The following is a 144,179-nucleotide window of genomic DNA, read 5'->3' as shown; positions in this document are numbered from 1 at the left end:
CCCAAGTTGCTCTTCTCCATACAACAGCAACATTGAATGAACTTTCAAAGTATTTGTTAAAAGAATTTAAATTACCTTTTATTCCTTCAGGAAAATTTCAGACAGATAACCTTGAGGAACGTTTTGGTCAATTTCAACAAATGAGTGGCTGTAATTATAATGTATCCTTACAGCAGATTATAGAGTCGGAAAGAAAACTAAAATTAATTAGTTTGCTTAAAATGCAATTTCTGAGAAAGGTTCATTTATTTTACAACATTTTTCTTGTAATGATATTGAAGATTTTAATGATGATCAACTTATTGATAAGGAATTTGGTGATGTTTTGCATCAATCCAACGATGTTAATGTTACAGAAAAAGATACAATGTGTCTAATTTACATTTCTGGATATGTTTGTAGATCTGTATTGAAGCATATAAATTGTAATCTCTCCAGGAAAAAATTAATTCTTGACAAAGAAATGATAGTTGAATATTGGGAAGATTTTGCGTACTTAGCTGCTATTGATCGAGGTGGTTTATTTTGGCCAACAGAATTCGTGCTTTTCATTAATACCTCTGCATTTAAAATATTTTCAATCCTAATATCTGAAATGTATGAGAAATTATATATTTCATCAAAAAATCAACATTCCATATTAATAAGTCTCATCACAGAGAAAGTTGAAAACAGGATTATTTGGAATGATAGTATTTGTGAATGTGGCAAATCATTGCATGATTTGTTGAAAAGTTGTGTCACATGCATTTCCAATATATTGCAGAATATTTACTGTAAGGTTAAAAATAACAATTTAAAGGAAACCAATGACCAAAAAAGAAAAATGAGTAAATTAAATAATTCTGGAATTTAGGTGAATTTTTTATGTAATTTTAAAGTTAAATAATTAGTATTTGCAAACTGTGCATAACTGAGCCATAGAAACTTGCTGCTGCCTACTAGTGGCTGAGTGGTAAAATAGCTGAAAACTGATAGTTTGGTCTGGAGTTCCAATCTCGGCGAACGGGCTGGCTGATAATTACCTTATATGATCAAATAGAATCAAAAGTTAATTAAGTTTGAAAATATTGACAAGTGTGATAGAAGCTGATGAACCAACAAAAAGGAAGATGTTAATTTTAAAAGTGAAATAAAAACTTGGGAAATATGGGATGATAATGCGATAGCAAGAAATCTAATGAATTAGACTGTGACAGCTCCATAAGCTTTAAAATATGTGAATGAACAGAATACAAAGAAATGATGGGAGAAAATAAAAAATGAAATGGCGGCAAGAACAGAAGATATTCATATCAAATGTAGAAAGAATTAGCTCAACTGAAAATGAGTCAAACGAATCTGTAGATGCTTACATGAATACAGCTGTAATTCTGAAAAGTAAAAGCATTCAAGTTGGGATGAAATAAGAGATAAAAAATTAATTTACCTCATACTAGAAGGACGTTAAAGTTGATTGTTGTTAAAATTATCAAAAGTAATAAAGAGAAAGATATAGCTTCAATTATACAAGCTTTAAGATAAACAAATTGTAGATCATGATTTAAAAGCAATTTTTACCAAAACTAAAGCAGAAGAAAAGACGAGCGAGAACAGTGAAAAAAGATTATGTAGTACAGTCAAAAGTCGTTAATCCGGACTCGTCGGGACTTCGGCGATTCCGGATTATCGATTTTTCCGGATTATAGATCATCACTTTAAATCTCGTAAGATGGCATGCAGAAATTCTAAAATTAAAAATATGAAACCGTAATTTATGAAATAAAGAACAATTATGATCTAAAGGGTATCAAAATTTGCAAAAAGAAAAAGCTTAATATTTATTTGTTTACTTTATTAAACATTTCTTTCAATGTAAGTTGTTTAAGTTTTGCTTCGTTTCATGTGATAACATTTTCTCTTTAATTCTATTAAACAGACATAATTTCTTGTTCAGTAACAAAGTTCCGCTGTTCAAGTCCTATAATTGCTGTGTCAAGAACACCGACTAATTTGTCAATCGAAATTTTTTCGTTTTCAATAACCTCTGTTACTTTTCTTCGCTATCGGAAGCGAATTATAATGACGAGGAACTTGTTTTAAATCATATCAAAGACAGAGCATATCGAAATGAAATACTACATTTGGTAAGGAATTATAAGCCAAATAAAATAAAAACATCTGCGCTGAAGATAAGGATAGTGCTGACAAATCAACTTCCAAATCATTACGCGCTCGCCACGGCTTCCCCCCCCCCCGCCGAGCAGCGTGAAATTGATAAACAGATTTCGGATTTCAAAACATACTTTCGCTTTAGATCCTTTACATATTAACAAATATATATCGGAAATTCTATTTGATATAATCGAAAGTTTAAGCTTACTTTTATAAAATTGCTCTTACAGTCTGCAAAAAATAATAAGCCGGATCCAATTCGAAAATTAAGGAACAACGCAATCATCAACATTAACTGAAATAGATAATTAGATAATTTTAGCTTATACGTCTATTATACATAAAATGCGCACGCGAAAACGTATTCTGCACTTGCGCACACTCATATGCGCAGTCGTAAATGGTCTTACGCGCACGCGTAAACGCCTATGCGCATGTGTCAACGGGGCACATGCGCAGAAAGTTTTTAGTTTTGAGGTCCGGATTATAGATCATTCCGAATTATGGGTGTCCGAATTAACGACTTTTGACTGTATGATGTATGAAATGATAGAAGAACTAAGTTCAATGGAGGCTCATGAAGTTTGGAAATTAGTTGAAAGATGTATCAATAAGAAAATTACGATGTTTACGAAAACTATAAAATAAGATTTTTGATGTAAAAACTGCATATTTAAATGGATACTTGAATAAACCAATTTATATGGAACAACCACCTGGATTTAAATCAGATTCAGACTGTCAAGCATTAATAGATTGGATAAAAAAACAAAACAATGTAGTAGTTCAAGGCACATTAATCGAAATCCTTTGCCGTAAGCCAAATCCACTAGCTAAATCATGTTTATTTTTGTAGACCTCAAATCAGGGGCTACAATGATAAGCCTGTTTTGGCATTCATATTTCAAAAATTTGAATGGCAAACTTTTTGTTGATGTGAATTAATGATGTTTAATTTAATAATTAATATCTTATAACATTGTAATGATATGCTGGATTTTTCATTGCTTAATACTGCACGCATCTTTTACTATTTGTCTATTATTAAATAAATTTACAGTGTATATTTAATCAGATGTTCTTTCATAAGAATTTTTTATAGCATGATATGGTGCTCATTGGGGTAAATTGCATAGTTATGATCTCACTTTGTTTTCAGGGAATTTTATAATATATTTTTGGATATGCTACGAGATTTCTCGTATAATGTTCATGCTTTAAAATAAAACTTTTTTTGTCATATATTTCCCAAAATGTTCACTTGTATGTTTATAATTAAAAAGTACCTTAAGATATTGGATTAAATGTTGAAATGTTTTTATGAGAAAGAAAAAAAATGGCTTTTGCTTCAATAGAATTGCATGTAAAATCATGAATGTAAATTAAAATTTTATTTAAATTAATATGTTTATGAATTTTGTTATGAAATATCACATATCTTTTTTAATATTTAAGCAGTATAAATCAATCTAATTAATTTAAGCAATACAAATTAATGTAGTAGTATGTGGTGTATAAAGAGTTTAAATATTTTTAAAAGAAAAAAAAAAAAAAAGAATGTCTAAATTAATTGAATACTAAGCATCTGTAAACTATATCCATTTTGGTATATAGAATGATATAGATGATATATTGTAATATCAGTGAGTCGTAGAAACTTATTCAAGTTTATGAAGTTTATTTTTGTGGACCTCGCATCAGAGTCTGCAATAATAATGTTCCATTATTAATATTTAAAAAATTCAAATGACAACTTATTGCAGACGTGAAATGATAATTTCAACTGGCTAATCAGTATCTTATACTATCGTAATGACTCGCAGGATTTTTCATTGCTTAATATTGTGTATTTTTAATGAGATGTATTAAGAGTGTATTTTTAATAAGATTTTCTTTCATAAGAATTTTTTGGAGCATGATATGATGCTCATTGGGATTGATTGCATAGTTATGATCTTGCTTTTTTTAAGAGAACTTGAAATATATTTTTGAATATTCTGTGTAATGTTTTTGCTATAAAACATCTTTAGAATGAATCTTTTTTCAATATGTAGACTAAACTTCAGATATACTTTTAATATATTAATGTATTAATAAGATTTATGTATTTCACTTAATGTCCACATGTGTATTTATTATTAAAAAGCATCTTAGGATCTCTGATTGAATCTTGAAAAATTTTTATGGGAATAAAGAAAAGAAAGAGTTCATTTTGCTTCAATATCATTGCACCAAAAACAATTATAAAGCAATATTATATTAGAATTAATGAATTGATATTAATTTTATTATGAAATACTATGTGTTTGTTTAGTATTCAAGCAGTATAAATCAGTCTTCATAATTTAAGCAATATAAAATCATCAGAGAGCTTTAACATATTTTTTCTTTTTATTAAAAAATGAAAACATCTCATGTTTAGTTCATTACATATGTTATATTTTCATTGATATTATCATACCGTATAATTTTTATAAATAATTTTTGTGTCCATTTTATTTCCGTATAAAAGTTCAGATATGTTATATTATATTAGAATTAATAATATAATATTATATTAGAATTAATGAATTGATATTAATTTTATTATGAAATACTATATGTGTTTGTTTAGTATTCAAGCAGTATAAATCAGTCTTCATAATTTAAGCAATATAAAATCATCTGAGAACTTTAACATATTTTTTCTTTTTATTACAAAATGAAAACATCTCATGTTTAGTTCATTACATATGTTATATTTTCATTGATATTATCATACCGTATAATTTTTATAAATAATTTTTGTGTCCATTTTATTTCCGTATAAAAGTTCAGATATGTTTCAGTTTAATTTAAATCAGCTCTGCTAAATTTACAATATCACTCAAATCTTATTTTTATTTTCTGTTTAATAAATCGGTATTTAGTATTTAAATATCATTACGATATAACATAGTACGTTATTATTCCTAAAATTCGAAATATTAGTTGTAAAAATTAATTTGACTTGACTTTTGTGTTGGAAATAAAACGCTGCGCACTACATAAATGAAACAGTCGGCTGCGTCTACCGTGGGAACGATCGCCTTCGATTGTGACGTCACAAATCGGTGGAGCAGGCCTGTAGATATCTAGTTGGCCTTGCTCCGATTCATCTACGTCACCTCCGGTTATCACGTAATTCAAGATGGAGACGGCCACGCCCATTTTTTGTGATGTCACTTCCGTCCGCCGAGGACCTGGGGTTACTACTACTATATGTTTAATAGGTTACTTCAAAGCTATGAAAGAAATAACGTTTGCGAAAAATATGGACATTTTCCGAGAAAAATGTTTTTTTAGCATTATAATTGTAAACAAAATGCAAAAATTAAGTAAATACGTAGATAAATCTCAGGAAAAACGGTAAATTAATATGAAATGTTTTCTTAAAGGTCTATGTAAATGGAAAACAGTGATCGTAATAAATTTGAAAAAAAAAATCATAGTTCATATACAGTGCATTAAAATTTTGCTACCGATCTATGAATTCATGAAATTCAACGAAAAGAGTAATTTATTACGTTCGCTTGCTCACAGTATATTCCTCTTGTCATTTTAATCTTTTTGCTTTCGAGTTGTATTATTTCTGAAGTTGTAATATTTCTGAATCTGAAGTTTTAAAACACAAAATCACTCTGATTTACCAACTTGTACCTAAATGTACAGTCAACCAAATGGAAGATTTTAGTATATGTAAATGTACTAAAGCCAAATAAAATTAAAAATTGTCGTTGCCACAAAAAATAAAAAACTTTGAAAAATAGGGTCTTTGCCACAGAATAAAAACGAAATTATACATGACGTCATTCCGACTACATTATCCAATCCATCTACGTTATTTCCGGTTGCCACGTGATCCAAGACGGCTGAGGCGACACATCAAAGGCGTCTCCCCGTTGCGTCATCTATCGTTCATTACGTCATGGCGGCATCTTTGAGCTCCCGATGACCTCCGATTACTACTGATGTATATTTATTATGCAAAAACTTGATGTTTCGACAAAGTTGTGGTGGGAGCGTCAATTAAAAAAAGACAAGTTAAAAGACTTGTTAGACTATCAAGTTAAATAACTTGATAGAATTTTTGAAGAATTACGCTAGAACATTACAGAACAGTAAAACGTATAAATCCAATAAACCAATGTATAATAGGGTTACTTCTCTGATTACTAATTCCACTTGCTTATTTTGTAAAAATCATTTTTTACATAAGTGTTCTAATTTTTTAAACTCACCAGTGCAAAAATGAATAGAGTTTGTGAAGACTAATAAACTTTGTTTTAATTGCTTGTCTAATGTTAATAAAGTTAAAATGTATAAGAGTGCAAATACTTGTAAACATTGTTTTAAGCATCATCATAGCATTTTGCATTTAGAAAATTATTTCAAACAAAAAAATGCATCTAATTTCCCTTTACCGGAAGCACAAGTGTTTGTTCCGAAATCGAAAATAAAAACAGAAAAAAACTTGAGTGAGGTTTCTTCAACAGTTTGCGCAAACAACTATGAAAAATCACCATTTTGGAGCTCATGCCAATGGTAAACGTAGTCCTGTACTTTTGTGTACTGCTTTAATTAAGGTTCAAAAGTCAAAAAATGAATTCATAAATTGTAGATGTTTACTAGATTTAGGTAGTGAAAAATCATTCATTCATCGGGAAACAGCTAGCAATTTAGGATTGAGCATAAAGGATTCGAAGATTAAAGGATTAGTGTCATGGTCAGGTACTTTCAATACAACTACTACTGAAAAAGTTGACTTGTTGTTTACACCTCATTTTAATACTAGTTATAGAATTTCTACGTTCGCTTACATAATAGACAAAATTACAGGAAACATTCCAAGTGTAACATTACCTTTGCATTTATATGAAAGCTTCCATGATTTAACTTTAGCAAAACCTACATTTCATGAATCGGGAGAAATTGAAATTTTGCTGGGAGTTAACGTATTCCTTACTTTAATTAGACTTCATATGTGCTTCTGAGTTACGACATGCTACTGAAGTTTTAGTACAACTCGTAGAGTCCACTGAATTTCGAAGGGAAATAAAGTGCTTAAAAAACGAACAATCTATTCCAAAAAATAGTAAAATATCATCTCTGAACGTATTTCTTGACATAAATGAGGTACTGAGAGTACTAGAAAGACTGCAGTATTCTAATTTTCTGAATTTCAGAAACATCAGCTACTCTTCCCAAAGGTTCATCATTTCACGAATTTAGTTATTGAATATTATCATAGAAAATCCTTGCATTCTGGTGTACAGAGTACATTATCTTTAATAAGACAGTTGTATTGGATACCGTCTGGTCAAGATCGAGTTAAAAGAATAATAAGTGCATCACTTGCTCTAGAACGAAGAATCAAACAGTAAGCCAGATGATGGGTAATCTACCTAGGGACAGAGTTGTATCTTCTAGACCTTTCGAGAAGGTCGGATTAGATTTCGCAGGACTTAAAATCACGAAACCTAATTTGAGAAGGTCAAAGGTGACTTTAAAGTCTTATATTGCATTATTTATCTGTTTTTGCACTAAGGCAGTGCACTTAAAAGTCGTTTCTGATTTAACAGCAGAAGCTTCTCTAGACTGTTTACGTCGATTTATTGCCAGAAGATCCAAACCAGCCGTCATCTGGAGCGACAACGCCACGAATTTCAAAGGTGCGAGAAATATTCTTAACGCATATAATGAATTTGAAAATCTAACCCAATTCAAGGATTTAGTGCAGAAGAAGGCATCCAATAAAAATTTAACCCACCAGCTTCTACTCACTTCGGCGGACTGTGGGAAGCAAACATAAAATCAGTGAAACGGATTTTTTGAAGGGTAGCAAAATCAGCTGTCATGAATTTTGAAGAGTTAACTACTTTAATTACTCAGATAGAAGCAATTCTCAATTCCCGCCCATTATCACCGCTTTCTTCCAATCCGAGTGACTTATAGGCTTTAACTCCGGGACAATTTTTGACAGGAAATGCTATGTTTTCCTTTCCTGAACCACATACTGCTTCGGATTCTGTTTCTTTTCATTCCAGGTGGGAACTAGTTCAGAGACTCCAAGCTAGATTTTGGAACCGGTGGCATTCAGAGTATCTAAATAAACTACAGAATCGTGCTAACAACTCCAATCCTTCGCATTGGCCATTGGGTGGCATCCAACAAGTGTAGCCTGGTACTGATTGTCTCGCCAGAGTAGTGTAAGTTAAGACGTCTGTAGGTGATCTTCGGCGAGCGATCAACAAAGTCAATCCCCTACAATTTAAAGACTAAATGATATGAACTTGAAAAACTTTTTTTACCAATTGAATATTTAGTTTAGTGTAATTTTATTGACTTTAAATTTTATCTGAATATCTGAAAATTGAAATGTAAACTCCATGGGAGTTTAAGCGGGGAGAATGGGAAGACCCGAGTAACGCTAGAGGGCGCTGAGAGCGCCGTTGAGTGTGTTCAGACAGTTGATGGAAGATGTGACGCAGTGATGATGCGACATTTCTGAGATTGTGATGTTATTCTATTTAATTAAATCAATTTATATTTTATTGATTGCCTTAATTAAAATTTTATGCAATACGATGGACCACCAGATATTCGAAAGTTGGATTACCACTAAATCTTCAAACCACAGATGTGCAACCACATTAATATGCTGAAACCATACTTTCAACGAGGAGAAAATATAAACTTGCTATGTTTAGAAGACAGGATAAACAGCTATGAAGATGAAATATCGAGTTTAAATTATAGCGCAGATATTGAAATGTCTGAAGTTTTGCAAAGCATCCAGATGAATTCACTATTATCTGAAGACCAACGAAAAGCTTTAAAGCAGTTGATATACAAGTATTCCTGTGTTATCTCTAATGAACCAGGATGTAGTGACCTTACCGAATATGATATAGAATTAGAAGCAGAAAGAACAATATGCGAAAAACCTTATCGGATGTCTGCCAGACAAACCAAGATTTTAAAAACGGAAGTAGAAACGATGATAAAACTCAAAGTAATAGAACCAGGTGAATCGGATTTTGCCTCTCCACTCATACTGGTTGAAATTCCTGGAAAAGAGGCTAGACCATGCACTGATTACCGTCACTTGTTACTCGAAGTTACTGGTAGATTCCACTAACTAAACGAGCCCAGCGTTTCTGTGCTTTTGTGACAAGTTTTGAAACATTTAAACCCTTAAGGTTACCTTTCGAGCTAAAAAATGCACCATATGATTTTAGCCGCTTAATGGCAGGATTATTAAGAAACTGTGAAGCACTCGCTGTACCCTATATTGACGATGTTGCAGTATTCTCGCAAACCTGGGAAGAACATTTGAAGCACTTAGAAATTATTTTGGAGAAGATGAAATTTGCTAAACTGCATACTAAGCCTTCGAAATGTCAATTTGCTCATACGACCGTCAAATATCTAGGTCATGTAGTAGGACAAGGTCAAAGAAGACCAGCAGAAATAAAAATCCAAGACATATAGGACTTAAACCTACGACGAAAACACAAGTTCAATCATTTTTAGAACTTGCGGGGTATTATAGAAGGTATATTTCTGAATATTTTGTGATTCCTGCACCACTGACAGATTTTTTAAAAGTAAAATGTTGCAAAGCAACCATAAATTGGACTAATGACTGCCAAAACACTTTTGATGAACTCAAGAAATGGTTAATAGAATATCCACTCCGAACTTTTCTCAGCCCTTTATCGTTCAGTGCGACGCTTCGAATATTGGTATTGGCGTTGTATTATCACAGATAAATTTTAAAGGCGAAGAACATCCAATAATATTTCTTACCAAAAAGTTTTCACCTACTGAACAGAAGTACAATATAATCGAAAGGGAGTGTGCTGCCATTGTCTTTGCAGTACAAAGGTTAAAATTCTACCTAGATGGACCTCATAAGTTCATTATGCAGACTGATCATAATCCTCTAGTTATAATTTATGATGTCTAAGGATATCATAAAATTAACAAAAACTTTTTTTTTTCAAATCTGAGCCAGAGAAATCTTTTTCCAGCTCTCAGAAATTTTTTCCCAGCCGATCCGATTTCGTTTTTTCACTTTCAATTCTTCTCTTTTCTATAAAAGCATTACGCATTTTGTTCAGAAAAGAGTGGGCTGTTGGAGATGCAACATGTCTCTCTCTCTCTATATCCAAATCTGGAATCCACGATGATCTTAAGAAGAATTCTTTGAGAATCTCTTACCATTTCGGAACTTTAGATGAGCTGGATGTTTCTTTTTCGTATTTCGTTTCCAATCAGTCTGTGCGTTTCGACTTTCAATCAGTCTGTGCTGTGGATTCGACCTGGATACACACTGCTCTTTCCTGGAAAAGATCCATTATGAAGGTATGGGAATATTTTTCTCAGCTGTTAGGAATGTTTTTTCCCCCAGCCGACTCGATCAATGAGACATCCCTCTATTTTTTTAAGAATGGACTCTCTGATCTATAGAAGTCTCTCCTGTTTCCCTTCCGTGCAGTGCGTGCTGTGGACTCACCTGGATACAGCCGACTCGATCGAGGAGACATCCCTCTATTTTTTAAGAATGGACTCTCTGTTATATCTATGGAAGTCTTTCCCGTTTCCCTTCCGTGCAGTGCGTGCTGTGGACTCACCTGGATATCTATTTTCTGCCCCTCCCCTTCCGAAAATTCCCATATCTCTTTTGGATTCTCATAGCTTTTGAAAGCAAATCTGAAAAATGTTTTTTTTTTGTTGACAGTTTTCCGAGTTTCGCTTTAGCTATACCAGGGTGATCTGAGAAAACCATTTTTAACCTAGAGCAATGTCAGCTCTCGGGATTGACTCAGAATTTTCTTCTGAGCTCTGAGAAATTTTTTCCCAGCCGACTTGATCGACGAGGCATCACCCTATTTTTTTTTTTAAAGAATAGATTTTCTATTATTGAATGAAGTATTCCGCGTTTAGCTGCAGTTCAATCCCTGCTGTGGACCCACCGGGACACACGTGTTTTCCTGATCTGGAAAGAATGGGTACCAAGAGAGATTCCTCCTACACTTTTCCCGTTTCATTTCACTCCCTTCTAGAGAACAGCTTCTATGAAGGTATGAGAACATTTTCTCGCAGCTGTTAGAAAATTATTTTTCCTCAGCCAACTCTATCGACGAGACATCCTTCTATTTTTAAGAATGGACTCTCTGTTATCTATGGAAGCCTTTCCCGTTTCACTTCCCTGCAGTTCGTGCTGTGGACTCACCTGGATATCTATTTTCAGCCCCTCCCCTTCTAGGAAATTGTCATAGCTCTTCTGAACCCTCGTACCTTTTTTGTGTAGCTTTTGAAAGCAAATCTGAAAAATGTTTTTTACTGACAGCCTTCCGAGTTTCGCTTTAGCCATACCAGGGTGATTTGAGAAAACTAGAACAAGATCTCTCAACATGATCTTTCTCGAGTGTTTAAAGAGGGAGGGTTGAAACAGAAAATCTGACAATATTTCACTCGGAAATGTTTAGAAGCATACTTTAAACAACGACTTGAGAAATGAAAAATGGGATATGCCTTTCGTGAAAATCATTTCTATCCAGACGAAAGCGGGAATAGATTTCCCAAAAAGCATTTTTCAACCTAAAGCAATGTCAGCTCTCGGGACTGACTCAGAATTTTTTCTGAGCTCTGAGAAATTTTTCCCAGCCGACTCGATCCCTTTCACAATGTTAACGGGAAAAAAATCCTTTAGCTCGTCTCTCATACCTCTCTAAATCTCAAAAGTGTTGTCTGTCGTGGAAATGGAAATAAATATCACAAGCTGCACCCCCCTTCACACCTCAGTGGTCAGCCTAAACTGAGGGACCTGTAGAACGGAAAGGATTTGATTCCAGACCGTTTCGCTTGAGACCTATTTCAGGGAATTCAAAAAGAATAAACGATCTGTGAGAGATTTTTTTTCCTCTGAGCTTAGAAAATAAAAAACCAATCTAAAAAAAATGCCTCTGGGATCCTTTAGAAATAGGTAATCAATAGAAGCAATTTTTGCTTTAGAGTCTCGTTGCTGATCCATGAAGGTCTTTAAAAGGACAGTTTTGAAATCACATTGTAAAAAGAAAGGGGACAGCCGAACAGAAATCCTTTTGCCCCATTTCAGCGACCACGATATGTTGGAAAAGATATCCAAAAGAGAACAAACTAAACATCATACATATGTTTTTTTTAAATAATTATGCGTTTAAGGGGGCCCCGGGGATATCCTTTCAACTCTCTCGACATACAGATATTTTCTACACTCTTATTTAAGAAGTTAGAATCAGATCTAAAGAGTATAGTGAAACATATGAATTATGTCCGGTATGACAATAACATTAGGAACAAAAAATTGTTTTTTATGAATCTATTACATTTTTTACAATGTTCTACTAGACAATGTTTAGAAGAATTGTTTAAGTAAAAATATATGTAAAAGACTTACCTTTCATGAAGATCATGTCTATCCAGATGAAAAAAGGAATGGATTTGGAAAAAGCATTCTCATTTTAAAACTCTCAGGATATTTCCTTTTTTTGTTTTTCAATTTCAATAGACGACATCCTTAAACAATTCCATTGGAATCTCCTTTTTTGACAAAGTGCTTCGAAATACGAAAAGAAACATCCAACTCATCAAAGGTTCAGAAGCTGTCAACAATTCCTAAAAGAATTTCCTCTTAAAAAAACGTCATGGGTCCAGATTGAGTAGAGACGTGTCGTCTTTTCAACAACCAGCTCGGATCTGCACTGAAACGCGGAATACTTTTATAAATAATCGAGCAATGGACATCCAATTCATCTAAGGTTCAGAAGTTGTCAACAATTCCTAAAAGGAATTTCCTCTGAAGAGCATAATGGGTTCAGATTGAGTAGAGAGAGAGACATGTGAATTCCTAAAAGAATTGCCTCCTAAAAAAAACATCATGGGTCCAAATTGAGTAGAGACGTGTCGCCTCTTCAATAGCCAGCACGGATCTGCATTGAAACGCGGAATGCTTTTATAAATAAGCGAGCAAAGGATATCCAATTCATCTAAGGTTCAGAAGTTGTCAACAATTTCCTAAAAAGAATTTCCTCTAAAGAGCATCCTGGATCCAGATTGAGTAGAGAGAGAGAGAGATCTGTTGCCTCTTCAACAGCCAGCACGAATTTGCACTGAAACTGCACTGCACTGAATCTGCACTGAATGTTTTTATAGATAAGTGAGGAAGTGAAAGTGAAAGTCAAAAAACGAAATCGGATCGGCTGGGAAAGAATTTTCAGAGCTCAGAAAAAAATTCTGAGTGGCTAAGTTGTAAAAAAAAAAGAAAAAAAAGACTTTTTGTTAATTTTTATTATGTCTTTAGAAATAATAAAAATTAACGATCTCTCCCTTTTGTCTGGGAATGAAGTCTCATCCTTTCTAAAAATAGACCATAGCTCATTAGTTTTCTTGGAATTCTATTTTTAGAAAGGATGAGACATCATTCCCAGACAAAAGGGGTGATCGATCATTTTTATTATGTCTAAAAACATAATAAAAATTAACAGAAAGGTTTTTTTTTATAATTCAGCCAGAGAGAATTTTTTTCTGAGCTCTGAAAATTTTTTCCCAGCCGATCCGATTTCTATTTTTCACTTTCACTTTCACTTCCTCACTTTTCTATAAAAACATTCCACGTTTCTGTTCAGAACAGTGCTGGTTCTCGAAGATGCAGCATGCTTTCTCTCTCTACCTCTACCTCATCTGTACACAGGATATGCTTTCTCAAGAAAAGGAATTCTTTGGGAATGTTTTTGCTATTTCTGAACTTTACACGAGCTGGATATATTATTTGCTTCATATTTCGAAGCCATTTGTCAAAGAAATGTAAGATGTCGTGAACAGGACATGTTGACGAATAAGCTAAACTATTTTTTTTCCTAGTCTCACTTAAACCTCGATAATTTGAGAACCACCCCTTTATTTTTTTTTTCATCTCAAACCCTGATGGTGGGAGCAGTTATTTTGTTTCCCCATCCAATGAAGACTTTCTGAGGAGTCTCTCTACGCGAGCCAAGATGGGACGCAGCGACCGTTTGATCAGTCATTTTTGTTTCCCATCTCACCCACAGAGGTCATGTTGAATTTTTTTTCCTACACCTAGACAAATTTGACGTGAGCCACCCTTTTATTTTCCCATCGAACTAAGAGTGATGAATGAACCCATTGTGTTTTTTCTCTCTCCGCGAACCGAGACGGGGGGGCATAGCGACCGTTTTTTTTTATTTTTCCTCTGAGCGCAAACCTCGATCACTTGAGCTCGTCTCTCAGTGAGATGAAAGTCAAGCAACTATTTTGTTTCCCAGCTCACTCAGATAGGTCGTATTGTATTTTTTTTCCTACACCTAGCCGAATTTGACATGAGTTATCCTTTTGTTTTTCGCATCCAACTAAGATGGATGAGGGAGACGATAACCGAGACGGGACGTAGCGACCGTTTGCGTTTTTTCTCTGAGCGCAAACCTGGATCACTTGAGCAGTCATTTTGTTTCCCAGCTCACTTAGATAGGTCATGTTGTATTTTTTCTGACACCTAGCTAAATTTGACGTGAGCCATCCTTTTGTTTTTTTTTTCTCATCCAACTAAGATGGATGAGTGAGACGATTCTGTTCTTTTTCTCTCTGCGCGAACAAAGACGGGAGTGTAACGACCGTTTGTGGGTTTTATTTTTTTTCCTCTGCACGTAAACCTCGATCCCTTGAGCAGCCATTTTGTTTCCCAGCTCACTCAAATAGGTCGTATTGTATTTTTCTGACACCTAGCCGAATTTGACATGAAGCATCCTTTTGTTTTTCCCATCCAACTGATATAGACTCTTGAGACCCTTTTGCTTTTCCGCATTTCGCCAACCAAGTCGGGCCGCAGTGACCGTTTGCGTTTTTTTCCTCTGCTCACCCAGATAGCTCGTAGTTTCTCTCTCGACACCTAGCCAGGATGGACGTCAGCCATCCTTTGGTGTTCTGATCGAACCAAGATTGACACGAGCCACCATTTTGTTTCTCAACGGAAAAGTAAATTTTCTGAATGGGTACCGGTGTTCAAATTCTTTTGTGACCGACTGTACATATGTACCCGGGCGCAGCATTCAGGGGGCGCCAAATTGATGTTATGAAATTTTAGAATTAAATGTTTTCCATTCTTGGCACAGAGAAAGGTGCGCAAAATCTTCAGTTGTTCCCGGGCGCTGAAAACCCTAGCTACGCCTCTGAGCATAAGTCATGAGTACAAAGTTCTGAAGGCAAAAGACCTCTTTGATGCGCAATCAGCTGGATTCTCCTTGCCTCTTATGTGATTCCAATGCGATGATGGTAAAACTGATTGAATTTCTGAAACGCGGTTGGCTACGAAAGTTTGCCAGTGTGTGGGTTCTGATTGCATCGATGACAAAACTATCATTGAATCACTCCATGCGTAAATATCATCAACATGAATTTGTAAAGAATTCCGCACACTTTGAACCAAATGCACTAATAGAACGGCAGATCAGAGTTCTAAATGAGGAATAGAAATTACTTTCAGGGAAGATACACGAGTCTTTGATGTTAGTAGCTGCACCGAAACTGCAGAATTATTCTGCAATTATTCAAATAATATTCCGTTCTCTATCAACTTACCATTTTCAGAAGAGTCTTTAAAAGAACAACGGAAAAATGTTTCTTGTTATATTGGAACAGTCGCTTCGCAAATTCTAGTCCTTAATGAAGTTTCATCATTCTTTAAACTTAAAAGGATCATCGCATGGTGTTTTCGGTTTGCGAATAATTCAGCTAAATCTACAGCAAAAAGGATTAAGGGTTACATTAAAAACGAAGAATTGCAATACGCTAGAAATTCAATTGTTAGAGTAGATCAAAGGGATGAGTTTTTGAATGAATACAATCTTCTGAAGGAGAACCAACCGTTACACTCAAATAGTAAGTTAATTTCCTTGAACCCCTTTTTGTCGATAAGAATGGACTTATACGCGTCGGAGGAAAATTAAGACAAGCCAACATCGCGCAGGACAGAAAATATCCTATTTTGTTGCCCAAGAAACATCCCACAACTCAGATTATAGTGAATCATTTTCATGAATCCCATCTTCATGCTGGCCCCCTGCTATTGCTATATTAGATGAGAATATTGGATAATACACGATAGGTCAGTTATACGACAACAGATTTGGAAATGTGTGAAATGTCATCGTGTACGTGCCAAAACATCTACCCAGATAATGTTTGACTCACCATCGTCTAGAGTCGTTCCGTCAAAGGTTTTCTCTAAGGTTGGAATTGACTACGCTGGGCCCTTTCAAGTAAAGTTCAGGCAAGGTCGAGAAGTAAAACCAATGAAATGCTACATTTGCGTATTCGTGTGTTTTACTACAAGAGCTATACATATTGAATTATTAGGTAATCTAAAATCAGAATCATTTATTGTCGCTTTGAAGCGCTTTGTATCTCGAGGAAAAGTAATAGAAGTGCATAGCAATTGTGGCACGAATTTTATTGCTGCAGATAAGGAATTGAAAATAGTAATAAATTCTTTGAAGGAAAATGAATTGGTTAATAAATATTGCTCTACTGAAGGCATTAAGTGGATATTTAACCCTCCCCCATCGCCACATTTCGGAGGATTATGGGAAGCTGCAGTCAAATCTACAAAGTTACATCTCAAGCTAACCATAGGTGAACAACTTCTAACGCAAGAAGAATTTACGGCATTGCTTGTAAGAAATTTTATGTGGAAATATATTTTAATCGCCAAAGAGGGCGTAAATCTTTAATGATGTATATATACTTTTTGTTCTTGGATTTGGCATTCGCTAGTTGAATGTGTGTTAGACTTGAATAAACTTGGCAGTTTAGAAACCTGATTTGTAGTGTTCATGTATCTTGATGTTATGTGTGATTCGAATTAGTGTTTTTTTTTAATTAAGATATCTTGCAATTCTTGACAGTTAATATAATATTTTATATTTTTTGGCGCCCAACAGTTGCGCACGAACAATTTTTTATTTAGAATGCGGTGTTTTTCGTGTTACTGAAAAATTATTCCTTTGCACTGAACGTGGCGAGATTAACGTTCGGAATACGTGTGAATGAGTTTCACCAGGAAAGTGAGTTACCAAATTTGGATTATACCATTTGAAACCTGCACCAGGTAAGAGAATAAAAATTACTTTTGTTGTTATTATAGCAGACGATATTATTAAATTGAAATCTGCTGAGTCCTGAGACAAGCTATTTCTAAAATAATAAATGTTGTAGAACCTGAAATTAAAAAAGACATTTTGGATAAGAAAATGGTAGAAGAAAATGTGTTTTTACTTACTTCTAAACAGTTTGCGTTAAAAGAAATTAATGAAAAAATATTGGATTGTTTTAAAGGGGATGAGTCTGAAATTGAGAAAGAATGTAATACTGTGTTAAAGTATGATGGAAAAATAAGTTTATGTATCATTAGGACTAAAAAGAAACTTAATTTAAATTCTCAAATAGTGAGCATTGAAAGTGAATCGCGCTGTAACCATACTGCTGCCGTAAAGGTCGAAAACAAAACTAACATTCGATTACCTAAATTTTCAGTTCCTAAATATTATGGTGATCCTAGTTTATTTTTGGAATTTTATAATTCCTTTGAAAATGCTATTGATAATAATAATGAGTTAACACAGGTCGAGAAGTTTACCTATCTTAAATCCTTACTCGCAGGACCTGCTTTAAGTGCAGTATCCGGGTTGGCACTATCTAATGAAAATTATAACGCTTCCATAAGTTTAATTAAAGAAAGATTTGGACGAACAGATTTGGTAATATCTTCGCACTCGAATAAACTCTTGAATCTTGAACCGGTTAGAAGTTCGTCCAATGTTAAAGCACTAAGAACACTATACGATTCCTGTGAAATCAATATAAGAAGCTTAAATTCATTGGGTATTGTGTCGGAAGCTTACGGAACCCTTTTAGGACCCGTTATTTTAAAACTTTTACCAGACGATATGAATCTGGAGTTTAATAGAAAAAGAAACTAAACAGCAATATAGCCTAACAGAACTTCTCGAATTCATTAGATTGGAAGTTCAGAGTCGGGAAGCTTCTAATTTAATAATAAACTCAAAGAAAAGAGACACAAATTACGGTGTTAAACAGAATAAAAATAATTACTTAAAAGGGGCAAGTGTTCCTACTGCTTCGGCGTTAGCTACAGTGACTAAGCCGTACTGTTTCTATTGTAATCAAAATACACATGATGTAGGAAAATGTGAGAAAACAAATGAGCAAAAAAGAACAATGTTAAAATACTATGGACGTTGTTAGTTGTTTTAAGAGAGGTCATGTAGCTTCCAGATGTAAAATGAAACTTCAACCTTGTGAATTGTGTAATGGTTTAAATCATAATAAGCTATTTTGTAAAAATATTCTTCCTAAAGTGGAAGCAGTTTCAGATGTTAAACAGAAAGTAGTTACAGTATCAGATTCTAAGCAGAATGTAGTTGCATCCCTGTCGTTTAACTCTGAGACTGTTTCTGAAACTGCTGATAAAGGTGTATATTTACAAACTTGCACTGTTAACGCTTCAGATACAGATAATACTAGAAGCCAAATAGTAAAAATCTTAATTGATGGTGGATCACAGAGGTCATTTATTAGATCTGATTTGGCTAAAGAACTAAAATTAAGGACTTTAAGGAAAGAAAGGTTATATATTTATTCATTTGGGTATAGCCAAGGTAGACTAATAGAATATAATGTTGTTCAAATTACCCTGAAAAGTACGCATTTCCCTAATGACTCAAGCACTATTGAAGCTCTTGTTACAGATACAATTTCTGAAGCGATCATAAAAATTTCCTCCAAAAACATTTTAAAAATATTAAAATCAGAAAATCTAAAATTAGCCGATAGTGGTGAAGCAGCTGAAATAAAAATATTGTTAGGATCTGATTCATGTTGGGAAGTGCAAACAGGCGAAAAGAAAAGAGTAAGTAATAAATTATTTGTGGTGTCTTCTATATTTGGTTGGTCCTTAGTTGGATCTTTAGAAGGTGATCAGTCTAGTGCCTGTATTTTTACAACTGGGCTTCTCATTACTTGAAGGAAGATAATAATTCAGTTAATGACTGTTTGCGACTCTGAACCATTTGTGTTTAGAGGAGAACGAGAATCCTGACGATAAATCAGTCATTGAGAAATTTGAAAAAGAATTGCATTTTATTATGGTAGATATGTAGCTCGTTTGTTATGGAAATCACATCATGCAAACTTGGGTAATAATTTAGAAAATTCCAAGCGACGTCTAGTATCTTTGGTTAATAAACTAAAAAGTGATGAATGGCTTAGGGCGAATTATGATAGCATAATAAACGAACAGTTAAAAAATGAAATAATTGAAGAGCGCGAAATTGAAAGTTGTGATAGTAGTAAAATGTATTACATGCCACATGCTCCAGTTGTAAGAAAAAAATGTATCAAAAACTAAAGTCCGTATTTGACGCATCTTCGAAGTGTAATGGGGTATCTCTGAACAATTGTTTGATGCCTGGCCCAAATTTGAATCCTTCTGTTTTGGACTTGATATTGCGGTTCAGACAATACAAACATGCGTTCTCAGCAGACATTGAAAAAAATGTGAAACGTGTTGTAAGAAGGCCTTTCTCCAGATTGGAATCTCTGAAATTGATAGAGATGTATTACGGTTTTTATACTTTGATAATAATTACAATTTGAAACATTATAGAATGACTCGCGTTCCTTTCGGTGTATCATGTAGCCCTTTCATTCTGGCGTGCCCTATAAAAAAGCATATAAAGAAAATAGAGTTAGAAATTCCAGATATTTTTGAGATGTTGAACTGTTCGATCTACGTAGATGATGTTTTCTATGGTGCAGATTCTGTGGAACAGGCTTTTAAGTTAAGTACTGGAGCCTATTGCGGCTTAAAGATGCCGGAATGAATTTGAGTCAGTTTAATACAAATTCCGAGAAACTGAAGAAACTTTGGGATGATTGTGGAATAATTAAATCAGAAAATGAACTAAATAGTTCTTTAAAAGTATTAGGGCTTAACTGGTGTACGAGTAAAGATGTAATTTCCTTGAACATAGACAACTTGTGCGAAACATTAAATAGTTGTAGAAAAACCACAAAAAGAAATATATTAAAGGTGACTGCTACTATTTTCGATCCAGTAGGTTTCTTGGCGCCATTTGTATTACGTGCAAAATTGATAATGCAAAACCTTTGGCAGTTGGGCTTAGAATTTGACGATGAAGTTCCAACTGAATGTAAGCAGTTGTGGTCCGAGTGGAGCGGTGAAATTGAAAAGTTAAAGAAATTTGAAATTTCTCGAGAATATTTCCCCGGCAAATTGAATCAAAATAAGGATATCGAACTTCATTTATTTTGTGATGCATCTATTAAAGCGTAAGGTTCAGTTGCATATTTTAGGTCAGTTGAAGAAGGACAGGTAGCATTCATTATGACAAAATCTAGAATTGCGCCAATAAAACAAAAACTCACACTTCCAAGGTTAGAGTTGCTAGGAGCATTAACATCAGCAAGACTTGCTAAACATTTAAAAGAGCTGTTTTCAATTCACGAAGAAAATATTTATCTGTGGACTGACAGTATGATGGTGGTTCACTGGATTCCTAGTGCTCCTGAACGATGGAAAATGTTTGTAAAAAATCGAGTATCTGAAATACAATCATTAATTTACCCAAATAACTGGAGACATTGTAATGGGAAGTCCAATCCAGCGGACATTTTATCTCGAGGATGTTCAGCCGAATATTTGTTGTTTTCAAGATTATGGCAGTCTGGGCCAGACTGGTTAGTTGAATTAGTGAGTGCTTGGCCTAGTAAATTTATCGTGACAACGGATTTTTCTGATGCTGAATTAGAGCGCAAAAAGTGTATAAATGATACGACAATACTACCGTCTATTGCAGAAAAATCTAATTCTCTGTTGAATCTTGAAAATCATAGTAAATTAATTAGAGCTATTAGAGTAACTGCATGGATATTTAGGTTTATTCACAATCTGAAAAATAAAACTGACAAGAAAACCGGACCCTTGATAGCGGAAGAACTTTTTGCCGCAGAATTATATTTGATAAAAGAAGTTCAATCTGAACATTTTTCTAATGAAATTAATAGTTTAAAGTCTGGACAGTTGATTTCAAAACACTCAAACATTTATGAACTAAATCCTTTTCTAAGTGAGGAAAGAGTTTTGCTAGTAGGAGGAAGACTACAAAAATCAACTTTAACTTTTCATGAAAAAGCATCCTGTAATTATTCCTTCAAAAACTCATTTTACAGATCTTCTAGCACGTGATGCACATGAACAAGTTCTTCATACAGGTGTAGCTAGTACTCTCATGTTCCTCCGTGAAAAGTATTTGATAATTAGATCCAGAAAAAATGTGAAACGTGTTGTAAGAAATTGTGTACTGTGTCAGCGTTATAACTCCCGACCAATTCGACAAGTCATAGCACCATTATTTCTGTCTAGAGTGCTAAGAGTATTAATATTGTATGATAGTATGTTTGTTACTGAAAATGTAATCGCAACTAATGTTGTATCTATTTTATTTAATTGCTATTTAAAGTTCTGTATATTTAATATTTAAAGAAATGTATATATTAGAAAATTTTAAGGTTGTAGAAATGTATATTTAAAAATTTTAATTTAATTCTGAAAAAAAAAAAAAAAAAAAAAAAAAAGGGGGACAGTTTTTTTTGTAATAATTCTAGTATTTTAGTTGAATTATGATAATCTTGATTTTGAAATAATTTGTTTAATATTGTTACGAATTTGGTATTTAAAAAGCTAATGTTAGTTCAATTACAAATTAAATGATTTTATTTCTCGCGCAGTGCAGCGCGTGACGAATATTAAAAGAAAGCTAAGCCGTAAAATTGAAATTACAAGAGCGCGTGCATTAAATAAATAAATATCTCTTTTTGATTTCGAGAAAGTACTGGAAAATTCTAGCGCGTGATTTTAAAATCTTATAAAAGGAGGAAAACATCTCAGTTTGTAGTAGTTGCTTAGTTTGTTGTTGTTTAGAAAACTGCTCTTGTTGATTGTAGCGAATTCGCGGATTAGCGTTCTTTAGCTGTTTTTAATTGCGTTCTATTGGACATTTGAGTAGTTAAAAGATAACTACTGTGAGATATTGCAATACTGCATGATAATTTGAGAAAATTTAAGCATTTTTGTTGTGAAAATAATAAATTTTTTTTGTTCATTTTTCATCGGACTTGTGCATTCATTTCATAACGAACCCGTACGCACGCAACAATATTTTCTTGATTTATATAAATTCTTGATTTAAATCCTGATGCTTGAATAGGAATGTTATGACAATAATTCTTGAGGAAATTTATTTGAAAATTTACTTGATATTCTTGAAACATATGGTAAGTTTTACATGTTCTTGATATTTCTGCGACATTTCTTTATTACAAAACTTGAATTTGTATTGAAATGCATGATTCTTGAAAATGTTCATGTAACACTGATAATCTTGATTGTTCTGAACTACAGTTCAGCCGGGCCTAGTGTGTAAGAAATTTTATGTGGAAATATATTTTAATCGCCAAAGAGGGCGTAAATATTTCATGATGTATATATACTTCTTGTTCTTGGATCTGGCTTCCGCTAGTTGAATGTGTGTTAGACTTGAATAAACTTGGCAGTTTAGAAACCTGATTTGTAGTGTTCATGTATCTTGATGTTATGTGTGATTCGAATTAGTGTTTTTTTGAACTAAGATATCTTGCAATTCTTGACAGTTAATATAATATTTTATATTGCTAGCTGAAATTGAAGCTTGTTTAAATTCGCAACCTTTGTGTCCAATGTCTGAAGATACATCAGAATTTTTTGCATTTACGCCAGGCCATTTCTTAATTGGTATTCTGCTAACTGCCTTACTTGAAGAAAGCTTACACGATCAAAAAATTCCCATATTGCAACGCTGGAAGCTGGTTGAGAAAATGTTTCAAAGCTTTTGGAAAAGATGGCCCAACGAATACATTTCTAACTTGCAACGACGTTCAAAATGGTTTAAAGTGCAACCTAATTTAAAGATTAATGATTTAGTTATAATAAAGGAAGATAATTTACCCCCACTATGATGGAAAACAGGAAGAGAGCTGGAAGTTTTTCCTAGCTCAGATAATATTGTGCGTATCGTGACGTTCAAAACTGCTCATGGAGTTTTTAAAAGGCCAATTCACAAACTTAGTGTTTTGTCTATCAGTGCTCTTAAGTTTTTTTTTTCCTAAAACATATCTTTGTACTTTGCTTTAAATATAGTAATTAAGTTCCTGAATTGTATCAAGGCTTCTGTGCATCTGTTTGAAAATAATTTAGTTTCATTTCATATTATGTTGTCTTGTGAATATTTTAATGACATTGTTTTGCATAATTTAATATTATTATGGCAATTTCATTTTGTAAAATGTATTTAGATTTGAAACTATGTTTCAACGTCGGGTGAAATGTTTCGGCCACCAAATCGTCTGCCTCTCTGTGAGATCTTATTTCGCAACGCACAGTTCGCATTTTGTATTTGCATTCTTGTAAACGCTAACTGTATCTTTCACGCTTTGCTTTTTGCTGTGTTGTGTTCTAAAGTTGAAATCGCTGAATAAAAATTGAATTACAGTCCGCTCGCAAAGATGTATTCTTATGTTTATTAATTTAAATTTAAGATACCGCTACGCAACAATTAGACTCAATCAATTAGTTAAACATCTTAGCAAAAACGCTACATTGCAACAGTTGTATCAAGATTTCATAATAGAATATGAAAATTTGGACCATATGGAAAAGGTCAATTATAATTCAAAACCGGAACTTGAATATTACCTTCCCCATCATCGAATATATAGAACAGATCAGTCAAGTACAAAATTAAGAGTTGTGTTTAATGCTAGTGCCCTAAGCTCAAATGGCTTAAGTTTGAATGATTTACTTTTAGCGGGAGAAGTCCAAGAAGATACTTTTAATATTCTTGCGAGATTTAGAAAACATCAAATTGCAGTTATTGTGGATATACAAAAAATGTACCGGCAAATTTTGGTTTGTGAATACCAAAGAGACTTACTTCGAATCTTATGGAAGAGAAACCTTAGTGACTCACCTGTAACATATAGACTCAAAACGGTGACTTATGATACTAAAAGTGCTCCATTTTTAGCCATTAGATGCATAAAGCAAGCTGCATATGACGAAATGCATAAATATCCCGAAGCTGCCAAAGCAATTCTTCTGAACTGTTGGATAACCCTTCTACAAGCTCTGAGCTTTTCTCCTCCAAAAGTGATAATGTGGTTAAAGCTTTAGGCATTACGTGGAATTCTCAGAATAATGAATTCAGCTTTAAAGTCTCAATGAAGGAGAAATCATCATAAGAGACATTTTATCCAAAATTGCCAGACTTTATGATCCCTTAGGACTGACTGGTCCGGTAATCACCAAAGCCAATATATTTCTACAGAAATTATGAGTTCAAAAACTGAGTTGGGATGAGCCACTTTTTTGCAGCTATTGCTCACGAATGGCAACAGATAGTTTCAAACTTAAAGACTGTTGAAAACATAAAAATTAATCGCTGCATCCTCTCCAATTGTCCAAGCTAGATTTCACTCATTGGATACGCAGATGCTTCGGAAGCAACTTATAAAGCAGTTGTCTACTTGAATTTTGTCAATGAAGATCACGGCTCGTCATCTCGTCTACTAGCCAGCAAATCTCGTGTGGCTCCACTAAAACCTTATTCCAAGATTGGAACTTTGTGCATGTTTGTTACTGGCTCATCTGATTTCGAAAGTTAGCAACTCATTGAAAATGCATTTAGATGTCATCATTCTGTGTACTGATTCAATGATAGCACTGTCATGGATGAAAATTTCTCCTCATCTTTTGAAGACCTTTGTTGCAAATATCATTCTGTGCACTGATTCAACGATAGCACTGTCATGGATGAAAACTTCTCCTCATCTTTTGAAGACCTTTGTTGCAAATAGAGTCTCTAAAATCCACAGACTAAAAAGCCTTGACACTGGAAGCAAGTATCATCAGCAAATAATCCGGCAGATCTGATTTCCCGAGGTACTTATCCTCATGAACTTCTGACATCTTACTTGTGGTGGAATGGTCCTGAACAGAGAGAACTTTGTGATGCTTCTTTATTTGAACTTGACAAGACTCTCATAGATTCTCCTGCCTATCAGGATGAACTTAAAATACCCTTAGACATTAAACTTGTTTGGAATACTTTTTTTGAATCAACAAATAATTATGCTAAACTAATTACAATCTTAAGTCTTATTCTCAGGTTTCTGTCCAATGTGAAAGGTCCAGTGAAGAAAACAGGCCCCATTAGCAGTAGTGAGTTTCAAGATGCGGAAATGCACTTGATAAAAATGGTTTAGGTAATACAATTTTCAGAGGAGATAAAATCACTTCAAGATAAGAGGGTGCTACTTTGGTAGACGGTTGCACGGATTTTGGCGATTGTTTGGCGAGTAATACAACTTGTGGTAAACCCATTGCTGGATAAGTTATTTATGGTAACCGATACTTTGTTGTCATTTTATTAAAAAAATAATGCGTTTTATTATGCATAACTTCCGTGTTTTAAATATTATTTATGGCTTCTAAATATTAAAAATCAATTTAATTTTACATTTTTATTTGAAATAAAAATTTTGTTGTTTATAATATTTTATATAATTTTATGTTGTTGATGATGTAATCAATGACATCACCTTACTTAAAAAGTAATTGGTTTTATTAACATCTATAAATTTAATCTAATGTTTTAAACATTATTTATGGTTGTTAAATATTAAAATACAATTTAACTTTGCATTTGTTTTAAAAATGATTTTATTATGAATGATTATTTAAATAATTTTAATTCTATGCGTGATGTAATCAGCTCCCTGATTGGTTACTGAATATTTGTGCATTACCGCGCCATTTTAAAATTTTATTATTCATCTCTTCGAATTCGTCAGATTTCAAATAGAATGAATATCTTCGTTTTGAAGATGAATGTTGTTATTGTTGGTAATTACCAAGAATTATTGGTATTGGAATAAAAAAAATTGCCCTTTGAGACCTTATTTTGGCCAACCTGTCTTTCCTAATCAAAGATTTATTTAGAAATTGTTAATAGCGTCAGAGGAAATTTATTTAAAATTTTTTGAGGAAACCACGCTAATTGTTTCTTCAATGAAGTGCGAGATATGTGGATAACAGATGAAGATAGTTAAAAGAGCCAATTCAATTACGATTTCGATTTTTTTTTTTTGTGGTACTTATCAATAAACAAGAGGTTAAATTACTCAAAAAATGTAAGTGCATATTTTTCTTTTATTTTATAATTGTATACTTCAATTTTTGTTAAAAAATTAATACACTATTTTCAAAAATTGCTGAGATAATTATTGTCACATATGTTTTAATGTTAATTATATTTTATATAATGTATTAAGTATTTGAATTTAATAATATTCTAGTTCTTTTAAATGTTGGTAGGATGGTTTTTAATTCGATATTCAATTTCAGTAATATTTTAATGTAATTAAACGTTGGCACAATGTTTTTATAGCGGTGTTTTTATTCTTTTTTTTTTTTTTTTTGCTATATGAAAGTAATAATTGCCTTACTTTAGTATTTTATACTCATAGTAAATGTATTTATTTACACTTGCCTGCCATCTTAAAAAACAACATTTTCAACAAAAAATTAATCCATTACTTTTAACGATATTTATTTATTTATTTTTTTTTTTTTAAGTTTCGAATACTTTACTATGCGTAGAAACAGCGTTTTTCATGATGGCTGATGATTGTAAAAATCGCGCCAACAATTGCGCCATCGTAAATCGCCAAAATTCCGTGCAACCGTCTACCAAAGTAGCACCGATAAGAAAGTAATCAAAAGTCAGGTAAAATCTTTACATCCATTTTTAGATGGAAAATGTTTATTACGTGTGGGCGGTCGCTTAACTCATGCCACAACTAATTATGATTCTAAACATCAAATTTTATTGCCAAAAATCACAAGCTTACTAAGCTAATATTTATTCACTATCATTTGAAAAATTTTCATGCTAGTCCTCAAGCATTGTTATATATTTTGTTAGGGAAAGGTTTTGGCCCAATGGTGGCAAGGACGTAGCTAGAAAAACAGTTCACGAATGCTTAATTTGTTTTCCTCATAAATCTATCAATTAATGGCCAATCAATGAATTTCAGATCAATTAATGGCCGATTTACCTTCTGAACGTGTAAATCCAAACCTTTCATAACACAGGGATAGATTTTTGCAGGTCCTTTTCTAATCAAATATAGAAATCAAAAAAAAGGTTGTTTGCATAAAGTTTATATGGCAATCTTTGTCTGCTTAGTTACAAAAGCGATTCATTTGGAAATAGTATTTGACTTCACATCTCAAGCCTTTATTGCACGTTTAAAATGATTTTCCTCGCGTAGAGGTAAGAGTTCATGTCTATTTAGTGACAATGCAACTAATTTTGTAGAAGCTCACAAAGAGTTAAAGAAACTTGCTTCTTTAGTTAGTGTCCCTGATGAAGTTTTGGGTAAGTATTTGGCATCTGAAAATATCTCTTGGAAATTCATTCCTCCTCGTGCCCCCACTTTTGGTGTAATTTGGGAGGCCGGAATGAATTTTTTTAAATTTCACCATAAAAGAACTATTTCCGATGCTAAACTAACCCATGAAGAATTTTTAACCGTAATTAATCAAATTGAAGGAATACTAAATTCGAGACCTCTTTCCTCTTTATCATCAACCCTTGACACCAGGTCACTTTTTAATAGGTAGACCCATAAACTCAATTGCAGAACCTCAAATTTTTTATCTGTCAGAAAGCAGATTGTCAAAATGGCAAAAATTAACTAAAATGATACAGATTATATGGAAACAATGGGTAACTGACTATCTTAAGCACTTCCAACAACGAAAGAAATGGTATTTTTCAAAAGACAATATAAAGAAAAATACAATGATTATTATTAAAGGTGATCAGTTACCTCCATTTAAATGATTATTAGGAAGAATTTATCACAATTCCTGTTAAAGATGGTAAGATACGAGTAGCAGCCATTAACACAAAATTTGGCCCAATTAAAAGGCCAATATCAAAAATTTGTTTATTGCCTATTGAGGATAACTACAAAGATTAAGTTTCATTGTTAATAAAAAATATACATTGTTCTTTTATTATACTTATATTTTGGTAATTTTGATGAAAAAAATTTGAATTTTTAATGTTTGAAATGTTGATATACATACCATAATTATTAAAAAAATTTGCAGATGTTCAAATTTTATCGAATTTTCTGAATTGTTTATTTCATTCTGTAAATGATTTACTAACTTTAAGTTAACTAAACTAAATCTAAGCATACAAATTAATATCAAATAATAACAATTCAGCTATTCATTTTTTATTTTCATTAACCAAAAATGAAACAAGCTGGTCCTAAAGCATTGTTGCAATTTAGCTATTCATTTTTTCATTTTTTATTTTCATTGACAAAAAATGAAAATAGAAAATGAATAGCTGAATTGTTAGTATTTGATATTGAACAATACTATGTTCAATATGTATGTGCTACTATGTATATGCTTACATTTAATTTGCATATCATAAATATTGCAACGTGGGGCTGTATGTTGCCCCCTATGTAGCAAGTCCCGTCTAGCAGGGACTGTAGCCATGTGTGATAACCTCTTTATGTACAGCACAATATTAGACAGTTTCAATTCGGACTCCTAGCGAAGCATACAAGTTTTGATCTTCTATGGTCAGGAATTCATTACTTTGATTTACATTTTTAGTTATATTACAGTCCAACAAAATAAAATTCGTTGTTGTAAAGTTGTCTTTAGTATACAGTCGAACCAGCACACATTGGAATAAATTTTTAGTCATGGTTGTTTCTTATACCCATGCAAAAACACTAGGCCAAAGAGAACAAACAACACAAAAAAATTCTTATTGCCTTGATTATAAACTTTAATTAATTAAATTATGAAGATGAGGTCAAAATAATGCAATTATTTATCAGTTTCATAATCAAGTTTATCAGCAGGCCTGCGATAAACTCAATCAATAGTAAGAATCAGGACAGTGGGACAGTACCTGATTTTGAAAAAATAACATAAAAACTAAAACTGGAAATTTTAAATTTTGTTCCTGCTTCTAATTTTAGCATTTTTAAAGCTAATCATAATTTAAACAAGGCATTTGTCTCATTTGCCGTATTCAGTCAGGCCTTCAGCATCTGCTAGTGAAGAAATAAAATTTAAAGCATATAAATAAATTTATATATATGTGCACAAATATGGATTGGACTCTTTACATGAGTTGAATCCATTTCAATACGCATTTAAATTAGCATCAAAAATTTACTTTGCAGCAATACGCAACTGGCTATTACACTTCAGAATTTTGAACCCCAGTCCTTGGCAATTTCAAAAGACAACAACAACAACAAAAAAAAAAAAAAAAAAAAAAAAGAAAGGTTTCAGTTTTTAAATTATGTCCAAAAGGGCGTTTTTAAACATTTTATGTGTTACCTTTATTTATCAAATATCATGTTCTTCACACTTAAACTATAAAAATTAGTTCAAGAGCAATATTGCAAAATAAGCATATCTTTAGAATTTCCCATAAGCAGTCTCACACGCTGGAGATAAAAACGTTTTTTTTTGTACAACGTTGCTATCGCTCGCTTTGAAATCTTTGAGTTTCTTAATCAAAAATTCGTTACAGTTTTACAAAATACGAAATGATAATAAAACAAATTCCAAATTTCAAATTTGGGCTTCCAGATGATCATATTCACAGTAGGATTACGTGATTCAAAATTTGATGGTTTAGGTACCATTGTTTCATCACAATGCAAGAAACATACATATATACTTATGCAGATTCTTCATTATTTAATTTCTTCAAATATAATAAAGGGCGATAATATCTGTAGCAACGATTTGAAAAGTGATACAGCCTTTTAAAGTTTTCAAGGCAAAATGCCAAAATGAAATTAGTCCTTCAGGGCAAATTGCCTCTTTGGACGAAAAACTTACTGCTGTTTATCAGCAGATAATTAGTTAAAAGTTTGATCAGACACACATATATGTTATTTATTCAACTAGCTATTTTCCAAAAATTTGGCTTTTTTATTTGTTATTATTATACATAGCAAATATTTTCACACTTTCATTTCATATGTCTTTCAAAATATCTTTTATCTTTCATTTTAGTGATTTTTGAACATCTTGATTATGACAGTTAAAAACGATAATACATGTTACAAAGCAAAATTACTTTTTAATGAAAGAAAAAATACTGTAAATATATTAAAATTCATTTCATTTGTGTAATCTTTCATAAAACACATTTTTTCCCTGTGTATTTGCTTCAAAATGTATGATTTGAAATTCCTGTGTTAAAAAAATTCTTTTCACAATCTTTAGATAGTATTCAAATATGATTTGGGTCCCATTTGCCCTTGTGTAAATCAAGCTCTGATCTAAACACAATTGTGATTAAATTAATATTGTTGTACACACATTTACAGCAAATGCTATGACTAAATTGAGACTAGTGTATACAAAGTTTTATGTTTACACATTCCTTTAATATATACATAAGGGTGAAATAATATTTTACAGATTTAAATTATTTAACAAAATAGCAGCTACACATTGCACAATATTAAAAATTGTAGATTTACAGCAAGAAAATCACAGAACAAATTCTTTTTAATGTTAAAAGAAACAAAATAACCGAATGTATAAAATGAACACATACACCCAAACCTACAAAATCATATAATTTTGATAGTTTAACTAGCCTAAATAAATAATTTCTTTCCTTAAAATAAATAGTGCAAAAATAGCAGCCATTTAAAATTACAAAAATTCAATACATGTAAATAAATTAGAAACATTAAAGTACACTGAAAAATAATTTCTCACAAACATATACATCTTTACTCGACAATTTAAATACAATAAATATATTAGTAATAATAATATATGGACAGAAAAATACCCCAGAATAAATTTTAAATTTCTAAACATTTAGAAAATAAACTATGAGAAACAAATTAATACTAAAAAAATTATACACAGACAAAACTGGAATACTTTTTGCAAACCATTTGCTACTTCAGAAAAATCTGAAATATTAATGTAAAAGTTAAACTACAGGAATATGAACAACAAAATTAACTACTAAACTGTATTTTATTATATAGTTTTAGCTATCAATTTAAGTGATTTAAATCCCTTTTCTTATTTAACAGAAATCACTAAAATTTAACAACAGCCTACAATATAGAAAATCATTATTATTGATATTTAAAAAGAAGACACATCTTCTTCCAAAACTGCTAAAAGAATTAATTAAGAAAAGCAATTACAAGGATTTATTGCATTCCTCCATGCATGCCTTTACAGTTTAATTGGTAGCATGCGCAGCTAACAGCTGCAGTATTCATAGCCCAGTGAAGGTATAGTCACTTCACGATTCTCGCTTAAATACTTCTAAAATGAAACCCAAGTTAAAAATGTGTTGGATGATAATTCACCATCTGAATTTAATCGATTAGGTCTCTCCCTAACTGAAATTTAAATGGGAAAAAATATATAAAAAAACTTAACATTCCCTTATACATGCTCTTGTGTGCAAGTGATAGTATGCTCAGCTAACAGCTGGAAAGTCTGTAGTTTGAATTCTAGTAAGTGCAGAATTGTTTCTCATTCAAAAATAAAAAACTTAAAAAAAAAAATATTGAAAGCTTTCAGACTTTATATTATGCCCAAAGTGGCATTTTTTTTATCATTCGCATATACGTACATGTTTTGAAGGGATTTGGGCTAAAAATATTATTTAAAAATGACATATATTTAGAATTTCTGATAAGCAACGTCGAACACTGCAGATGAAAATATTTTATTTCACACAGTGTGTTGCAACTGCTCGCTTTGAAATTGCTGAGTTTCTTAATAAAAAATTCGTTAAACTTTAAAATATATGAAACAGATAATAAAACAAAATTCAAAATCTGGGCTTGCAGGTGGAGGACTATGTTATTAAGAATTTGATGACTTTAGGTATCACTGTTTTTTCACAATGCGAAGAACAAATATACATTCAATGCAGATTATTTACTATTTAATCTCTTTATATATAATATAGGGTGACAATATTTGGTAGCAACAATTTAAAAAGTGATTCAATGCAAAATGCCATTTCTATACTAGCACTTCTGGGGGGGGACGAAAGTTTTCAGATTTTATATTATGCCAAGGGGCATATAATATTTTAACGTTTTAAGTAATACCTTTATTTTTAAATATTTTGCTCTTTGCATAAAATTAAATACAACAGCAATATAAGAAAAAAAGAAACCTTGTGTATAAATATCTGTGGTTGAAGATGCATGCAATGTTAATGTCAATGGAACACTTTTTCAAATCATTAACTTTGTTAATAAAAAATATTAAAGTTTTACAAAATTTTAAATAGATAATAAAGCAAATTCGTAGGTTATTCAAAATTTGATGGCTCTATGTACCGTTGTTTTATCACAATGCGAGAAAGATAACATACATTTATGCAGATTCTTCATTATTTAATTTCTTTAAATATAATACAGGGCGATAATATTTGGTGGCAACAATTTAAAAAGAGATTTGTTGTTTATAGTGAATCAATGCAATACGAAATTAATAGTCCTTCTGGTCAAATTTGAGCTAAAAAAAATTCTCTGCAGTATTTATCCAACGTAAATTCTTGAAAAAAATTATGATTCATTATCTACGATTGCAGACACATTTCATACATTTTTTCCTGAGCAAAAAAAATCATCGTTGTCCTCACTCAGATTTGAATATTTAGTCAACAAATGCTAATGGTTCCCTGTTCAGATATCACGATACATTTTAAAAATACTTTTTCTGTGTCAAAAAACAAGAGAAAATCAAATACTCTGTTTTAGGATATGAACCACCAATCTTCCAACGCTAGGTGAACATGCTCTATTTACACTACTACAGACATAAGGGGGAATGTGACAATTCCTTAAAAGGTGATAGGTATGAATACATATACTTTGGTATAAGTTTACTACAGATCTGTAAACTACAGTTCTATGATTCAGAAACTGAACAATAAATTTCAAAATATAAAGAAAAAGAAAAATATACACATCTTTCAATGTTTTTGTATAAACAAGGAATGAAAAGCATAAATCTCAGTTAATTTTCTCAAAACAACAAAGAAAATAGTCCGCTCAGTACTTGCACTTTAATTGCAAACGGAAGAACTCAAGAAGAAAAGATATTCATCATTTGCAAATCAAAATATAATTTTAATATGTTCACTAATTTAACAGTTACAAGAGGTACAAAGCTGAGTTTTCTTTCTAATTATTAAAAACAACTCAGATATAAACATAGGTTACTAGATGCAGTTAATGTTCAGAATGTGACAATAAATGTATCATATGGACTATTTTATTTAGCAGCACAATTACGCATTTCATTCCTCCTCCCCATCGCAAAATAAACACAAGAATAGAAAGTCAACGCCACTTAATGTATCATAATCTTAGATTATCTACTGCTCATACTTTTAATATAATTTAGAAAATAATCTTATAACAATGTTACAACCTTTTTAAACACTGCATGATAAATTCTGTTACTTTATTTTTCATTTGCTAAACTTTACACTTAGACTGAAAGAATTTTTGCAAATTTCAAACTGAATAATAATCTCGCAGATTTTCTTTAAAAGACCGATTTATTTAATAAACAAACATTGTATTTCCTTGTTAAAGTTGCCAGAAAAGGTAAACTTAATTGGCCAGCGTGTAATATATATATTTCGAGCCAAGAATTTTTGGATATTTTTCTAAAGCTAAATCATGAGGTCAGCTCATATATGGATCTGCTAATCTCATGAAAAATGTAGGTGCTTTTCTCTTAGTCATGTGCAAGTTATAAATCCCCAAATATCTCATTTAAAAAAAAATCTTTATAGTTTTTATTAAGTTTATGGAAACATTTAATTTAAAATAAAATCTAAAATGGCACAGAAGATAAGTCTACCACACACCATATTAGGATTTTTTTTTTTTTTACTTCAATTTTGAATTTGTGAATTTAAAAAAAAAAAAAAAAAAAAAAAAAAAAAACACTTTTAGCTTATATTGAGAAACCACAGTATTTCAGATGTCACCATGGGCTTTTATGTAGCAGCAGTTTTAACTCTTTCACAACCAATTTATTTTTTACACATAAGTATTATTTACTTATTTACTTTTTGTATAATGTGTTCCACTTTTATGTAGTACAGATTTAATAACATTTTCTTTGAACTGAAACTTATTGGCTTGATTATAATGCAGATATAAGTTAAAATTTTTTAAATGTTTGCTGGAGTATACATGACTCAGTGGTAGAGAAAAGGTTAACAAGGGAGTAACCAGGATACATGATACTTCAAATTGAGGTCAGAAGTGCATTAATGATAGAACTCAAAATAAAATCAGAGTAATATCATATTTATATGAGACATTATAGAGGTTTCTTGGATAATTTTTTTAATATATATTTTCAATATGATTTAGTATTATTTCTGTCATTGTGCATATATGTTAATATCTAACAAAAAAAAAAAAAAAAAAAAAAAAAAAAAAAAAAAAAAAAAACTGCTGAAATTATCACTTTAATGTGAAGTTTAAAAAAAAATTCAAGACTGATATCATCAAATCTGAAAATTTCAATCATAGTAAGTTTCAACTATGATTGAAATTTTCTTACACTGAACTAAATATGTTAAAAGGTGTTTAATTCTGAATTTAAAAAAATGGACATTATAAGAAGTAAGATGAAATGATATTCAAATAGTGTACATATAACTTTTTTTTATTCACATAAATACTTTATAATACTACTTTAATTTTATAATAATATGACAGTTGAAGAACGATTTTTGAAAAAAAGATAACTTCAAAACAATCAATAAATAATACTCAATTTCCAACAATGAAAATATCCTTAGTCAAGAAAAAGTACATCTTGAGTACAACTCCTAAACTTCTTTGATTAATTATTAAATATCTGAATAATATTTATAAAATAATCTCAAATCAACATACATTTTTTCTAAACAAATGATTTATTTGATTATTGCAAAGTATTCGAGGACTATCTGCCTAATGAGAGGGATGCCTTTGTAGAGGACTTTCTAAGGAAACTTGCTCACACACATGTTACACATAGGGAAAAACCACAAAAACACCATGCATTCAACCTGTTTGCTGGAATTCAAATCCTGGAACCAACTACCAATGTTCAGCAACTTTACCGAATGAGTAATTAGGAATAAACAATATTGTGCATAACCCATAAAACTAACTTTTCAAAAAGAATTTTTTGGTGAATAAATTTTTAAATTTCATACTTTTAAAAACATTTAAAATTACTTTCATTATACTTCATCTCACCACTTTTCATACAAATTAAAATATATGTTTACTTCTTTAACTAATGAAATTTCTAATTAAAATTCAAAATACATATTCTTATAGTAAAATATTTATTAAGAAATCCCTACATATCTTTCAAATTCTTTGACAGAGTCACTTGTTCAAACTTAAATCTCCTGAACTTTCTTTGTTTTCAATTAAAGCTATCTTTATTAAATGCATCATTTGATATATGTAAAATACAATTTGAATTTTAATAATAGTAAAACTACAAAGCATGTGAAAAGAACTTGAATTCGTTTATTTGTCTCTGAATGAAGAATCTATTTTAACACCACACATGCAATGTTAAAATAGATTCCTCATTCAGAGACAAATAAACGAATATAAGTTATTAAGTACACATAAATCATACATAAATTTCAAATTAATGTAAAGATTTGTATGTATACAAACACATTAAAGAAATCGCATATCATGAATTAAAAAAATGAAACTATGAAATAATAGAGTAACTGCTATTTCTTTGAAAATCAAACGAGAACTAAATAATCACTGATTTAATAGATTTGTATGTTCATACCATAAAATGTTATTAAAAAAAGCACCCTAGAAATTCCTTATCAATATTAAAATTTGTTGTTTTGATTATTGTAACTGATTCACATCTAAACGAGGAATGTGTCAGTCTTAAACGATCAATACTTCTGGAAAATATACTGTAATTGAGTACAAGCTACACATTTTTTTTTATTTTTAAAAGCAGATGAAAATCAGGTATACATATGGTATTATATACATGATTGATTAGATATAAGTACACAAAAACATGTGGCAATATAATAATGCGTATTTAACAACCGAGTATAAATTCATTTGTTGTTGGGCATCCAAGTTTAGTTGTGGTAGCAGGTAGTTTGAAGGAAAATCTTAGGCAATCAAACATTTGAAAATGTCAAGCCTCAAACAATAGTTAAAGAACTTTTGACATGTGGAATATCTGATATTCTACCTGTAGTTCCCAAACGTCTTAGGATTGTGATCCTATTTTGGGTGCTTGGGCCATATTTTGACCCAAATTCTCCAGAATATATATTTTATAATACATCTGGAACCCTATTATGCAGCTTTTCAACCACCTTGCAATCTCAAAGAAGTTTTTCACAAGCCCCTTCTGTAAAGACCACTGCTCTAGATGGCTCTGGGGATAACATGAAGTGGGATACCAGTACCAGCAATAGTAATACTGGTAATGCAATCAACTATTTCAGTCGTACTGAGAGCAACCGTGAACAAGAGGTGCTAAACACAGACACATATTCTTTCTGATTGATAATAAAACATTTTCTGTGTGTCATAAGTACTGTTTTCATTTTAGCAGCTATCACATTCCAAAATGGGGGGGGGAAGCATCATAGATGGTAGATAAGGTATCTGTGGCTTTAGATTTTTTAAAATTAGAAGTAAAAATTAAGGTTGCGGCTTATATATACAAGAATATGGTATATGAATCTGCTGCCCTAGAAATACACAATAGTAAAAAATACAGCTACTAATATTCTACAAATGATAAAGAAGAAGAGGAAGAAGGGGGAACAAAAAACTATTAAAAACGGTGTTTCTGATCAGTAATGGCAAACTTTTGGATGAAATTTGATGATTTTTAGACTTTGAAAAACTACCAACACAGCACTGCATAAATATTTAAAATTTATACATTTTAAATTTTCAATTTATATCAGTTTAGAAACTATTTCTTCTAACATTATGTATTTCTAAATGAGAAAACATATTCAATTTTTTTTTTCATACTGCTGTATTTACAATATTTTCATTGCTTTTTAGAAAAATCCTTCCTCAGTTTTGCAATCCGTACTTGCTTTAAACATATTGGGAGGAAAAATACAGATGATTCTTTTACTCTAAAAAAGAAAAGATGCAAGTTGAAATTAAATTCTTATACACAAAACAAGCAAAAGCTTTTGATTGCCAAACACAAACTTAATCTCAGGATGTGCTGGCATGCTTTACTTTCTTCCACTTGCATGTACTCAAGAAAAATGTATTCTACTGCAACTCATGCATCAAGCATAGATCAACATAATTTACACACTAAGCACAAGCCTGATCATATACAGCTAACATGAAAGCTATTTAACATTACATTTCATATACTGTGTACTGACAGCTAAAATAAATATTCTTTGCTTTTATATATTCATTTACTATTTCATATTTGCACTGGGTAAATCAACTGAAAATAAGACAAACTGCCAAATAGCATTTGCACTATCAAACCTCATTACTTTTTTTGCAGTTTTTTAATTGTCTACCTACAAAATATTAGCAGCTAAATTTTCTGTTATCATGTATCCCTAGATGAGCAGATTCATGAATATAGTTTTCTGAAAAATTGAAAGTTCAAAACTGGCAGACTTTCCTAATTAGAGATTATAATGCTGCTTAACAATATCAGACAATATTAAACAGAATTCTTGTGACTAAAACAGAATGAAAAATCCTACTTTTAATTTACTTCTCTAAATATGTATATACTGCAGTAGTAACTTATGCTTTTGAATTCTTTGCTAAAAATAATTTTTTTATGCTTTTTCACTGTACTGTGTAAATTAGAAATTATGTTTCAAACAGTTTGAAAAAATACTGACTTAGCATATTTTTGATACTACATTTAATGCCTTATAGGTACACCAGTTGATGCTCAGCATTATTTTATAAAATGGTGTCAGAGCTGTAACTTCCTTGTGATGATCAGTGGTTCGAGGCCAATATGTAACAGGATATGTTTTCTACATTAAAAAGTAACTAAAATCTAGATTTTGATGCAAATAACGAGTGGATGTTATCGAAATTATTAATTGACTTTTTCAATTTGTTATTTAGACGCTGTGATTGTGAAGTCATTCACTATTGAAAACTAATGTTACTTTACTACCATTATTATACTTATTCAAGAGGTTAATCTAATCATCCAACTTGTAATATGTCAATTTTACATATTGCCAAAGGTCAGTGTAATAAAAAGGTGCCAAACTGGTCATATCTGTAGCTGTAACTGTAAAATAAAACATGTAACTGTAGAACAGAATACTAACAAGTACTGCAGATTAAATGGCATTTAACTGATCTTGTGTACATTTATTTCCGTTTATTAATATCTCAAACATGATAAATATAACTAGTTAAATTTTTAAATCCCTTAAATAAGTTTTAAGAGCCATTTAAAGATTCTGTTAACTCTTTACTAGACTTGGGATTTATTGTATGTATTGCAACAGATTTAATTTTTTTTAATGCAGGCAAATCTTAAATAACAGGAACAGTTTTATCATATGCTTATATTTATAAATTACTAACAGGTTGAAATAAGATCACACATGATCATTTAAACATCACTCAATCTCCACTACTAGGTATTATTCTACTACAGTTACAGCTACATACACGACAAAACTTATATTTTTGTTACTTTCATTTAGAAGAAGAATTAAGAATTCGGTTAATTTCTATTAAATTAGGCTTATAACCACTGATTTATCCCAACTACAAATGTTTCTTTTACCTCAATTTCTTTAATTACAAGACATTAATCTCTAAATATTTACTAAGATTTCTAAAGATAAGATTTTTCTTAGAATTTAACACGTTGAATTTCTTGAAAATTCAGAAAGATTTGAGTCTGACCAGTATATGTTTAAAACATATTTTTGTAAAACTATTATATTTCTACTGTATACTTCTTTAAAATCTATATACAGAATAAGTTATTACACAGCTGAACTATCTCAAATTTTCAGTACAGAAGGTTTATATCCCTTGGTAAATTACTTAAAACAGAAATTTATTACTAAACCTTTTAAGGCCCCTCCATTGGAATATTTTATTTTTTCCCCAACATATAAATTTCTACTAGAGCTTAAAAGGTATATAGAGTTAAGTTATAACAATGAAATGATCTCAAATATAAAAGTGCCACTCTGTTCTGGAAAAATAAAATTTTGATGCTTCTGCAAAATAATAAAAATGTTCTAAATCATATCAGAATATTAATATATACAAAATCAAGCACCACTGTTTGAATTCAAGTTGCATCTTTACATATATTTTCCTTTTACAGAAAAGAAAAATGATTTTTAGAATAAAAATTAATGCCATTTCTAAAAAACAGCGACATGATGTATTCAAATAAAGTTATTTTACCAGTATTACAACAGTACAAAATTTTTACATATGAAATGTTAAAGAAAAACATGTAATATAGAAAATTGAAAAATGGATAATGAATACTTCCTTCCTTTAGTACTTTTCTGTTAAGAGGGCACTACTTTGTACATAAATATTGACACAAAATCTATCTAGATGATGGCAATTCTAACGATACATAAAGCTGAATTAAAAAAAAAAAAAAAAACTTTAATAACAGTAATGTATCATATACTATAATAATATTTAATGAGTGTAATTCTCTGATGCTTTTGCTCTTAAAAAATATGAGAATTGCAATAATTTATCATCATGTACAACTATTCATGACACAAAATGAACTGATTACCATATATGGTGACGGCTGCCCGATTTACAGAAAAGTACCCTTTTTTTTAATGGAGGTAATGTAAAAACATATGTAGAAATACATGATTTTCTGCAAATAGTAAAAGTTATTATTTCCTATATATGTATATTATATACAAATATTCTACACTCTTATCTATATAAATTTCATAACTTATTTTTGGTACTCAAAACTGCCCATATTCTACTCTTTGACATACAACAAAATACATCAGCACTATTTTTTACATATTACTAGAAAGAACATATATATCCAAAAAACAATGTTGAAATAGAAAACATTTTCAGTTATTAACACATGTATATAGTACACATTGCAATCACAAATACAGAATTTTCTATTAAGACCAAAGGCATTTCAATATACAATACTGAGCAACATTACAGAAGATTGTCATTTAAAATTCAAATATTGTTAGATTAAACAGTACTTTCTGACTACCCACATCACCAGTCTTATTATTCAGTAGAACTATCATGATTTTGTAATATTTTGAAATACACATGTGGCAATAACCAATCTATGCCATTATTTTATAGATCAGTGCTTTTTCCCCCATCAGCGATTTTTGTTCCCATAAAATTCCTTGTTTCTTACAAAACATTTTGGTACTTTAGCTGGGTGTAACCAACAGATTGTTTTCAGTAGCCATCACTGATATTACAATAATTTTCTGTCATTCTCCACATGGATTTCTAAATGGATACTCAATTATTTTACCAGTATTTCAATATGCTTAATTACGACGAGAATTTGGGATTTACTTACACACAGGAAGAAGTTGTGTTATTTTCTCAAGGGAGCAGCACTTTTGTTTACTAATGTAACTTGTGCGAAAAATCCTGAAATCAATCCTTGTTTAGCATACAGCATTCAATTATTCAGTGTTTCTACCAGTTGTGCCAAAAAGAGTATTAGTAAAAGAACAGGGTTCGAATCAACAAGATTGAGTTTTTAATACCCAAGATTCATTTACTAAAGCATGATTCCTAAATGATATTAAAAGTTTTTGCCCCCCCTTATACTAAATAAGAAAATAAGCAGCCTTTTTTTCGCCTATTTCTGCATGTATGTGTACAACAAACAATGCTTTGATGTTTAAATTAAAGTTTTCCACCTTTTATAACTAGGAGCATCCAGTAGAAAGCTATAGGATGCTCACACAATTATACAATAATATAATTCTGTATTAAATTTATCTTTAATTTGCAAGCTCTTTGTTCTAATTGTTTGCTTAAAACAAATTATTTCTATGTTAAAATCAAATAAATTTGAAAAAAAAATTATGATTTAAAGTAAGGATAACTTTTACAGATTTCAAGTATAAAATAAGAGTACTGCAACAAAATAATTATAAGAGAAAAATTAAAATGACAAAGAATTACAAATGATTTTTAATATTTGTTATAGAGAGACATGGGATGTAAAAAAGTAACATAATCCACAACCAGATGGATACAAACAATTTAACTTCATATTAAAATAAGTGATTTGCAGTACTTCGTTGAAATTGCTTTAACAGGAAAACTGCATAATGAAATTCTTAGTAGTGCAAAGCAGAATTTCTCAAACTTTTTTCAAGTGGGGATTACTTTTATAAATTAGAATATTCTGTGGACCATGTTATTCTTGTCTTTTCAATAACAATTTTTTGAGCATATGGATATTTTCAAAATAAAATTATTTCAAATTCTTTTAATTTCATATTGATATTAAAAATGGTTAATATTGGCAAGTTTATAGAAGATAATGTATATTTATTTTCAATAACTCAAAGTTTTTACAATTTAGATAAGATTATATATTATTAATTAAAAATTACATAAATGTTTAAACTCACGTTTATGAGATGAAAGACCTGTTCTAAGTTTCGATGACACAGCTGTTCTAAGTTTCGATGTATGCTTGGAAGCACCACCCCTGACATAGTGCTTTAAATTCCTCTTTTGTTGCTATGATTAAAGTAGATAATCCATAGGTAGGATAACTAATTAAATTTAAAATTGGTATAAAAAATATCAGATAAAAATATCAGCTTGGTAATTGAAAACAAAAATATCAGCTTTGGGAGAAAACATGATAGACAATTGCCATGTGTAATTTCCAAAGAGGTTTTCAGTTATATGTAGAATATGCAGTTAATTTGAATTTTATTTTTTGCCTTTTTTCAGAAATCTAGGAGGACCCCAAAGAACAAGTTTTGGAGACTACTTGTGGTTCACAAACCACAGAGTAAGAAATGGTGGTAAAAAGAAAATTGAGGTCATTACGGACATTATCACTGTTAGTAGCACTAAAGCTAAACAAACTGTCAGATCGATTAACACAAACTTTGAACATAAGGTTTAAGATTTTCTTGAATGGGAAACTTAACGGAATTTAGCCCTAAACCTTATATAAAAACATTTTTCAAAAACCATTACAAAGACTTCTAGAAAATCAACTGCCATGACAGAAGAAAATAATTTATAGCAGCCTCTGGCATAAATTGTGCTTCATAATTAAAATTTACTGGTTATTTAATGAAATATCTGTGATTTTTTTTTTTTATTCAAAAATATTTTCCTTTGTGCATAACTATTTCTTTGTTTTTAAAGAGTAAAACATTTGAGTAAAATTTGACATTTTATTTTCATAATATTCAAAGTACAAGTTCTTTCTTAAAAATTTCATACTTCACCACTGAAAAACTCCTTTTTCTTATGGAGTTTTTTCTCTTAAAAGCAACTATTCCTATTTTTTTTAATGAAATGAATGTCATTTTTGATTTATTTATCAAAAGTATTTCTATTTTCACAACTGGTGTACATATTTCAAGTCTCTGGCCAAAGCTGGAATACTGCACTGTCACCAAAATGAAAATGTACCATTGGCAATGTTTACATCTAATTAAGGGGAAAGTACCGTTTCTTTCGATTGTTATTTACAAATGGAACATTACTATGATTCCCTATAGATTGCCAATGTGCTGGCAGCTTTCCATTGGGGTGCAGATAATCAGAAAGTTTCGATCAGACACTGCAGCCAAGGCTTTATTGCAAAGGCACATCTTGAAAGTCAAAACAAACAATTCTAAAGATATACACATGCATAGCAAATACAAAGAAGACACTCGACAGAAGGCTAAAATGCTATTTCCGAAAAGTCCCCTACAGACTAAATATATAACATATATTACAACAATGATCTTTTATCAAATATATATATATATATATATATATATAAATAATCATTAAGAAGTGTTATTTATTATTAGAGGTTTAGAGATCTGTAACTTAGTTACACAACAAGTATATGTGATACATTAACATGCATAAAACCAAGTTTATTATTATTAATATGCTGACATTAAAACATGATTAATGTAAAAAGAATAAAAGAAATTTATTCAAAATCGTAATTCCATTTATGACCCTTGTTTAATATTAGTTAAAAAGAGAGCTTAAAAATAATAAATTAATGCAAAAGTGATTAAAATATTCAACAAAGATAAAAAATATATTCAAAACATGAATTTAATTTACAGATAGCAAATGGACAGTTTCAGAATTTTGAAAAATTATACAATAAATCTATGTCATTTATCAACTTTGATCTGGCAACAAAAGCTTAGTAAGATTTATTTTACACAAGTTTAAAACAAATGAGGCTTTCTAAACTTCATATTTAATTTTCAATGAATGTAAAACAGCTATCTTATTTAATTTTACAAAAACAGCTATCTTATTTAACTTTACAAAAACAGCTATCTTATTTAATTTTTTATGTTCACAACTGTTTTAGAAATGAAAAAATAAGATTAAAAATTCTATTTTTTAATGTTAAAATATGCATCAAAACTTTCATAAGGCTGGCTTTTTCTGGCTAAGCCAGTGGCAAATTGGTTATAATAGGCAGTAAACGAATAATAAACATACAATTTAACCAATCCGGAAAAAAAAAAAAAAAAAAAAAAAAAATATGAAGACAATTCTTCATTTCTAAGTTATGCATGCTGTGTTTATTATTTAAATTCTATCTTATTCAACATGAGATCTTCTGGGTATTTTGTTATAATGAACACTAAATCCATCTTCTCTTGGAGAGAATTTCATGGAAAAGGTCAACTTGAACGATTAAATCTTATTGGGCATGTATTTTTGAACTTTTGGTTATTGCAGAGTGCTAAACTGGTCTTCTACTGTAATCTATTTCATAAAAAAAGTAAAGCTGAACCTGAATTGTGAATTCTAGGGTATTTTGTGGTCTGAACATGCTTCATTTTAAAATATATTCCCTACCGCTACTTATAATATTTTGATATATTTTCAATTACTTCAAGAATTTCTATAACTGCCATCTTACAGTTATTTCTGTAATTTATACTTATGTGACAGATACTAGTTTTTCCCTTATCAGTTTCAACTACCTATAAGCAGATAGTTTTAACTATTTTGGCAGAAATTTGTCAGCTCTGAATTTAAAAAAAAAATTATGGGTTGTGAAAAGCTGTCCAAAGCATCCTTTTAAGTTTTAAATAAGTTCTGAGCAAATTGTGATTAAGGCCACAAAACGTTACTTCTCTCTCTCTCAAAAAAAACTATTAAAATGTGATAATAATGTAATTATAAGGAAGGGATTCTTAAATAATTTAAAAGTAATAATGAATAACACCAAATGAAGGAACTGGTAATAAAATACAGTTTTTTAACTACTTTTGTCAAGAACAATTTAACTATAAATATAATTACACTGGTATCTCCAAAAACCACACTTATAACCAACAAGAATCATCTATGATGGTTATTTTAGCACATGCAATAAATAATTTTCTTTTTTATTTACAAAATGTTATGATACATCTGCAAGAAAAGATAAGAAATGCAAGGAATATTTGTAGAAAATGAATAAAATAATGTATAAATATCATAGAGTAAGCTGCTTATGGAACAAAACACATGATTTATGACTAATTTCACAATGTGAATTATGGGGGGGGGGGACTAAAAACAGCTTAAATGTTTTAAAAGTTATCACATACAATATATTTACAACCTTTATATTTAAAAATTCTTTACAGAATGGGGGACAAAACTGGCAAGTTAAGCTGTGCATTACAAATTCTCGTTCATGAAATCTGCAGTTAAGATTATTTATAAAAATATATTTAATAATTAATTTTACCACTTATAAAGCTTCATAATACTGCACTATAAAATTTAAATTTTACAAGTTCATATGTGATAGCCAAGGTAAAATTTTTTTAAAAAAGAAATAACAGATTTTAAATAATAAAAACTAATATTACTACTGATTTATGCACATACATTTACAGTTGATGAACTACAAATATCATGAGCTAATCTGAAAACTCAGACTCGGCTGATTCGGTACTCTCATCTACACTTTCGATGGTTTCAGGACGAATACAAGTAAATTTTAATCTTACTCCATTACCTGGTACAATATTTACAGACCACACAGGAGGTAATTTTCTGAGTTTTGATACAGACTTCTTTGGAGGTATTTTCTTAACTCTAGAAGTGTTTCTTTCAAGTGGTTGTTTCCAGGATTCAGCTGATACAGGAACTGCAGCAGGTATGGAAGATGAACTTACTAATGAGGATTCTGTAACAGGTAGTGGGCCAACAGAAGGTTCTGATGTAGCAGTGATAGTAGGTGAAGAGCAAGCAGAATTTACAGGAAGAGAAACTGCATCAATAGGTGCAGAGCAGGTAGAGCTTCCAGAATCAGGGATTACGGCAGGAAGTGAAGAGCAAATAGAATTTACAGGAAAAGGAATTGCAACAGTAGGTACAGAGCAGGCAGAGCTTACAGAAACAGGAACTGCAACAGTAGGTACAGTGCAGGTAGAACTTACAGAATGGGGAATCGCAGCAGTAAATGAAGAGCAACTAGAATTCACAGATACAGGAATTGTAATAGTAGGTGCACTGCTGGTAGAATTTACAGAATTGATAATTGCAGTAGGTGAAGAGCAAATAGAATTTACAGAAACAGGAATTGCAGCACTAGGTGTATCACAGGTAGAATTTACAGAGATGGGAATTGCAGAAGTAGATGCAGAGCAGGTAGAATTTACAGAAACAGAAATTGCAGCAACAGGTGCACTACAAGTAGAATTAACAGAGATGGGTATAGTAGCAATATGTGATGAGCATATAGAACTTAGGGAGACAGAAACTGCAGCAGATTCTACCGTTTTTACTGCAGGAACATCACTACATATATCCGCCTATAAAGAGGGGAAAAAATTTGATTTAATTTATCCAAGTGTAAAAAATTACAGTTATACACATGCAATTGTAAGGTTAAATCTTTCATTAAATCTAAATACCTGCTAAATTTACTAGACTAAAAAGAATTATCGTCTCATCTTTACTTCAGAATCGAATAAAAAAATGCCAAATACAGCAACTGTAGAATCAACTAAAAATTTATTTCTACTTCGAGTTACTACTTATGAATGAAAACATTAATAAAAACCTAACAATCACTTACTACAGGCTGAAAATACAATATGTAAAAAACAAATAATAGATTAGACACTAATAACCAACTCCAAATCAAACTTGTTTTACAAGTTTATTTGGGCTAAAAATAAAACAATGCTTTAAATGTGTACAAATAAAATAATAGATATTAATAACTTAGCTACCTATCAAGTACAATTAATGAAAGTACGCTTGCACTGTAGGTTATTATTATTTACAACTAAAACATTAATAAAACTTAGTAATCGCTTATTATGGGCCAAAACTACAAGACTTTAAATATGTACAAACTAAATAGCAAATTTGAAACTAATAATCTAAGTCCAAATCAAGTGTGATTACCAAAAGTTTATTTGCACTATAGGCAGGTATTATTTACAACCTAAAACAATAAAAAACTTAATAATTAGTTATTGTAGTCAAAAAATATAAAAATACTTTAAATATGCACAAAACAAATAGTAGATTCAAAACTATTAACATAATTCCAAATCAAGTGTGATTGCTAAAAGTTTTTTTCCACTATGACTGGTACTATTTACAAACTAAAACATTAAAATCATTCTGCGAGCCAAAAATACAACAATGCTTTAAACATGCACAAATCAAATATCAGATTAATTTTTAAAGGATGCAGTTCAGAGAGATATTAGTTAATATTTTTAGGACAGAAATGGTAAATAATCAAATTAAAATGGGCAATCGAGGGATAACTGCAAATTAAAGAAGTATTTTATTTTACTTATATTTTATTTTATATATTCATATACAAGATAAAAATACATATAATATAATAACTTTGCAGTTTTAGCACAAGTCATAGGCCTTTTTAATTTACTTTTAATTACTTTTACTTTGAATTTATAATATATATATGTAATTAATAAAATTAAAAGGAAACGTCGGAACTTAAAAGATAGATTATAATGTCTTCCTTTTAAAGGCCCTAACCAATTATTTCTCAATGAAAGTCGTAACCCAAAAGGAGTATATGCAAAATTAAAAGAAACTTCAATACAAATACAAAACTGAAAATAATACAAAATCAAACAAACCAAATATATGTATTAATCTAATCTGTTTAATGCTTCAACATAATTTGTCAAGGGAAAAGTGTTTTGAAGCCTTAAACCAGGTTGATTAATGAGTTTTGAATAAATGTTTCCTCTGAATCATTTAACCCTTTGATGCGTGGTGGTCGTGTCTTGAAACCACCATTTTCCAATTTTTTCCCCTCCTCTTTTTTCCGAAATTTTTGAGTGAAAATGAAGTGATTACTGATCTTTTACATCTAAATAATGCAAAATGACTGTAGAATCATATATGTTTTAGGTATTAATACTTCAGAGCGGATGTCTTTTAAAATTCGTTTTTGATGAGACAAAATAACTTCCTTTTATTAATATAAACAACTTTAAATTTCAAAAGTTAGTCATCGCACATCATGATTTCTATCATAAACAATAAAAAATTGCAGTAATTAAACTGCATATATAAAAAAAAACCCTCTATATGTATGGCATTTGCTATGTGGTTTCAGGGCACGACCACTGCGCCACTAGAGCATTGTGTCACAATGCTTACAATCCTCTAGAGGCTCGGTAGTCGCGCCTTGAAACCACTGGCATTTGCTTCTCAATGGCGTTCGCTTGCTTTTCAAATAGGAATGTTTATTTTTACCCGGATATAGATAAAGGGCTTTGAAACCACAGAGTTATTTTATTACTAAACAATACATGCACCTACCCAGTAAAAAGGTCTATCTTTTCCAAATACTTTTCTCTGACATCAACACACTTGCTCCCCAAGCTAGTATTGTAATTTTATAAATTATTTCATGTGGTTTAAATTTAATGTAAATATACTTTGCTATAATTAAAAATAGAAATTGCATGAAAGTTTTATTTAAATTAAAAATATTTTCTGAATATTTTGGGACAAAATACGAATAAAATAAGTATGAATGGGAAACGAACGATCCGTACAAAGCCAAAAAGACCAACCCCATTAATATAAAAAACCACACATTTCATGTGCCAGATGAAAAGAAACTAAATAACGCTGGACATATACCAGTGAAATTTAAATCCAGGCAGTGTACATTTTGTAGCACAAGAAAGAAACATCATAGAACAAGATGTATGTGCGAAACGTGCAGTGTGGGTCTATGCATGTACCAAAGAGACAAAACATGCTTTAAACAGTGTCACAAAAAAAAAAAAAAAAAAAAAAAAAAAAAAAAAACGAGTTTTTTTTTATCCTTATTTTATTGAGTTTTTTAATCCATTTATCCAAATGTCCTTATTATGTAGGTACTTATATTTTCACTGCTATAGAAAAATTACATAAATACATACATTTTTTTAAAAATCCGTAAATTTCATCATTTATTGGAAACGCGCGCGGAAAATGGTAAGTTTTTTTTTTCCTACTACATCACTAAGTTTCAAAGTCCTAGACGCATGGTGGTTTCACAGTGCGACCACTACCCACAGAACAACGGGCAAGAGTAGATTTTTTTAAATTCATATATTATTTGTCTCTAGAATTATAATATTTAATTTCTACAGTTTTTAGTTAAAACAATTATAAAAATAATATCGTGCGCGTCAAAGGGTTAAGACTCAAAACCGTTATATACAAATCAAACCTTCACTTTAAAACAACATTTTAGTGGGTCTCAAATGTTCAGACCGTTTCCCTACATGCATTCGCAACCCCAGAACTACAAAAATAATATACAAAAGAAGAAACACAAAATTAAAAATATGAAAAGCAAAAATTTTTTTGGCAAAAAACCTGAAAAAATAAAATGCTTAAAAAAACCTAAAAAGGCCGAATGCATTACAAGCATATGCATCAAGGAGAAACCCTGAACTAAACAAGAAATATTGGTACTTTTTCATTTTGCCAGTGCAAGCGATAAAGTCGCCAAAAATGATACAACTGATGCCAAACAGAATATTCTCGCTAGTAACCTTTTACGCTTCATTTTCAAAACAAGTCGCAGACATTTCTTATCAGATTGATTGTTTCTTTTAATACTGGCATACGGTTACATAGAATTTTTACCAGTTGGTTCATTTTTACGCCCTAAAACCATTTGCGGTTATTAAGTCAATTAGGATGCAATCATACCACTCACCCAAAGGGAAAAACACAGAAAAGGCAAAGTCAAGGGTTAAATTAATCATTTATAATGAGAATGCACTAGAGAAGTAAAGCACTGCGGTTTTACATAATTTCTACAATTATAATAAAGCTATTTGTATGAAATGAAACAATTCTTGCCCTTAAACTTGTATTCCAAATTGAGATTTAACTTGAAATTAATGCAGATAATTATTGAGAGAATTAGTTTTTTGTAGCATAGTTTACGTGAGATGAGATCACTTGGCGTCATGTGATATGAAACAGCGAATCAGGATGTTGTACCATGAGAGCATAGTAAATTCTTAAATTACTGTCTTTTTAAAAATCAGGATAGGAATCAGGATGTACCATGAAAGCATAGTAAATTCTTAAATTACTGACTTTTTACAAAATTTTAAACGATATTAAAATGTTTATGCCTTCAAAATAAAAATTTCATAGAACTAACATTTGTTATATGTATACTGTGTGTTGTCGCCAATAAAGTCTGCTTGGCAAGACTTGCGCCGGCGAAACGGAAAAGTACTGAAACATTTTTCAAAATGTAAAACTTTTTTGTTTGGTGAGTATTTAAAGCCTAAAATAACGGCGGCTTAAAGGCTATAAAATCAGCTTTTTTCCGAATCAAAATAATTGCCCAAAAATACACAGAAAAGTACTCATATCAAAAAGCTGTGGAAAATTAACATAGTTTTAATTAAAACATGTACATATATATAGAGAGAGATACATATGCTATATATGTATGAGAGATAAATATGAGTACACGTAGAGAGATAAATATTCAATTAATAAATATTACTATTGTCACACAAAATGATGCAAACTTAATTAAATAAATAAAGATAAATTAAAAGGAATTAATATCGATATCATGTGCTAAAAAATTTAACCATTTTGGTTCTAATGGGCACTTAGTCCCAGAGATTGGATTTCATACCCTATCGGATAAATAAAAGAAACTTTTAAATATGTTTCTACATCTGCAGTGTTTTTAAGGAATTAGGGAACAAATATATAACTAAAAAAAACCTTGCAATACTTTTAGATTGCAGAAGGTGCACTTACGTTTTTGGGCATGCTAATTACTCAAGTTTTGATTTTTTTCCCCCCAGTAAGTACAATTATATTTAAGGCATACTTAGTATGAAATAGTTCTTATTGTTATTACTGAATAGTAATTTATCTCTTTGTGGGATATATTGTCCCAATCGTATTTAACAGTGGGTTAATATGCCCCACCAGTGATCAAATTACTACATGCTGATACATTATATTTGTGTTTATGAAACATATATGAAAATTTCCATTGTATTTGAACTAGTGCATGCGACAGAGTTCATGTTTCGTAATATTTACATTACATATTACCATACATTTTAGTTTTGTTTTCTAAGATGATTGGGACAAATAGTCCCAGCTGACAATACAATTGGGACATATTGTCCCAGGAGATTTCCTGGAAGAGGGAAGAGTTAAAAACTTGAAATCCATATTACACTTCTTTTAGTATGTCAACATTAGATTAAACTGCTTTTCATAGTTAAATTTTAATCATGCAAAAGTCGGGTTGAAAGGGTTAACAGTAAATCACGAATTAAACACAATTTGAAGTATATTTTTACAAAGCAAAACTGAAATAAAAGCAAATTAATTTTAAAAAAATTATTAAATATTAAATAATAGTTCATAATTCTTTGATCTTTGCCAAGGAGCAGCGGAAAGAATTATTGACAGAGCCACGTTTTTTTAATTTTATCTGAAAAAAAAAAAAAAAAAAGAAAAGAAAAAGGCAAAAGAATTTAATCAAATAAATTCTCTTTAAAATTAAAATAAATTAGAATATATTTAAGTTAGTCTATATTTTAGGGTACCCCTTGGATTATCGCCAAGTTAAAAAAAAAAAAAAAAAAAATCTGGTAACCCAAGTAGTTGAATGTTATGGAAAGCCTGTTATGACGTGATTGGTTGTAATGCCTGATTGCAGCGATTTTGACTAATGGGAAATATTTGTAAGGGCTTACTTACGTATGATAGCCCAAGGTTAGGTTGGTTAGGAAGTGCGTTGCTTATTTTGTGCTTTACACTAAAATGCTTTGCTGGTGGTACTGAAGTTTCTGGAAATTTTGGAATGGGAAAGGAAACATTGATTGCCTGGTGATGAAGATTTACATGACTTCGTTTACCTCTTGGTAAATTATGCAGTGAGATTTAAGGATTTTGGAACTGGAGCTCATATCAACACTATGGAAGGTATGTGGGATGTAATAAAAAGGGATTTTTGAAAGAAATGTTATTGACACTCCGGAGGATATTTTCCCTTTTTAACTTTTGTAAATTAATGTAGTGATGGCAGTATACAGATTCTAGTTTAGACAACTTTAAATAGTTTTTGGATGCTGTTAAGGAATTCTGTGTGTCACACGTATCAAAGAAACAGAAATTTTTAAATAAGGTATGTCACTATTTCCTTTTTGTACTGCATAGAATAGATAACATGTATTTTGATTATTATTTCCTTGTTTGACTTAAAATATAGTTTATTGAGATTACATATTTTTCATTTTAATTATGTTTTGGATGCCATTTTACTGAGGACATAAACAGGAATGGTGCCCCAAAATCATCAATTTTCGCCAAAGAGTACTCTGGAATATATTTATACTTATGTTTATACAAAATTTAAAGGAAAAAAAAAAAAACAATCAAGATATAACTATTCCAACATGACTTGTATGAAAATATGTACATAATATTAAAAAAAATAATAGTTTAAATAAAAAGGAGAAAGTTAAGTCAAAATTTGAAACAAAGGAAAGATATTTTTTAGTTTTAAAAAGTAGGAACTTGGATTATCAAACAGATAGAACTAAGTTACAGCATACTCAATTATCTCAGTGATATGGTTTGTGTATTATTCGTGTGTGAAGGTGCTCTAGCACAAACACACAAAAGTGTGTAAAAAAACAAATTTGTGCATTTCCGAGCAAGCTCTAAAAACCAATGAATTGCATCTTTAATTTTAGTTTCAATGATTACCACATACAAGTGATTCTGCATGTGCACAGTTGTATGCATTGTTTCAGTTGATCACTGGGATTTTTTTGTTTTGTATGAATTTTCATGCATATTTTCTTCTCACTCTTATAAACTAATTAAAATTTTATAACTAAAAATTGAAAAAAAGAACATACCACAAATACTAAGTGTATGATAGTGATTTTAATGTTAAAACAAAAACTTCCATTGTTGGACAGATTTTAACGTGGGGAATAAAAAATCAAATGTGCATGGAAAAAGTTTTTCTTGAAAAACTTGGATTAGAAGGCAACTTTAAGGCCTCATCAAGATGGCTTACAAAATCAGGGTATGGTATTAAAAAACTCACTATGCAAGGTGCATTTGGTGCTGATAAATTTTGTATTAATTTTCAGGAATATTGGAAGCAAGAAAATTTGCATTGATCAAATCTATACAATGCAGATAAGACTGGCCTATATTGGAAGTGTCTGCCAAAGAAAACACCTGCTTCATCAAAAGAAAAGGCCACAATCCCAGGCACAAATCATCTATATAGCACATTAGTCATGTGATATGCAAATGCATCAGGAACACATAACATGAAACTTTTGGCAGAAAAGCAAAGAAGCCTAGATAATTTCAGAGGATCAAAATAAAAAATAAATAGATTATTACAATCAAATAAAGGCATAGATGAACAGAGACATTCAGGAGTGATTGATTCAAAAAGAATGGTTCAGAACTAAATGGGTTTCTGAAGAAAGAATTATCTTAAAAAGTAAAAAGTTACCAGAAAAGCAGAATTGTTATTAGATCATGCACATTTTAATTCAAACAAGACTCTTTTAAAAACAACAGACAATATAATGATATTTAACTTTTCACTGCCAAATGCTACCAATTTAATTCAGCCAATGGATCAAGGTGTAATATTATTATTGAAACAGCTTTATTGTTCTGGTCTTCTTAAAACTCTTACTAAGGAAGAAAATGATTTACTGAAGTTTTGGAGAAAGTTAACTGTATAGGATGCCATATACAGAGTAGCAAAAGCCTGGTCAAAAGTAAAATCCTGGTTAGATCATGGAAAAAGGTTCATCTTAATATAGAAAGCATATATTTATCTAATCATGAAGCAGCCGAGGCAATAACTAAAGTTGTATGCTAAAAATCTGATATTGTAAATTTCTTCGAAAATTAAGACAATTTCTTCGAAAATGTTGACCTGGAAAATATCGAGGAATGGTTTGATGGCAGTTCGACTGAGCTAGGCATCAGTGTTCGAGTGACAGAGATATTGTTTCATATGTTACAAGAAAAGATAAAGTAGAGAGTGATACTGAAAATACAAACTGAAAAGATATCGATATTAGCCGGAGACAGCTATGACTTCTGTTGAAAGACTTTGTAGACCAAAGGGGATTCAAATACAATGATAAAATAGCACTTAAAAAAAAAAAAAAAAAAAAAAAAAAAACATGCAATGAATTTCAACAAATATCTAAATGTTCTCAAAAATAAAAAATAAAGTACTGACTTATACAATATTTATTAAACAATATTTATGAAAACTGACAGTATGGACTATTCATGTTTCTCGATTTTACGTGACCTGCTTCCCCAACATTAGCTCGTATAATTGACAGAACACAATAACTAAGAATAAAACAAATGGAAAACCAAATTTACAGAAGAGGCAAAATTTGCTTCTTGTATTTATTCATCTCAATTTCCACAATTTCAAAATATAGTCAAAAGTCGTTAATCCGGACTCGTCGGGACTTCGGCGATTCCGGATTATAGATCATCAGTTTAAATCTCGTAAGATGGCATGCAGAAATTCTAAAATTAAAAATATGAAACCGTAATTTATGAAATAAAGAACAATTATGATCTAAAGGGTATCAAAATTTGCAAAAAGAAAAAGCTTAATATTTATTTGTTTACTTTATTAAACATTTCTTTCAATGTAAGTTGTTTAAGTTTTGCTTCGTTTCATGTGATAATACTTTCTCTTTAATTCTATTAAACAGACATAATTTCTTGTTCAGTTACAAAGTTCCGCTGTTCAAGTCCTATAATTGCTGTGTCAAGAACACCGACTAATTTGTCAATCGAAATTTTTTCGTTTTCAATAACCTCTGTCACTTTCTTCGCTATCGAAAGCGAATTATAATGACGAGGAACTTGTTTTAAATCATATCAAAGACAGAGCATATCGAGATGAAATACTACATTTGGTAAGGAATTATAAGCCCAATAAAATAAAAACATCTGCGCTGAAGATAAGGATAGTGTTGACAGATCAACTTCCAATTCATTACGCGCCCGCCGCGGCGATCCCCCCCGCCGAGCAGCGTGAAATTGATAAACAGATTTCGGATTTCAAAACATACTTTCGCTTTAGATCCTTTACATATTAACAAATATATATCGGAAATTCTATTTGATATAATCGAAAGTTTAAGCTTACTTTTATAAAATTGCTCTTACAGTCTGCAAAAAATAATAAGCCGGATCCAATTCGAAAATTAAGGAACAACGCAATCATCAACATTAACTGAAATAGATAATTAGATAATTTTAGCTTATACGTCCATTATACATAAAACGCGCACGCGAAAACGTATTCTGCACTTGCGCACACTCATATGCGCAGTCGTAAAAGGTCTTACGCGCACGCGTAAACGCCTATGCGCATGTGTCAACGCGGCGCATGCGCAGAAAGTTTTTAGTTTTGAGGTCCGGATTATAGATCATTCCGAATTATGGGTGTCCGAATTAACGACTTTTGACTGTATAGGCACTCTCTGTTCATGAATTTTATTTAGAGTCATAATATATTACACATGTATACAGTACCCACCGCTTATTAACCCGAGCATATGCGTTGAGACTATTTGACTCTACCTCAATAGAATGGAATGCTCATCTTAAATCATGATTCACTATCACTTCATTTCTTCAGTAACTGTCATCAAGCTCTCGACCTTTAATTTAAATCAGGTTTCAAATTTCTAGTTTCTCATTTTCTAAATAATTCCTTAAAATATTACTTTTGGGGTCATATTTACCCTAGCAGTGTCCACGATCTTCAACATTTGCTATCTAAAAATGAAACTTATTAGCAAGATCACACCTTTCAATGTGTCAAAAACTGTATCAGAAAACAGCAATAATTTTTAATGTTTTATATGATACGAACAAATTTTTTTAACCCATTGCCAGTTTTCACTTTGATGGTGAAAACAGACTAAAATGTCTCACAAAAGTTTTCACTTTTGTTCTCAAAACGGGCTTGCCTCCAAGACTCAGGGTTTCTCAAAACGGTTTTGCTTCCAGCAAAAACATTTCTTCCCCCATTTGTTTTCTGTCTGTTAAGCATTCAAGATGAGAGAGTTGTAAAACTGAAGCGTATTCAAAGCTTAGATCCTCCTAATTTTCCCCTCGGGTTATTTGGGGCAGGGATGAACCATAGAGCGTTCAATTTGTGTTCTGTAAAAACATTACTCCGTGTCCCTGACTTATTCTATGACTGAGGTGTTTGTATGAAGCAGAAATTAAGGATTAGAGTTTCTACGATGTTTCAGCAAGATAGCCTTTCCTATTAATCTAGATATTATAATATAAAGCAATAAATGTTTCTACGGAACCCTACAATAATATTTAATTTTCATTTTATGCTTCTTATAATCACATTTATGAATACAGAAGTCTATTCATTATTTGATTTTTATATCAATCTTATACCATGAATTTCCGCCACAAAGCCATTAGTCGCATAACTCATGTATACATTTCTCATTTCTTTCTGAGGTTACAGCCCTCTCTACCATTCTCAGAATCTTTTTACATCGTTTCTCCCGCCCTCGAGCGACCTCTCAAGTGGTGCGCTTTTCGGCCAAGGGGATACGAGACCTTAGGTCGAAGGAGATTGACGTCCGATACGACCAAGTAGGAGCAAGCTCCTTCGGCAAGTCTCATCTGACCCTCAGACAGGCGAGGTCCCGAGTATCATCTGAGAACGCAATGCGCGTTCTAAAAATCAGAAGTCTACTATGCGATTATAGTTCATTAAGTATTTTAAATTAATTTCTGTAGAGATTTTTGTGGAAATTAAAATCTACGATTAAAAATGTTTCCTGCGAACTGATTGGGTGTGTAAAGTATTATTAAGTTGGGACAGAAATAAAATAAAGGCACTTATTTCTGTTATAGCTAAAACTATTATACTTATTACTATTGTTCTATTTAATTTATCAAGTAATATTGTATCCTCAAAATTTTTGTTATAAGAATGAAATACTTTTTTTACCAAGTTTGATGTCAATTACGTCAAATTATGTGCATTTTTGTTTTATTTATTGGTTATTAATAACAATGCTTCATCTTAAAATCGTTCAGTCTTTGATTCATGTCTAATTGCTTCAAAAGAAATGCATAATATGTACTGTCATTCAGGTTGATTAATTGTTAAAAATTCCACAAATGTCAAATTTATTAATACTACCTTTAAATTTTTAAGTTATAAATTAGAACTGCATTTTAACTTTCAGAAGAATTGTTGAGGTATCTGTCTACGAAAATTTAATTAATTATCACAGTTTTAATTCATAAACTTAAAATTTTAATTAAAAATTTAATATTGTATAATGTTATACTTATTCAGTTTAAAGCAAGCTTTTTGTTACAAAATAAAATGTTATATTATTACAATTTTTAATTAGCAAGTAATCTTAATGCCATCATGTAAATATTTCAGTGTCAATTGCTGTATAAATTTGAATGAAATGATCGAAACATTTGAATGAAATCATTTTCGAGTTTCTTTCCCTGCTACTATAAGTTAATATACAACTTTAATCTACAATATAAACGATATTTCTATTTGAAAAATTAGCGACAGTAGACTTTTAGAAGCTAGAGACTATGTTTTAATGTTACGATTCACATTTCAACATGGTATTAAAATTACTGGACCTTCTTTGCCCATTCATAATAATGAGACTGCAGACGCTCTAAATATACTCCAAAAAAAAAAAAAAAAAAATACACTACACTTGAATGGAACTGAGTTCCAATCATTTGCATGTCAATTTTACCCAGAAAAAGATTATCAGTTGGCTTAAATTCAAAAATGAACTACATTATAACCTTCCATTTATCAGAATAAGGGGAGGGGTGAAAAAGGAATTTGAAAGAAAAGATTATTTTTACAAAATGACTCAAAATTTCCTGAGCTAGTACAGTCAAAAGTCGTTAATTCTGACACCCATAATCCGGACCTCAAAGCTACAAACTTTCTGCGCATATGCGTGCATGTAAGACCTTTACGGCTGCGAATAAGCGTGTGCGCATGCGCATAAGACGTTTACGCATGCGCGTTTAATGTATAATGGACGGTATAAGCTAAACTAAAATCATCTAATTCAGTTAATGTTGCAAATTGCATTGTTCCTAAATCTTCAAATTGGATCCGGCTTATTATTTTTTGCAGACTGTTAGAGCAATTTTATAAAAGTAAGCTTGAACTTTCGATTATGTCAAAAAGAATTTCCGATTCTCGACCTACCAAAGGATCTACAAAGCGAAAGCATGTTTCGATGTCCATCAAACAAAAATTGGAATTGCTGCAAAAAATGGATAAAGGCATATCCTTTGTTTCTCTAACCATTCCGAAATCTGTTTATCAATTTCACGCTGCTCTGCAGGGGAGGGGGGGACGTCATCGTTCAATGAGTTGGAAGTTGATCTGTCAGCACTATCCTTATCTTCAGGGCAGATGTTTTTATTTTATTCGGCTTATAATTCCTTACTAAATGTAGTATTTCATCTCGATGTACTCCGTCTTTGATATGATTTAAATCAAATTTCTCATCATTATAAATATCACGAATACACATCAAATAGTTTTCAACTTAAACAACTTACATTGAAAGAAATGTTTCATGAAGTAAACAAATAAATATTAAGCTTTTTCTTTTTGTAAATTTTGATACCCTTTAGATCATAATTGTTCTTTATTTCATAAATTACGGTTTCATATTTTTAATTTTATAATTTTTGCATGCCATCTTACCAGATTTAAACTGATGATCTATAATCCGGGAAAATCGATAATCCGGAATCGCTGAAGTCCCGAAGAGTCCGGATTAACAACTTTTGACTGTATAAGTAGTTATGCAACTCAATTAAATATTTGCGAAAATTTTGTTGACCTCTCTCAATCTTACCAATATTTCTGTATAGATACAAAACATAATTAAATATCGATAATGAGTATCATAGATAGTGGAGCATATAGAATAAACATCACAATAGCACCAAAGCAGCCACTTTGACAAATGAACAGAACTGTCAGGAATCGCGTACGAATGTCACATACATGCTTTATAATACCAAGAATGTTATAAAAATGACGGTTATGTGATATCAACAATTTACCGAGCTTTCCGAAATGTTTAAAAGTATAATATTTAAGAGTCAACAAGTTTGTTTAAAAAATTGTATGCATTTTAATCACGGTGTTTTGTCGCTATAAACAGAAGCTTGTCATCGATTTTTAAATTATTTCTCGATAAGCTACCGAGTTCGAATTTTGTACTCGCACGGATTACGAATGAAAATATGGCGTGGCAAACCGAGTTTTCTAAATTCGAATTAGAGGTCCTAAAATTTAATGTTGAAAAAGTTTTTTGTGCATATTTCCATTTGCATCATTTTACAGAGTGTAAAATAGCTTTTGAAATAAAATTTGCATGAAATTAACATAATTTCTGATTTTGGGCAAATTTTTAAATCTTTATACTTTTATGAGGTAAGAGGATTCTTGGAAGTAAAAGACTGAACCAAAAGGAGAAAAATAATTTGTCGTACAGATTAATGGGAATAAGAGCCCCTTTGAAAAATTCCTATACAGTTTTATAACAACAAAAATAGATTCTTAAATAACGAAATCAAATAATCGAATTGCGAATCAAACAATCGAAAAGTATAAGATTTATAAATTTATCAAGAGAGCCTCACATTTTTTTATTATTCGTGACAAATTTGTAGAAAATTTTTTAAAAAAGAATTTTTTAATATCATGTTCCCAGTAAATTATATAATACATTATTTTTCTCATTTTAATTCATTAATAATTTTAGGAGTCATAAATAAAAGTTTATTTTGTAAAAACTTGTTTATTTTATTCAATAACTGCTCTAAAACGGAAATTCTTAATTTCTTTTATATATAAATTCACTTTGTAACTGGTAATAAATTTGTTTCTTTAGAGTCAGTGTAAGGCCTTTATCTTAAAACATCAAGAAGATTTCTCCCCGTGCTAATGACAGCCATTACCCATTATCGTCAGGGTTATGTGGACTTTTGTCCCCTTAGGCGTTAGGGGTTGGAAGAAGTACAAAAATCCGGTGTAGTCTTTCTTGGTGTATCTTTTCGCTATTACAAAAACACGGAACGATTTGTTTTTGAGGGTACATTTAAACTAACAATATTCCGTAATGAACCATCAAGAGACCTGCATAAAAGAACAAGAAAATACAGGTCAAACCGTTAAATGGTTAATACATAGGTTGAATTTATTTTTCCTAACTAATCTCCCTTTTTTATATTATTAAATTTTATATTAATTTTTATGAAAATACTGAAAGATTGTTTTACAGGCTATACACTTAATAAATCATTTATGCTTAGAAAAATAAAAATGCCTAATAATCTAATGATAAAATAATCGAGTAATAATTATAATATTTTTTTTTCATCTGAATATAATAATGTACATGTATTTTTACAGCAAACACAATTAAATAATTTAAAGAATTTCATATTTGTAGATAATTGAGAGAACATGGATTGTAAAAAACAGATTTTGTGTAGATATATCTATAAAATATATTTTAGGCAGTAATGTGAAAAAAAGGATATGTTAATGATGAGGTCAAATACACCCCACATATATTGTCCCAGGTTACAACTCCTATATTCAGCCTTTAGACTAGGCCGTAATAAAAGCTTGCGAATGCCATTAAGAAAATATGTTCTAAAAATGATAAATAGATTTGAATTTTGTGAAAATGCAAGCAAATTGAAGGAAATATGTAAGCTGATATCTGCACAAGACAATGTATATTATAGTCAGGGCCATTCCTAGGCCATAGGCTGCCTGTGTACTTTCCTAAGATTGCCGCGCCCAAATTAACCACTTGTGCTAAAAAGATGGGCTACGCACCTCACTTAACAACAATATTGTTTATTTCTCGAGTTACAGCTCTGGATTGCACTCGCAGATGTGGGGCCCACCAGCGGCCGAGCGGTAAAGTCGCCGAACACTGATAGTTCAGTCCGAGGTTCGAATCCCGCAAACGGGCTGGCTGCTTGGGCGTTTTCGTAGTTTTCCCCATGTGTAACCTATATACAAGAGATTTTCCCTTAAAAAGTACTCCACGAAGGCATCCCACCCCTTAGGTAGATGGCCCTCGAGGCTTTGCATAATCACACACACATGCACTCGCAGACGTGGAGTGGCATAAATGAGACACTTTACTGCTTGTTATATTGTAGCGCACGGCATCGCAACCATGAAGTTTAGTCGTAGCGCAAGTGGTTAAAAACAAAATGCTCAGTGATTACCAAAATTTTTGTTTAATACTCACTAGGTACTTACATATGACAAATTGTACGAAAAGTATTTACATATAACAACTACTTACAATGAATTTAATGAATTAAAAATACTTATGCATGGTATAAAATTCACGTGCTTTTACACACTGCACACCTGCTAGGAACGGCTCTGATTATATTTGATGCATGAGGTCAGTCTTTTAAAACACTAATGAAACATTTTTCAAAGTGGCTTTTATCTACAAGAAATCCCAGAATTGCAAGCTAATGCTTCAGACATCTGTGTGAAACAAAAATAGAGAGGTTACCAGTTTAACAAAATTGAGAATACAACTGAAAAACTGTTGATGAAGAATATGAAAGAAACACAAATAGCAAAATTATTTGCAAAACTTAAAAATTTCTTCACTGCAAAGCACCACATTTCAATTTCTGACTTGGTTCAGTTGTTCTCGGAACTCTACGTACTCTCGAGACTCTCCACACTACAGCTGGTGAATAACTATACACTCAATAGCGTCAACGATACACCTACTCAAAACACAGCCGACGACCAACTCGACGGACGAGATACTGACTGGCTGTTAACTGACTCTGACTATTAACTCAATGGACTAGGCACTAACTGACCGATGGTATACCAGCAGGGTTTATATAGCTTTTAGCTTGCGTTCAATAACATTCTGGGCTAAACCGGTAAGAATTCATTCCAGAAAGTTCTCTATTCATCCGTCTATGGTATATCGCCAATTCTGTCCCCAAATGGGTGATTTTGCACCAAATATGGCAATCCTGCCCTCCATTGCCATTTTCTGGCAACCCTAAAGCCGCTTTGCGAGGAATCTATCTTACTGCGGCAGGGCATTTCATAACACTGCTCCCTCCCAAGGACTGCATGTCCCAGGTAGTACAATCATTGATCACAAGCCAAATTCGATACAACCAAAATATAATAAAACAAATAACATAAATACAGAAACAAATAATTTACACTATTTACAAGTAACTACGTACAAGTTATATACATAAATTACCTAGAAAAATTAATCTACAAGAAGTATAGGTACCTTACGAATGAGAAATACTAGGTACTATGGCTAATCTGTCATAATGAATGACCTTAGGTTTGGAAATGGGGGACTTGCAGATCCATATAATGATGTCGCTCAGTCTGTTGAGAACTGTATAGGAACCCTCCCAATGGGACTGCAGTTTGGGAGAAACACCTTTATGATGACTCGGATTCCAGAGCCACATCTTGTCGTTTTTCTGGAACTGATGTTCAGCGGCTCTTGCATCGTACCTCTTCTTCATCCTGTCCATCGAGATGTTGATCCACTCACGGGCAAACCTGTATACAAATTTGCAAATGGGCCTGCAGGTCTTGCACGTACTTCTTAGGCAAGGAATGTACATCCATAGGTCGGCCGAAGAGCAGATCACTTGGCAGATGGAGATCACAACCATCAGAACTGGTTGAACCACCACAACCATAAGAAAAGAGCATCTGTGATGGAGAATAATCGGTGCTCTCGTAGACAGCACTGCGATGAGCAAGCAGAAACGGGGGCAGCTTGTGATTTCAAACCTCTTGGTTCTTGAAAACCATGAAAGAGAGGTGGTTCAAGAAAGTACGATTAAATCTCTCCACCATGCCATCAGACCGCAGATGTAATGGGGTCGTCTGCGCTTTCTTGATTTCCGATAAGTCGCAGAGTCCTTTGAACACAGTTGAAGTGAAGTTTCTGGCTTGGTTGGAATGAATCTGGAGGGGTGTCTGAAGCCTGGAAACCCAGTTCTGTAACAGAACTTCAGCTGTCGTGGCAGCGGAATTAGGTATACTTTGGGCCATTTCATAAAATAATCCATGACAACGAGAATGCATTTTTTGTCATCTGTGGTACGTGGAAAAAGACCAAGCATGTCGAGGGCAGCTCGATCCTACATTGTATCGCAGCAGCCTTTCCCGGCTACGTCCCTTCTTGGCTGTGCAAGCATTACAAAATTGGCACCACTTCTCCACACAAATTTTCGCCAAATTACAGAAGAAGCACTCTCAAACCTTGTTTAGAGTCTTCGTATAGCCAAAATGCTCTTCTGTTGAGCTGATGTGCATTTCCTTCAGAAAATCGGGTATTCGTTTTTGAGAAAGCAGCAGCTGCCATCTCTTATTAGTTTAATTGTTGCTTTCCCATAGTTGATGTAAGACTCCATTTCGGAAGTGGAGTGAGTCCCAGAGAATTCAGTACCTTTTAGTTCTAGGACTGAAGATGGAAATCTCCTGCCACTTGGGTTTTGTACTGGATGACTCCTTCAGCTCTATTATTGGCTTAATGTCAGGATCCATCAATTGATCTTCTCTAACCTTTTCATCCCTCCCCGGATCTGGATCAGTTGATGTTGAAGATGTTATTTGCGGGATGCTAGGATTTGCCAACCCGTATTTAGCCTCAGCTGTTGACAATGCCTGCAGTGTGCAGGACAAGGCTTCCTGGATAAAGCATCTGCATTTCCGTGGGAGGAGTGTTTATGATGTTTTATCTCGTAAAGTCATATTCCTGGAGTCTTTGAATCCATCTGGCTATTTGTCCTAGGATTTCGAAATTCAGTAACCAGGTTAGGGAAGCATGATCGGTCTGCATTAAGAATTTTCTGCCATTGAGATAATGACGGAAATGTTCTATGACCTTTATGATAGCCAGCAATTCTTTACGGGTGACGCAGTAATTCCTTTCCGGTTTGGACAAGCACTTACTCCAATAGGCTATACTCACTTTTCACCATTAATGAATTGAGAAAAAACAGATCCCCCACTTTCATTGCTAGCAACTGAGCCTAATATAAATCGTTTGTCGGTCTTACGATATGCGAGCACGGGCATAGATGTTAGTGCTGCCTTCAACTGATTATAGGACTTCTCGCACTCCTCAGTCCACATGAATTTTTGTTTATTCTCTGTTAATTTATGCAGAGGCCTTGATATGTTGGAGAACCCCCTCACTAATCTTCTGTAATAGGTACAGAGTCCCAGGAAGCTATGCAGTTGATGAATATCCACAGGGCGTTCCCAGTCCTTAACTGTCGAGACCTTTGGATCTGTGCGGACACCTTCGGCGGAGATGATGTGCCCCAGATAAGGGACTTCACTGTGGAACAACTTGCATTTTGAAGAACTCAGCTTCAGGTTGGCATCTTTCAATTTCTGCTACACCTTCCTGATATTTTCTAAATGTTCCTCGAAACTACGGCCCACTATAATGATGTCATCTAGGTAGACCAGATAGGGTTTGTAAGATAGGCCACGAAGCAGTGCCTCCATCAGGCATTCAAATTTTGCAGGGACATTACAGAGTCCAAATGGCATAACTTTAAACTGCCAGAGTCCTTGGCCAGTAGTGAACGCAGTTTTCTTTCTAGCATCGGGATGAATTTCCACTTGCCAGTATCTGTTCTTGAGGTCCAGAGTGGAAAACCACTTGTGTCCTGACAAGGTGTTTAGAGTATCGTCAAACCTAGGAATAGGGTAACTATCTTTCTTAGCGACATTATTTAGTCTCCGCTAATCAACACAAAATTTTATCGAGCCATCTTTCTTCCATACGAGAACTATAGGAGATGCCCATGGACTTGTGGATGGTTCTTTGATGTTATTTTCTTGCATCTCCTTCAGAAGATTAACCTTTTCCTGTTTTGTGAATGGTAGACATCTGAGATGTTACCTGATTGGAGAGTGATCCCCCATACCAATTCAATGTTGCATCAGTTTGGTGCAGCCAACATCTCTGAATGTTCCAGAAAATAGATCCTTAAATTCTTTGTTTTCTATAACCCACGTCTTTGTTCGTGGGTTAAATTTGCACTTTGCAGAAGTTCTTCCATTAATTTACTAGTTGCCTCAGTCAGAATTTCAAGTGGGGCTTTGTAAATGCAAGTAACTGGAGTGCATGCTGCTAGCACTTCACCCTTTTGAATGTTTCTCGGTGTGTGGCTAACATTCGCCACACTCATAGGGATGAAGTCTCTCGAAAGTCTACTAATGTTGATGCCCCTAATACAGCTTTTGGGCTATTTTCAGGGTATTCAATTATTCCAAATCTGAAGCAATTGTTTTCTGTGGAGCCGGTTATTAATAATTCTGCCAGAGGGATGGTGATATCTGTTTTTGCTGTTACTTGGTGAGCTGAAGGAACGCTGTTTTTCATTTCAAACACAGTCATATCTTCCTTTGCTAAGTGCATTTTGTTATGTTTAAAGTCTAGTGTAAAATTGTACATACTTCCGCAAAAAGTCTAGTCCAAGTATTAATTCATCCAAGATGTTAGCAATGAAAGCCAAGTGCTGGTAGGTCTCATTTCCAAAGGTAATGATGTCAATTTTACCTTCAATTGGAATCTTATCACCTGTCACTATTTGTAAAGTCACACACGGCAGAGTAAAGTACAACGTTTCTCAACGATTTTCTTCTTCAGCAACACATTTCTAGTTCTACAAAAACAGATCTGAATGATATTCCCATAACAGAGGACAAAATTATTTCCTAATAGTGGAATGTCTTTCATGCAAATATGATTGGCTATCAGAAATACCTTACTTTTCTCCATTTCATTATTATTTTCTTCAAGAAATGGCACTAAATAGTTTTCACTTTGCTCTATCTACCGATTTCCATATAGAACTGTTGCAACTCCTCCTACATTTACAACTTGTTTTCCTGCTGAGAAAAGAGTATTATATCCCACAAATGAATGGAATTTTATTAAAAGACTAATGCTACTCTTTCACCTAAGTTTTACATGTATAATTACATTTGTCTGTCAAAAGGAATACCATTTGGCGCATCTTTTCACTTAGGTATATTTGCTCAGTGCAAAGTATTGCCGTTTGGTTTGCTTTCTTTCCTGGTGGTAATTGTCTTGATAAACATCACATGTGCAGCCAGATTTTTCACTTAATCACATTTTTTTTTTAATACAATGGATTTCACTTTCTTGGAATACTTTAAATCAGTCTCAGCATTTCATTGCTAATTTACACAAAGTCATATCTGTCAATTTGTTTGAGTGCTTACGGAGAGATGCAAAATGGCACAATAAATACCAAAACGGCACTGGCCCACAAACATTTTGATTGCGATTTAACTTGATGGTACATTCTGACTATCCTCACACTCATAAAAAGTCATCAAGAGATTTGTGACTGGTAAAAAACATTTGTTTGGCTATCTTTACAACTCACAGATACTATTTGCTTCATAAATAATAATAAAAAGAAGCATTTTAAAAGAAATAAGAAATTTTATAAGGGAAAAAGTATACACAGCCAATTTCCCAATTTTAGAGCCAATAGTACTTTCCAGTTGAGGCCTTCTCCCAAGTTTTCACAATATTAACCTCTTCGTCGTCCGTAACACGTCTAGCATGTTCAAATGCAGAGTGGCCGTTATGTGCTTCAAGCGTTCTATATTTAAAAATTTTTAAACCTTTAAAATGCTTTCTAAATGTTTACTTATTTCAGTTTTTATTTATTTTTTGTTCTAATACATCCTAGAAGGCAGCACTAACCAGGCATTCTATTTCTAATTGAATTTGCAACGGGTTTAATGAATATTCGCGCCATTTTGCGTAAGATGCAGTGAAAGATGGCTTCAACGTCTACTCAGCAGAAAAAGAAAAAAAATAAGGTTGTGAAGTGAAAAGAGAAGAAGGATATATGTTTGATGAGTGCAGTCCATAATAACTCAATGATTGATATTGAAACACAGAAAAGAAATGTAAAAATACCAATAATTGTAAAAGATTACAACAAAATGGGAGGAGTGGATCAGATGCTATCAAATTATCCTGTTGAAAGAAATATTATTCCAAAATATCCCGACACTTGTTAGATATGGTCGTATTTAATGCATATGTTTTGTACAAGAAAAGTAGTGGCAAATTAGATGACTTGTCTTTCAAGCTTGAAAACAAAATCATCTTGTAAACAAAATCATTATTAAATAATATTGCAAGCCAACAAGAAATGCACAGAAAGTGTGTCGTTTGAGCAGCTGTAATGTATCACGCCTTACTGAAAGGCACTTTATAGACCATATTCCACCTACTGCAAATCAGAAAGAACCAATAAGATGTTGCATCTATTGTAGAAAAACATTGTTAAGGAAAAAGGTGTGTAGAGAAACACAATATTATTGTAAAGAATATGATGTAGGACTATATATTCCCCCATGTTTAGCATAATGTGAAAAATTTATAAAGAAATGAAGTTACCTATTCAAGAAAAATGTTAGTGCAATTTGAATATATTTTCAAAATAATAATCATGTTTTATTTCCTTATAATTTGACTTAATATTCATTTCTATTCATCCACTGCGAACGGATGGTGATATCTGTACAGAGAAAACAACACTACATGCGGCAAAAAACAGAGGGCCACTAGGGAGAAATTTTCGCAGACAGGGGAGGATGGTGAAAGGGTTAATTCAATACAAAATACGAAATCTCGTCTAACATGCAGAATAATCTAAAATCCGAATGACTGACAACAACAAAAAAAAAAAAAAAAGTCATAAAATTTAGGAACGGAGAATATAATATGCAAGAAAAAGCAGTTCCACCATAAAGTAACTTTTTTTGCTATTAAATGAGATTTCTTATGTCCCTTCCAAACACCTATTGGCCAATGACAATACATGGATCGACACTGGATTGATGTTAGCCACAAATAAGCTTTTGGTCATTGGGTGATTGTGGAAATAACATTTTCTATCTCACCTAAACAATAATGTGAGAGGCAACGTAGCCACACCTGTGATAAAATTTTAACAAATTAGAGAAAAACCAAGCAGCAAAATCTGTAGAATTTAGGATCCTTAGAGACTGCACTGAGCAGCAAAACCCCTAGCAGAGGCCCTGACAATAAGTCAAGCCTCCAGTCTTACCATCAAAACTAGTCCTGTGAAAATTTTGTAAATATAACGCTGATTTTTGTTGTTTGACTTCTGAATTAGTGGTTTTGCAGCTGAAGATGGTGGTTCAGTAAAACCATCGAAACTAGTCCTGTGAAAATTTTGTAAATATAATGCTGATTTTTGTTGTTTGACTTCTGAATTAGTGGTTTTGCAGCTGAAGATGGTGGTTCAGTAAAACCATCGAAACTAGTCCTGTGAAAATTTTGTAAATATAACGCTGATTTTTGTTGTTTGACTTCTGAATTAGTGGTTTTGCAGCTGAAGATGGTGGTTCAGTAAAACCATCGAAACTAGTCCTGTGAAAATTTTGTAAATATAATGCTGATTTTTGTTGTTTGACTTCTGAATTAGTGGTTTTGCAGCTGAAGATGGTGGTTCAGTAAAACCATCGAAACTAGTCCTGTGAAAATTTTGTAAATATAACGCTGATTTTTGTTGTTTGACTTCTGAATTAGTATGCAGCTGAAGATGGTGGTTCGGTAAAACCATCGAAACTAGTCCTGTGAAAATTTTGTAAATATAACGCTGATTTTTGTTGTTTGACTTCTGAATTAGTGTTAATAGAGCAAATTTGCTTTTCTTTAATTTTCTGATTTAAAGCTTGTTATTATTATTAGCTGAGCTTATTATTTTGTTCTATCTATTATTTTTAATCAAAATTACTTAATTAATTAATTAGTAAATAATAACGTTTCTGCTTTACTCTTTCCCTGAAACTGCTTATCCATTAATCAGCCAATAGATATTGGAATTTCATGCACACTGAAATGCAGATATAAAGTAGTTTTTTTAAAAACTGATGCACCATTCAGAAATTCTAGAAATATCTTTACAGCACAAAACCAGAAATCTGGATGAAGAATATCCAGAATGATTTATAATTAGAGTCCCCACATTATCAGCCTAATTTTTTTAAAATATTTTTAATGCTTTATGTTTATACACTGGATATTTTTTCATAATAAAACACATAGAGAGGCCCGATTCTTAATTTTACTTTGGCACTGATGCCAACTTGGCGAATCATTATTTGTTATTCTTTGTTTTTATCACTGCATGACTATCAACACACTGCAGCTTGACAACTGACTTGCACAACAGTATATCAACAATTTTGATTTTTAGTTTTTAAAATTAGAAACCTAATATCAAACAGCATTTTAGCCTTTTATGTTTCAGTTATGCTTGGCCATGATTATAGACTACAGCTAACTCTGTTTGACGTGTTTAAGTGTGTTGACAAGGTAAAATTTAATAGAAATTTCAGTACTTCTTTGTTATTGTTGGCCCCAAGATTCAATCACCAATGAAATGAGATACCTTGTCCAAATCTGGCTGCTTGTTTTTATACTTCGCCATGAGATCATATATTAGCACTGACTGCGTGTTCTTATATCTTGCCACATAATTGTATATTAGTACCATGCTGCATTTTTGCTCTCACCATGTGTAATTTTTGCTGAGGTTTTCAAATTCCCATTGTTTATTTAAAAATACTGTCTACACCTTTTTTTTTTTTTTTTTTTTTTTTTTTTGTAAATATGATGTTAACAATTATTAATTTGCCAAGCAATGAGATGGAATTTCAAGAAAGAGGCCTTTTACCTGACAAACCTGTATATGAAAATCGCCATAACACGAAACTTATTGTTACCGACAAAACCATTTAGAGGTGCAACGTTAAAAATTGAAATAAGAAGTGCCTCTGTATTGGAAACAGGTTTAATGGTTCTAAAATATCGTTTGTTACTTATTCTTGGGTAGAGGAGTTGACATTGATGAAATGGCAAAACAAACAGCTTAATATGCATGAAAGTGCTGCAGTTCACTGGAACAATTACATGCAATAAAATAAGAATAAGGATTCTTAAAAATATTCTTAGGAAATGATATGTGAGTATTATTATTATTATATTCTCTGTTGTTTATTTTTACAGTGTGCTTACATTTGGTGTTTCACGAGCTTTGCAAAATTATAGCTGAGATGTTCGTGCAAATCTAAAATCGCCAAATATGGTTGGGAGTTGCTATAACAAAGAAGGGTTAATCTTTGGATTATGGTAAATTGGTGATTTTTTGGCAAAAATTTGGCAACCAACCCTGCTACAGCAACCTGCTAGTTTTTTTTTTTTTGGACGCCATTTTGTTTTCACAAAGTAAAGGGCTTCATTTTTTTTTTTTTTTTAGTCAACATTTTTTTCCCAACAATCTGCTAGCCGAATTACACTTATGCTAGAACTTTTATGGAACAAAAGTGCTTAATCATGACGAAGATTAGGTGCGAAATTGGAAGAAAGTGCAGAATCGCCCACTGCTTGCCACGTTTTTAAGAATTGCACATACACGGCATCATCCATGTACACGTCGACCTATTTTCACTTAAAAAACATCCCAGAATTGCACAAAAATGGCATTGTGCACACTCTTGACTTTATCCATGTACACTGCTAAAGTCCTAGCTTTACCAAAATACCTTTATCGCCTTACCAAAATGTCGCCAAACTACCATATTCCAAAGATTAGCCTAAAGAAGTACTGAAATTTATTTCCATATGAGAAATAAAAAGATTTTGCAGATGCTACTCATAAGCCAAATAAGATAGCATTTGGTGCTGCTTGAAATGACAATAAATGATTTGATATTCAGTTAAGTTTAGGACCGGCACCACAGCTGGTACGGCCTCCCTGGGAAACAGAATTTAGGGAAGACAAAATTTTTAGACTTCCGAAAAAGCACCCAGTAACAAAAATTAAAGGATGGTAATATGTTTTGAATTTAGAGAGTACTTGGCAGCAGAATTTCAGACCCACAAACACTCACTGACATCTAGCACTGATAAGCTAAGCTTCAAGTATATGTGGGAATTTATTTATTCTGGACTCTGGTAAACCTTAAACATGTGCAGGAAATAGTAGTAAGTAAGCATAATAAATGGCTAAATATAATTCAGGCTTAACTCCATTAATGTACAAGAAATGCACGAAAAAAGTTCACATTAAAACATGATTTTAATCGCCAATCTCATAATACATTATGATACATAACAGGGCTGGTCCTAAGTGGTAGGCGGCAAACCAAATATGATAGGACTATAGTGGCAAAACTAAACTTTAAAAAAAAAAAAAAAAAAAAAAGCTTAGAATGTATTCCCATTGCCTCAACCTAGAAAATAAAGGAATAGTAAAATAAAATTAAACACAACAGGAATTGACAGCTTCTGACCATTCCTATAGTTTGAGATGAATAGCAGACAAGAATAGATAAAGTTCTAGGTATTTATGGGATCGAGTGATGTGAAGTGAGAAATGCTTACCCACCACTCACAGGTTTTAAAAAGCGTTTTTTTTTTACACTCTAATAAAAGACAGCTAGATTTAAAACGTCTTATTCATGCAATAATATCTGCCGGGTCCATTTGGATTGTGGTAGCGATACAGTTTATGTAACATTTACAGTGTAACGGATATGAAAAGCACTTTTTAGAGGTAAGTTAGTGTTGTTTTGTTGTACCCGGGCTATTAATACTCTAAATTCACTCAATGATTTTTTCAACCGCATTTGGCCTTTTTTTATGTATTTATGTTTAATTGTGATTTTTTGGAGCATAGTAAACCGATTTGAGTACAACATTTTGTTATATGTATTGCTATTAACTTTGAAATTTTATATAGGACAATTTTTTCATATGAAAGTGTAGACATGAACCTGTACAAGATACAAAAGAGAAATATAAAGTAGATCTTTTTCTTTATTATAGATCAGGCAATCAGTACACTGAAGCAGAGATTCAACCTACTAAATAGTCATAATTCAAATAATAATAAATAGTCTTCAGGGTTTGTATGCATTTCTGCACATGGAAATTAAGGACTTTTAAGGACCTATCAGCAAATGGGAGCTATAAATTCAATTAAAGATATTATATATGCCTGAAATTCACTTTTGTAATACCATCCTAAGAATAAAATAGATAAGTAGGATGCATTATTATTAAACATATTTTAATAAACATAATTATAAAAAAATTTGAGAATAAAATCAACTTTATGAAATTTATCAAGTAGCATTAAATATTTTACACTTATAATAGCTGGACATATTTGAAAGAAGATTAGTAGCATTTTATTTACGGTTTACTAACAGTTAGCTTTATGCTGATTTTTTCTTTCATGTATCATTTTGTCATGTAATTGGTCAATCTAGAGGTTTAGTAAATAGCATAGGTTAAAATGAGAAGTAAAATCATAATCAGCATGATTCGTAACAGAAGACTGACTGTTGCTACCATTGCTGCTTGCCTAGAGAGGGATCTGTTGATTAGAATAAACCTGAAAGCTTGATGATATAGGCATGTTTGGCAAGTTTTGAAAGTTAGTTGTGCTCTGTCTGTCTGATGCAGTTCATGTTGTAGCTTTGTATAGAGTTCCTGGAGTTGTAACTCAGTTAATATTAGTTCAAATAATTAGTAACATTAGAGTTCCAATAAGCCACTAAAGCACCAGAAGCGATAAGTTGTTTTGTACTATTTTAAGTTTCACTAGATGCAAAGAATGTTTTGCATTAATTTTTATATTTTTGTGTTGTATCTTGTGACCACAATAAATATTAAAGAAAAGCAATAACTCACTTTAATATGCAGATATAACTTTCAAGGATGAGCAGTTATTTACAAATAATTAAATTAGGTAGTTAGATACCCTTAGTCATTATAAGTTTACATGACCTCTGTTAAATTTTTTTATATTTTAAAAATATTTGTCAAAAAAGCACCATCAAAATCACAATCTAATAACTTTTCACAGTTTAAAATACATATAATTTTTGACATTAATTCTTAAATGATATTAGGATAATTATACACTAAAAACTACAAAACATTTATATTTTGTAACAAACAACATACAACAAAAAATTTATGCATCTTTTTAATTTTGAAGGGTTTATTTTAATTTTCTAATAGCCATTTTTAATTTTGAAACCCTTTCCTTTAAATTAATGTTTTTCATCTACAATGCCAGAATGAGATTTTCAGTATCGCATTTTATGTAAATGAAGTAAAACCAATGGCAAGTTCAGTCACTTCTGTAGCAAAGCTCAAAAGTTCTCAGTAGAGTGTGTTATGCCTTCGGGCCACGTTGTTGTTTTAAACAACATATGGCCATAGTCTTATGTTCCTGTTAGTTTTTGTCAATGAGGTTTAATTACAGGCCAACTCAGTTAGCTATCTCTGTACAGCTTGACCTAAAGTTTGGCTAGTTAGAATTAGTTTAGTTTCTTATTTTCTATCTTATGTTAAAGCCTAAGAGGAGGCTTTCCTTTAAGTCTGAGGGGGGCATCTGTTACTATTTCTTTGAGTGAATAAAAGGATATTTTAACCATTCTTTGAAACTAAATTTTATAATTGTAATAAGACCAGTAAATAGTTGCTAGACACTTCCATAAAGTTCTAGTAGCCAAGGTCAAGTAAATTAAACAATGCAATCTGATGTTCCTGCTAGTTTCTGCGTGCTTTATCTCCTAACTTGTCATTCTCTCAGCAACGTACGTATGAGGTTTTACTTGATCTGGCAAAAATTAAATCGTCCGAAACCTCTGTCAGATGTGAAGCAAATTACTGTCTAAGTCAGATAAAGTTTTAAATAAACTTCTTATTTAAAAAGAACTTAGAACATAAAAGTACATTCTTAAGCTAATAAAATCAACTACAGCTCGTGGTGATTTAATTAAACAGGAACAGTCAAATTCAAAGTAAAAATGTGGACTAACAGTCAGACTACACAATTTAATTCGAATCTATGGTGGCTCAGTAACTCTACTGTTGTTATAAATTCAAATGTTGGCAACGATAACACAAAGAAAAATAATTACAAATTATCAGAGTTGGCAGGATGCAGCGTGCAAGAGGACGTCACAAACACACTCTGTCTTACAGTTCAAAAACTCCAGTTTAGAAACTTTACATTCTGGTGAGGAAACGGAAAGGGGAAGTTATAGTAAAGGCTGAAATTATAAATAACTAGTTAATTTACATAATAATAAATGTACATATCTTTGAAGAATAATTTTCTTCCTTTTTATGTATTCAGTTTTTTTTTTTTTTTTTTTTTTTTCTTTAATATGTTTCCTTTTCTTTTTAAAATTTTTGGATTTAATTAGAGAGTTTTGTTATTCTAAAAAATTAAATGTATTCTGAACATATAGAAAAATTTGCTAATTTTATTTCTTTAATAATATGAACATCCAGAATAAATATGAAATGATATATATTAAGAGCCTAAATTTTGTGGCAGAATTTTTAGAATTTAATGACACGTCAAGCAACAAAAATCTAGTATTGGCAAAACTTTTAGAATTTAGGAAGGCACTAGGCAGCAGAATTTAAGACCCACAGAGATTGCATCAGGTAGGAAAGTGCCTAGTGCCAGCCCTATGTATGATGCACTAAGACATATAAGATGAATCTTTTAAACTGTCAGTTTTCAATTCTTTCATAAACAGGAAAAATTCCTTTCTATAAATGACTGTCCATGTGATAAGATTAGAACACTGAATTGCATAAATTAATATTATTTTCTTATATTTGTTTTTCCCCCTTGCCAGTCCTGTTTTTTTATCATATGTCCTGCTTGTGCTGGCTAGGAAGATCGGGTCTGTGCCCATATAATAATAATAATAATAATACATTTGTAGAGACACCAGGTACTTTTTGGAAGCAGGTATGATGAAAAATTAATAAAGCTTTTGCCTGGAATTGAACCATGGACCTCTGGAATACCGGCACAATGTTCAGACCACCACACCATGAAGGCACGCCAAGAAGGTGGACGAAATACCTTATATACTCCCCCTTTTAAAGGGTAACTGGGGTTTTTAAGAAACCCAATCGCCAAATCCTGTGTGGGGAGAAATCATCATCCACTACCCTTTTAGTTCTTGAGCCATTGTAGAGATACAGTCAAAAGTCTTTAATCCGGACTTGTCGGAACTTCAGCGATTGCGGATTATCGGTTTTTCTGGATTATAGATCATCAGTTTAAATCTGGTAAGATGGCATGCAGAAATTATAAAATTAAAAATATGAAACCGTAATTTATGAAATAAACAGCAATTATAATCTAAAGGGTATCAAAATTTACAAAAGAAAAAAGCTTAATATTTATTTGTTTACTTTATTAAACATTTCTATCAACGCGCATGCGTAAAGCATACATTACGCACAGTCAAAATTGGAAAATTGCAACTAGAAAACTATTTGATATGTATTCGTGATATTTATAATGATGAGAAATTTGATTTAAATCATATCAAAGACGGAGTACATCGAGATGAAATACTACAATTAGTAAGGAATTATAAGCCGAATAAAATAAAAACATCTGCCCTGAAGACAAGGATACTGCTGCCAGATTAACTTCCAACTCATTGAATGATGTGACGTCCCCCCCTCCCCCGCAGAGCAGCGTGAAATTGATAAACAGATTTCGGAATTAGAGAAACAAAGGATATGCCTTTATCCATTTTTTGCAGCAATTCAAATTTTTGTTTGATGGACATCGAAACATGCTTTCGCTTTGTAGATGATTTGGTAGGTCGAGAATTGGAAATTCTTTTTGACATAATCGAAAGTTTAAGCTTACTTTTATAAAATTGCTCTAACAGTCTGCAAAAAATAATAAGCCGGATCCAATTAGAAGATTAAGGAACAACGCTATCTGTAACATTAACTGGAATAGATAATTAGATAATTTTAGCTTAGTTTATATCGTCCGTTATACATTAAACGCACATGCGTAAACACATATGCGCATGCATATATGCATATGTGCAAAGTTTGTAGCTTTGAGGTCCGGATTATGGACGTTTGGATTAAAGACTTTTGACTGTATTAGGTATTATTGGAAGAAGGAAAGATGAAAAATTCACAAAAGCCTTTGCCGGGAATCGAACCGTGGACCTCTGGAATACCAGCCCAGTGTGCAGACCACCACATCACGAAGGCATGCCAAGAAGGTAGGAGAAATACCTTATACAGTCAAAAGTCATTAATTCGGACACCCATAATCCAGAATGATCTATAATCCGGACCTCAAAGCTAAAACCTTTCTGCGCATGCGCCACGTTGGCACACGCGCATAGGCGTTTACGCGTGCGCATAAGACCTTTTACGATTGCGCATATGCATGTGTGCAAGCGCAGAATACGTTTTTGCGTGTGCGTTTTATGTATAACAGACGGTATAAGCTAAAATTATCTCATTACCTATTTCAGTTAATGTTGATGATTGCGCTGTTCTTCGAATTGGATCCGGCTTATTATTTTTTGCAGACTGTAAGAGCAATACTATAAAAGTAAACTTGAACTTTCGATTATGCCAAATAGAATTTTAGACATTTAGACTAAACATGGGAACAATCTAAATCTTCCATTAGAAAAGTGAAAAAATATAGAATGTCATTCTGTAAAAATACTAAATGTTTTAAGCATATATATCATAAATTACATTTTATTTCAATCAATCCACTTCAAAAGAAGTAAATAAATCTGTTCACAGTCTCCAGCTAACCCATTTTTTGCCTTTTTAGTTTTGTTATTACACACAGTTTTCTTCGCACATATGACACATACAATTCAACAACAAAATCACAAAATTTTTAAAAGCAGCATATGTTTACAATTCCTGATTCAGTGTTAAGTGCTGCCATCAATTTTCTATTTTTATCAGTCTCTTCTTAGTTCATCATATCAATTTTCAGTTTTCTTAATAAGATGACATACAAAACATTGTTTTGTCTTACTTTATTTATTAATTAACTATCAAGTTCTTTGTATTTACCCCACATAAAATTCAATTCAACAGCAAAATCACAAAATAATTAAAAACAGCATATTTTTAGAATTCCCAATAGAGTGTTAGAGGTTGCCACACACATTTTTATACAGTCAAAAGTTGTTAATTCGGACACCCATAATCCGGAATGATCTACAATCCGGACCTCAAAGCTAAAAACTTTCTGCGCATGCTCCGCTTTGACACATGCACATAGGCGTTTACGCGTGCGTGTAAGACCTTTATGACTGCGTATATGCGTGTGCGCAAGTGCAGAATACGTTTTCACGTGCACGTTTTATGTATAACGGACGATATAAGCTAATTATCTATTTCAGTTAATGTTGATGATTGCGTTATTCCTTAATCTTTGAATTGGATCCGGCTTATTATTTTTTGCAGACTGTAAGAGCAATTTTATAAAAGTAAACTTGAACTTTCGATTATGCCAAATAGAATTTCCGATGCTGGAGCTCCCAAAGGATCTACAAAACGAAAGTATGTTTCGATGTCCATCAAACAAAAAGTGGAATTGCTGCAAAAGATGGATAAAGACATGAAGAATGTGACAGAGAGGTTAGTGAAAACGAAAAAATTTCGATTGACAAGTTAGTCGGTATTCTCGGCACAGCAATTAACGGGACTTGAACAGCGGAACTTTGTAACTAAACAAGAAATTATGTCTGTTTATACGAGGGCCATCCAGGAAGTAGATTACGTTTCCGTCTGTGTCCGCTAGGGGCGGGGCTAGTGCGGCCATCTTGGGGTCAGAGCGTTGCGCAGCTCAGTCTGCATCTAGCCGTGCTAGTGAGAGGTTCGTGCTGTGCTCCGTTCAGATACTGTGACGGTTTGAAATGTCTGCGTTAATTGAAAATCCCGCGAGCTGCGAGGTGCGCTCAGTAATAAGGTTTCTGACTGCAAAAAACTGTAAACCGATAGAAATCTATCGGCAGCTTCGTGAAGTGTATGGGGACAACATTATCACTGAAGGTGGAGTACGGAACTTTCTTTGAGTTTTCCACAAATTTCGCGAAGTTTGTTGCACGAAATCATCAGCGAAAAGCTTGGTTACCACAAGTTTTGTGCAAGATGGATTCCAAAAATCTTGACAGAGGACCACAAAAATCAGCGAATGGCTGCAGCGTTGAACTTTTTGGACGCTTACCATAAGGATGGTGACTCTTTACTCGATCGCATCGTTACTGGTGACGAAACATGGGTGAAACATGTGAACTGTGAAACGAAATTGCAATCAATGCAGTGGGGGCACACAAGTTCTCCCCAAAAACCCAAGAAATGCATGCAAACAATGTCGGCAAGGAAGATGATGGCGACTGTTTTTTGGGACAGAAAAGGTGTAATTTTTGTGGACTTCCTGGAAAGAGGCACTACAATAAACTCTCAAAGGTATTGCCAAACTCTCCAAAAACTCAGAAGAGCAATTCAAAACAAGCGCAGAGGAATGTTGAGCTCTAAGATCTTGTTGATTCACGACAACGCCCGGCCCCACACGGCAAATGTCACTCGTAAAGTTCTTGAATCTTTTAAGTGGGAGTTGTTTCCTCATCCGCCGTACAGTCCCGACCTGGCACCGAGCGACTTCCACCTATTCCCAGCAATGAAGAAGTGGCTGGCTATGCAGCGTTTTGATGACGACGCACAGCTGCAAGAAGAGGTAACGAAGTGGTTGAAGGCGCAGGCGGCCGAATTTTTCGACGAAGGAATTTCCAAGCTCGTACATCGCTACGATAAATGCCTTAATTTGTATGGTGACTATGTAGAAAAGTAGTATTTGAGTGTGGCTTTCATCTGTATATAATAAAATTTGTTTCCTATACTTTGTTTATTTTTTTATTCCAAAACGTAATCTACTTTCTGGATAGCGCCCTCGTAGAATTAAAGAGAAAGTATTATCACATAAAACGAAGCAACTTAAACAATTTACATTGAAAGAAATGTTTAATAAAGTAAACAAATAAATATTAAGCTTTTTTTTTTTTTTGTAAATTTTGATACCCTTTAGATCATAATTGTTCTTTATTTAATAAATTACGGTTTCATATTTTTAATTTTAGAATTTCTGCATGCCATCTTACAAGATTTAAACTGATGATCTATAATCCGGAAAAATCGATAATCCGGAATTGCCGAAGTCCCGACGAGTCCGGATTAACGACTTTTGACTGTACATTCAATAAACATAGCATTTGATTTAGCATATTTGGTTAATCTTTGGATTATGGTAACTTGGCGATTTTTTGGCAACCAACCCTGCTACAGAAACCTGCTAGTTTTTGTTTTTTTTGGACGCCATTTTGTTTTTCACAAAGTAAAGGGCATTTTTTTTTTTTACTCAACATTTTTTTTCCAACAATCTGCTAGCCGAATTACGCTTATGCTAGAACTTTTATGGAACAAAAGTGCTTAATCATGACGAAGATTAGGTGCGAAACTGGGAGAAAGTGCAGAATCGCCACTGCTTGCTGCGTTTTTAAGAATTGCACACACACGGTATCCATGTACACATCGACCTATTTTCACTTTTGTTATTTGTAATGGTTGCGGTATGAATTCGTTGGTGACGTGTATAATGTAATAGATGATTTAGAGGTAAAAGTTTGTGAATATTTTATTTATTTTATATGTGGAAATGTTCATATTTGGAAAGGGTAAATACTTTTTCGCGATCAGGTAATTTCATATATGTTCTTTTTACCGGGTTTAAAGATTGAGAAAATTGTCATGTATTTTCATGAAATTTTTCTAATTTATGAGAAAAAAGCAGTGTACATGGATATAATGAAGAGTGTGCGCAATGCCATTTTTGTGCAATTCTGGGATGTTTTTTTAAGTAAAAATAAGTCGACGTGTACATGGTTTAGTGATATTTTAATTAAATGATAGTTATTTTGTGAATTTTATGTTTGTAGGAATTTGGTACACGTTTAAGTTGAAGTAAACGTGCATGGAAATAATTTAAATATTTGATACTAAGTATTTGTAATGTTTGCGGTATGAATTCGTTGGTGACGTGTATAATGTAATAGATGATTTAGAGGTAAAAGTTTGTGGATATTTTATTTATTTTATATGTGGAAATGTTCATATTTGGAAAGGGTAAACACTTTTTTGCGATCAGGTAATTTCATATATGTTCTTTTTACTGGGTTTAAAGATTGAGAAAATTGTCATGTATTTTCGTGAAATTTTTTTAATTTATGAGAAAAAAAGCAGTGTACATGGATATAGTGAAGAGTGTGCGCAATGCCATTTTTGTGCAATTCTGGGATGTTTTCTTAAGTAAAAATAAGTCGGCATGTACATGGTTTATGTGTATGTGTTATTTTGAAAAACGCGTAAGGAGTATGGTATTGTGCACTTTTTCCCAATTTTACATGGAATATTTGTCATGATTAAGCAGTTTTGTTAGATAAAATTTCTAGCATACGTGTAATTCGGCTAGTAGATTGTTGGAAGAAGTGTTCAGTAGATAAAAAGAAAAGAAACATGTCTTTACTTCGTGAAGACAATATGGCGGCGGGAAAAAAAAATAGAGGGTTGCTGTAGGAGAGTTGGTCGCCAAATTTTCGCCAAAAAAACGCCAAGTTACCATAATGTAAAGATCAACCCAATGCTTCACATACACACACACATACAGTGTCTCACAAAAATGATGGGACACTTGTGCTTTACAAAAGGAAACTGTAGTAAAATAAATTAAAAAGAAACATGTAAAAATTTTTTGTGGGTGTGTTTCATACTTAAACTTAGTAACAATTATTATATAACATACATTTTCTCAAAATATTAAAATATCAATTTAATAAAACTACAATTGTTTATAACAGAGCAAAAAATGGCTCACATAAGCGATGGGACACTTACTTTTCCATCAAATAGTATTTATCCAAAAATTTTACTTTATAAAAGGTTTTAATATTTTGTTGGATTTCCTTTTACTTTTAAAACATGATTTAATCTTCTTGGGTTGAATTCGACTAATTTTTTTGCGATTTCTGGAGTGATTTTACCCCATTCTTCTTGAAGCACCGATTTTAATTATTGTTTTAAAGAAATGGTGTGTTCGCGAAATTCTTCCCTGGGTTTTCTCCACACCAAGATCCTACCGTCAGAATCAAATATATTAAATTTACTCTAATCAGCAAATATAACTTCATTCCAGTAATCAGAATTCTTATTTATGTTGTATTTTGCGAAAGCCAGTCTGGGGTTTCTATTCTTTTCACTCACGAAGAATTTTTCCTGGCTGCTCTACCGTGATATCCAGCAGATCGAATTACTCTTCCAATAGTCTCAGGATTAACAATTACTCCATATAATGCTTGTAAATCAGCAGTAACTTTAGGAGCACTCATTCTTGGATTTTTTTTTTTTTTATATTTCGAACGATAATTCGCTTTATTCCATTGGATAAGCTTTGATGGTCGGCCAGATCTTCTTTTATCCTGAATCATATGATTCTTTTTATATCGTTTAATGATATTGAAAACTGTTGAATGACTCAGGTTAACTGTCTCAGCAGTTTCTCTAATAGAATTTCCGCGTTCAATATGCAAATTAATAACTAATTTTCGAATTTCAGGCAAAGTTTCTTTTCGTTTAGCATTCATGGCTGCACAGAGATAAAAAATACAAAAATTCCAAAACAAACTGAAGAGAAATACTGCAGACGATTTTATAAATTATAGCCAATTGCTTTTGAGTAAAAATAAAAACCACAAAAAATATTTTTATTGCTTACTTAGACGATTTTTGTTGCATAGTACATAGTAGTATCTAATGGTGTCCCATCACTTATGTGAACCATTTTTTGCTCCGTTCTAAACAATTGTATTTTTATTAAATTAATATTTTGAGAAAATTTATGTTATGTAATAATTGTTACTAAATTTAAGTATAAAACACACCCACAAAAATTTTTACATGTTTTTTAAATTAATTTTATTACAGTTTCCTTCTGTAAAGCACAAGTGTCCCATCAGTTTTGTGAGACACTGTATTATCAAAGAACTCATATTATCAAGTGCGATTACGATTGCAAACACTACGTATTATAATAAAGAGGTAAAAGTTACTTATAGACTTAAAAAACATCCTAGAATTGCGCAGACTAGGCACCGCGCACAATCTCGGCATTGCGCACTACATTGGCTTTGCCCATGTACACATAGATCTATTTTCACTTAAAAAAACATCCTAGAATTGCACAAACTAGGCACCGCGCATAACCTCGGCATTGTGCACTGCATTGGCTTTGCCCATGTATATAGTGATCTCTTTTCACTTAAAAATCAGAAATTGAATAAACTCTAAAATAAAACTTATTATTGCTCATATACTAAGAAATCTGCTTTCAATTAAAAGAAATTGGAGAACTGCTGAAATTCGCGCATAAGCAACTCCATTGATTCGCGGTGTTAAAAAAAAAAAAAAAAAAATGTTTCTAGAAAAATCGAGTTTACTACTGGCGAATCAAGATCCTAGCCTAATTGATTTTTCAGCCATACATTTCTTGCAAATACTACCATTCGATGACTTTTTCTGACTAACCAACCAGCATGGTATCTTACATTTTTCACAGAACACATTATCCTTCAATAATCGACAATCCATCAAAAATCCTCTAAAAAGTTCATACTCTATTGTTAATTCATACATAAAATATCTGTTCCCAAAATTTTACGCTTGTTTGAAAATTCCCACCTTAAATTTTCCTTTATAATCTCCTGATACTTAATTACAACATCACTAACAGCAGTTTGAGAGCAAGCAATAACTAAACGCAAAAATATCACCTCAAGTAGCCAAAAAAATATATACAAAATAGTATTCACGGTATCTGAGTGTTAAACAATCGCCAATAACAGTGTTACAAATTGTGTATTTAGATATTAATTTTAGTAGAATTCTAATTTAAAATGTTGTATTTCCTCCTGCAACGCAGCGTGAGACAAATTTTAAGAGAAATCTATACTGGAAAAGTAGGAATAGAGGGCACGTGCATTAAACTTTGAGTAAACGGATATGTTGGTAATTTGTGTTGAAATTGAATAAATGTAACTGACTACTAAATTAGCTGTAACCGTAATTCCATCCTCTTGTTTACATTGCGTTTGGTGAATAGTATGGGTTACCAGATCATATCATTTATCGCCGTCCTTGGCGATTTTTTTTTTTTTTTTTTTTTTTTTTTTTTTTTTTTTTTGTTTGTTTAAAATTCCGGGTGGGCTATACGAAAGCTGTGCCAAAAAAGCATTTCAGAATTGCACAAAAATGGCATTTCGCACACTCTTGACTTTATCCATGTACACTGCTAAAGTCCTAGCAAGTAACCTTTATCGCCTTACCAAAATGTCGCCAAACTATCTGTTACCATATTCGAAAGATTAGCCGTATATTTCAATCGCTAAATAAGTAAAGACAATCAGGTGTATGTTTTTTTAGATGAGTTACAAAATGCTCATAGCCTTACAAGAAATTTAATGCTGTAAACTGGTGGTGCAGTATCATAAAATGTTTAAACGCCAATTAGGTATATTTTAGATCAGCTTCAAATAGCTTAAAACTTTACAAGAAATTTAATGCTACAAACTGGCACTGCAGATAATGAGAAAGTACCAATGTGATTTACAAGACATAGTAGCCAAACTTAAATGTAAAAAACCCTACACAGCGATGTGATATTAAAAGAACACCAGCTTGACTTAAATTCATATTATAATGCACAATTCAGACTACTGAATTGATTTCCTCTAACATGATTCTGGCATAAAATATATCAATAAATAATCAGCTATCTAAATTTTACTATATACTATCTATTAATTTCATTTTGTAATTTTCTTATACTTTTATAGTCAGAAAATTTTTGTTTTAAGTACCTTTAAATGTAGCAGACCATAGAATCAAAGTACATATGTACATACTATTAACAGTTCGGATCAAATAAAATTTAAACAGGAAAATTATGCTGAAAATCACTGAGTAAAGGCTAAATATTAAAAACCTTTAAAAGATCATAAAAGGGTCATATTCAGAAATGTATGTATGTGCACATGTGTGTGTATTATGTACATGCACATACATATGTTCGTACATGAACACATATATTCATACATTTCTGAATCCGGTCCCCTGATAACAGAAGAATTCCTCAAAAACCTGTATATTTGATAAAAGAATAATAAATTATTAAATATCAATCAGATTTTAGTAAAAAGGGAGCAAAAACCTTAAAATCTATAACCAAAGCATTCGTAGTGGAACATCTTGTATCAAGCCAAAAGCATGGGGAAACAAACCCAAAAAATATGCTGCCAGATGTGTGGTTTGGCCTTAAAAAAAATCATTACTTAAATATGATATATACAAAACAACACTGATTTCGATACTTACACTAGCAAGACTTTCCTTCTGATGCTTCTTGAAAGCATTAACACAGTTTGAAATAGAATCATTATCACTGTCACTATCTGCAATCATATTCAAAGCATTACTTATTAGCACATTTCCATCCTCATCATTGGAACTGTCACTAGAAAACATTTGTTCTGACATCTTTTCAGACATGACACAGGAGAACGATGGACGAAGATCAGTGTTTGCTTTCTTTTCGTAAAACGGATTTTGTTTTATTTCAAAAGAGTTACTGAGCTTAAAATTCTTTGTATCGACCAGTGATTGATTCAAACCCATAGTCACATTCATCGGTAAAAATGTTTCTTTAGCATCTTCTTCAACTCTGCATGAAGAAAGATAGTTCTCACATTCTTTGTCTGATCCATTTTTTGTATCTTTTACGTTCATTGAGCTGTTAAAAAACGTGGAAGCATTTGTGGTGCTACACTGCATTTTAAAACAAGAGGCAGAAATGCCAAAGTTCACAGATGGGGATTGAGCAATATCAGTGGAAGTACAATTTTCAAGTGGCTGTAAACATTTATTAGGTTCTTCTTCTAGTTTCTGTTTCCCATCATCAAAATCAAAGATATTATCATCAAACATAATATCGTCCATTTCACAAGGTAAATTATCAAGCCAATAACTGTCAAAATTCTTTAGACACAATTGTGCCAAATCTGCACAGTTAGATTTGTCAAACATTGAATCGATGGTGGCACCTTTCGTTGGCAATTCCTCGGATATTTCTGGATTACAGTTTGACTCTTTGTTGTCCAATTTATCTATTATGTCTGCATTATTGGCTAACTCAACTTTAGGCTGTAAAATATTTTCAGTTTTACAAGCTATCATATTTTGATCATCAGTAGCTTCTCGCTTAACAGGATATGATTCCTCTTTAATTTCTTTGAGCTTTTTCATTTGTAAGTCAAGAGGAAAGATTAACTCCTCATTTTTTACTGTTGCATTAAAAGATGCAGTAGATGCCTCCATTTTATTATTGTTCAGGTTCAGTGGCGGTGGTGAATCATGCTTTTTCACTTGCAAATTAAGCGGCATGGAAAAATCAACCACAGTCATGTCTTCTTTGTATTCTTGTAGTAAATCACTGTTTTGGAAAACTAAATCAGCTTCATGAGCTGTTTTTTTATGCTTTTCAATGAATTCTTGAGCTGATGGTAACATTTTTAGTATGCCATGAACACTTTCATAATTTTTTTCATTTGAAACAAAAGTCTGATGTTTGACACTTCTAATGTGAAGTTTTAAATCAGTAAAGTGCGTCCTACAGCATTCACAATAATTATTTTCTTCTTTGGGCTTCAGCTTACTGGCATTAACAGCTTTTTTCTCTCCTGCATTCAACAGAACATTTGAATCTCTCACATAATCTTTACTGTCCATATGATTGAAATACAACTGCCTTTGTCCAGACGGCTGATCTAATATTACATTACAAGTATCCGGTTTCACTAAAATATTTGCATTTTTTAATGGCATTAAATACTCTGGGTTATTATTAAACATTTTGTAACATGGTCGATATTTTTTTTGGCAGCTTTCAAATTTCACATAGCACCCACTAAGGTTGGCAAAACTTTCAGTTTTCTTCTTTTTCTGGTGCGCGATGGATTTTACATGCGGATCAATCCAAGATAAAAACTGAGTGATTCCTAAGATCTGAATACCCCATTGTCTAGCATTACATATAACGCGATATGGAGAATTATAATTATTTGGAAGTAAACTATAACCTCTGGATGTTGACGGCAAGTTAAAAAATCCGCCCGGGCTGAAGCCTGCAGGTGCAACTACCCCGCTGGGGTTGTACGATGGCTTTGAAGACAGTTCACAAGGTGTGAACTGATATCCTAAAAGATGAATATCTTCAACAAGTACGGTTGTAATATCGCGGCTGAAAAATTCATCTACTTTACCGCCAAGTAAAGAAATTTTGTTCTGTAACTCCTGCAGATTTTGATAAGTTGACCAAATGAAATATACTTGTCCTTTTAAACATAATTCAGGCGCCAATTTACGTTTATTTGACGGACACATATTCATTGGACCGGACGCTTTTCAGCACCGACATTTGATATTACAGTTTATGAACAAGCTTGCTGAAGAGGATGATAATCACAGGAGGACTGGCCATAGAGAAAAACAAATAAAATAAATGCAACAAGGAAGATAAATTAAAAATAAATAACATACAGCAAATGACTCAAGCACCGCGCTTGAGTTTACTATAGATGGTCGTTGCCAGATTTTACTAACTTCATATCAAGTATTAGACAGACAGACAGACAAAGTACACTGATCTCTTGTTTTGCAGCCGCTAAGTCTTTCTGCACAGATGAGCGAGAAATCAGGCATAGGTGCGAAGAGGAAAAGTACATGGTAATGTGTATGCCCTTAGCTTGAGACCTAACTAGAAAAGACATATATGATCACAGACATGTACATAATATTTTAACTAAAGTAACATTAACTATTACCGTTCCCAAAAAATTCATGTATATTTCAGAAAAACAGTAATTGACAAAATCATAAATCCATACACAGTGTGAGAGCATATCAGCAAAAATAAATTATACAGTTTATTTTTCTTAAATATTAGTTAAATATAAAATTAATTTATTAATTTAACCGTTGTAATTTATTACAGTACAAGTTTAACAAATTCCGTCACACTGTATTTATAGTTGCTCATAATTATAAGTTTGATACCTGGAAAAAAAAAGTCGGGGATCTTAGTTACAAAAATCACAATCTATACTCGTCGATGGTCAAGAGATCCCCTTTTTTTTTCCTCTCGAGAAATTCCTAAGCACGAAGACGGGAGGGCCTCCGAAAGGTGTGAATTGCTGATAAGAACGGACTACTGATAAGGAATGTTGCGTCTCTACGGGATAGTTACGAAGAAAAGAACCACATGACTTGCTACTATTACTAACTATTGTATAATGTTAGAATATTATGAAAATAATAAATAAAGAAATTTTATGGCACTTTAGTGATAGAGAATAAGATATTGTATAGAGAACAGAATGTTACTTATCTGAATATTCCGTGTCAGGGTTTCTTTTGGATTTCACGTGTTGATAGTAAACAGCGAAACAGATGTTTGAAGTTTCGAAGAAGCGAAGTTTCCTTATCAATTTGATGAATGAGACATTGCATAGGAAAGGTGCATTAAACTTTTTTAGAGAGTTGAAAACATTTACTGAAACACTTACTTAAAAATTTCGGAGCTATGCTTAGACACTGCCTCCAGCTTTCGTGATCGCAGCGCCCATCTTATCAAATATTCGAGCATTTCAAGCTGTTTCACGGGGTAATGGTTATCTGGGCCGAAGGCCCTAACCCTCTTGAACAAAATTAAAAAATTACTAATTATATAAGCATTGACACCAACAAAATTTCTAAATTAAAAAAATTGAGCTATGTGGAGAGTAACAAGTTACATAATAAATTTTGTCACAAATAACTTTAAGTCGTTATACAGTAGACGTTCGTTTTTACGAACCTCTTTTTTACGAACACTCTCGATTTGACGAACTAGCGAATGGTCCCGAATACACTCCCATAGATGTAATGTAATTTTGCGCTCTTATTTACGAACTACAAATCAGGAAAATCTCTTTTTTGCGAATTCAGTTTTCATACTTCTGCGTGTTTCATTGGGACGAAGTCTGAAGGTCAAATAAAATCTCCAACTATTTTGAGGCAACAAGTGCGAAACATTCGAAGAAGTACAGTAAGGAAGGAGGGAGCGGAGAAGAGGGGGAATTAGGACAAATTTGTGGTGTTGTTTGTTGTGGGAGGCTCTCAGAAGAGCATCGGCCTGATGTTGTTGAATGGGGGTGAGACCATTCGTGTTAAAGGGGTTTGGGTTGCTTCTAAAAGAGAGTTGTTGCTTTTTGTAATGTCATAGTCATTTGATCTGGACTTTTCAATCAGTGAAGTCTCGTTAGTCGAGAGGAAGATTGGGCCAGTTTTTGTTAAGTAAGATTCTTAGAGCTATGTCGCAAATGAAGAAACGAATTTGTTTAGCGGTTGAAATAAAGAAGAAGATTTTAAAAGAAGTTGACGAAAACATATTAAGCCAGACACAAATTGCTCAGAAATAGGGAATTCCTAAAAATAGTTTATCAACGATTTTAAAGACAAGAGAGAAGATCTTTGGAGCTAAAAACGGAAACGATGAATGTGGACCCTCCTCTCGAAAATATTTTCGAGAATCAAAACACCCAAATTTGGAAAGGGCTTTGCTTGTTTGGTTTCGAAAGATGAGAAGCTTAAACATTCCAAATGATGGAAATGTACTTAAAGAACAAGCACACTTTTTTGCTTCCAAATTAAACATCAAAGATTTTAAAGCATCGGATGGTTGGTTACAGAAATTTAAATTTCGGAATGGTTTGAGTTTCCGGAAAGTGTGTGGTGAAAGTGCAGCAGTAGACACGTCATCAGCAAATGAATGGAAAGAAGAAAAGTTGAAATTGCTTTTTCTGAATACGCATGACGTTTTTAATGCGGACGAAACGGCTTTGTTTTTTAAGATTTTGCTAGAAACAACATTAGCTTACAAAGGAGATAAATGTGTTGGAGGTAATAAAGCTAAAGAGAGACTTACAGTTTTGATTGCAACCAACATGACTGGGTCACAAAAGTTGCCTCTGCTCTTTATTGGAAAATATCTGAAACCAAGGTGTTTAAAAAATGTTCAGAAGATTCCTGCTGCATATTATGCTAATAATACGGCCTAGATGACTGGCAACATCTACGAAAAATGGTTGAGAGATTTAGATAACCGTTTTTCAGCAGAGAAGCGCAAAGTTCTCCTAATCGTGGACAATTGTACTGCACACATGGAAGTCACTGGGCTTCAGGCAATCCGTGTGGAATATCTCCCACCAAATGCAACTGCAGTTTTACAGCCAATGGATCAGGGGATAATCAATTTCAAGCGAAAATATAAGACAGTGCTCTTGCAAAGAGTAATCCTTGGCTTGGAAAGGGAACAACCTTATCAGATTGATATTCTTGGTGCAATGCATTTATCAATCAGTGCATGGAATGATGTTTTAGATGAAACAATTTCTAAAGCCTTTCAACTTGCAGGTTTTATTAAAGAAACAGACGTAACTGAAGAAATCCATGACAATAGATCTCACGACGAAGATGAGGTTCTCATGCATGAACTTCGCCGTAGAAATCCACAGTTGCCAGAACTTTCATTCGAGGATTTTTTAAATGTGGATTCTAATGTCATCTGCACGAAGGAAATATCGGATCACGATATTATTAGCAGCATAATCAACGAGAATGAGAGACTTTCAGATCCAGAAGAAGAAGAAGAAGAAGAAAATGAAGTAACAGCAAGACCGACTTTAAAACAAGCTGCTGAATACTTGTCAGAACTTAGACGATTTTTTGAGGCCAGTGATAATTGTGAAATGCTAACAAATATAGAGAAGATGGAGTCTTGCATTCTACAATCTGTTGTTTTAAAACAGACAAAGATAAGTGATTATTTTGTTGCTCAATGACTTAATAAAGGTACGTTTAACAAATATTTTATATTGCTTGTTTGTTTAATAGAATGGATATCATTTATTAAGTAGTAATACTATAAAAAATAATTCCTAATACATAAATAAAAGCATGGAATAGTATCACTAACCTGTCTCGAAAACATTAATATGTGAAATACTAACAATTTCCGATGCCTTTCTAAATTACGAACTCTCGATTTAACGAACTGTTTTCGTAGTCCCTACGAGTTCGTAAAAACGAGCGTCTACTGTATTATAATAATAAAAAGATAATAAAGTTAAGCAAGACATTAACATTAAATTATTAATAAGAAGTTAATATGAGATAATAATTTAAAAGTTGTAATGAAACAGAGTTGACTAATGCGGGAAGCATCTAGTGCAAGCTTTTCGAGCCGGTGACAAATATTCTGAAAGGGAGACATGGCCGATGCTATTCCCACCCGAGCTATTCGCACCACCATCAACCACGCATGCGCATTGAATTCCGTAACGGATTCCACGTACGCGAACTGCCTGAATCTTTTTTTAAAAGGCGGGTTACTACCTTAGCGTAGTTTATCATTTTTTAAGCGTTGGCGACTTTCAAAAGTTTAGAAAGCAAAAAGGGTTTCTTTTCTAATAAAAAGAAGAATCACATTTCCTTGTATTAAAGTAAAAGGATAGATTCTTATGTTCGCAATGTTTATCATTTTCCTGAACGGTTGGAATAGTTTAAATGACTGATTAGTTGGGGGGGGTCAATATTGTTTACATTTTTTGTACTTCTTAGAATACATTTAGCTTAAAAGATGTGTTTTGAACATTCAAGACTTTAATTCACTCCTCTTTGAAAATTTTCTTCCGAGAAAAGATAATAAAAATTAGACAGAGGATTTCTGTGCATAAAATTTAGACATAAAATGACTTAAAAGCGATTAAATCAACTATTAAATGAATCAGATAATACTGGTTATTAACATTTCTGTATACCTGCTTATTTTTTATGGAAATACTTGGCATTTTCAGGAACAAAAAGTACTTCAAAGAACTTTGAAATATTAGTACAAACACATTAATAAATTAAATTGAAATCAATAATGGGATGTAATTTAAAAGACAGAAATAGTTTAATGTAAGAGTTTTAGATTTAAAAATTTGCACACACAAATGATTTATCAGATTTTATAAGGTTTTATTTCATAAATACCTTTGATTCTGAATATGACATTTTAACCTGTAAACATGAGTGGATACTGAAAAAGTGATGAATATATAAGAATATTACAATTTTCACTAAGTTTTCTTATTGAATAATAAATTCTGCCAGTCCTGTGCTATAAGACTAGGGTCTAAGTTTGCATAAAAATTTCTCTGTTAAATAAAAGAATTTAAGTAATTTCTGTAGCCTTTTTGTCAATACATTAAAGATTTTTTAACTAATTACACGTCCTCTCTTGCAATTAGAACCATCAGTAAATCCCTATTTTATCTAATCATTTCCTGAACATTATCATGTATATAGATTGACTTCGTCTTTGTAACTGATAATTATTACTTGCAATGTATTCTCTTGCTGGTGAACTATTAACAACCCTTTCTATTGTTGAGTTAGGGTTAACAATCTTCGCTCTCTCTATCGCCTACCTTGCGGAAATCGGCGTAAAATGCTGGTACCTGGGCTGAATTTGCGCATGCTCAAACGTAGGTGGTGTTTATAGCTTTTTAGCTATTCGCACCTTCGGTGCGCTTAGCCACTGCGAGGGAGACATACAGGCAGAATAAACAAGAAGTAGGTTTAACTCCTTCGATGAAAAATTTAAAAGAGGAAAATAAAAATGCAGGTAAATAATGGATAAGTTTGAGCAATTTAAAATATGAAATTGACACTGGTCTTGTCAAAAAAAAAGTACAAAATATGATAACAAGATATGTGATGTATGCTCCTTCAAAATTGCTCCACATTTTAAATAAACACATTTAATTACATTATATTACATAGCAAATACGCGTTACACAGATCTTCACACTACATTCTCAAAAAACCCACGCCAACTCTCGCACAAATCGAAACTTTTCTCACATAATTAAGGGTGGTACAACTCCCTCTACAACAACACACAGATCGTATTTTACTTTCGAGTGTCAAGATGTAGAAACATCTTTTTACTCGACTTCTGATAAGAATCAGATAGGAGGAGAAAGAGTAGTGTTGAAGGAAGTGTGGGAGGCGGAAAAAGAGAGTCAGGTCCGCGATAGCGGCGGCGAAAAAGGGGGGTAAGTTCAGTGTCGTTATAAGATGTAGCCGCGTGTGGTAAACAGCAGAGTCAGTTTAGCGTGAATAAGTCAATTAAGGTTGTAATTCTTATGTGGGTAGGATGTCACTTGGGTAACGATGTTTTTCACTGGGATTCGGGAAGTGTCTGAGAGTGCTAATAAGGCTATTACTGTGGGTTTGTACTGAATAAAAGAAGTTGACCGCTAATCGTTTAATATACTCTTGAATAAGTTCAATTTGAAGGTCTCTGCGAATGTAGATGTTTGGAATATATCAAGGAGCATTGGTAATCTTTCGTAGAATTTTATTTTGCAGAATTTGTAATTGTTTAACCATTAACTGCTTAAGACGTGTTTAAACATTTTTGGAGTTTCCTTTAAAAATACTTAAGACGTCTTTACGCGAATTTCAAATCGCACGAAAAATGCTTAAGACGTGTATACACGAAGCCCGAATTTCGCGAAGATTGCTTAAGACGTGTTTAGACTACGCGATCTGGTCTTCCTTCTCCTACCTTTCTGCAAGCGGCTGTCAGTTGACACAAAGGTCTTAATAGGGTATGAAGTTTGTTTGAAAAGAACACTTTACGGATGGGTCCTGAGAATGAAGAATCATTGTCAGACAGCAGGTGTGCATTATCTTTCCAACGACTGCAAGCTTGTGAATGAAGATAAATCGTTTTACAACAGTTTGCCTTGTGGTTATTTATACAAATGAAAGTTAAACAGAATCGCTTGTTGTTATAATACATTACCGAAATTTAGAAGTAACAGGAAAAAGTAACAATTGTAACGTAAGACGTACTTTTTAATAAACCATATATTATACAATGTATTAAAAGTTGACTACAATATCAAGAACAGGATAAAATATAAAATGCTGCAAACTATCTTGTTTGCCCTCGTATTTCAAGTGCGGGTGTTTCTAATGGTATATTTTTCCTTTTTACATTTTGAAATGATAAAAATGTGCTTTCAGTATGCCTGATTTTTGTATTCGAATATGTGGCTGTGTGTTCCTTGTAAACGCGAACTGACATATAAAAATTTCTTGGATGTCGAAAGGAAGATATTCTATTCGAAAACTTCAATTAAATCGAATAAATTCATATGCTGAAAGAATTTCTAGAAATATTTGTTTTTTAAATTTTATTATTAAGATTTGAAATACAAAATAGTTTTAAAATCTAGGGGGGAAAGTATGCGTTTTTTGGAAAGAAATTTACCGGTATAAAATCGCATAAAATTAACGGAGTGTAAGTTAAGTAAAACAGTTAGTGTATGAAAGGGTTACATATACTGCGCACGAAAAATTAGTCAGAGGAACAATTAGCTAACGAATTAAATTAATTACATTAAAAGAATTTCGTTAGAAAAAAAACCTCTCCAAATGTCAATACTGATAGCAACACTACAAATGAAAGTTATTAAGTTCGTAACTTAATAACCCTTGGGTACTCAATAATTTTGGCCCACGGGCGGCCGAGCGGTTTAGTAGTTCGATCTGAGGTTCGAATCCCGCAAACGGGCTGGCTGCATGGGCGTTTTCATGGTTTTCGCTAAGTGTAACGTGCATACGAACAACACCTTCTTAAACAGAAGCCCAACTACGAGATCGTGACGTCACAAACTGGCGGCTGACAATCGCCGTTGGTCACCTACTATCTGCCTTTAAAGTATATATGTTTTTAAAGCTTTACTAACAGGATGGTATTTTCTAATCATGTAGATACATATTATTTTTCGTTTTTTGCTTTATATATATTGAAAATATATATTTTCAAATCATTCGCGGATATAATATTGGAAACATTTTTCCTTTGCACAAAACATATTATATATTATTAATTTTTCTATGATCTTATATTGTATGTTTACAGTTAAAATGATTCTTTAAGGTACTGGTTGACGTTTGGTAAGTAACAGTAAGGTAATGTTGGAATCTCCCTCCATACTAATAATATTCAAGTCACTTAACTGCATAAAAAATATATAAGAAGGATGTGTGGAAAATATTTTCAAGGATATTAGAAGTTTTTAAATTTTAGCAGGGTATATTTATAAGCACACATATTACACGAAAAACCTAAATTTTCTAAACCTTTTATTATTTTCACAATATATCCATGCAAAAATTGGGGTGATAATGATTTTACTGGGACAATACTTATAACATCCTTATATGAAGATCTAATACTCTGCAGCATAAAAACACAAGCAGAATTAGCAGCGTTTTCACAATTATATTTTGCTACATTCCTATTATATTTTCACCTTTGAAATCTAAGAATGGCTTAATGTGAATTTCGTCAACCATTAAAGTGGCATATTATCGGTTTCGTCTAAAAAGCGGAATTTTTCCTTAGCATAATTCAGAAAATTTTCAGGAGTTTGCTCCACTTTAGGATACACATTATATTCAGAAGACAATCGTTTCAATGTAGAAGGATGTGGCAAAGTAACATATGCACTATTTCTTAAAAATTTGTAGCAATGTGGAGAAATTGAAAACATCAAACTTGATATTAACAGATCAGAACTATACCTATTATTATTTTTATGCAAAACGAGTAATGTCTGCTGCTCAAATATAAACTGAACTACTTTCTTTTTATGTTCAGGGGCATTTTTTTCTAATTCCCGAAGGCCTTGAGTTACGAATAATAAAATTTTAAAGCTGCTTTCATTATTATCACCTTTAATTTTTGCAACTTCTTTAAGCAATGAACAGAGATTATACACATCATTAATTTTTAAAGAAAATTCATGGTTACTAATTTTTGTTAATGGAATATCTCTAAAATATGCTTCCACAGGCAGATCATTATGGATAACGACTGATACAGATATAAAAGGAGCAAATTCTGTGCTTATCTGGAGAAAAAATAGACTATTTTCTTTAATCACAACTGTTAAATCATCAGGTATCTTAACATTTTTTAGACATGATGAAAGCTCACTCAGATTACTGTAATTACCTAATTACTAATTTTAAAGTAATAAAAGTAGGATTTCTAGTAATGCAATTTATATTTTAACAAAACAGGTAATAGCAAGCATATGTATGTTTGTCTGCCACTAGAGAAGGGGGGGGGGAGGATTCTTAGTGACATAAGTTTTAATAATATTTGAATTTTCCTGCATTAGAAATTTAAATTATTTCTTGTTTTACGCAAAACTGTGCGCTTTATATCACAATTTAAAAAACCATAAGTATATTTATTGCCTTCACAGTTTCTTTAGAAAAACTTTTAAAACCAAAATATATTAAATATTAAGCTAAATAATTTCATTTGCTGCCATATACGTATGAAGTTAAAAGTTCCAAGTTATAAAATTAATCAAAAAGTAAAAAATTGAACATTTTAAAAAGTAAGGGAATATTTAGCATGCAATTCGATACATAATTATTAACCATACAATTCGATACATAATTATACTAATCGATACGTAATTACACAATATTGTACACAATGTATTCTATAAAAATGAAATTCCTTAATATTAACGTATCCATTCTTTTAAAAGTAGAAGCAAATACCTTAATAAATTTAAATTTCAAGTTAGGCTTAACTTACCCGAAAATGCTTCGAAATGGTAAAAGTTTCTCGCGGTATCGATTTTAATCATCTATGTAATACATCTTGTTGCTTAGGAAATCTATGTACTGATACTTTAGAACCGTCACAATAATTTTGTCAGAATAACGGCACACAACACTTTAAAGGCATGATTGAAATCGAAAAAAATATATCAATATCAAATTAAGGCGACATGGTTCACGCGCCTTCTCACGACCAAGGACGAATTTCCCCTAACTTACTAAGGCCATCTAGATGGCCTTGGTTTAGGGGCGATTTTTCGCACCCCATTGTCCAACAGTTTGTGACGGCACTAAACTACGAGCCTTCAGTAGGAAGGCTTGTGTTTAAGAATGTGTTGATACGAGCCAGTGTCCATTACAAAGTCCTCCAAGAAGTCATCCCTCCTCTTAGGCAGATAGCCCTCGAGGCTTTGTCGTAATCACATAAAACCAAATCCAATTAAAAACCAATAACTGTGTGTTAGGGATTACTTTTCAAAGATTTTTGATAAAGATTCAAGAAAAGCCCGCAGCGACCTAGTAGAAATTGGCACTTTGAAGCGAGTTTAAATCCCGGTGAATGGGCTGGCTACCTGGCAGTTTTCGTGGATTTTTGCTGCCTAATAAGCCAATCTCATTTAAATAGGTCCTTCACGAAGATCTCCTCTGAGTACTAGTCCTCGCTTGGGATTAGGTTTAGTTTGGTTTGTTAGATTATGATAAAACACGCTGTCTAACGAAAGTATGTTTCGTTAAAGACTGTCGGAAGAAAACTATCTTGTACCCGTGTTACATATAGGTAAATTCTCGAAAACGCCCATGTGGTGAGCCAGGCACAGGGGTTTCAATCCGGGTCAAACTATAATTATATTAATAGTCTCGTGTATTTTATCGTGAGCTAAATAAAATAAAATAAAATAAAATAAAATAAAATATCGCGAAAGTCACTTTATGCTATTGAAATGGCAATAATTTCGTATTATACCGGCTATCATTTTGCGTCCATTATGAGATTTTGCTCTTTTCCGTTACCCAAGCTAGCCCACAACGGAACACTGCTAGTTCTGTCCGGGGTTCGAATCCCGGCGAAAGGATTCTGCATGGATGCTTCCGTGTTTTTCTCATGTGTCACGTGTACAAAAGCCGGTTTCCTTTAAAACGCCCTCCAAGAAGGCATCCTCCCCTTATGTAAAATAACCCTCGAGTGTTTTGCAACAGTCAAATAAACCAAACAATTACTACATAACATGCTTAAAATATTTTGTGTTTAAAAGTTTATGCGTGAAAGTTGGCTCCCGTTAAGTGAAATATGCTGTTCCTTTTTTTTCTTTGCTTTTATAGCAATGTTCTCGTTTTCAGAATGTGAATAAAACATTTTTAATAATGTGTCATTCTATTTGGTTTCTTGTTTAATGAAAAAAATGAATTTAAGCAACAAATTTCTTATGATCAGAAAAATTTTACCATTATAGACATGAGCTGCTGTCAAAAGTGCATTTTCTTACTAGCGCATCTATTTGTATAGAGAAAATTCTTTTGTGTGTGTTGTCCTATAACTGAAAAGATCCTGAGAAATTTGTATAGGGAAATAAAGTTATTAAATTTAAATAAAAAATAAAGTTATTTGTGGGCTATATGTATTTTGAGGTAAGAGTCGAAACACGAGGTATGCGATGAATTTAAAATAAGGATATATATAGTAAGGATTTCGCCGCTAGACATTCCCAACGAAATTTGCTAAATTTTTCTATATATAGAATTAATGCATATTCCGTTTAGTATATAAATTCAGTGTTATAACACTCTCCTTTATCAGTGTTTTTCTGTGTTATATCGAGATTTAGTTACGTCCGGTATAAGCATTTTATTTTTGTTTTATAAAACTGGTTCGTTTATTAGTATTATGCTTATTAAATAGATTTATCAGGTTTTTAAATCTATCAGACCCCAACCAGTGCCCTTCCTGGCTAAGACCGCTGATTACTATTAGTTCCACTTGCACTGAAACCCAAACGAACAAATTGTCTGCATGGTTGGGTTTCATAGTTTTCATATGTGTGGCTTGGATATGAATGTGTGGCATGGATCCACGGCGACTAGTCTATCCTTTAGACAGACGATCTCGTTTGTTTTGCCATATTCAAATAATCGGACAAAATTTGAGAACACAGAATAGTAAATGCATATACCATAATAAAATAAAATAAGTGCATATAACAACACTAAAATAAGTGCATATTCAAATCTAAAATAAATGCATATAACATAAGAAATGAGACCACAACAAATTTAAAATTATTTTTTAATACACTGATTACTAAATTGCATTATTTTCAAATTTTATTTCATTTTTATGTATGTATTAATGCATATTTTATACGTGCGAAAGTGCGCTTGTTTAGCTTATCCATATACATTAAATAAATCTGATTTGAAAATACATGTAGGTGAGATTTTCGTAACTTGAAAAAATTTACTCGCAAAATAATTTCTGAGAAAATATATATATTAAGAAAATAAAATTTTTTCTTCCTACTTGGTTTTGTGTAAAACAATTTAAAAATTAGCTTATTACTTTTTTATATCGAAAACAACTTAATTTTTTTAAATCTTGCTGTCAGACCGAAAGTATTTAAAACTATAAAATTGGTCTTTTGAACACATGTTTCTGTGGTATTTCCTTGTTTACGTAGATAAAAGGCCAACCCTTGAAGAAGACATTGACCGATTTCACCACCGAAAGACCTTTCCTCTAAATAGGGGGCGGACACTTTTATCTTTGGTTTCTGCTTTGTAAAATAGTATAACTAAACCCGTTGGCCCTGTTTGCCCGAATAGCTTCTGAGCATCGCCGGACTTAGCATTTTTCCTAGGCGGGGCAAAAACTTAAAACTGCCGCCCTCACTTATCTTCCTTTAAGTTTCTCTAATAAATTTCAATTTTTTTAATAAACATAGAAATAGGTAGGGTTTGAGATAAATTATAAAATCCATTTTATAGAAAGAAATTCTTTATGTGCCATTTCGAAAGTGTGACTGTTGCTGTTATACTCCCACAATTTGGTACCATCCATTTTACGGCTATTTATAATCCACCACGAAACCGACTTTCTGAAAATATGTTAAAAAACTTACTTCCTGAAGATCAGCAAGTTATTATTGCCGGAGACATGAATGCTAAGCACCTCGAATGGGGATGTCGTCGTTCTAACACCAATGGACGTATTATGCATAATTTTATCTGCAATCATCCTGTCGCATTACATGTACCTTCTGAAGCCACTTATCGTCCTGCCTCTCCAAATCTCTCGGACATCTTGGATATTATCCTTACAAATATTTCTATCCCTATTTCCTTGCAAGTCAAGGCAGAACTTACATCTGATCATGTACCTGTCATTGCTTCTCTTGGTGTTTCTAAAGAAGACCCTCCTATTACCAGAAATAATACTGACTGGATTACTTTTCACAATATCTTAATCAAACATCCTCCTATTTTCACTTCACTTTCTACCAAACAGGATATCGATCTTGCCATTAAAATCTTCACTGACAGTATACTGAAAGCTTTCAGAGATGCTACAGTTACCATTCAATTAACTAACAATAATATTCGACTTCCTCGCAGTATCAGAGACATTATCAAAGAAAGAAACCGATTGCTGAAGCTTTGGCACCGTAACTGGGACCCTGCCCTTAAAAGAGAAATCAATATTTTTAATAGAAGAATCAAAAAGCTTATCACTGATTTTAAAAAGGAAACAAGATAATATTTTATATCTAATCTTAATATTAATGATGGTTCTCTGTGGAAGTATCTTCAAAATCTTAAAAGAAGTAGTATTAATAATAGACCTATTCATACGGATACTAAAATTGCCTATTCACTTAAAGATAAAGTCGATATTTTCGCTGAATACCTGGAAAAGCAGTTTACTCCTAATATGGAGCCCCTGAATAAGACCTTTAAAGATGTTCTCGAAAACTATGTGTATTCCTGGCTTCATTCTTCTTCGGCTCATAACATCCCAAGGCTTACTTCTCCTATGGAAATTACTAATATTATTAAATATCTCAACATCAAAAAAGCTCCTGGAAGTGATCAAATTACAAATAAAATGCTTCGTAACTTACCTAGAAAACTTATCAGTAAATTCGCTAGTATTCTCAACGCTTGTCTTACTCTCGACTATTTCCTCCCTGATCCTTGGAAGCAAGCCAAGATCTTTCTTCTTCCCAAACCGGGTAAAGATGTGACCAAGCCTGATGGCTATCGTTCTATCAGTTTGTTATCCAGCCTTGGTAAAATTTATGAAAGACTTATCCTCACTAGATTGGAACCTTTTCTTCACTTGCTACCTAATGATCAGTACGGATTCAGAAAAAACCTCAGTACTACTCGACAACTAGTAAGAATTGTAGAATTTGTGGGATCTGCATTCCATAACAAGCAAAGTGTTGCGCTCCTTATGCTGGACGTGGCAAAAGCCTTTGACCGCGTCTGGCATGAGGGGCTCGTCTTCAAGCTTATCAACTTGGGACTTTCTAGAGAGCTCATTCTTCTGATCTTCTCCTTTTTGCAGAACCACACTTTCTTCGTCGCTCAAGGAAATGAAAAATCCAATTCAAGACCTATAAGATCCAGCGTCCCACAAGGAAGTATTCTCGGTCCAGTACTGTATCTTTTCTACATATCAGATTTTCCTCACCCTGGTTTGGACAATTACTCTCTGTTAGCATGTTATGCCGACGATACGGCGATTGCAATTAAATCCATTCAAGCTAATCATGCAATAGACAAAATGCAAAATTACCTCTATGCCGTAGAAGACTGGTGCACAAATTGGCGAGTAAAATTCAATGCTAGCAAGTCACAACTTTTAATTCTTAGCAAAACTAAGAAAAACATTGCTTTTAAAGACCTCTACCTTTTTCAGGAAGCTGTTCCTCTGGTCACAAAGGCCAAATACTTAGGAATTATTTTGAACCAAAGGCTCACATGGTCTAATCACATTAATAGTGTCAAGAGCAAAGCCACGGGCATAATATGCAGATTTCTCCCGGTCATTGGAAAATGTTCAAATCTTAGCTTGCGTACCAAAAAACATATATATACCACTTGCATTCGACCGATACTTTGTTATGCTGCTCCTGCTTGGAACACGGTCACTCAAACTCAACTGCATCAATTACAAGTAGTGCAAAACAAATTTCTGCGCATTATTACTGATTCACACTATCTTATCCGCAATATACTTTTACACAGAGACTTAAAACTTGAGACGATTCCAGATTACATCAGAAGATCTAATAAAAAATTCTTCAACAAAGCTGTGCAATGTGACTTTGTTAATTACTCCCAAGTCTTTAATTATGAAATTCTCTTCGAAGATAGAAGCGTCAGACCACTTGCAGCTCACACCTTCATGGGAGGAGATGACAACTTTTTCACTTAGATCCTCAATTGTTAGCTATTTATACTTCCAATGCATCTGATTTTGATTGAAGTTCTTCTGTAGCTTCGTTGAATAATTGTATTCAAATTGTGTTGTATAGTTGTTTTGTATTGTGTTGTATTTAGCACTACTGATTGATGTTATTTAATTGTATTTGAATTTGTCATTGGAACTATTGCTGTAGTGTATCTTCTCGTATTGTTGTCATTGATTTCCATTGTCTTGGGTCCTCCTTGAAAGCTATGATCGCTCGTCACATTTTGCGAACTTGTCAGATTGGATTGTCTTGCTCCTTTTGGTACTTCTCTTCTTCCCCTTATCTCCGTTTTCTCATCTGAGATTTTCTCCACGTCCGGATTTATTTATGTCAAGTGCCCTTGGGCTTTAATTCTGGAACCGGCAACATTGCTCTTCGCAATAGCTCGGTCAATTATAGAGTCTAAGTCTTACTTAGGCAAAGCATAAGAGGGCTATCTGCCTAAGAAGAGAGATGCCTTCGCTGAGGGCTTTCGAAGAGTAATTGGCTTGTATGCAAATAACGCATGAGTGGAACGACGGAAATGCCAATGGAGCCAGCAAATTCGCCGGGATTCTAACCCCTGACCGAACTACCAGTGTTCAGAGTTTACCGCTCAGCCGCTAGAGGCCCGACACACGGTGTATTTAATTATGGCAAAGCACACTAGGGCTATCTGTCTAAGGGGAGGCATGCCTTCGTGGAGGACTTTCTAAGGGAAACTGGCTCGTATACACGTTAAACATGGGGAAAACCACAAAAACACCCATGCAGCCAGCCCGTTCGCGGGATTCGAACCTCGGACCGAACTACCAGTGTTCAGTGACATTACGCTCGGCCGCTGGTGGGCGGAGGCCCGACATACATATCAAAAGTTACACGGATAAAAACCTCGCGAACCCTCCTAATGCAGCTGTCTCTCCGGTGCAATGAAATAATCAAATTTACATTTTCCCTAAAATAGGCAGCCCACCAGCGGCCGAGCGGTAAAGTCGCTGAACACTGGTAGTTCGGTCCGTGGTTCGAATCCCGCGAACGGGCTGGCTGCATGGGTGTTTTCGTGGTTTTCCCCATGTGTAACGTGTATACGAGCCAGTTTCCCTTAGAAAGTCCTCCAAGAAGGCATCCCTCCCCTTAGGCAGATAGCCCTAGTGTGCTTTGCCATAATTAAATACACCACACCACACCACCCTGAAATAGGCATTTTTTCAATATTTGCAGCAATAGTTACTCATACTAATAAATGATACTAATAGAAAACGATTCAATACAAAACACTAAAATAGTTCAGCACAGTACAAAAATGGGAATCATACATTATTAAATAATTAAAAATTTCATGTAAACAAATATAAGCAAAGGTGAAAATGTGCTTTAGCCCACTGCTTGGCGATTTTCAGTACTGGCGATTTTTTGAAAATCGCCAGTAAACGTTGTATAAACAAAGTTGCGAAGGCGGAGCTATGCGACGTTCATAAATGGGACTAATATTGTGACGTCACAATGTATTCTCTACAGATGTAGAAATAAGTATACTAAATTTTTTAAATTTAAACAAATTTAAATTCTTAACAAATACGTATAAAAGTAAAAAAGCAAATTTAAATTCTAAAAAAGGAAAAAAGCCGAAATAATTTTAAATAATTTTTAAATAAATGTGCAAACATGTAAAAGATTTAATTCTCGAACTAATCTACAATATCATTTAAATTCAGAAGCATAAGCAAATCAAGTGCAAGATCTATCCATGAAAATAAATCTACTAATTTAATAAATTAAAATTAAATTAAACATTTTTTTTTTAAAATGCATATGTGAATGACCGTAGAGTAGGCAGGAGACAGACTTATCAAGGGGAAGTTGCCTCCAAACCTAACTCTCCAATCATTCAATTCGTGTTTCGTCATTCATGCAGGCAAGAGTAAAAGTCAAAACCAAAAGTAATTCCAATAAAGTGGTACCCTTAGAAATTAACATTTAAGTATTAACATTTAATAATTAAAGTTCAAAAAGGAAAATACTAATGAAGTCTTTTGTGTAACAAGCAAATAAAGAATTAAACTTTTTCTTAAAAAATTAATGTATTTCAAACTATTAAATACGGTAAGTGAATTGTAACAGTTATTAAAACTGTAAAGAACGTCGCAGTCTCTCATACAGGGTGAATATTTTTAAGCTTTAGTATTTATAAAAATAAAAACAGATTTTTTTAAATTTTAATTTCATATTGCGGAACATTTTAACTTTATCATCTTTACAAAATTACCTTATTGCTACGTAACGACACTATCTCTTACACACTAGTAAGTAAATAATCTACATTATTTTCTAAAAATTTTTAAGCTTTATACTAATAAAAAAAGGGAAAATATTTATTATTGAATATCAACATCATACACAGCTTTCATTTCCATGTTTCTTAAATTCCTAAACCACGTTCTATACTTTCGTATTAGAATTCTACACATTAATAAATTTTAAAAATCTAATTTCTCACAATGAAAGAAAATAATAAAATATTAAAAATAAGCAATTTTAGAAAGAAAAAATATTTTCAATTACCCTTTTCAGGAAAATAAAAAGTCTTTTTGACAATGACGACACGTTTCCCTTGCATTTCCAATAAAGTAATAAATTTACATGTACATTCACTCACCTCTCTCAGCATCACAGATAAATCCATAGCCATTGTTTATTTAACGAAATATATGCAGAAAAATGGCAAAAGCACACAGATAAAACCACTCGATTGATAACTACCACAAAGAGAACATTCAAACGGCAAATGAATTAACTGCTCAAATTACGAAATAAAAATTCCAAAATAAATCGTCTGCTTGGAAATTCTTTTTAACTGCAAGTATAGTTTTGAAAGCATAAATTATCGTCTGCTAATTGACAATTTGTCTTCGGACATTTGTGCTCTCTCCGAAGAAATTTATTCGTATCTAGTTATTAAAACGCGCTGTGAAAGCCATGGCTTTTCGATATCTAAAGCTACGATAGGTAATATTGTCAACGATAGGAAATTAAAAAAAAAAAGACAACAAATATAATGAAATTAAAAAACAAAATAAAATCTGAAATTTAAGATTTTACATTACGCCCCAAAGGTGATTTTTTTAACACTTTGCGTGTTACCTTTATTAATTAAATATCATGTTCTTCGCACTTAAACCGTAAAATTCAGTTCAACAGCAATATCACAAAATAATTTTAAAATAGGCATATCTTTAGATTTTCCGATACAGTCTCGCGCGCTGGAGATAAAAATGTTTTTATCTGTAAAGCATTGTCATTGCTTGCTTTGAAATTCCTCAGTATGTTAATCAAATATTCGTTAAAGTTTTACAAAATATGAAAACGATAATAAAACGAATTCCAAATTTCAAATTTGGGCTTCCAGATGCCCATATTCGCAGGAGGATGACGTTATTCTAAATTTGATGTTTCTAGGTACCGTTGTTTTATCAAAATGAGGGAAACATACATACATTTATGAAGATTTTTAATCGTTTAATTCCTTTAAATATAATACAGGGCGATAATATTTGTTTGCCCCAATTTGAAACATTGGCTTTGCCCATGTGCACATCGATCTATTTTTACTTAAAAAAACATCCCAGAATTGCACAAACTCGGCATCGCGCACCACATTGGCTTTGCTCATGTGCACATCGATCTATTTGCACTTAAAAAAGCATCCCAGAATTGCACAAACTCAGCATCGCGCACAACGTCGGCATTGCGCACAACATTGGCTTTGCCCATGTGCACATCGATCTATTTTCAATTAAAAAAACATCCCAGAATTGCACCAAACTCGGCATCGCGCACAACCTCGGCATTGCGCACCGCATTGGCTTTGCCCATGTGCACATCGATCTATTTTCACTTAAAAAAAAATCCCAGAATCGCACAAACTCGGCATCGCGCACAACGTCGGCATTGCGCACTGCATTGGCTTTGCCCATGTACATATCGATCTATTTTCATTAAAAAAACATCAGAGAATTGCACAACGTCAGCTTTTCCAATCTTCTAGGATTGAGCCAAAAAGAAATACAAAATATTAAAAATAAGCAACTTTAAAACGAACCATACAAGAAAAATTTTTTTCACTTACTCTTTTCAAGAAAAAGTAGTCTTTTTGAGGGGTTTTATGTATGAATTTATTTCAGGGGGAAACCCTTTTGGATCCCCCCCTCATCTTTAAATAAATTTACAAACGTTTATACGCCGTTTCCGTAATATATGCGGAAAAAAGGCTAAAACCCACAGGGGGAAAAATACTCGATTAAAAAAAGAAACCACATAAGAACATTCAAACCGCAACAGAATTAACAAGTTAAAAAAAAAATAAAATAAAAATAATGAAAGCTTTTAGATTTTACATTGCGCCCAAAGAAAGGACGTTTTTTTTAACGTTTTGTGTGTTACATTTCTTTATCATATAATGTTTTTTACACTTAAACCATAAAATTCAGTTCAACAGCAATATCGCAAAATAATTTTAAAATGAGCATATCTTTAGAATTTCTGATACACAAATTTGCGCTCTGCACGTAATTTTTTTTTTTTTTTTTTTTTTCCCGTACTGTGTTGCAGTTGCTCGCTTTGAAATCTTTGAGGTTGCTAATAAAAAAAATTCGTTCAAGTTTTACAAAATATCAATCAGATAATAAGAAAAATTCCAAGTTTGGGCTTCCAGATGCCCATATTAGGTTGGAAATGTATGTTATTCAAAATTTGATAGCTCTAGATACCGTTGTTTTATCACAATGCGAGAAACATTTATGCAGATTTTTCAATATTTAATTTCTTTAAATATAACACAGGACGATAACATTTAGTGACAACAGAATAACAACACAGCTTCAAAACATCGGGTTAGCCCAACGAGATATATACTGGTAGAGAGCTTATAGCAACCTCCGACTGGTTCCAACATTAGTGTTACGTGACTGCTGGTCGAATTCCGAAAGTCCGGAAATACTTTACATTAATTTCTATGGGACGAAAGACGCCTGCTCTGCTTGGTCACATAAAATTTAATAAAAAATGGTTATCCGCTGCAGCGCCTATGGGTGTAAAGAAAGTTTTGTAAAAGGGGGACCTGTAACCTTTCATAGCTAAGTTAAAACTGCATGATTTATTATTTTATTTCCAGTATTTTTGTCATTTTACTATCTCTGTTGAATTGGTTGGAAAGTTTCAGCCATATTGTATAAGAAAATTGCCGCTGTATATGACATTTTCAGCATGTATTAATAGCATCAAAATGTAATAAATACTATGACATTATTTACTGGAATCACCTTTTACAAATAATTGCATTTTATGTTCTTTTTCTGTGTACTCCGTTGAAATAAAAAGCTGCGCCAATTGGCGCTAACCTTTTTTCGCCAAATCGTACGCGTTTTAGTTTCATAAACAAGTACTGCCTGCAATTAAAAAAAAAAAGAAAGAAAAAAGAAAAGAAAAAAAAGAAAGAAAGAAAGAAAAATGCTATTATTATTAAATTATTGAGATAAGATTGTGCGATATGTTTACTTTGTTAAAAAAAAAAAAAAAAAAAAAGAAAAGCTAATTCAAAATCTATAAATGAGCTGAAAATTTGTATACTAGTATATCTTAGCTAATAATGCATGAATAAATCCTAAATTTTTTAAATTTAACTAATGCATAAGAATGATCTGGTAAAGCAGGAATAAAGTGGCAGTGAATTCGAACTTACCAAACATTATAAGGAATAAAATGGTATTAACTCGTTAATGTCAACAGATTGCGTATACTTAAAAGTGCCACCTATTTATAAATTAATCACTTCAATATTTGATTGCAGAGTTTTTGCTTTCATAGTAATATTTGTTTAATTTAAGATTTTTTAAAAACCTTTTCCTTTAAAACTATTTTTTAGCAACATAAATATATCATAACTATAGAATTTTCTTTAATTTATAATGAGGATTACGTGTGTATTAAGATATTTAGTAGGAGTTAAATTAAAAAAAAAAAAAAATTCTTGAAAACAGGCCTTAACTTTTTGTTGCATACAAACAGTATATATATATATAGTTTGTCAAAAAAAAAAAAAAAAAAAAAAAAAAAAAAAAAAAAACCATCAAAACTATGTCTGAGTGAACTTTTGCAGGTTTGAATGAGGCTTTCATCATTATATCGTTACTAGTTTTTACTTTCTATTCATAAAAGCTTTTTTTTTTTTCTTTTCTGTGAAACAGTCAGTTTTATTAAAGCCCTGTATTTGTTAAAATAAAAGCATGTATTTTTAATTTGTAGTTTGTATTTTATTTACACTGTTTTATGTATTGATTTTTTAAAAGTAAATATCACATTCTTTATATATCTATAAAGATTTCCATGGTTTTACAAGCTAACTTTTTTTTTAAAAATTTATATTATCTCAAAAAAAAAAAAAAAAAAAAAAAAAAAAAAAAAAAAAGTCAAATTTCTCATATCAGAGCCTTATATAGGGTATTGTATTTCATAAAGTTCTTCATGTAGCATATAATAATGTGTAGTTTCTATATTTCAGCCAAATTGTGTGTTTTTGTTTTAAAAAGCACATTACTTATTCACATATCAAAAATAGGAAATTTGGAATATACTTGACTACCAGTTTGAGTAGGTGATTTTTGGTATTTGTTCCCGATATATTTATAGTAAATACTATATTTAAATGCACATTTTCGTAATCTGTTTATTTAATTGGGATAGAGGAATAAAATATAATATGTATTGTCATGTTTGAATTTATACTTCTGTAATAAAATTTTATTTTGGAAATGTACATTTTACAGCTGATGTGCAAAATATGAAATCTTACTAAATTTAATGTATAGCAGCATACAGTTAAGGCAGTAGCTTCTAAGTTTGCATGAAATTATTTTCTAGACATTGCTAAGTTTATAAGCACTTCAATATGCAAGTAACTGAAAAAAAAAAATGGGCATTTACAATCAGTGAAAGATTTTTTTTTAAAACTAAACATTTTATTTACTATCGTAAATTTCCAAAATGCAAGTACTATTGGTAACACTGAAAGGTCAAAGGTAAATGAAATTGTTCCGAAAACTATTTCTGACTTTAAATTAAGTAAAATTATGTTTACTTAAATATAAGAAAGTAAAATATTTTTCTGTAATAAGATTTCAGTATAATTTATCTTTTTGTATCATAAACTATATTATAACTTTGGATAGTAATAGTTTATAGTTCCAGCTGAAAGTTAACAGTCTGTAAGTATATATTTCATGAATAGCATAAATACATACAATGTGATTTTCTTTTCTCTTTAGGAATCAATGCATTAAAAATAAACGAGATTTTTTTACCTTCTCAAATATTATAACAGTAGTGCAATTAATTTTTAAACATTATTCAAAATTAAAGCTTCCTCTCAATTTTTTATTATTTATTTTAGATTTTCTTCTTAAAATTATTTAACCTAAACATCTTAAATAATGGCGCAAATAATTTAAAGCGATTATTAAAAGTATAGATAAAATATTCAGGAAAAAAAGGGTTAAGTTATATCTAAAAATAATTGTAAAAAATCGAATAACCTAATTCGAGACCGTTGTCTGCCGACTGCCAGCAAACGGAAATAAAAAGTACTACTAGCCATATCAGAAGCGCGCCAAACTGGGGATAAACAGCCTAAGCTATCACTCCCCAAGAGCGCCAAGAGCTTAAGTCACGTGGTATATGTTGGAGACATCCTAGCAGACGAATTCTCTGTGGATGAGCCGTCTACCTGTTATATGAAGTCGTTGGGTTAGCCATGTTGGCGTATTTATTGCCCATTGAAAAACAATCGCCAAGCAGTGGGCTATACCGCATTTTAACCTAAGTAAATTACAAATCACTGATGCAATGGATTGAATAATTTTATACCAATTTCTCTATACTAACAGTAACTTTAACCTAGCACGTTGAAATTCTCAATAACGCCTTTATGTAAACTACTCAAGAACTCTATTATCGTCCTCACACAGCTCGATAACATAATAAACCAGCTCGATAACATATATTTATATATTCAAAATATTTACATATTCACACTATTTTTGCACTGTAATAATTAAATTTACATAGAAATTCTCTGAAATATGCAGTTTTGAAATATTTGCAACAATAACTAGCCAAACTAATGGAAAATGATTCAGTCCTAAATACTAAAGCAGTTCAGCATAGCACAAAAAAAAAAAAAAAAAGGAATGACACATTGCTAATTAATATCTGAAACAAATATGTACAAGTTACAAATCACGAATGCAATGGATTCAGTAATTAACACACCAATTTCTCGAAATTAACAGTGATTTTAACCGAGAACTTTAAAATTTCATTTCACTATAATGCCTTTATGTAGACTACTCAAGAACTCTACTATTGTCCTCACACAATCCGATAACAGTATAAATATTTACATACTCACACAAAAGAAAGAGCTCTTGGTTTGTATGTTATAGCAAAGTACCCGAAGGATATTCTGCCTCAGCCAACTTGTTCGCCTGCGATTGAACCTAGCGTACAACGGTTTTCATTTCGGTCACTAGTAGGAGCAAATTTTCAAGATAAACTGGCTCGTACTCACGTTATATATGAGGAAAACCCACGAAAACTGTCATGCAGCCAAATCATTCTCTTGAATTTGAAACTTTGGTCAAATTACCAATGTTGTATGACTTTACCGCTTGATCGCTGGTGAACGCACAGCTCTTGAAATTAGTCTTATGAGATGCTGTGTGTATTAAAGAAGATAGAAGGTACAATATTAGTAAACGCAAAAGTGCGCTGAATATAGATTTACATATCTGGTAAATGAATTACATTTATCTCTATGCAATGATGAAACATTATATCACAAAAATATAAAGGAAGAAGAAAATATAATCAAAATATTAGGAGCATTTGCTATTATTTCCGGTATGTCTGGAAATTTTTATAAAAATTGTAAATGAGCTATACTATTAATCACGTTAACTTGTATTATAAATAGCGACAGTTAAAGATATTATTAGCATAACTCAGCGTCATCTCTCTTTAAAAATAGTTTTATTGAAGCCTAAACCTAAACTGAAAAGTAAGATACATACTAACGAATTCATCAACACGAAGACATTAGAAACATCTTCTGTTAACTAGAGTTATGATGCAAAACTTTCTAAAAATTATCATTTACATACAAATTGGATGAATGCAATACAACAATATACAAATGCTAATGTATAACTAAAAGAAATATATAATGCAAGTTTAAAAAGAAATGGGTGAACAGGACATTAAAATTTTTAAGCGATGAATAGAAGGAAGTTAGAATTTTTTTGCATAATGATTAATTAAACGTGTATGTGTTTAATTAAATTAAATGTGTTTCATTGCATATCGGTGAGAGAAGTATTGGAAAAAAAAATAAATTTTTTAACATTTCTTATATTTCTTAAAATATGGAGTCTGTAAGAAAGTTAAGTAACTTCAAGTTCAGTGATTAAAAATTGGAAAAGTAAATAACGGCTTAATATGACATATATTATAAAAATATTTGTATGAATTTAGAACCGTTTAACAAGCCGAATTTTGGGATTCAATGAAAAGAATTTTAAAATTAGATTAGAGCTATTTACCTAAAATATTGAATTTGAAATTTAAGATCTAAGAAAATTCATAAATATTTATCTAAAAAAAAATTAAACTGCGATACAAATTAATATTAGTACTGTAGTATCTTCTCTTAAATCCGATATTTGATAGGTTGATTTAATATATATATAGTAGATATATATGTAGTGCCGATCGCTTGGAGCTGTGAAGAAAACCAGATGCCGTGACGTCATTCGCTCATTCATACGAGCTCCGAAAGCGCCAAGCAAAATTAGGGGAATTACCGTTTTTAGATGATAGACGATTGACGTGGGAGCAGAGACGCTGCTTCTGTTCAAAAAGAACTTTGACGAATCATTACTTGTTTAATTCTCTTAAATGTTAAATTTATGTAATAATCGTTTGTGTAATTAAAATGTCTTTCGTTAATTAATTTGTTCAGCGTTTAAAATCCCCACAAAAATTTTCTCAGAAGTGGGATAGTAATTAAGCACTCGAAGGAACTGTAATTTCCTGGATTACTACGGGTTTTGAAGATTTACTGTTGCTGTGCTGGACTGTTTTACGATGTATAATGAACTGTGTTTCGAACAAAACCCTCGTCAAACTCATAGGAATGTATGCTGATTTCCCTGAACTTAAACTTCGTAATAGTGAGTAAATAGTGTGCAGCTCTGTTAAAGACAGTGGAATAAATTTTAATAATACTGGATGCCATGTGTCAAGACGTGAATTATGACCAAAAATCCATCGGACTAACCGACACCATTCGTGATCTATTGGATGGTATGGAAGTACTTTGTTTCGTTTCTGTTTACCGATTATAGAGCTAGGAACATCGTGGATTACCATTATATGAAGTGAGTGATTTTCTCAATTTTATTAACATGTTTCTAGTTGATGTGCCGGAAATGGAAGATGTCCTGAAAAGTGAAAAAGCACATAATATAAAATTATTACACAAAATAATATTTAACGATGTGGGCGACAGAAATAATCGAAAAAGGTTAAGACAATTTAGTGGTTTCACTTTAGCAGAGAATAGTAAAGAACTTAATGTAAAACTAGAAAAAATCAAACAAGATTTTCAGGCTTATGAATTAATTTCCATTGCCAATGTTTTATGCATTGATAGCTCTGGCACACAAGATGACTTAGCAACCCGAATTGTTTCTTATCTGAATAATTTAGAATTGCTTAAAAATAATGTAATTTTAGAAGAAAGTGAAAACGAAAGTGATTTAGAGGGTATGGATGGTGGGGATAAAAATGAAGTAGATGATAATGTTCGAGATGAAACGAAACTAAGAAACAATTCTGGTGCCACAGTGAGACAATTTCCTTCCCAATGTGCTAATGATAATATTCTTAGTACAATTGAAAACAAGTCGAATGTATTTCATAACTGTAGTATAAATGTTACTATTGAAGACATCAAATCTTTTGTTGCTCAATTTGATGGCCAAAGCCCCGAAAATGTCAGTAGTTGGGTCGAAAGTTTTAAAGATGCAGCTACGATTCTTCAATTAAATGATTTACAAAAACTGATTTTTGCTAAACGCCTGATGACAGGCAAAGCAAAACTATTTGTTCTTAGTGAACCAAAGTTGAACTCATGGCAAGTTTTTAAGAATGCCATTCTTGATGAATTCCGGTCCAGCTGCAATTCGGCCGAACTGCATGAGTTATTATCAAAACAAAAAATGAAGAGCAATGAAACATTTGATGAGTTTTTTTTAAATATGAAAAGAATTGCTAAAAATGATCAAATTGAAGATGTTGCTTTAATACGATATGTTATAGATGGTATACCAGGCTCCGCGTTTAAAAAATCTTGCTTGTATGGGTCACAAACATTAACTCAATTTAACCCTCTCAGCGTTACGAACGGATTATTCCGTATTGAAAGATGGCTTTCCAAAGCGTCACACACGGATTATTTTGCCAACTTTTGATGAATCTGAAAGCGTTTCAAACGATTTTTCCTCCTTACATTTTCCGTCTTGAAATCGTTGAGGACGGAATATTCTGTACTGTCGTCCCCTCCGACCTCCTGTCGCGCTTAATTGGCAGTGGGGAAAGAGCGATCGTTAGAGAAGGATGTTACAATGGGAGGGTCATAAATAAAAACATCAAATCCAGCCCTACTATCTGCCGACCTGAGGGCGATTTTCGTGCCGAAACTGAAAAATACTGAAAAGCCTTGAACGCAAACCTTTTTATGTATGTGAAAAATTTGCGAAGCAAAATTTCTTCTGCAAAAGTAAATGTAATTTGCACGGAACCCATGAATAACTTTTAAAGAATTCAGCATCACCTAATTTACAAATAATTTCTTTTACATAGAATAAATACTTAAACAGGTATCTAACAATGACTGTAAAAACCGAGAAATTTGATATAATTTTTGTTTTAGCTGTGCGCATTGATTAAAAATATTGTATTTTTTAAAACTATTATAACAGTTCACAAATAGAGTTACTTCAATGTATATTTTGTATAATTTTTCTGAAATAAAAATGAGATTTTTGATAGAGTTCAAATCTTGTAATTCCGTTTCAAACTAATGTGTCATTTATATGTTTGTATCGAAATTCATTTAGTTGTGTGAATGCGAAGTATGGACATTTTATTATTGAAATATGTGGACAAGGTGCGTTTCCTTAACCCTTGTTTGTCAATTTTTTAACCTCCGAAAAAATGCTAATTTTTCTACACCAAAAGCTATAATCGTAAGTTTCTAGTGTTTCCTTTCAATTCTAAATGGTAGCATCACCCTATGAATGCTCAATATTTTGCAGTTATGAAATTAATATACCTCTTTGCAAGGTATCATGTTGGTAGATTGATAAATTCTATTGGAGGGAAAGAAAAGATTCAAAACCTGCAATTATATGACGTACACATGCTGAATCTTATATATTTACTTCATTTTTGTCAGAAATGATAATTAACAGAAGATTATTTATACGATTTTAAAACCGGTATATAATATATACCGGCGCCCTCACTGAGGGTACCAAGCCAATAGATGGCAGCACCAGTCTTCTCCTTTTATACTCTGTGACATGACAGAATTTCTTTATTATTATAACAGTTTATGATGTAATAATTTTTCATGATTAATTTATAAGTCGTTTAGGATTCAGTATTATGTTCATGGAGGAATGGGGAGTTTATTGACTCTGCGCTAGGACTGAATACAAGTATATTAGTTTCATTTATTCTTTGTGTACTCAGCTCGAGTTTCATTCGTCTGTGTATAGCTAAAATTTTTATTTCAGCACTTATCTCTTTCCCAAGAGAAAGACTCATCGATTTCAAAATTGCCATCTGGGGTCCAAACTTTACACAACTGTGGGGGTTAAATGTGGCATGTTAGCCCCCAAAAGACACCCGTTGCTTCGTGTTTTCCAAAATTCTAGAATGCAAGGAAAATGAAAGAGGTGATTGACAACTAATTTGTCATTCGGGAGTCACGCCTTCTTCCTTTTGTGAGGTGTGATAAGATCACACAAAGGGAAAGCTCACTTAAAATGGAAATGTACTTAAGGTCCATCTCACCCGAAGTCGGGAGCTCTCCGTCGCTCTTCCTTCACAAAAACTGCTGGTTTGAAAGCATGCTTTTATTCTTTAGGGAAATTCTTTGTTAATTTCAGATGAAAGACTAGAGAACAGAAGAGAAATCTGCGCTCTCGTTGATACAAATAGGTTGTTTCCGAGATAAATTCTCACAGTTGGTGAAAGGAGGAAAAATATTTCTAAGCCCCGTTTTAGATGCAAACTAAAATTTATCCAAAAGTTGAAAATGAGCCCCTATGCAGCCAAAGGGGTTGAAAATCAGAATAAGAGCTTTGAGGTGTATCAAATAATAAAATTGTTTAACGGTGTTTCTTTCTGAACAAAAAGATACATTACAACCTATATTTACAAAAAATAAAAAAAGGGACCCTTACGGTCCTTGATGATCTAAAGTGTGTGTGCGTGGAGAGGGGGGGGCGATTCTTCGTATCATAGTATGAAGCATGGTTGTTTTTTCACATATTATCTAAAGTATAAAATACAACTTCAAAAATGCATCATACTTTCTCAGCTGAGTCAGTCGTAGTGCTTCATTTTTCAATTTTTTTAATTTTCGGCTGAATTACATCTGCTTGTAATATTATACTAGTTCAGTTACAGCATGATACGATTTACACATGCAGTGTTATATTTGCTAAATTTTTTTATAAAATAATATTGAATTTAAATCAAGTTGAAAAGCTTTTTACCCATATTTTACATAAGTATGTTCAGCTGGGTTGCGTCATCAAAGGGCATAAAAAACATAAATTTTATTTTTAAAATTTTAAATTTCTGCCAAAATTAAAAAAAATTGTCTTTAGACTTACATAACTGTATTAAAGCACTCATCACTACAGATGCACATCAAAAGTACCCAAAATTAATTTTAAAAACAAAGATTAACAGTTGGCAGCTACCTGAAAAAAAAATGTCCTAGAGGCGGTTCTCAAAATTCAGGATTTCGCTCTAGATTTTTTTAAGTCTCAATTTTGTATCCTTAGGGTCCATAAGTTATAGTTCATGCAAAATTTTACCACAGTTTAAATTATTTTATATACCGCCCCTCAAAGGGTTAACGGTTTGACCCGTATTTTCTCGTTCTTTTATGTAGGTCTCTTAACGGTTAGTTACGGATTATTGTTAGTTTAAATGAACACTCGAAAACGGACCTTCCCGTGTTTTTGAAATAGCGAAAAAATACGCCAAAAACGACTAGCCCGTATTTTTGTACGTCTTCCAACCCCCATTGCCTAAGGGGACAAGGGTCGACACACCCCTGACGATAATGTGTAATGGCTGTCATTAGCGCGGAGTCTTTAGGAAACAAATTTATTACCAGTTACAAAGTGAATGTATATAAGAATTTCCGTTTTAGAGCAATTATTGAATAAAATAAATACGTTTTTACAAAATAAACTTTTATTTAAGACTCATAAAATTATTAATGAACTAAAATGAGAAAAATAATGTATTATATAATTTACTGGGAAAACATGATTAAATAATTCTCTTTAAAAAATTTTCTACAAATTTATATCACGAATAATAAAAAACATGCGGCTCTCTTGATAAATTTATAAATCTTATACTTTTGACAATGCGATTTGATTATTTGATTTCGTTATTTAAGAATCTATTATTCTTGTTTTAAGACTGTACAGGAATTTTTCAAAGGGGCTCTTATTCCCATTAATCTGTACGACAAATTATTTTTCTCCTTTTGGTTCAGTCTTTTTACTTACAAAATTTCTCTTACCTCATAAAAGTATAAAGTTTTAAAAATTTGCCCAAAATCAGAAATTATATTAATTTTATGCAAATTTTACTTCAAAAGCTATTTTATGTTTTGTAAAGTGATGCAAACTTAAAATCTGTGAGATTTTTAGTTTATTCTTTAAATGGAAATATGCGCAAAAAATTTTTCAACATTAAATTTTAAGACTTTTAAATCGTTATAAAAATCGGTTTACCACGCCGTCTTTTCATCCGTAAGCGGTGTGAGTACAAAATTTGAACACTGTAGCTTATCGAAAAATAGTCTAAATGTGATCCGGATTATAGATTATTCCGGATAATGGACATCCGGATTACGGACTTTGTACTGTATATAATTACAGATCTCACTAATAAATGTTTTACAAATACAACTCTTCATATTTCAGGAGAAGTTTTTAAAAACGTATTTATATAGATTGTTGTAGAAATCGACAAAGTTTTATGCCAATTTAATTCTTTTTTCTTTCCCTAATTTTTAGTTGCTTATGAACGTATTAAAAAAACTTTCACGCTCAAAATGTTAACTATTTCAAAATATTCGTAATCGCACTCGATTTGATGTTTACAGTTTTTTCCCCTGCGATTTCTCTAAAAAGAAAGAATTATAATTGTATTTAATAAAGAAAATTTAATGGATTTGGAATCTTCGCAAGAGGACTGAAACTATCATGGAGGGAATTTCTAAGGGGAACTAGATCTCATCCACACTGAACGTAGAAAAACCCTGGAAAACTTTTATAGAACAAGCGCGTTCGTCAGGGTTTGAACCCATGTCGAATTACCAGTATTCAGCGGTTTTAGCGATTGGCCACTGGAACCCCCACAGCCCGATTTAAAAATCTTGTTTAAAAAACTTTTATCTTGATTTAGAGTGATAGGTGCCGTAGTTTGAAGGCTAGGATTATTTGAATACAGCAAAACACACCAGGACTATCTGCTTTTAAGGAGAAAGATGCCTTCATAGAGGACTTTCTAACGAATAGCTCATGTTAAACATTGAAAAATACCATACAGCCGTCGCATTAGTTGGTCTGAGTTGGAATCCAAATCGAATAATTATTAAATAGTGGTCTTATCGGCCACTGATACGGCTGTAGTATAACCAGACCTATTATTATGTATTATTAGATATGTATTACCAGACTGTATGGCATCTAAATTAAGAAATTAAAAAAAACTCTTCTGAGGTAATTTTCAACCCAAGCTACGTTTTTTTAATGCTAATGAGTAAAATAATTATGAAAGAGTTTACGCAATTTGTGTCATTTTCAGATTGTTAGTTAAAATTAGTGTGGTTTCAATCAACGATTATTTAAACCTGCTACAAGAAAAAAAAAAAAAAAAATACATGAAAATTTTCCTTTAAAATATCAGGAATTATTGAAAAAAAACTTCTGTAATTTATAAACGAGGAAACCAGATTTTATATGTGGTATTTAACCAGATTTTATATGTGGGAAAAAAATAATGAATTATGATCTCCTCTAGTGGAGATCTGTGTAATTATATTTCTAATTCCAAAATCAAAGTGAGAAATCTAGTCGCTGAAGCAACACAACACTATCAATTCTTGTAGGCTTCTATTTTCAGCGACGGAATAGATCAGCTGCATAGAATTTTCATGATTTTTCTCTATATGTAAACCTAAATGCATGTAAGCTTTCCTTAGAAAGTTCGGCGGAAGTGGAATATTTCTATCTTAGAAGATACATATCGCGTGCTTTAGTAAAGTTAGCAAATCTAAATACAGGGTCGACAGTAATATGTTTGGCGGTACAGGTCAGTTCCACGCCAACTTTTCGACGCCAATGGTTCGACGCCAGCGTTTCGACCATGGAGGTAGGAAGCATTGATGAAACCATGGAGCTTTCCTACCTCCATGGTTTCGACGCCATACTTTTTTTCCTTTTGTTTGACGCCATACTTTTCGTATTTTTATTTATTTTTAGAATAAGTTTGCATCATCATTCAAATAAATTTGGTGTCATCATCATTTGATGTTTCACACCTCACATTATGGGAATTCATAGATGGTCTCAGGCGTGTTGAAAAATCAATGTTAAGGCTCCTATATACCAGGCTGAATCATCAGGCATTCGCGCTCCCAAGTGGGAGATTTAATGGCGGCTGAGTGGTTAAGGTGCAACAATTTTTTGTGTTTTTTTTGTGTAAAATGGGCGGATGTACAGCTATTAATTGTTCAAATCATTCACGGAAAGGTCATACATTGGTAAAATTTCCTAAAAATGAAGAAAGAAGAAAAATATGGGTAAATAATTGCCGAAGAGACAATTGGAAACCTGGTCCAGGCGCTGAACTTTGCTTAGTAAGTATAATGTTAATTACGCCTTCATTTACAGTTTATATCTTCTCTGATGTTTATAATGTGCAAGTAAAGTGAAATTCTTGTTTACAATAACCTGAGTATCTGCTAATTTCTGTAATAATAGCTATAATTAAATTAGTCTAGGGTAAATGTACCCGTCGCCAAACATCGCCAATGTAGTTGTTTTGAATATGGAAAAGAAATTTCTCTTCTAATATAAAGCGCGGATTTTGTTTTCCTGTGCTAATTGTGGAATTTATACTAATGTAACATGAAAATCATTAGCATATTGAAATTTATTAAAAAATAAATAATAATTTGGAAAGTCAAGATAAAATCTGAATGTTTGCTAAAGATATATGTAACATTATACTATACTTGCAACATCGTTGGAATGATATATAATTTTTTCTTTATTTTATAATCACTATTGTTAAAAAGTTAGATGAGTTGTTTATGCACGGTGCCCACTATTGTTTCTTGGTTAAAATAACTTCCAGAATTTTGACATTGACATCTGAAGTCAATAGAATAAATTGAATAGTGTGAGACAAAATATATATAATCTGACTTCAATAATTGCAAGGATTGTGCAAGTTTATTTATAATCACAGTATTATACAATTTGGCAATGGAGTAAAGATTTAGAAATGAATGCAGAACATTCAAATTAGTATTTTCTTGTTTCTAATATATAGAAATATAGTCTATTTTCCAGTATAAAAGTTTTACTTAAAAGTATGGGAAAGCAGATTTGTTTCATGCATGATCTTTATAATACTGGTATGAAATGAATGAATTTTAATCTGTAAACAATTTTTTGTTAATATTGAAATGCGTTTCTTTGGGTACATTTTTAGGCACTTGTGGATCATGTCAGACAACATGCAATAGAAAAAAGATGTCCGTGTGCATAAATTTTCCCATTGTGTTACTTCATTTTATCTAAATTTCAAGGATAATTCTTTTCATTTTTATATGGCATGTTATCAGTATAAAGGCTAGTGAAAATAAATTGGTATGTGTATCTGTTTTTGAAGTGTAATGCTTAAATAAAAAGATGGTGTGTGTTTCTTCATTTAAACAAAATTTCAAGGATAGTATTTTTCAGTGTTGTACGGTTTGTTATTTCTCAATGTAAAGTGTAACAAGGGGAAAAAAAAACTGGTATGGTATATCTGTTTTTTAAGCATGATAATTTTATTTATTTCTTTAGTGATGCATATATATAGAGAGAAGGTGTTTGGTCCAACTGAAGTTATAATAAATCTAATTTTACTAGATCTCTCCCTTCCCTCAGGTGTAGAAAATTTTCAAGTGCAGAAAGTTTATTTGCAGAATTAATTCATTTCTGATAAACTTATTATCATTAATTTTTTATATAACATGTTATTAAGTTACACATTTGACTACTGTGTAATAAAATTGTATTTAGGGCAAAAAATTAACTATAATTTTGCATCTGGTGACTAATATCATATGCTTCTAAGAATATTACTTTAACTTTTTCCATAATTTTTGTATTTCAGGAACATGAAACTGTTATTTTGATATACTTAAATAATAAAAGTGTGTATCTGAATCAATTAATGGATACAAATATTTTACAGTTATTTTTAGAAGATATTTGCCATATCGCTTCTAATAATTCATAAAGTATGTTAAAATATAGGTAAATAATTTGGTGCAGAATTCAAATTTAGGGTTTAAAATATAGTCAATCATAAGACTAAATGATTTTTATTGTCATGATTTGCCTGGGCTTAAGAATGTACTTTTCGCCCGGTGGAAATTGTCATCAAACTGTCCTGAACAGGCTTTTTGTTGATAATAACTTCCAGGCTTATCAGTACCTCCTTTTGAGTGGAGGGTATGCAAGTATAGTACCCAATTTAAATTACATTGTGATTGTAATAATATTGTGGTATGAAATAAGTGATTATAATTACAATTTAGGTAATTGCATTGTAATTATATTACATTGTATCTGTGAACTCTTAATTTCATTACTTTATGCAATTATGTTGTAAGTGCATAATCTAATTGCAATAATATAATCTATTCGCAATTACAAAATAATTATAAATGCAGTTACATCTTAAATAGAGGCCATTTTAATACTTTTAAATTTTCGCAAGATAACTTCCCATTAAGGTTCATTTGGAGGAAACTATGCAAATATTAAAAAAGAAGTTATGCTAAATTTACATATTTTGTACAGTACTTTCTTGTTATAATGCTGTTCAATATATCTTCAATACTTTTGTAAATTTAACGACATTCTTTGCAATCACTGTGGTGCTTTAAAAAGAAGTTTCTTAGTTATGCTTTCTAATAAGAATGGGTTTAAAATAAAGTATTATGTATAATAACTAGCAGTTAAAAAACCTTGACTGCATGAAAATGCTGTTGCTGTGTAAAATAAAAAATAAGCTTTCTTTTATCCTTTGAAATGAATTACATGTGGTTAAGTCGTCCTTTTACAATTTAAGAATGTGGTTAACACACATTCTTAAATTGGACAGGTTTTATCTAAATTATTAGTATAAAATATATAAACTATGAATTATTTTGTAACATAACTCAAATTACAAAATTCATTCTATATACGTTCAAAGTTTTTATCTTTTATGGAATAACTGTTTTTTTAATTTAGGTAAAAACTGGATTTTTAGAAGTATTACAAATACAATGCAACACAAAGGTGATCTGATTGAAGAGGAAGGACTTTTTATTACGGTTTCTAGTTCGTATTTATATTACATTTGATGAAAAGCATCCAAAACACAGAATGCTGTACTTTCTTCTTCCATATTATGTTATGAAATATTTCACACATTTAAAAGAAAGTGTTTCTTCAGAATCTTGCACAATTATTTCCATGTACCTCAGACTTAAATGACAACATATTCTTAAGTTATTTTTTTAGTATGAATTTACAGTGTTTTTATGGAAATTTTTGTTAAAATGTCATTAAGATAAATTTATTTGCACACTCTACGCTTTAACTATTTCCCCATTTGACACTATTGAAAGTTTTTATTCATATCTTATTTATTATAGTCTGCTAACGAAACTGAAACATCTAAAGAATAAGTTATTTTGAATATGTTTACAAAATATACGCGAAATTTTTATTTAAGTGAAAACGTCTATATACTATTCGAGAATTAATAAATTATCCGAAAAGTTTATATGCGCTGAATACCGCGCGTCTATAAAATAAATCTTTAAAAAAACAGCAGACATTCAGCCAGCGTGTGCGATAAACGCGCCAAAATTGGCAGCGCGTTCACTCCCTCGCCAAGAGAGAAACGTTGGTGATTCAGCCTGGTTTAGAGGAGCCTTAATCAATGTTATGAACAATTTGTACGTGGAGATAAACCGCAGCCCAAGCGGAATAGGTATCTGAGAACTGATATGAGAATTAAAGTAATAGTTAAAGATTTTGCAAATAGAGAAATAATGCAATACCTGAAAGGTGGGGCGCATAATTTTGCAATGGATTAGTATAATAATAGTTCTGTGATGCAATCTTACTTACCTCTAATCTTATTTATCTGTAATCTTATTTATCTGTAATTATATTTTTCTGCAATATAATATAACTACTTTGTAACCATATGTTTATTTACCATTTGTGTATTTTGCTTTTGATGCTGTCCCTCATGTCTCAGGGCCTTGACGTTGGCGAGGGGGCTTCTCACTAATCTGGGACACAAACAAAAATCTAGAACACTTTCACACATATACACACATATATTTATTTCAAATATGCATGCAAACAATCGCTAATACAATAAATAAAAATCCGTCATATTACTTATTAAAACTATTGACTATTATTGACTGATTTTAAAGTCATATTACTTAATAAAAATCAGTCATATTACTTCATATTTATTCTAAAAATAAATAAAATTACGAAAAAAATATGGCGTCGAACTCTCCCTGCGTCGAAACGACCTGCTTCGATGTTTTGGGCCCTATTCTAAAAATTAAAAGTAGCGAAAAACACGCTACATCGCCCCCTTTTAACTTACTTTTAGCTAAGAATTATATATTGCATCCATAAAATTTCTCTAAATTAATGTTATTTGGATTTGTAAACCACGTTATGCTAAAATACATCTTCCCAGATGATCGTTTTACTAAGGCTCCTCTAGCTTTTACTAACTGGGTGTCGATGCTTCTTGAAAATGCCGATTCATGAGTGAAAAATTATTTTATTGCTTTTCCGGTTTCCCCTAATCGTTTACACAAAGGCCGAACCTTCGGGAGAAAACAGCCTATCTATTGGTGTTAATTCGTCAGTAAAAGAGATGCATCACTGAAAGGAGGAAAGTACATTTTTAAAAATTTTTTTTTATTTGTAGAAATCTTGACTTTCCTTTTCCCTCAAAATTCAAGCAATACGAAATCAACTAGAAAAGATATACTCTCTAAGGTATAAAACTTTTGTCTAATGAAATTATAAAATGCGGTATATATATATATCTGTTGAATGATCTAAAATTCACTTAGCTCGAAAACAAGTTTTTCTAATACTTGCGCAAAGTAAGATAATAATAATTTATTTACTAAAGAAATATTGATTATATTATCTCCTAATATAAATTTACTAGAAGTATCAAAAAAGAGGGAACCCATATGTACGAAGTTTAATTCCCAAAATTGTGTTTTAAAGTAACTTGAACGTAAATTATGTAAAAAAAAGTTTTACGGGTTGTTTCACCTATCAAGATACTGTAATGGAAAAGCTATACCAGAAAAAGTAAATTTGAAAAATTTGCGAAAGGCGGAATAATAGGCGGACCTTGGTTTTTTCGAAGCAAGAAATGCGAAAATTCATCAATGCTGTCGTTATTCTTCTACCAACAAAGTCTTCCAAATTCTAATTGGAAAAACATCCATTTGTAGCAAGATAGGGAGAATGGCATAATTCCTTATTTTTTCCCTCGTATAGGGCGAAAGAGAAGAAGCACGAGACTCTCTCGGCCTAATTCATGTGTTCACGAATTATCGTCTATCACGTTTCCATACATTCCGTTTTTCTTAGGAGAAAATACAAAAAATCCTCTAATCTCGCACGGATGCGAACCGCAGACCTTTCGACTGCTAGTCCGATCTACTATTACTTACATCACAAGAGCCCCCCAAAAAGAATGAGACACTTTCTTATAATATATACGGATATACAAACTGATGATTCTAAAATTTTATTATCATAAGACTGGACAAAATTCAGGATTTAATTCATTTTTATAGATTTTAAAAGAAATTGAACTTTTCAGAAAGTTAAGATAAAATATTTATTGGAATATCAAATTTAAGTATTTCAATTATTTATATAATAAAGGATAAATTTTATATTTATAAAGAAGAACTGTTAATAATATCCCTCTGATTTTAGAAAGAAATTTATTTCAACTGATATGTTTAGTTTAAAAGTAACGGGAGCAAAACTATGCTAAAACAAAAGGCACACATATCGTAATTATCTCCTTTAAATTAATGATATCTATACTGCTGACAAATTATTACTTGACATGCCTACTACAATATTTACGCATAATTGATCCTTTCTAGACTAATACAGGCATAGCATATTTCTATGGCATGATTTGCTATAATTCAAGTTTCACATACATTCATATTTAGGGAATTAATGACATAGCACTGAAGATTACTCAATGTACCATAAAAGATATGATATCTGATTTATGTTTAAAATGACTAAATTTAAATGTTATATGCTCACATGTACACATACTGCAGAAACCTGACACATTTCGAAATTTCTGATAAATCAAAATTACTGGAATATTTCATCAGAAAGCAGTTTTTTAAATTTTGGTAAATTTCGTGCGATTTCGAGATAAATTAGCCTGATTATCAAAAATGGAAAGCTCATGAGGCCCATTAGAACACAAGTGATTAAGGTCATTGAACCACAGTAGTTAAACCTTGCTCCGAATACTGATGAATGTTCGGTTCTAACCTCCTTGCCACGGCGGATGCAAAAAGCGTGAAGCGGTTTCGACAGGCTACAACGTGAAAGAGATGACGTCTGCCTGTTTCCCCCAGCTTCGTGACGTCATGGTTGTTTTTCTACTCAACGCGATAACCTGACCTTGCTTAAAAGGCCTCGCTAGCATAGTGGTTTGGGCAATCGCCTACCATACTAAAGATGGCGGTTCGAATCCCGCTCATGGAGTTATTTTTAAAATTCATTAAAAACAGATTAAAATATAATGGAATCAATCAAAAGTAATTAAATAAATAATGACGTACTAAATAATTAAGATATTAAAAAGAGTAAATAAGTAAAATTAATGACATACAAAATAGTATAATATTAATCAAATATCAAACTAATATTAATCACGTGTCAAATAATTAAAAATAATAAATTCAAAGAGATGTCATTCCAAACACGTGGTTCAAGAGTTCGTTGCCACAAAAACCAAAAAATATATATTCGATGCCATAAAAAATAAAAACTTTGAAACATAAAATCGTTGCCACAAAATCAAACGAAACTTGGATGATGTGATTCTGTCTACGTCATTCCTTCCATCTACGTCACTTCCGGCTGTCACGTGATTCAAGATGGCGGAAACCACGCCCCTTTTATGTGACGTCACTTCCGTCGGCTGAGTACGGGCGGTAACTACTGACGCCGTTGAACTGTCAAATGTAAATCTTTTTTATAGCTTAGTTGCGAATCAGGATGATGAAAGACTAAACAGTTGTTCATAATCGAATAAATTTAAGATCGATCAGAGAAACTGTCAAACACTAATAAATTCTTTTAAGGACGCAGAATTAGGGAAAAATAATTTCTTTTTACAGGACGAATTATTGTTTCATAAAGAAAAAAAAATGTGGGGAAAACATACAACAGTTAGTTTTGCTCGAGAATTATCGAAATAAAGTCCTTCAATTAGCTCATGATTCCCTATTCGGAAATCATTTAGGTCTGAGGAAAACTAAAGAAAGAATTAAGCTTTCATTTTATTGGCCGAACATATCCAAAGATGTAGAAAATTATTGTAGAACATGCGAAAGATGTGAATTAAAAAGTCCGGAAAGACAATCGGATGAAATTCCGATTACTCCTATTGTTCGCGCGCCATATCCCTTTCATACATAAATATAGATATTACTAAAGCTACTAAAGCTAAAGCTAAAGCTAAATCCGCTAAAGCTAGTTGTGATGCTCTTTTAGATATTTTTATGAGAACCGGTATTGCAGAAATAATTTGTAGTGATCAAGGCACTAATTTTACCTCACAATTAACGCATGAATTCGAAAAAAGGTTAGGAACTCATCCTCGTTTTTCGACGCCTGGTTACCCAGCATCAAACGGCTCAGTGGAAAAATGGAATCGGGTATTTAAACAAATGTTACATCATGTAATTCGCACAGATCCTGTTAATTGGGACAAGCACATACCTTATTTACTTTTTGCGTATCGTGAAGTTCCAAATTGCACTACAGGTGTATCTCCATTTATGCTTATGTACGGTCGTGAAGCTAGAGGTCCCTTAGCTGTGTTAAAATCATCATGGTCCGGTGAAATACCATTACCTCTTAATCTGAGTAATTCAGCAGTTGATCATCTACAAGAATTAAAGATAAATTTAGAGAAGGCATATGAGCTCGCTTCTTTATCTGCCGCGGAAAAACAGGAAGCTTACATATATTATTTTAACCGTCGCAAAAGTATCAAAGAATTTTAAAATGGTGATCTAGTATATTTACTTAAACCAGACTCTAGCAACAAGCTATATGCTAGGTGGACAGGTCCAGGTAAAATTGTTGAAAGAGTAAATCCTCATTCTTATAAGGTTAAATTACCCGATGGGAGTGTGCGGCATGTTCATGTAAACCAAATAAGAAAATTTTATGTTCGAGCACAAACTGTGGGAGTGTTATTTGAAGATGAATCTGAGTTTGGGGAAATTTATCCAAGTCCAAATAAAGAGGATTGCGCTGCAACTAGAAGGGACATCGAGGTGGATATTTAGTCATTTAAAGGGTAGCAAACAAAAGGAATTACACGAGCTTTTACTCAAGCATATCGCGTTATTTTCTCGTGAGATTCAAGTAGCCAGCGTTGGTGAACATAGACTTCGGTTGTTACCTAGAGCTGAAAGAAAAAAACCATATATCTATAAGATCCTAGAATCTTTGAAACTTGAAGTAAATAACAGATCGAGGAATTAGAGAGCTTGGGTCTTATTGAGCCAAATGAAGCTGAAATAGCATACCCAGTCGTATGTGTTGCCAAGAAAGACGGAAGTATGCGTGTATGTATGGATTTCAGATTGTTGTATCAAGTAACCAAGCCTGTTGATTTTCCAATGGAGAATGTGACTGATCTAATCAAAAATATTGGACATGCGTGTTAGCGGATGGAAAGTAGACACAAATGTTCGTTATTGCGTTTATTAGACTGTGTGAAGAACAAGTTCGTACAATAGATATACAAGTAGTTCGGCGCTCGCAGGCGCCCTCTTGCAGGGAACAAAATCAAAATTTACATAAGGCGCGAACATGCCGCCCACCTTGAAATACTATTTCAACATTTAGTGGTTAAAATTCAGTAAATTTAAAACACAATACAATATTAAAATTATGATATAATACTTAATTTATAATACATGAATTAAAACTCAAATTGGTAATGGACACAATTTTGTAATATTTCTTTAAACCATGCCATCTGAAGTCTTAATAGTCACAACCCTAACAACACTATCAAGACCAGGATGTAACTGAGTAATTCTACCCATTTTCCATTTAGTTGGAGGTAAGTTATCCTCCTTTATGAGACACAGATCATTAACTTGAAGATTTTTAGTTGGCAAAGGCCATTTTGGTCTTTGTTGTAATCGACACAGATATTCTTTGTGCCAACGCTTCCAAAATTGTTGAACCATTTTTTGAATATGTTGCCATCTGGTGAGATGGGAAACTTCAATGTAATTTGGTTCAGGAATGCTTGTTAATGCTTGTTAAAGAAAATGACCAGGCGTTAATGCTGACAAGTCATTTGGATCATTAGACAAACTTGTTAAAGGTCGCGAATTAAGACAAGCTTCTATTTGTGTGAGAAATGTTTCAAATTCTTCATATGTCAATCTCGCCTCACCAACTACTCGTTTTAAATGGTATTTTGTTGATTTTATGCCAGCTTCCCAGAGTCCACCCATATGTGGCGCACCTGGAACGTTTAGATGCCATTTAATGCCATTATCAACCAAATATCTGCTAACATTTTGGTTATAAGTTGCAGACCTAGCAAGCCTTTCAAATTCCATCAGTTTGCGTTTTGCTCCAACAAAATTGGAACCACAATCGCTATATATATCACTGCTTTTGCCTCTGCGGGAAATGAACCTCTTAAGAGCTGCAATAAAAGCATCTGCTGAAAGACCAGTCACTAATTCTAGGTGAATAGCTCTTGTCGTAAAACAAACAAATAGAGCTATATATGCCTTGAATGACCTAGAGCCTCGACCCTTATTTGCTTTAATTTGAAAAGGACCTGCGTAATCCACTCCACAGCGCAAAAACGCAGGAGCAGGCGAAACGCGACTAGACGGCAAATCGCTCATCAATTGATTAGTGACAGATGCTCTAACTTTGCAACACTTTATACATTTCCTAACTAAATCTCTGATAACAGCTCTACCATTTATGATCCAATATTGTTCTTGAATGCAAGATTGCATAAGTTGTGGACCTGCATGCAAAAGTCTTTCATGGTAATGTTTAACAATGAGATGAGTTAAAATGTGCTTCTTTGGAAGCAAAATTGGATGCCTAAAACCATATGCAAGGTTTGCATGTCGCAAGCGACCGCCCACCCTGAGAATACCTAAATTATCTAAAAATGGATTCAAAGATAAAATTTTGCTTGTACCAGATAATGATTGATTTCTGCCTAAAGTGTTAATTTCATTCTTAAATTCAACATATTGCATTAATTTAATTAACACATGCATAGCTTTAGTTAATTCACTTGTTTTTAGAAATCCACTTACCTGATCTTCTGAATTTTTACAGTTATTTACAAACCTCAGACATAATGCTACAACACGTTTAAGTTTAGTGAGAGAGGAATATTTATAAAATAAATCATGAGCGTCTGTCAAGTGACTGGCAGCAGTTGTAGACTGTAAAGCACATCTTTGCTCTGGCACAGAATCATTCAGTAGTGGTGCAGATAATGCTTGCTGAAAAGGAAATAAATTATACAATAAATCTGGACCACGTAACCACAATGAAGTAACCAGTGCAGATGATGACACACCACGCGTTGCAAGATCAGCAGGATTAGCATTTCCACTCACATGATGCCACTGGACAGGAGAGGATAAAGTCTGGATTTTTGCTACTCTGTTGGCGACGAAGGTCTTCCATCGGCTTGTATAAGATCTTATCCAGGCTAATACAATAGTGGAATCAGTATGAAAATAAACTTGCGATATAGGAGTATTTAAAGCCCTACAGGTGAAATCCATTAATTTAGTCAACAGTAATGCTCCACAAAGTTCCAATTGGGGAAGTGATATGGTTTTTAGTGGTGCAACTCTTGTTTTGGCTATCACTAACTGAACATTAATTTGTTCAGTATCTAACACAGAACGATAATAAATTGCAGCGGCGTAGGCCTTCTCTGAGGCGTCACAAAACCCGTGCAGTTGAAACTGGTTATCTGATTCAACCAACAAGAATCGTGAAATTTTGATACTTTTAATAAATATCAAATCTTCTGTAAGTTGTTTCCACTCACATTCAATATCTGGAGGAACCTTTTCATCCCACTGAAACTGATGTTTCCACAATCTTTGCATAATCAATTTATACCGAACCGTGATCGGTGCCAACCATCCAAGAGGGTCAAAGGTCTTTGCGATTATTGAAAGTAATGTTCGTTTGGTTAAGACTTCAGGATATGATGAATTGACTTTGAATAAAAACATATCTGAAGCTGGGTGCCACAGGATACCTAACGTTTTTACAGTATCATCATTGTCTATGTTCAAAGAAACATTTGATAAGCACAAATCTGGATTAATTGAATTCAAGACTTCTTTGCTGTTAGAAGCCCATTTTCTTAGAATAAATCCTGCACGTGACAGCATCTGATTCAATTGCATTTGTAATTTTATAGCTTCAGTAACTGAACTGGCTCCGGACATCAAATCATCAACGTAGAAGTCCCTAAGACATGTCTTGGAAGCCAAAGGAAAATTAGTTGCTTCATCTATGGCTAACTGCTGTAAACATCTTACCGCAAGGTACGAAGCTGATGCAGTACCGTAAGCAATCCTAGTTAATCGAAAATCCTGAATTGGTTTATAAAGTGAATCACGCCAGACTATTCTCTGAAAGTCTGCATCTTTTAGTATAATTTGTCTGTACATTTTCTCTATATCTGCAGTTATAGCTATTCTGTGAATTCTGAAACGAATAATTAATGTTGTCAGATCAGTCTGCAACTGTGGACCAACCATCAATTTCTCATTAAGAGAAATACCGCTAGAAGATTTTGCAGAACCATCAAATACGACTCGAAATTTATCACCATTTTTATCCGGAACTGAATGGTGCGGAAGGTAAAAACTAGAATTAGCTGGAACATCAATTTCATTTTCTGGAATCAATTCCATATGACCAAGTTGTTGATAGTCCTCCATAAATTTGTGATATTGACTGGAAAGAGATTTATTCTTAATAAATTGACGTTCAATGCTTTGTAAACGATGTACAGCAACATCCCTTGATGACCCAAGTTCATTTCCAGATCTACGAAATGGAAACTTAACAACAAATCTACCTGTTGAATCACGAGAAAAATTCCGCTTGAAATGATTTTCACATTCTATTTCCTCTTCTGTGTAATGCTTTATCTCCGAAATTTCTTCCAGTTTCCAAAATTTTTCAAGCTGGAGCTTTACATTGGTACAACTAGCATGATTCGATACAATTGTCTGCGATACACTTTAGTCTTTCCGATAATGACCCAGCCGAATATTGATTCCAAGGCTGTTAACAAATGACCCGGAACAGTTAAACGTCCATGAAGCATTATCTCGCCAAATACATCTGCGCCCAAAAGAATATCTATTGGGCCAGGCTGGAAACAATTTGTATCTGCCAACCACAAATGTTTGAAAGATGTCAAAACAGATCTATCAACTTGATATTGAGGGAGGTCACACGTGATCTTGGGTATAATTAATGCATTAACTGAAATGCTTGCGTTTTTATAAAATGGAGATGTTACTTGTAATTGAACTGAACCTGAAACCTTTCCAATTTTTTTGCGAGCTCAGGCCATTTACACTTATGTTTGCACTAGTGCGCTTTAACTGCAGTAAATTTACACAGTGCTCTCGAATAAATGAGCCCTGGCTACCTGAATCAATTAGCATCCTGCATTTTTGTAAATCGCCATTAATATCTTTAACATAAACAATCGCAGTAGGCAATAAAACTGCTTGCGCAACAGGCACCGTGGCGTTATTGCTACTAATAGCAGAAGTTCCGTGTTCCATGGGTATATGACATTTTTCATCATTTGAATTTTTCGAACATAACACTGTATTATGTGGCTTTGAACAATATTTACACATTCCTGCACGACATTTAAAAATGGGATGCGTTTTACTATCTTTCAAACAATTAGCACACAACTTATTCCTTTTAATAATATCCCATTTTTCTTTGATAGGGAGTTCTAAAAAACTATCACATTTAAATAACTGAGAATGAGAATTACTCTTACAATGAACGCACACATTAGCCACAAGTTGGGACGAAAAAGCATATCTGCTACCTGAACCGCGAGTTTTAATTTCAGAAGGCAAAACTGCCTTCTCCCTCTGGCACTTCGCCAAAGAGGCAATAGCATTCGCTCTGTTTAAAATAAAACGCTTGAATTCAGCGAAAGCAGAAATTTTCTTGTTCGAATGCTCCATCGTCCATTCTTTTAGTGTTTTATGATCAAGTTTCCCTTTTAACAGAAAAATAATCATAGTATCCCAATGCTCTACCGGCTGTTTAAGGATTTTTAATGTATTAATCTCCGCAAACCTGAAGCTGATTCATGTTTTAGAACAGGCTGTGAAGTTAATTTATTTAATGCTGCGTTTATTATTTCTATTTCGTTTTCATAACGTTCAGTAAGCGCTTCCCATGCCTTTTCATAATTCGCGTTTGAAATTTGAACTGATTGTAGTAAAACAGCAGCTTCACCTTTCACAGAAAGCTTAAGATATTGCAATTTTTGACTGTCACTTAATGTACTATTATTTCCAACACTGGCAAGAAATAAATTCCTGAATGATATCCAATCAACATAATTAGAAGTAAACACTGGCAATTCCACGCGAGGAAGTTTCAAGCCGTTTGCATTAGCATTTATTATATCTTTGCCTGAATTACTAAGTTTTCTTGATTCTTCCTTTAAAGTAATTTTTAATACATCTAATTTGGAAAATAATTCATGCATTTCTATTTCATATTTACTAAACTCTGCGTCAGAACAAGTACCAAGAATGTTATCGTTTAAACAGTTCACTTCAACACTTAATGCACCAACATCATTTTCGTACGCTTCAATGGCAGAAAAAGAATTTTCTTGATTTTGTAAACTATTTACTTGGGAAATTAAACGAGTCAACTTACCCTTAATAATTCGCTTTTGCTTTAAAATCGACTCCATATTCCTGCTGCTGTTTTCACAATCCAGACAAAATATAAATCCGTTTTCCTTGCACGAAATGTCCTTCTATACCAGAACGTTAAAAATTGTCTTGACACATCATCCAAAGAAATGCTCCGGCTCGACGGACCATGTTAGCGGATGGAAAGTAGACACAAACGTTCGTTATTGCGTTTATTAGACTGTGTGAAGAACAAGTTCGTACAATAGATATACAAGTAGTTCGGCGCTCGCAGGCGCCCTCTTGCAGGGAACAAAATCAAAATTTACATAAGGCGCGAACAATGCAAATATTATCACTTGTTTAGATGTTTTGAAAGGTTACTGGGAAATATCTTTAGAAGAAGAAAGTCGTGATTTAACATCATTCAAGACACATCCTTCCCAATATCGTTGGAAGGCGGTCGCGGACACTTAGCCGACGGGACACTTAACCGACACCAGTTAGACGACAAGACAGTTAGCCGACAAGGACACTTAGCCGACATGGACACTTAGCCGACAGGACATTTAGCCGACTCGGACACTTAGCCGACAGGATGTTTAACCTGGCACGGACACTTAGCCGACAGGACATTTAGCCGACACGGACACTTAACCGACAAGTCATTTAGCCGACACGGACAGTTAGCCGACAAGACAATTAGCCGACAAGGACGCTTAGCCGACACGGACAGTTAGCCGACAGGACATTTAGTCAACACGGACACTTAGCGGTCAGGACATTTAGCTACGGGACACTTAACTGTCAAGACATTTAGTCAATACTAAGCCGACAGTGAAGTTTAGCTGACACTTACCCAATAATTATACAATCTTACTATGGACTACAAAATTTATCGACTTCTCCATTGAGTTCAATATTTAAGTTATTTTTTTATTATCAATAAAATTCAGTTTTCGATTCTTAAAGATCTCATATGTGCTTTTAATTTTATTGTGTTAATTTAGCATTGTTTGATATGTATCGTGCTGTTTGGTGTATATTGGCCAAATTGGAAAAGCGCAGAAATTTCTCGTCAGGGAATATGAATTAAATTTCGGAATGAGAAAAAAAAAAAAAAAAAAAAAATTAGCTAAGTACGACGGCCACTTAATTACATTTTAATATGGGATTTTCAAAAATTATCCGTAATTCTTCTTCATTTATTCAACTGGGTTCTTTTGAACACTTTCACATGATTAATAATTTCCCTTGTTTACTTGTTCCTTGATAATAATTTTCCGATCTCGCTCTTTCAAATGCTTTCAAATTTCTAATATCTTTATGTTTCATTAATATTTTACTCATCACATCATGTTACATTCTTTCCCTTACAAAATCGTTTGGCTCCTCTCACTAATGAAATTTCCTTTCCCTGTCCTATGAAGCAACGCAGTCGCAGATGTTGGTATCCAAGCACTGCCTTACCCTGTATATAGCAAGTGAAATTACTGAGCATAACTTTTTCTGTGCTAGCCTTACTCTGTATATAGCAAGTGAAATTACTGAGCATAACTTTTTCTGTGCTAGCATTAAGTTCAGGAGATTTGAATGCGAAAGCATTCAGATACCATTTTAGCGAAATAGGAGGTGATGAGCAATTATATTCGTAGGGCGCAATTATAGTTATTTGGCAGATACTGTTTAGGCATAACTTGGTTGTAGGAATATCGTGCGAGAATCCGCAGTGAGGTGGGATCATTCATTTCGTGTTACGAAGCGCAGTTAGTCGAGAGACATCGTAGGCTAGACTTAACTGGCTGCTGTCCTCAGCGTAGTAGTAGACCGTTCTGAAAAATCTGAATAATGCAATAAAAATTATTCTTATTTTATTATTAATTATTTTTGAATTATATTTTATATAGAAACACATGGTGGTGAGGGTTAGTTTAGCAAATATATTTTATTTTGTTATTAGAAACATTTAAAAAAAGTGAATTTGTAGGACAAGCAAAGGTATCAATTGTTTGTGACTATAATTTGCAGTTCGTGTCACCATTCTTGAGACAAAAATATTGTAACATTTTTTGACCACGCCTCTCGCTTAAAATACTTACTTAGGTTAATGTTTATTGCCCTAAACTAGTGCAGTAAAATATTCTTTAAGGTTTTGTTTTATTCATAACTGAAGCTGCAGAAGGAGGGGCCACAAAGAAGGGCAGAGCAAAGCGACACACCGTAAAAAGTCACCGTAATGTAGTGCCATCTAACGATGCTAGATTTAACTATATCTGTCATGTAAATAGATAATATTATTTACTATGTTTTGAAAGTCGCGATGTGTAATTTGCAATATAATATGTTATATTAATGTTTTCCTATAAAATATAACTTTTCTCAATATCTGTAAAAAATGTATATATTTTCATTTCATTTTTGATTCATTTTATTTTTTTTCTCTTTCATTACTTCTCTTTCTCGTTTTTGGTTTAGCGGCCACCTAACAGAAGTAAGTTTGGTTTATGTAATTACGGCAAAGCCAGAGGGCTATTTGCCTAAGGGGAGGGATGCCTTCGTGGAGGACTTTCTAAGGAAAACTGCCTCGTATAGATGCTACATATGGGAAAACCACGAAAACACCCTGTCTGTTCGCGGGATTCAAATTCGGACCGAACTGCCAGTGTTCAGTGACTTTACCGCTCGGTAGTTGCTGAGTCTTAACAGAAATAGAGTGACCGTTTTACTTAATATATAACCAGTCTCTTCCAATGAAAATTGCCTTTTTAGGCTAGAACTTTATTCATACATTCAGGAAAATGGGCACCGAAAATTTTCCCATTATCATGTAGCTAACCATGTAGCATTACCATGTCCTTCTGCAGCTTCAGTTATGAATAAAACAAAACCTTAAAGAATATTTTACTTCTAAATTAAACATTATGCACTAGTTTAGGGCTATGAACATTAACCTAAGTAAGTATTTTAAGAAGCGTGGTCAATAAAATATTGCAGAATTTTTATCTCAAGGATGGTGCCATGAACTGCAAATTATAAAGGCCACAAATAATTTATACCTTTGCTGGTCTTAAAAATTCACTTTTTAAAATTGTTTTTAATAACAAAAAAAAAAAATATATTTGATAAACTAACCCTCACCGCCATATGTTTCTATGAAAAAGTATAATTCAAGAATAACAATATTTTTATTTAATTATTCAGATTTTTCACGAGAGGGAAAGGAAATTTCATTAGTGGGAGGAGCCAAACGATTTTTTAAGGGAAGGAATGTAACAGGATGTGATGAGCAAAATAGTAATGAAACGTAAATATATTAGAAATTTAAAAGCATTTGGAAGAGCGAGATTGGAAAATTAATACCATTAAGTAAACAAGAAAAATTATTAATGATGTGAAAGTTGATTAAATGAAGAAGCTTTACGGACAATTCTTGAAGATCCCATAATGGGAATTGAAAGTGACCGCCGTACTTAGCTAAAAAAATTCTTTTTCCTTTCGAAATTTAATTCATATTCCCTGACGAGAAATTTCAGCGCTTTTTCAATTTAGCCAATATACACCAAACAGCACGATACATATCAAACAATGCTAAATTTTAACACACTAATTAAAAGCGCATATGAGATTTTCAAGAATAGAAAACTGAATTTTACTGATAAGTGCAAAAAATAATTTAAATATTGAACTTAATGGAGAAGTCGAGAAATTTTGTAATTGATCGTAAATTTAAATAATTATTAGGTACTCTTCAGCTAAACGTCACTGTCGGCTTAGTGTCCTGTTGACTAAATGTCTTGACAGTTAACTGTCCCGTAGCTAAATGCCTTGACGGCGAATTCTGTGTGTCGGCTAAATGTTCTGTCGGCTAACTGTTTGTGTCGGCTAAATGGCCTGTCGGCTAACTGTCCGTCTCGGCTAAATGTCCTGTCGGCTAAGTGTCCTTGTCGGCTAAATGTGTTGTCGGTTAACTGTCCGTGTCGGCTAAATGACCTGTCGGCTAAATGTCCTGTCGGCTATGTGTCCGTGTCGGCTAAATGTCCTGTCGGCTAACTGGTGTCGGTTAAGTGTCCCGTCGGTTAAGTGGTTTTCGGCGAAGTGTCACGGAAGCGTTGGAAGGTGATGCCTTTTGGATTAAAAAATACAGTTTCTACTTTTCTGCGAGTGATGAATGATGCCTTAAGAACACATAGTCATTTTCGGAAAGCATATATTGATGATATTGCTATCTTTTCACCAGATTGGAATTCGCATATCAAACATTTTGATGCTGTGCTAACTACATTAAGTGATCTCAGACTTACGGTGAACGTAAAGAAATGTGTTTTTGCACGTTCGGATATAAAGTATTTAGGACAAATAATAGGAGCTGGAAGACATCAAGCTGATCCTGAAAAATTACAAACCACTGAAATTATAAAAAGTCCTAAAACGAAGACTGCTCTTAAGAGTGCATTAGGCTTATTCAACTATTATTGCGATTACATAAAGAATTATGCAGAAATAGCTCGCCCATTGACGGAGCTTACGAAAAAGAAAATTCCTGAGATAATTCCATGGACTGATGTTGAGGAATCAGCATTTCAAGATGTGAAACGTCGACTGTGTGAAGCACCAAAATTGTACACTCCAGAACCAGAAAAACTTTACACCATACAGTGTGATGCTAGTTCATATGGTGTTGGTGCTTGCTTGTCACAACGAGACAGCGAAAGCAGTTTGCATCCTATCAGCTTTGCCAGTCAAAAACTTTCAAAGACTCAACAGAACTTGTCAACTATTGAACACGAGGCTTATGCCGTTGTGTGTTCATTAAAAAGTTCGAGTATTGGGTGTTTGGATCGAATAAAATCGAGCTGATCACAGACCATAATCCATTATTATTATTTGTATAAGTCGGCACCTCCATTCAGCCAAATTACAGAGATGGGCAATGGCACTTCAGTGTTATAATATTCATATTCCTCACTGCCCTGGTGCACAATTAAAAAATGCAGATAGTCTTTCAAGACTAGTTGGTGAATGAAATAGGTGTGAACTAAGGATGAACTAATATGTTTAAAAATTTGCATTAGTTATTTTTCTTTTTTTTCCGGAATTGTACGAGAGCTACTTTCCATCTGTTTTGAAAAACAAATTACTGGTTTCCATTTAATGTTGCATTATAATATTGTGTTTTAAAGTAGTATTGCATATATGTTTTATTACAGAACTCCAGTATTGTATCAAAGCGTCTGTTCATCTGTTGTGAGATGAATGTTTATTGCACTGATATCAAAGTATGTTATTATGTCTTGTATACATGTTCATATATTTTGAATTAGTTTGGCTAAGGAAAAGTATATATAATGAGATACTACGCAAGTATTGGTATGACATTTGTAAAAGTGTTTATATATGTCATTTCAGTGCTTAATTGTTTATTTCAATGTAAGAGGATTTAAATATTAATAAGTGTATTAATTATTAAGCATTGGTTTGTGGAGTATACAATTTAAGTTTGTGAACTCATTTGCTGATTCAGTTTTCAGACTCTGCTTCTCTTTGGCGTAGCACAATCTTACCGGGGGGTGTCATGTATCTGGCTGCGGTGAGCCAATCAGCTGCCTGCCAGAGCCCAGCAAGTGAGAGAGACGACGGTTGCTTGTTAGCCTCAGAGGAGGAAGGTGGTAGATTTTGCTATTTTGTAGGAACAAGGTACTGCTCCGAGTTTACCATTATTCTTTGAACGTTAATTTTTAATAAATGCTTGTTTCGTTTTTTTAATGGTGCCTTATTCATCCGTGAAGCCATTACAGGGTTTGTTTGATTTTTAACGGTGAATTCAATCATTAAAACATTTTTACTGTGTTTCCTCATTCATATAAAATTAGCAAAATAATTTACTAAATAATTCTTAGATGTAATAGTATTCTTGTTTATCTTTTGTTATATGACTAAAAATAAATAAAAAAGCGGCTGGTATTCAATATTTATCTTTATTTAATTACAAATACTTGGCTATTGGTACTTAACACAGTCTTTTGATATTATCACTTTTCTATTAGGCCTTGAAATTATGTTAAGGATCTAATAGAATTCGGAAAATCCTATGATTACATAAAACTGCCGGAGGTGCTAATAATGACAAATTTTAAATGAAAATAGACATTTATTTAAATAGGCTACAATAGAATAGAAATTTATTTAAATTGACTATAATTATTCTTACATTCTATGTCATTTCAGTACTATAATTTCAGTTATTAGCTTAAATACTGCAATTTAGTCAGATAATTTTTAAGTGGAAGTCCCGCGATTTTAAATTTATGCAAATACATTTTGAAAGTTAAAATATATATATGTATTTTACAATTCATTTAACTGAAACCGTAAGAATAAAAAAAGATTTGTGTGCGTGTCTGCTTTATGCATTTAATGTATAAAATGCGGAAAAGTGAGAAAATCCATTCAACACAGAGAAATAATTCTTTCTAGTCTGTGGTAAGATTGTATCAAATTCATTTAAACTTCCGTTTAAATTCGAAATGCGATCTCTCAAATCAACGAAGGAATACATTTTTGGTTTTAAATTCCACATTAGTAGCAACTGTATAATAGCTAAACTTACCAAAATATTTGTAGAAAACCACCAAAATTCTAGAAATTGCTATAAAATCCCGAAAAACATTAGGAAGATTATTGCTTGCCAATTCCGTGCTGAAAAGATCAAGCGTTTACTAGGATGAGCTCGACTGTTAACGAACAACTTGTGGAAAAAATTCAACGCTAAAATATAAATACGTATGCCAAATTTTCCAAAAATTCCTGATAAATACTGTACTCTCATTGTAAATATACATGGACTTATAATGTGATGAAAACTGAGTCGGTAAAAGAATGGATTAAAATTTAATTTCCCAAAATAAATTGGCCCACTAAAACTAAATAAAATAGATAAGTAAATATTAAAAAAATTGTGTAACAAAATAAATAATGACCTTTCTTAAAATACTGCCCAATAAAACATGTCGAATAATTGAAAATTTACAAGCTTGGAATCTAAAATTCTAAAAAGATTTCGTTAAAATTCGGACGTCACATATTAAAAGAAACAAGTCTACGAGCTACAAGTACAAAGATACTTCTTGCTATTCAATAGCGGGGAGGCAATTTTATGGCTTATCCATCACACTAAGGGAAAACAAACATACTGCCCTAAGCTGGGCCATCTTAGAAAGATTTCACAAAACGAAAGCGATTTTTTGGAGGGGTTTGTTGACTGACAACACGGCCATTTTCAAAGCATTTCGTTCCGAGGGGCGGGCTCGTTAATGGGTTAAATACCAAAACCGTAACAATATATATACATATATTTACCTACTTTTGGCAGTACTTATAGCAATCCTATGTAGAAAATTTCAACGTTCTTAGGCAACTCGTGTTTGAGTTATGCGAGATACATACATACGTACGCGCAAAAGACGCCACGAAAAGTTCTTCAGAATTCATTTTAAATCAGTTTTATAATTTTTTTGGGGGGAGGCAAAAGTCCTTTATTCTGTCCTTACATACAGATGTCGCGCAAAAACATCATTAAATTGTATTCGATAGAGGTCAAAATGGATATTTTCGTTGAAATATAATAACCAAACTTTTCGCGATTACAATACGTCCTTTTTACTTCGTACAATGAAGTAAAAAATAACGGTTGTCAATTTGAGCATAAAAATAGAACAACCTGAATGGTACGAACGTTTTACCAGTTATTATTTTAAAATAGAGTATTTTGCTGCATTCTATATTTTGCTAACAACTACAAAATCCCTACTATGCTTCTAATACCATAACACTAGAGAAAAAAACCTAACGCCGAAACACTTCTATGGAATTTAGAGCAAAGGAAGTATTTTCGAGATACAGAAGATTCTGTTCTTGGACTTTTGGCGGTGAGAGACAACGGAGTTCTCAGAATCAAAACTAAGATCTTTGAACGTGATGATGACTTTTGCTTACGTCCAAGCACTATCTAACTGAATTCCTCATAAGAAAGTATCATGATAAGAGCTGCCATGCTAGCGTGCAGATATTGGAGACCAAATTAAGAAAACGATACTGGATCATTTCATCAAAGAAAAATATAAGATCTTGCGTGAGTCGACGTGTTGTCTGCAGGAGAATTCAATGTCAAGCCTTTGTCCTCATCTCCAATACAATTACCCCTTGACAGAATAAGGAATTCATCAGTCTTTGAAACCAATGATGTCGAACTCTGCAGCTCTTTGTTTGAGACCAAAGGCAAAAGCTTGGATCGTCTTATTGAACTTCGCCGTGTACAGAGCGGCTCACAAGTAGATTATCACATCTTTGCAAGTGTTTCTGCAGGCTCTAAAACGGCTCATTCCTAAACAGAACCATCCTTCGACAGTGTATTCCATAACGGAACCGACAACCGTCTGAGGCGTTTCGATTGGCAGAAAATCACGGAAAATAAATATTTTCGAATAATGCGGAAGCTCATTTTCCCAACTATGTTGTGGTGGGAGCATTTAGATCAAAACCCTTCTCGTGCGATTTTTAAGATCTTCAATGAATTTTTTAGAGTTACTGACCGTATTCTGTGATGTTAATTCCACAATAAACAGCCGCCCCTTAACTAACATCTCAGATGATACAGAAGAACTCGTAACTTTTATAACTTTTTTTTGTTTGTGCAAGACATACACCAGGTGAGGGTACCAGATCTAGATTACACAATCTCCCAGAAATTGAATGTGGGGATCAACTACTGCAATATACTGAGGCAAGAACTGATGAGTCGCTTTCGCAAGGAATATTTAGCCCAGCTTGTGCAGAAGGCCAGTGGTTTCATGTCAAGAACTAAAAGTTGGGAAAGTAGTCCTCATAAAACTAGAGAACAAAAATGTGCAATGTGGCCCATGGGAAAAATTGTAAAACTTTAAAACAGTAGAAATTGTGCTATGAGAGTAGTAAAAGCGAAAATCAGCAGCAGAAATTAGGTAAGTCCAATTAGAAAACTTTATTCATCAGGCTGCGAGCGATACTTTGCTGATCCTGGCAATGGAAAACAGATCTAGATATGGGAGACTTAAAACCAAGAAAAAACTCAAAATTTATACACAATATACAGTTTTTGAACTTATAACGTTGCGCGCCTCTAACTAGCACGCAACCAAGAGGTGACTGTGAAAGCTTGTATAAACCACAGAGTCTTATAAAGGGTTTAAGTCCCTTTTTATTCAACGTACTAAATTACAATTGCGTCCTCTTGACGCTTACAAACAGTGCCAACTAGGCAGTCAAAATAAAAATAATAACCTGAAAAGAAAATAAAGACAATATTCTAACTACGAGGCTCTCTAAAATAACTAACTCACCGCGTTTTACAAAAGCCGCAGCTAATTCAGCAGACTTGAAGCTCACTGGAACAATTGCAACTACTTCCCGCCAAGCACATAGGCCGCAACGCGGGGTTCTTTAATTCTCGATTTCTACCTCCGCGCTCGCGAAGTAAGAATAACTCTCTCACCGAACTTGTTTCCTTCTATTTAAATCATACTACTTCCGCTGATAATTTGAATGCTTGCGCGTTCTACTCAAATTTACATATTCTGGCATTGGCAGTTCCAGGGGAAAGTAAGGCTTGACAGGAAAGATAGTTTAAACTTAAAATAAATGTTAGTTAAAATAAATATAAACCCTACAAACTTTAAAGCTTTTTATTTGCTAATGATTGCTTTTTTCGCTCAGTTTATTTTTTTATTGACTTCACTTTAACTAGTCATGTTATATATATATTGTGTTTTAACCACGCTTCTCTAACTAATGTAAAAATGCTGTTTTTCTACCTAGATCTTAATGTTAGATTTATGAAAGAAGTGAATTCTGGGTTTGCGGTTTGACACACGATATGAAATCTGCTTCATATATAAGGGAAATCTTTCAACTTGCTGTGTTTAGAAAACAAGATTCCCTGTGTTAAGTTTGCGATGTTTGATATTCGAAAGCTTTCAGGTTTAGGAAAAGAGTCCAGGTTTATTGTCAACATACAGATAAATGCAATTTTTTATGTTACTGTACGTGTGTCTAATTTGTAAATATAACTGTAAGTAGAATTGCATTAAATGTTCAAAAATTTCAGAATACTTATTTTGTCGTAATGGACTACACATTCTATGTCAGAGCCCACTGTAGTCAGGTGTGCAAAGAAATAGTATCGAGCAATAGGAACATTTTGAGAGTTTTGCTCATGAAAATACACTTCAGGCTACTTGGTGAAGTAATCAGTGACAACGAGGATGTATTTGTTGCCATCAGCAGTTCATAGCAGAGGTGAGAGGTCCCTGGATATCGAAGGTGATCAAAGGTTCAAAAGGTGCTCCTAAATTGTAGCATTGTAGCTTCCCCCAGATTCGCTTCTTCAAGTCCTTTCCGACCCGCACAAGCATCGCAAGATTGACACAACTTTTACATATCATTGCTTGTATTACTCCAGTAGAAGTGCTCCCAAACTCTACGCAAAGTTTTCATTATTCCGAAGTGGTCTCCTGTTAGATTGTTGCGTAATTCTTTAAGGACGTCCGGGATATGGGATCTTGAAAGTATTAGCTGTCAACGGAATGCCTTTCCATCATCAGATTCAAACTTCCGGCACAAGAAGCCGTTTCCCATATGCAATGTGTCTCACAGAGCAAAATATTGTTTTGTCATTGGACTATAGATGTGAATGTCATGCCAGATAGGTTTCCTGTTTGAAGCTTCCAAAAAATAATTATGGCTTTCATGTCACCGTCTTCCAAATGGTCTTTCCTGACTGCTTCGTCACTCCTTGGGTCTGGGTCAGACGATTTTGAATTCGTAACTTGACGTAAGAATGGATTAAGCAGCTCGTACTTTACTTCGACCCTTGAATAACATTGGCAGCTCTCTGGAGAGGACCTTCTAGATAGGACGTCGAGGTTTCCAAGTCATGATCCCTTCTGATGAGGGACAGTTATGTCATATTCCTGGAATCTCTGCATCCACCTGGCTATTTGACATTCGGGAGTAATGAAATTTAATAGCCAAGTCAATGATGCAGGATCTTTACGGAGCAGGAATTTACTGCCGTAGAGAAAATGGTGGACATGTTCTACGATTGAACTATAGCCAGGAATTCTTCCCTGGTGACTCATTAATTCCTCTCCGGTTTAGATAGGCACTTACTCCAGTATGTTACGATACTTTCTTGACCGTTTAATTCTTGGGACAAAAAAGCACCGACACTCACATTGCTTGCATCCGTGTCAAGAATATATGGTTTCTGAAGCTGAGGATGCGTCAGGATTGAAGATGACGTTAGAGCTTCCTTCAGGTTGCTAAATGCATCCTCGCATACGTTTCGACAGAACAACTTTTCCTTGCTCACAGTAAGCTTGTGACGGTGTCTAGCGATGGAAGAAGTCCTTCACAAATCTTCAGCCTCAGAAAACTTCAGCTGAA

The 144,179-nt window shown here is 32.6% G+C and overlaps 1 protein-coding gene and 1 long non-coding RNA gene across 3 annotated transcripts; one reads left to right on the top strand and one right to left on the bottom strand.

The window, feature by feature from the left end:
- Positions 1–30,395: 30,395 nt before the first annotated feature.
- On the bottom strand, positions 30,396–87,119 carry LOC118205583 (uncharacterized). The gene is made up of 2 exons (XM_035377874.2): positions 84,846–87,119; positions 30,396–46,571 (listed from the first exon to the last, which is right to left on the bottom strand). The coding sequence occupies exons 1-2, from the start codon at positions 86,913–86,915 to the stop codon at positions 45,675–45,677; spliced, it is 2,967 nt and encodes a 988-aa protein (XP_035233765.2). The 5' UTR covers positions 86,916–87,119; the 3' UTR covers positions 30,396–45,674.
- Positions 87,120–118,663: 31,544 nt separating this feature from the next.
- LOC146997196 (uncharacterized) lies at positions 118,664–122,012 on the top strand. 2 transcript variants are annotated; one of them, XR_015041005.1, is made up of 2 exons: positions 118,664–119,015; positions 121,672–122,012. It is a non-coding gene; the product is annotated as an uncharacterized LOC146997196 (long non-coding RNA). The 2 variants fall into 2 exon arrangements; XR_015041004.1 differs by lacking the exon at positions 121,672–122,012 and adding an exon at positions 119,876–120,801 and having other exon boundaries at positions 118,667–119,015.
- The last annotated feature ends 22,167 nt before the right edge of the window (positions 122,013–144,179 follow it).

Source organism: Stegodyphus dumicola, chromosome 5 (assembly GCF_044657685.1).
Source record: "Stegodyphus dumicola isolate Sdum_Otavi_A_Nest chromosome 5, ASM4465768v1".
NCBI classification, from domain to species: domain Eukaryota; kingdom Metazoa; phylum Arthropoda; class Arachnida; order Araneae; family Eresidae; genus Stegodyphus; species Stegodyphus dumicola.
The sequence above is the reverse complement of the archived record's forward strand: the minus strand, read 5'-3'. Positions and strand labels throughout refer to the sequence as shown.

What these genes read in the sequence shown, in the direction of transcription:
- LOC118205583 (XM_035377874.2), bottom strand. Translation starts at nt 86,915, where the DNA reads ATGAATATGTGTCCGTCAAATAAACGTAAATTGGCGCCTGAATTATGT. An exon ending in AGAAGGAAAGTCTTGCTAGT is followed by an intron (nt 46,572 to 84,845) that starts GTAAGTATCGAA and finishes CCCTCTTTATAG; the next exon opens with GCGGATATATGTAGTGATGT.